The sequence below is a fragment of the Macaca thibetana genome, chromosome 2 (genome assembly GCF_024542745.1).
Source record: "Macaca thibetana thibetana isolate TM-01 chromosome 2, ASM2454274v1, whole genome shotgun sequence".
Lineage (NCBI taxonomy): Eukaryota > Metazoa > Chordata > Mammalia > Primates > Cercopithecidae > Macaca > Macaca thibetana.
Window position 1 is genome coordinate 17,580,470 of NC_065579.1, and position 144,179 is coordinate 17,724,648.

At 38.1% G+C, this 144,179-nt stretch overlaps 2 long non-coding RNA genes across 3 annotated transcripts; both read right to left on the reverse strand.

Annotated features, from left to right (window-relative positions):
• Positions 1 to 27,016: 27,016 nt before the first annotated feature.
• Positions 27,017 to 80,134, reverse strand: LOC126949333 (uncharacterized). The gene is made up of 4 exons (XR_007723664.1): positions 79,956 to 80,134; positions 74,602 to 74,723; positions 40,094 to 40,183; positions 27,017 to 27,134 (listed from the first exon to the last, which is right to left on the reverse strand). It is a non-coding gene; the product is annotated as an uncharacterized LOC126949333 (long non-coding RNA).
• Positions 80,135 to 102,460: 22,326 nt separating this feature from the next.
• Positions 102,461 to 118,976, reverse strand: LOC126949334 (uncharacterized). Of its 2 annotated transcripts, none has more exons than XR_007723665.1 (3): positions 118,901 to 118,976; positions 109,357 to 109,557; positions 102,461 to 102,600 (listed from the first exon to the last, which is right to left on the reverse strand). It is a non-coding gene; the product is annotated as an uncharacterized LOC126949334 (long non-coding RNA). The 2 variants fall into 2 exon arrangements; XR_007723666.1 differs by lacking the exon at positions 102,461 to 102,600 and adding an exon at positions 106,775 to 106,992.
• Between the last annotated feature and the right edge of the window lie 25,203 nt (positions 118,977 to 144,179).

Below are 144,179 nucleotides of genomic sequence, written 5' to 3' on the forward strand. Positions count from 1 at the left end.
CAAAAAAAAAAAAAATTAAAAAAATTTGCCAACACCATTCTTTGTTTACTTAAAATCCACTTTCTCTCCCATCTTGCCATTAGTTCACTAATTTTGTTTAGCATTTGGATGCAGCTCCTCTTAAGGAAAAGGCCCATCCTTGTCCAAGGGTGGGTATGTGACCCAGTTCCGGTCAAAGTGCTGCAAGAAGAAATCTGATGGGGGCTTGTGGGAAATTTTTTTTCTACCTGATAACAAAGAAGTGCCTGAGGAAAAGGACTCACCTGTTTCCTATCTTTGAACATAATTGGAAGAGGATAAAACAGTTGGAGATGCTCCAGTCACCTTTCAACAATGAGAGTAAGGCCAAAAGTATCAGAGTAGAACCACTGAATCATTATCAGCAACTACCTCAATGCAGACATTATTTGAGTATGGTCGATAGTCTGTAAAGATGGCCACTGTCGCCCCTTTTTTCCACTGTACTCACACATTATTCTGCACAATAAGAGGTGGGATGGAGTGTATTTTTCCTTTCCTTGAATCTGCGCTAGCTCTGTAACTTGCTTTCACCAGTAGAATAGAATATAGTGGGAGTGACACTGACCATTAGTGCCAAGTCTGGGACTGGTCTCCAAAAGAGACTTCCTCTCTCTGAGGAACCGGTTTTGCCAGATGCAGTGGAGTGTATCTATAGTCCCAGCCATTAGGGAGACTAGGGAGTCCCAGCCGTTAGGGAGCTATTAAGCAGGAGGATTGCTTGAGCCCAGAAATTTGAGTCCAGCCTCAGCAACATAGTGAGACTCTGTCTCTAAAAAAACTAATAAAAAAAAAAATAAAATAAAGAATAGAATCAGGACTGGGTGCAGTGACTCACGCCTGTAATCCCAGCACTTTGGGAGGCCAAGGCGGACTTATCACGAGGTCAGGAGATCAAGACCTTCCTGGCTAACACAGTGAAACCCCATCTCTACTAAAAAATACAAAAAATTATCTGGGCGTGGTAGCACACGTCTGTAGTCCCAGCTACTCAGGAGGCTGAGGCAGGAGAATCATTTGAACCTAGGAGGCAGAGGTTGCAGTAAGCCAAGATCGCACCACTGCACTCCAGCCTGGGCAACAGAGCAAGACTCTGTCTCAAAAAAAAAAAAAAAGAATCAATTACCACATAAGACAGAGTCTATCACGCCTCGTGGAAGCCCAAGCTAGCCATTTGAGAGGCCACATGGAGAAAGAAAGAAAGAAATGCCCAGCCAGCTACCCTCTATTCTAGCCCTCCTACCTGAGGCACTAGATATGTGAGTGAAGAAGCCATCTTGGATTTTCTAGCCTCAGCAAATACCAGGGGGAGTAGAACCAGCAAGATGATCCCCATTTTGCAGATTGAGAAATAATTAATTGATATTGCATAAACTGTTAGTTCCAGCCCAAATCATTTCTAATACAGAGAAATCCACTGATGAAATTGAAAGAGGAGGACATTTCAGTTACCATAAGCTGTTAACCTGTGTACCAAATACATAGCCACATCAACTATTAATTGACAATTGCATGGTTTCTTTAGTTACCTTTGAATTGCACAGTTGTATACATTTCTATATTGTATATGTTTAAAGTGATTCCGTGTTACAAACCCATAAATGTAAAACATATTGTGATTTCTATTTTAGCATTTATTTTTACACACTAATAAGGAATCTCAACACCCAAGAGTGGCCCAGCATAATTTGAGCTCTGAGAGGCCCTGTGTTTCATTTCAGAATGAGGATAATAAAAAGGCACTGAAGGAGATTTTGATCATGGGAGGGAGAGATAATGGATAATCAGATAAGATTTTTCAGCCAATGATTAGCAAGTCTGGATAGTGCATCCAAGGACGTAAGGCTGTCAGAAAAACAAGTGTGAAATAACTAAAGTCTAAACCAAAGTCATGACCGTGAGAACAGGGGGAAGTCGATAGATTAAAAAGATAATACAGAGCTCAATCTGGTAGGAATTGGTATGTGAGTTGACATGGAGTGACACAAAGAGATATTCTAGCAGGAGACAGCTCTCAAAGCAACCTACACTTAACATGATAATTCTAGACAACATGTATTATCTGGCATATTTATCTCTACGTGCCATACAACATTCAGAGTGTTTGCGTGAATAAATGATGTTACTCCTCACAACAATCCTATGATAGCATCACACATAGTCATTTCATAGGTAGGAAAACTGAACCAGAGAGAGGTTAAGAGATGGCAGAGTTGGAATTCTGGCTCAATACGACTGGCTGCCGAACCCAGGCTCTAAGCCACTCTGTCATCTGCTGCATGACACCAGCCACCTCTCAGTCTTCCCCACTAGACTGTGATTTGCTGAGGCAGGGACTGTGTCTTTAGCATCTTTAGTTTCTTGTGCCTGATCCATAGTTTTTGCTCAATGAATACTAGTGAATAAGAGGATGGTTCAATGGATAAACCCTGTAATTTGTAATATTTAAGAACTGGAACTTTGAAAGTTGTGAATTTAGGAAATAAAATCTGCATTTCCCACCACGCCTGACCACAAAATGAGGTTCATAATGCTCGTCATAGAATTTAAACACTTGCATAAAGCTTCCTCTTAAAATGATGAAAAACGCTTTGTAAAAGTGAAAGTGGTACAAACAAATGAAGACAGATTTCATTTCCAGAGAGAGACTTTATATCCTTTATAGTTACATTCATAAATTTCATCCTGGTAAAACATTCATCTCAAATTCTTTATTTTTTAAGAAGGAAAATTAAACAGTTTTAAATCTTTTTGTCAAACTCAATATGTGCTTTCTTAAAAATACTAGATGACACTTCTCTTTGGCCATTATATTTCAAGTGCCACGATCACTTTGTTTAATAGTTATTAAACAGACTATACTACAAACCTTGGAAGCTAGACACCTCATCAAACATAGTTAATTTCTTTAATTACAACAAATTGTTTCAATTATTCATTTCTCAAAAGTACAAAGCCACTTACCAATACAGGTTAATTGACTTAAAAATATTTACCTTAAGGTGGATTTATTTAGTTGCTATCACAAAAAAGATGATAATAGCAATTTTAAGAGTTATGTTTCATGGGCATATACTTCAAATTCATGGTATTACACATCTTAAAACATATACAATGTATGTGCATTAATTATATTCAATAAATACTTGAGATTTACTAGAATAATTTTGTAACTTAATAAAAAAATAAATATTTCAAACATATTGTAGCATTTGGAAAGGTCTTCTCAAAACACTGCTCCCCTGGAAAGCTTCTGGAATTGCTTCAGCCCGTCCTCTTCTTCTTTCAACTCCAGAAGCTTTGTGAATTCGCATAATGGAGGTGAGAAATACATTTTCATTTTGGCCATTATTTGTGCTCAAAATATATAGACTGGCTTGCGGGATTTTACAGGTATGCCTCCTGTGACATGAATAGGACATAAAATCTTACATCCTTTGGAGTAGAGCCCTAGGCCTACGTATCCAGTCCTGTCTGAAGCCATTTTTCTAATATTCTGCCATTTGATCTCAGACTAACTGTATACTACTGCTCAAACATTTTCACAGTTTTCTAAAAGTGGTAATTTCCTGCAAAAGGCTGTCACAGCATGCTGAAGGATCAAAAGCAAAGTCTTCACTTAGTTTACAGAAGAGTTCCATGCGGGTTGGCTAATACAAATTTGTACATGTAGAAGAATTCAATCTGAGATTTATTTTTATTGTTAAGTGTTACCTGGGTAGCAAGGATGTGGGGAGACCTTGAATTTCTTCTCCATTTCTAACTCCTCCCATCTACCAAACCTAACTAAATATTTGTCAATGACAAATTGACTTTGGTCAATTCACAACAGCGCTGTAAATGCAGAAACTTCAGATTAATGGCTAAGAAAGATTGCAGAGAATACTTGGTAACAAAACACTTATGCTTTAGTGTATCAGAGGTTAGGAATGCACAGTGTGTTATGTGCTCTTGCATAATCGTTTGCGCAAGTCTCCAGAGGATATTAATTATTAACCCACAGAATCATTTGAACACCCTGTGCCACTTTTGCCTTCAGGCATTTCAAAGGGTTGCCTCCTTCCTGAACCTGACAATAGACTCATTGGTTATTGTTTAGAATTGCCATGGTAAATGCTTATCTCCAAGTTATAAAAAACTGGACCATCTGTTTCTCACTTAGTCATTCCTCACCTAAAGGCTATCAGAATGCTACCAGTTCTTTAGAATTCCAGAAAAAAATAGTTCAGGGAGGTTGCCTTTTATATTTATCATTATAATTTTGCCTCCATGTGTAAAACAAACCCCTAAAAGACAGTTAAAACATTGAACTATTTTTGTAACACTTGGTGTTTTATTTGACTAATTTTATAGATACTTTTTATTATGCTCTACTTTTTTTTCTCCTCAGCCATCGGCTCCAATGAAACATATTTTTTCTCTATGGGGAGCACCCATGTTTCCTAGGACATTTTTCTCCAAGTAGAGAAAACTAGATCATGGTTTTACCATACAATTGTTATATGTTTTCATATTAATCCTTTACATAATTATCTTACAAAAGGTAACAATTATGTACATAAAAATTCTACTCCTGGATGAAGTATACAATCTCTAGCTAGACCTAGAAAATAATATTTGTATAGTATTTTCCAATTCACAAAGAGTCTCTGCATGTATGATCTTCTTCACTATACATAAAAACAATATGATGTGAAATTATTAATATATAATTATTGTTTATGTTATTGTCAATATTTTACAGATGAAGACACGGATATTCAAAGGCATTAGTGACTTATCCAAGGCTACCTAGCTAGTAAATGCCAAAATGCAAATTTATTATCTGACTGTTCTTTCCTGTATCCCTTATAGCCTTCTTAAACTTTCTTTTCTGTTGTCCTATATGTCAGACTCTATGCTTGTCTTTTACCTCTGTCCCCAGCTCAGGGTACACTGGTGTACTTAAGTCCATTTGCAAAGTCCAAGCAATATCATTTGCTTTCAATCCAGAAAGGGTCCAGAAGTGCTCTGGAGCCAGAGTGCCCTGAGGGCATTGCTATAGCACATCCAGCATGGTGATCATCAGTTAGCAGACGGTATCTTCACACACAGAGGAGCCCGGAAGAGCTGCCTGCACAGGTGAGTCATCCCTAAGGGGAGTGGGGATGGGGATGGGCATCTTCTAGTAAAACCACTGCTCTTGGCACTCCATGATGCCCCTATGGTTGTCCTCTACTCATTCAAGGCCTCAGAGCCTCTTCATTCTGAGAGCCACGCTTGAACCAGCAAACTCCCTTTCAGAATGTGACTCTCTGCTCTGTTCTTATAAATGTGGCTTCTCTCTTCCCTACATACAAGCCTACAACATGCTTTTTTTCACAACAAGAGATCCTGACCTAGAATTCATGGAATTAACTCAAATGAAGTACAAACTGTTGTATGTATCTACATAAGTATGTTTTTCTTTTCTTTTCTTTCCTTCTTTTTTTGTTTTTCTTTTTTTAGACAGTGTCACACTCTGTTGCCTAGGCTGGGGTGCAGTGGCACAATCTCAGCTCACTGCAACCTCTGCCTCCTGGGTTCAAATGATTCTTCTGCCTCAGCCTCCCCAGTAGCTGGGATTACAGGCACCCACCACCACACCCGGCTAATTTTTGTATTTTTAGTAGAGAAGGGGTTTCAACATGTTGACCAGTCTGGTCTCGAACTCCTGACCTCACATGATTCACCCACCTTGGCCTCCCAAAGTGCTGGGATTATAGGCATGAGCCACCGTGCCCAGCCTATGAAAAACATAAGTGTGTTTTTCAGAAGAGAAGATTTTAGCTTTTATCATATTCTCAAAGGGGCCTGTGGTTACAATAAATAAATAAATAAAATAAAAATTTTCTAATAATATTTAGAGTGAGTGATAGATCTAGAAACCAGACTCAGGCCATTTCACTCTAAAGTGCTTATGACTCAGTTCTTTCTTGATTTTTCACTTTCTAACAGGATGACCCTGAACAATTTATTCAACATTCCTGAGTCCAATTTATTTTTGACAGTCATTCCAGACTTCCATTTCCACGAATATGGCTTAGGCACAGTTTTCCTATTCCTATTGATAAGTACAATAAACGCCCCAGACATTATGTATTAGGCAAATGTAAGAAGACTATAAAAGGAGAAAAGATAAAGACAAGCCAGTTCAGGATGCCTAGACCTAGGGAAATCACATGGCAGTAATTGTCATGGGCTTTCTTTTTGGTTCACATATCTCAGACATGAAGCTGAAGAAACCGGAAACCTATGAACACTAATAGGCAAGAGAAAATAAAATTTAAGCTCCAACAAAAGCTTCTTCTCTCTAGCCGAACATTAGGAAATAGGCAACCTATCAAGACAGAAACATTTTACACAATAAGTTCTCCAACAAAATACCACATGAAATACTGTGGCCCCAGACCTATCTATGCCAGTAAAAGATGAACGTGGAGCCTAGATTTCCACCCTTGTGAGTCTGTAATGAGGAACCCTAACACTTCTACTAGGATAGCTTCAAAGAAGGCCAAGTAAGAAGAAAGAATTTTCATCCCTGCTGGCCAGTAATGATATCCCCACTCTGCTCCCCTCTGCTTTCGTGATGGCAATGCAGACCACATGAGCAGCTTGGACCACATCCAGCAGTAACAAGGTGTCTCTATCCTTCCTCACTGTGGTGGTATCAGAAGAGACCTATTGGAAATTTAGGACTTTATTGCCTAGAGTAATGAGACCACTACTACATCAGTGGAGACCACATGGGGAGCTGGAACTCCAACCTGCACCCAGCAATAATGAGATGCTTCCCTCCCCACTGCCTCTACCACACAAGTGTCATTGGAGGTAAAGGAGGGAACCCAGACCTCTTCTGGCAGTAACAAGGTGGTAACTACTAGCAGTAACAAGGTGGTGCCTACCATCTCAGTGAAGCAGGGTCAAAAATGTTAAAACAAATGCTTTGTAATAAGATTGTAAATCATGTAACATGATGCAAAAATGTCCACGTTTCAATAGAATATGATTCATCATGCCATGAACCAAGAATATCTCAAACTTAATGAAAAAAAGATAGTCAATAAATGCCAACACCAAGAAAACAGAAATGTTAAAATTATCTGCTAAAAATTTTAAAGCACCTATGATTAAAATGTTTGAACAAGCAATTAGGACCAATGCCAGGAACAAAATTACAAAGTCTCAACCAAGAAATAGAAAATCTCAGCAAAGAAATAGAAAGTATAAAAAAGAAACACATGGAGATTTAAAATGAAAAATATAATAACTGAAATAAGAATCTCAGTTGATGGAATAAAAAACAGGTAGAAGAGGATTGAGGAAAGAATAAAGGAACTGGAAGATAGCACAATATAAATTGTCCAATCTGAGCAAAAAAGAGAAATAGGCAGATAAAAAGAGCATAGTCTTAGGGATCTGTGAGACTATAACAATATATCTAGTACTTATGATACCAGAGTCTTGAAAGGAGAGAAAGAGGGAAGAACTGAAAACATACTTGAAGAAATAATGGCTGAAAACTCCCCAATTTTGGAAAAGACATAAACTTATAGATTCAAGAGGCTGAACAAAGCCTGAAAATAATAAGGCTAAATAAATTGATGTCAAGATACATGATAATTAAAATTTTGAAAGCTAATGACAGAGAAAATATTGAAGCAGCCTGAGTAAAACACTTTACTTATAGATGAAAAATAAGGATGATGGCAAATTTGTCTTCCTAACTACGAAGGTAAAAATGAAGTGGCATAATATGTTCAGGCACTGAAAAAAAAAAAAAACCTGCAAAGCCAGAATCCTATATTTAACACAAAATATCCTTTAGAAAAAAAAGAAATTCAAGTCATTCACAGATGAAATATAATTAAGAGAATCTGTTGCCCAAAGACCTATCCTAAAAGATGTTTTTTAAACAGGAAGAGAATGATAAAAGAATCTCGGAAATCAGAAAGCGAAAAAGTACAATACAAAGAGTAAAAATATGAGTGAACACAGTAAATTTTCCTTCTCTTTTTGAATTTTCTAAATCATGTTTTATTATATAGCACCATCTGATGTGGCTCTAAATCTATATAGAGGAAATATTTAAGATAATTATTATAAATGGAGGAGGGTTAAAGATGAAAATACAGGTGATAGTTCAGCATATAATTCAAATTGATAAAATATTGGCACCAGTAGACTGCAATAAGTTATGTATATATCCAGTAAAACCACAAATAAGCTGTACAAAGAAATGTACTCAAAATGCTATAGGCCAAGCAAAATAGAATTTTTGGAAAAAATGTTTGAGTAAGGCAGAAAAATGTAAACAAAGAAACAATAATCAGAAGAAATAAATAGGAAAACAAAAGTAGACTTAAGTACTAGCTTATCAATAATCACATTGAATATAAATAGTCTAAATATACTAATTTAAAAACAGATATTGGAAAGAGTGTGTTAAAAATGACCATACTACATCCTATCTACAATAAACCTACTTCAATATAATGATATGGGCAGGTGAAGCTAAAATTATAGAAATGTAGGTATCATGCAAATATTAATTAAAGAAAAGGAGGAGTGGTTATACCAATAGTTGATAAAGTATATTTCAGAGCAAAGAAAATTACCAAAGACAAAGAGAGACATTAAATAACAATATACCATCAATTCACCAAGAAGACATAGCACTCCTAAATGTATATGTACCAAACAACAGATCTGCAAAGTATGTTAACCAAAATGGATAGAACTGAAAAGAGAAATAGATAAGTCAATAATTATAGTTAGAGACTTTAACACATCTCTTTCACTAACTGATTGAAAAACTAGACAAAATCAGCAAGGATAGAGAAGAATAAAATAATGCCATTGACTGACAGGAATGAATAGACATTTATAGAATACTTCCCCAAACAACAGCAGGATATAGATTCTTTTGAAGTGCCCACAGAACCTCTTCCAAGATAGAATATCCTGGGTCATGAGACAAACCTCAACAAATTTAAAAGATCCAAAATCATACAAAGTATATTTTGAGACTACAATAGAATCAAATAGATATCAATAACAGAATGATAATAGAGAAATCTTCAAACACTTGGAAACCAAATGACATACTTCTGAATTATATTAGATCAAAGAAGAAGTCTAAAAGGAAATGAAATAATACATTAAACTGAAGAAAAGTAAAAATACAACATGTTAAAATTGTGAGACACGGTTAAAGTAGTGCTGAGAGGAAAACTTATAGTACTAAACACATAAATTAGAAAAAAGGAAAATTCTCCAATAAATAATCTAAGCTTCCACCTCAAGAACCTTGAAAAACAGAAACCAAATAAATACAGAGCAAGCAGAATAAATGATGCAATAAAGATAACAGAAATCAATAAAATTGAAAATAGAAAACTATAGAAAAAAATCAGTGAAACAGAGATTTATTTATTGGAAAAGATAGATAAAATTGACAAAACTCTAGCAAGCTTGACAAAGAAAAATGGAGTGAAAACACAAATTACCAATATCAGGATGAAATGGGGATGCCACCACAGACTCTGCAGACATCAAAGGATATTGGAACACTACGGACAATTCTACCCATATAATTTGACAACTTAGATAATAGGGATCAATTCCTTGAAAAGCATCAACTGCCCCAACCCACTAACCATAAAATAGATAATGTGAATAGATCTATAACTATTAAGCAAAGTGAATTTGTAATTTTAAAACTCCAAAAAGGAATTTTCTGTCCCAGATGGTTTCACTGAAGGATTCTACCAAGAGTTTAAACAATTAACACCAATTCTATGCACTCCATTCTGGAAAACAGAAAAGGAGGGAGCACTTTCCAGTTCATTTACTGTAGCTGGTATTGTCCTAATACAAAAACCAGACAAAGACAGTACAAAAAAATTAAAGGTTAATACACTTATGAATATAGATGCAAAAATCCTTAATGCAATATTAGCAAATGTCATTCAACAACATAGTAAATGAGTGAAATACCATGACCAAATGTATGAACACAAAATGGTTCAATATCATAAATCGATTAATGTAATCCATCAAATCAATAGGCTACAAAATAAAAATTATATAATTACATCAATTCACATAGAAAAAGCATTTGACAAAAGTAAATATCCACTTCTGATTTTTAAAAAACTCTCAAAAATAGCAATGTAGGAGAACTTATTTAACTTTATAAAGAGCATCCATAAAAAACTTGTAAAAACAAGGAAGAGTGTCCACTGTCACCATTCTTATTCAACATAGTGCTAGATTTTTAGTCAGTGCAAAAAGGCAAAAATAAATAAATAAATAAATAAATAAATAAATGGCATACAGATCAGAAAGGAAAAGTGAAAACTGTTCTAATTTGTTATTGACAAGCTACAAAATAAAAACAACTCCAGGAAATAATAGGTGGCTCAAAAATGAACTGAAATACTGGGGTGTAAATTGAACAACATATAGAACTTGTGTGCTAAAAACCAGACAACATTGCTGAAAGAAATTAAGAAAGATCATAAATGGAGAGATATGTCATGTCCACAGATTGTAATACTCAAAATAGTAAAGATGTCAATTCTTAAAAGATGCCAGTTCTTAAAGATGTCAATTTAAGAATTGACATCTTTAGTGTGTTTCCTATCAAAATATCAGCAATATTTTTATAGATATAAAATATTAATAGAAAATGAATTCCAAAATTTATATGGAAAGGCAAAGAAATTAGCTAAAACAATTTTGAAAGAAAATAATAGAGGTAAAGAAATCAGTCTTCAAGCTACAGTAATCAAGACCAGAAATAAAGCCCAGAAGTAGACTCACATAAATATGCCCAAATAGTTTTTTACTAACATACAAAAGCAATTTAATTGAGGAAAGATAGCCTTTTCAACAAATGGTGCTGGACCATTTGGACTTTGGATTTCCATATGCAAAAAACCCCACACACATACACACACATGCACACACACAAACCCTCAACCTAACTCATATTTTATACAAAAATTAACTCAAAATGAATTACAGACTTAATGTAGAAAGTACAGCTATTAGAGTTTTAGGAAAATAAACATAAGAGGATAAATCTTTGGAATCTAGCTTTAGGCAAAGAGTTTATAGTCTTGAGAAGAAAGGCACATTCATAATAGAAAAAAATTAATAAATTAAATTTCATAATTTAAAAGTTTGCTCTGTGAAGACCTTGTTAAGAAGAAAAAAAAAAGACAAGCTATAGAATGTGAGAAAACATTTGCAAACCACATATGTGATACAGGACTAGTATCTATAATATAAAAAGAACTCTCAAAACTCAGTAGTACAAAGCAAATAATGAAACTAAAACATAGGCCAAAAACACAAGAGTACATTTCACCAAAGAATACATACAAATAGCAAATAAGCACATAAAAAGATGTTCAACATCTTTAGCCTTTAAAGAATTGCAAATTATAACCATGATGAAGTATCACTAAATACCTACAAGTATGGCTAAAATAAAACGTAACAACATTGTCTTTCTGTACTTAGATTTTTTTCACTTAGTAGAGTGTCTTCCAGTTTCATTCATGTTGTTACATATAACAGGATTTTCTTCTTTTTAAAAGCTAAAGAATATTTCATTGTGCACATAAATGTGTGTGTGTGTGTGTGTGTGTGTGTGTGTGTGTGCATGTGTTTATCCATTCATCCATTCATCTGTCAATGGACATTTAGGCTGATGTCATATTTTTTTCTACTATGAATAATGCTGTAATGAACATAGGAGTGAAAATATCTTTTTGGAATACTGATTTCATCTTTCCTTTGGATATATACCCAAAAGTGGGACTGTTGGATCTTACAGTAAATCTCACTTCTATGTAAAATCTAAAAAACTTGGACTCATAGGAGCAGAGAGTACAATCGTGATTGCCAGGGGTTGAAAGTGGGGGAAATGGAGAAATATTGGTCAAAGGCACAATGTTTCAGTTATGCAGGATAAATAAATTCTAGAGATCTAATGTATAGCATGGTGTTTATAAGAAATAATAATGCATTTTATATTGAAATTTGCTAGGAGACTAGATCTTAAATGTTCTCACCACAACCACACACACACAAATGGAATTATGTGAGGTAATGAATATGTTCATTAGCTTGGTAGTGGTACATATACCAAAACATCATGTTGCATACTTTAAACGTATACAATTTTTATTTGTCAATTATGCCTCAATAAATCTGAAAAAAGTAATGATAACATCAAATTCTAGAGAGAATAAAGAGAAATCGATTCACTCAGACATCGTTGGTGGAAATGTAAAACAATACAGCCATTTTAGAAAACAGTTTGGCAGTTTTAAAAATAAACATGCAATTTCCATGTAACCCAACAATTTCACTCCTGGATACATATTCCAGAAAAATGAAGATGTGTGTGCCCACAAAAAAATGAACACGAATGTTTATACCAGATAAATTCTAATAGCCTCAAGTTGGAAATAACACAGATGTCATTCAACTAGTGAATGATTAAACAAACTGTGATACATCTATGCCATGGGAATGGTACTCAGCAATAAAAGAAAATGAACTACCTGGATACATGCAGCAGCCTGGATACATATCCAGAGAAATACGCCAATGAATAAAGCTGATGGCAAAAACTTACATGCTATATGTTTCTATTTATAATACTCTTGAAATTACAAAATGATGAAAATAGAGAACACATTAGTGGTTGTCAAGGGTTAAGGAGGGGACAAGGCAGTAGGGAGCAGGTGTGACTATGAAGAGGCAACATGTGGAAGCTGGGGGTGACAGACGTGTTCCGTATCTTGACTGTATCGATGCCAATATCTCGGCACTGCGTGCTATGGCACTGCATTTTTGCAGTGTTATCACTGAGGGAAAACTCAATTGGGGTACATGGACTCTCTCTGCATTGTTTCTTATAACTATATGTGAACCTACAACTATCTCAAAATAAAAGTTTAATTTAAAAATCTTGTCTGTCAATGTTTTCTTGAAAATCAAATGTGATCATATCTGTGAAAACTATAACTTATAAAGCACAGGTACATGTTGTTATATATACATGCACATATATATAACATAAAGGTTTTATATATATGTTTTATATATATATAACATTAAACTTTTTCTTTATAGGTATTTGAAACTGATATTTCATTATTCAATTGGACTCAATGCATTTTCAAGCATTTGTTTGCCGAGTTCTGCAATGTCCATGGAAAGAGAAATAGTTAATGAGGGTGCAGGCCTCATTCTAATTATAATGAGAAATAGATAAGAACACTCTTGGGTTAACACACACAATATGGCCTTTGTGTTTGAGGATGTTGCTGCCAACAAGATAATTAACTATCAATGATGCAGCAGTGAATGGATTCCAAAATTGGCCTCAAAAGTGATGGCTGGAGATCACTGACCAACTATAGCAAAGATTACGTAAGAGAAGGCTTATAAATGATTAAACTTAGTCCCAAGTACATAGTAGGTATACAACAAATATCTGTTGACTGAATGAATGCCATACTACTAAGTAAGTGATAGCAGTTTGCACTGCAATTAAATCTGCACTAGAATGTCCTGCAGACACCTCAAATTTATCATGTTTCTCCCAGAACTGGCACCTTTGCCTCTGCAATCAAATCAGACACTTCTCTGGCATTCATTTCTTAACAAATGACGCGAACATCTACCGACATTAGTTCCATCATGCCAGCAAGCTTGAGGTCTTTCTAGACTGCTCTTCCATACCCAGTGTCAAACTGGAAATTGAGCACTTAGCATCTCCTTAATTGTCCACCTTCCCCACCCTCACTAACTCTGGCTTCCTTCCTTTGTCATTTCTCAATGGGAAATTTCACATTGCCTCTATCTTCAACAGTCAGAGTGACTCATCTTGTGGAAAGCTGTCCTGATCAGATCAAATTAAATATTTTTAAGATAACATTAATAACCATTTGTTGAGCTCTTGCATTACTATATACTATACTAAGCTCCTTTCATACACTAACTGTGAGGGTGGTTTACAAGGTATTTTGATTGCCTTCCCAAGTGAATCTAACCCATTCCCACCCCTGTCCTTAACCTCACATAATTTTCCTTTCTGGATTTCCTTCCATATTTTGTTCAAGTGTTTTTTCACTGTAAAACCACATATCCTAGAAAAAGAGCCTCTTCCCTGAACATTTCAGAGGATAAATATTAATTAGTTTGGGCCAATCATGCCATTTTACTAGCTTTCACATCTAGAGGTTAAGACATGGCAATTCAGGCCAAATAAGAGGAAGTTTGCTGATAGTGGGTAGATGAGAGAAGAGTGGATTCTGACAGAATTTTGTTGCTCTTAACAAGAGATGCATGACTTTCTTTTTTTTTTTTTTTCAAAAATATACTTGATTGCTTAGAACAGTTATAGATTTATAGAAAAATGGAAAGACAGTACAAAGAGTTCCCATATACCTCCCACACACTGTCCCCTATAATTAACATCTTTACTTTCCCTTTGAGGTCTGCTGACATGGCTGTATGAAGAGATGGATGGATCCCCTGTAGCCATCTAGCAAACATGAAGGTAACACTGAGGGCAAACACCAACATAGCACAAGGAATGTGTTTATGACCTCACAAGTACGGTATAGCAGAGCTTGAATTCAAGCCCTATGTAATTCCAAGATTATGTTTTGATTATGCAATTCTTATCACACAATATTGCATTTATTCATCACATCACTATCTCCTTTCCTAGACTATAATTGCCATATAGGTAAATTTTATACAGTCTAATGTGTGATTTCTTCCAGTACAAGAACCATATATTTTCATATGGCTGGACATAATATTAGGGCAAGTAAACAGTATGCTTAACCTGGCTAGCCATAAGTAGAAAGCTGAAACTGGATCCCTTCCTTAAACCTTATACAAAAATTAATTCAAGATGAATTAGAGACTTAAATGTTAGACCTAAAACCATAAAAACTCTAGAAGAAAACCTAGGCAATACCATTCAGGACATATGCATGGGCAAGGACTTCATGTCTAAAACACCAAAAGCAATGGCAACAAAAGCCAAAATTGACAAATGGGATCTAATTAAACTAAAGAGCTTCTGCACAGCAAAAGAAACTGCCATCACAGTGAACAGGCAACCTACAGAATGGCAAAAAATTTTTGCAATCTACTCATCTGACAAAGGGCTAATATCCAGAACCTACAAAGAACTTAAACAAATTTACAGGAAAAAAACAAACAACCCCATCAAAAAGTGGGCAAAGGATCTGAACAGACACTTCTCAAAAGGAGACATTTATGCAGCCAACAGACACATGAAAACATGCTCATCATCACTAGCCATCAGAGAAATGTGAATCAAAACCACAATGAGATAACATCTCACACCAGTTAGAATGGTGATCATTAAAAATACAGGAAACAACAGGTGTGGGAAAGGATGTGGAGACATAGGAACACTTTTACACTGTTGGTGGGACTGTAGACTAGTTCAACCATTGTGGAAGACAGTGTGGCGATTCCTCAAGGATCTAGAACTAGAAATACCATTTGACCCAGCCATCCCATTACTGGACATAAACCCAAAGGATTATAAATCATGCTGCTATAAAGACACATGCACAAGTATGTTTATTGCAGCACTATTCACAATAACAAATACTTGGAACCAGTCCAAATGTCCATTAATGACACACTGGATTAAGAAAATGTGGTACATATACACCACGGAATACTATGCAGCCATAAAAAAGGATGAATTCATGTCCTTTGTAGGGACATGGATGCAGCTGGAAACCATCATTCTCAGCAAACTATCACAAGAACAGAAAATCAAACACCACATGTTCTCACTCATAGGTGGGAATTGAACAATGAGAACACTTGGACATAGGAAGGGGAACATCACACACTGGGGCCTGTTGTGGGGTGGGGCGAGTGGGGAAGGATAGCATTAGGAGATATACCTAATGTAAATGACGAGTTAATGGGTGCAGCAAACCAACATGGCACATGTATACATATGTAACAAACCTGCACGTTGTGCACATGTACCCTAGAACTTAAAGTATAATAAAAAAGAAAAAAAAAAAAGGAAATACTGCTTTATCTCCCTTAGCAGGGAACATTCTGCTGGTCCCTTATGGATTTGTTTCACTCTTTACCCCAAATAACAGACATAAGGTTTGTATGAGATTGACTAAACCCCTAGCTCTAGCAGTCACAATTGGCCCAAGTCAATCAAGATAATTCCATCCTTTTTTCTGACATTTTTAGTTTGAAGATCATAATATGACAAAAGATGATATAATCAATGTGAATTTCTAATTAATGGTTGAGATGAAAGTAATCTCCTCCACCTAGAAGTGAAGAAGAAGGTCCGGAGTCGTAGAAATCACTGGTAACTTTCTTCTTATCATTCCTACAGGAGGGAAGCCAGCTTAAGGATGAAGAAAACACACAGAGGAAGTAAAGCTAAGAGAATTGCAGGAAAATGAGACCTGATGACATTGTGGACCTTTGAATCAAACTTAAAACCTGCCCTAATTCTGAACTTTTCAACCTCATGAGTCAATACATTTCCTTATATTAATCAATCTGAATAGGGCTTTCTATAACATGCATATAAGGAGTCCTTACTGACACAATCTTAATTACTTCTTAAAATCTATTTTAGATAAAATATCACACTGGCAAATAATGTAAATATAGACTCCAGTCTGTATTATCTAGCAATAATAATAGCATTTATTACATATATACCTTTTTAGTTATATTCTTGAAGCATTACAATTGTACACCTAATATTACATTGCTTGGTATAAACCATTTAAGAATTTTAGGAAGTGGTCAAATGTGAATATTAACTTAAAAAAAAAGAAAAAAGAAAATTTGGTCTATGTATAATTCATTTGTCTTTAGGTGTCAGTCAAATCATGATTTGAGTATAAATACATATCCTTTGTATTAAAAAGAAACAAGATCAGTGTTTCATTGCCAGTGTTTCATTCATGACACTCCTATTCATTATGTAAACTTAAATCATATAGTCAGTTTCCTTCAATGAAGTATTTTTGTGAAATGATTTATGTGTGTATTATATATATATATATATATTTCTGATTATGAAATTTGTGTTTTCTTTATGAAGACACAAGTCTGAGCTTTTAAGATCTTGACATTACATTTGTTGAATGAACAAATATGGCAAAGATTTTTGGTAAGATTTCATAAGGAGTTCAAAAAGACCTCAAAGTCAAACTGTTACATGGAGAATCTGCTTTTGGAAAAATTTATTTATTGGAGATGAAGAAGTGGAGATGCAACTTAAATATTCTGGTTCAAAAATTGAAATCCGTATGCCATATATTAACAGGCAAGGAATAGAGAGAAAGGTGCAAAAACTCATTCTTTGACTATGATGTTGAAAGTGAGTTCAATAGCCATGAGACTGCTATTGAAGTGAGCGTCACAATGCTTTGAAACAAGTAGACTCTTCTATTTGTCTTTATAAAAACTTGCCTTGATTCTTAAGAGAGTTTTACAACCTTCTACAATAAAAACTTAACCATCAGGCAATAATGACTACTTGGTCTTGTTCATAACCTGTAGTTTAATGACTTTAATGCTGCCTATCTACTTTTATCTCTCTGATTCTTCCGCTGGACTTTGCCCTTTTGATAAAGAATTAATGTTTGAACAAGTCTTCAAAAGAAATGGTGGGGCAAAAGAGAGGAAGGGGAGTGGTAGGAAATGAGAATAGAGTGTAGCCAAGGCTGATAATAAAGAAGTTTATTCTATCAAGAAAGCTCTAGTGTGCCTCTGAAGGAACCTAAGCAAAGGAGAGCTCCTTGGTTTTCAGGTTTAATTATTCCCTTAGTGGAGCTTGGTGCAGTCCTAAAAGAGATTTCCTCCCTAAACTTCTCCTTATTCCCATATGGCCTAGTTTACTCATTCTTTGCTGTACCCAGTCTTTTTTTTTTTTTGAGACGGAGTCTCGCTCTGTCACCCAGGCTGGAGTGCAGTGGCCGGATCTCAGCTCACTGCAAGCTCTGCCTCCCGGGTTCACGCCATTCTCCTGCCTCAGCCTCCCGAGTAGCTGGGACTACAGGCGCCCGCCACCTCGCCAGGCTAGTTTTTTGTATTTTTTAGTAGAGACGGGGTTTCACCGGGTTCGCCAGGATGGTCTCGATCCGCTGACCTTGTGATCCGCCCGTCTCGGCCTCCCAAAGTGCTGGGATATGTATCCAGTCCTTACCACCAATCATGGGTGCTCCATGCTTTCTCACAGGCCAGGGATCTCCAAAGATTTTTGGTTGTATGCCTTTATCAATTAAAAAAAAAAGTGAAAATACAAAAATTTTTCTCTCATATAAAATGAGACTGTTATGGCCAATATGGTGACTCCATGATATCATAAGCTCCTTATATCTTTCTGTCCCCATATCTCTCATGTGGCTTCTACCTTCTAAGTGAGAAGATGGCAACCGGAGTCCTGATCATCACATCTGGGTCCAAGAAGGGAAAACAAGAAGGATCCTATTTCCGTGTTTTCTCATTTTAAGGAGACTTCCCAGAGGTTCCATCCAATAACTTCTAATTATTCAGAATCTAATCACTTTACCATAACACAATTGTAAAGAAGACTGGGGAATATAATCTTTTAGCTGGGCGCACTACCACACCCAACAAATATCACAGAAGAAGAGAATGCTGTTTCTGCCATTTTGCTTCAGAATCTTGTTTTTTCTATTAATCATCAAAGCAGCCACAATTCTTTGCTAAAATATCCTTAAGAATATATTATTTCCTCTATGCACATCTTTCATTTTAACAATCTCCAAAATGTATTTCTTCAGTCATTGCTGCATCACAAAGGAAATGTAACGAATAACATAAGCTGAGATGAGTTAACACATTTCTATGTTTATTCAGCTGATAAATCACCTTTCTACATTGTGTGATTTGCTCTAACATTTGTCTCTTTTATATCTCCAGCAATGTCTTCTATGCATTTTTGAGTAAGTTTACTGACAAATGCTTTTTAATTTGTTGCTACATTGTACCTTGATGTTATTTCAGCCATTTTTACTATGCCATGGGAAAAAACCATTTATAATTATTGCATGTCATTTTGTAAAGTATTCAATTGAGCATATTATGATTTAACCTTCACTAGATTTCCTGGATGTTTGGCTTTTAGTTATCTAGATAATCATGATGTCTTCATACTAATATTACCTATAAATTCAACCGACTTCTTTGTAGGAAATTTTAGTATCTTGCTGCAGACCTGAACTTCATGTTAGTGACATGACACAGACCTGTGCCTTAAACTATTCAAATCAGTTCTGTTTAATAGCCATTTAATGTAAACTATGGTTGTAATTTAAAATTTTCTAGCGCCACATTAAAAAATATAAAAAGAAACATAAGATTATTTTTAATAATATCCAGCCTAATATATCCAAAAATTTCAAAACAAAATCAATAAAACATTTAGAGACATTTTAATTTTCTTGTACTGTCTTTGATTTTCATTTTATATTTTACATTTACAGTACATGTTAATTCAGACAAGTCATATTTGAAGTACTCAATAGCTACCTGTGATGAAATGGCAATGGTATTGGTCAGCACAGGCCCAGATCTTACCATATCTATCTATGCCCTGAAGATGGGGACATGGGTCTCGTGACTCAAGATCAGTTCGTAAAATTCCATATCCCAAATAACCCCTTTAGGGATTAAGTTGTTTCTTCATTGTAATGTGTGATAGTGGCAATGATATTTGGTAATTTGACTCAACTCCTCCCCCTCCATTTCTCTCAGTGGTCTTACAATTTTATTAGTCAATATGACTTGGCTTGACTTCCTAGAATTCCTAAGGTGTATATGCAAATACCACCTCACAGACACACAAACTTTGCACATCTTCAATAATATTTAACCCAGAAACATCTCTTGTCCTTCACTGAGTGCAACATTCCTTTGTTCTGTCTTATACTAAACGTCTACTCCTTTCCTTTATACCTAGCTCATGCCATGTACCTTTTCTGACTCAGATTTCCCAATCAAAGACCAGTAGCTTCTATATCATTCCTTAGGAAACTTCAGGCTACAAGTAACAGAAAAACCTTACACATAGTGTATTCAAACACAATAAATTGTGCTAATGCACACAACTAGAAGAACACAGACAGGTCAGGGGTCATGGCTTAATAATGGTTTCAGGCACTGTCTTAGGTTGGGGTTCCCAAGAAGTAGAACCTGGGACAGGGATTTGGGTCTACGTAGTTTGTGGAGGAAAAACCTTCAGGAGAAAGGAAGTGAGGAAAATAGGATGGGGCAGATGAGGAGCGACGCAGAGATGTGATTTCAGCTGGAACTGGCTTCTGCCTAATCCCACAGGGAACTCTGGGCAGAAATTACGCCACAAAATCAGTCCCGCCTTGAAGCAGGAAGGTGGTCTTCTGTACCCCTGTGGCAGTCAGTCATTTGCTGAGGGTTACTTCAGGGATGAAAGAGGTGCATAACTTCCAGCAGAGGGGAGTCGGGCTTCTCATCTGAAGGGAGAAATTCTTAGGAGGAAAGGACAGCTATTAGCAGTGGCATGCTTTAGTTGATTAGGAGATCAGGGCAAGGCACCCGCAGGATCCAATACAGCTGCATTTTTTCTGTGGTTCTCTTGGACATGTCCTCCTCTGTGTATGGATTTTATCTTCAGCATTTCCCCTCTCCCCTGGAAAACCTGCTTTTCTTATGCAGATCCTGGGGGAGTCAAAGTGTTAAATTTCCTATGAGTCCACAGGGGCTCAGTGGCTCACTCTTCTAATCCCAGCACTTTGGGAGTCAAGGCGGGCAGATCACATGAGGCCAGGAGTTAGAGGCCAGCCTGGCCAACATGGCGAAACCCCATCTGTACTAAAAATACAAAAATTAGCTGAGCGTAGTGGTACCCACCTGTAGTCCTAGCTACTTGGGAGGCTGAGGCAGGAGAATTCCCCTGAACCTGAGAAGCGGAAGTTGCAGTGAGCTGAGATCCATCACCGCACTCCAGCCAGGGTGACTCGTCTCAAAAAAAGAAAACAAAAATTCCTATGAGTCTCTCAAAAGAGTTAGGAAAACCTTCTTAGAAGCCTCCAACAAACTTCCTCTTGCTTCTGGGCCAAAATGTGGTCATATCATCATTCCTGAAGCTTTCTTTAATAAGGAGGATGGGATTAAATGTTGACCCATCAGTTTCACACCTTCGTGTAAGATCAGCTCTTACCAAGGGAGAAGTGGAATATGGTGTCAGCCTCAAGGTACACAACTCACAGCCAGAGAAAGTCTGAGAAACTAATTTGCGTTGAGATATAAACTATCATTAATGGTTTCTGGGAAGGCTGTCTGTCAGGAATTTTTATCTCTCATAATACAAAAAGGAGAGGATTTAGCCAAAGAATATTGTCACACAGAACAAATGTGAGTTGTTACCTCTTTATTTTTCTAACAACTAAGTAAAAAGAAACATAAATAAAAAGGAGTTGAATTATGTGTAAGTATACACACACATAGATATGAACAAGTTTTATAGTTGATGAGCTGAAATTGTCAAAGGTTACCAGATCCTCTTAATATAAGAAAGTGTATACTTAGATATCTGCGTGTATTTTTATTTTCCATCCACTCTATAAAGTGAATTAGATTGCATCATGAATTAGAAATCCTGTTGTTGTTGTTGTTGTTGTTGTTGTTGTGTTTGGTGGTGGTATTTTTAACATAGGATCTCATTCTGTTGCCTAGGCTGGATTGCAGTAGCAGGATCATAGCTCACTGCAACCTCAAACTCCTGGGTTCAAGCAATCCTCCCACCTCTGCCTCCTAAGTAGCTAGGACTACAGGTGTGTGCCACCAGGCCTGGCTAAGTTTTTAAAAATGTTTCCGGACTATGTTGCCCAGACCAGTCTCGAACTCTTGGCCTCAAGCAGTACTCCTGCCTTGGCCTCCCAAACTGTTGCACATACAGGCAAGAGTCACCACACCCTGCCACAGAAATCCTAGGTTTTGTACTCAGCTGTACCACTTACTAGCTGTTGTGATTCTAGTAAACTGATTTAACCTCTCTGAATTTCACTTTTTTTATTTCCAAAATAAGGAAAAAGATTTATCCGGCTTAGAGAAGGATACTGTGACACAATGAGTTGGTGAATGTAAAAGTGCCTTACAAAGTATGTGTTCACATATTTTATGATTTATTTATTACAGTATTATTACCATGGGGAATTGATTTATGGCAATATGATCTATAACATTTCTGGAACTCCAATAATATTCCAGGTCTGTATTGGGCCTGATGCTTTCAAATATAGTATCTATGTGCCCTCTTGAATCTCAGGGCCAGAACATGCACTGACCCAGAGAGCATGGTAAAAATGATGCCATGTGATTTTCAAGGCTAGGTTATTAAAGACTGTTCAGCTTCCACCTTCTTTGCTGAAACACTCATTGTAGGCATTCTGAGCTCTATATAAGAAGTGTGAGCAGCCTGATGTCTCCATGATGGAGAGGCCTGGAGGAGAAATCACCAAGAGAAGCCCTGAGACTAGTTTGAGAGAGATGCCAATGAGCTTTAGCCATGAGTCACTCTGGCCCAGATATCAGACCTGAAAGTGAAGAAGTCTCCGGAGAATTCTAGCCTCCAGCCATTCAAGTCAACCTCAGCCATTCGAGTTTTCCAAGCTGAGGTTCCAGACATTGTGGAGTATAGTCAAGCCATGTTGGCCATGTCATCTGAACTCCTGACACACACAAAATTCATGAGCATAATAACATTCTCATTGTTACACCAAGTTACACCATACTCATAACAAAGCACCAAGTGGTTTGTTATGCAGTAATAAATAACCAAAACAGTTTATTAGTAAAGTGTTTCGATTAGTAAACCATAAAACTCTGCATCATCTCTGTCAACTGAAGAATGATGACGTTCCTAAATTTGGAAAGGAGAGCATTATTTCTCGTAAAGGTTTGCAGTCTGCAGGCTAGCCATCTTACAGGGAAGCCTCACTTCTGGCAAAATATGAGAACAAGCACTTTGAGGGAGGGTTAAAGGGAACAGGAATTTATGCCGAGCATAGTGGCTGAATTTACACAGTCAATAACCTATAGGAGGAGTCATGAATATTTCACGAAAGGAGAAACAAGGGCACGCACAACTGAGCTTCATGCCTCTTCATGGGTTGCATGTTCAAAAAACAGCAGCCTTAGCATGATCCACAGGCCAGGGTGTGGTGGGGTTGGCCCTCTGACAGCAAAAGGTGAAGCAGAGGACAGGAACACCATCAATGTCCATCCTCTGTGAGCCAGCCAAAACCAGTCTGAAGATGGCGGTCAGTTTTTAGGAAGGGATGCATTGTGAAACTGGTGAGCTGTCCTGTTGAAACCACAAAGAGGGAGAGGGAGTCCAGTTGCAGCCTCAGATGACTAACTAAAGGCAATAAAGGAATGAATCCTTTATTGGTAGTTTTCCAGAGTTTGTTTCTGCTTACTTCTTAGGAAAGAATTCTGGTTAAAGTTTAACAAGGAAGGGGCACACTGAGGCCTATCCAACCTCTGGTCCTGTTATGGCCAGGAACACAGTTTTGAAGGTTTCTTGAGTTACCTTGGCCAAGAGAGAGTCTGTTTAGTGGGTTGGGGGGTGGGGGATCTTATTTTTATTTCTCATCTCAATTTTTATAGATGGGAACTGGGAGGGAGAGAGCTTAAGTAACTTTTAGTCTTACTATTGATAATGGTAGATCCAGGATAGTAACTCAGGTCTGCCTTAAGGCAGAATCTATGTTTTTCTAACCACAGTGGGACTGACCTCTGGGGGACATGCATGGTCAGCCTGCTGAGTCCACAGGATGAAGAGCAGAAGGAGAAACATGTTTTTGCTTTCGTGTATGGAGTTGCCTTGGCCAAGAGGGAGTCAGATCAGTGGACTGGGGGGTTGGGGATCTTATTTTTATTTCTCATCTCAATTTTTATAGATGGAAACTGGGAGGGAGAGAGCTTGAGTAACTTTTAGTCTTACTATTGATAATGGTAGATCCAGGATAGTAACTCAGGTCTGCCTTAAGGCAGAATCTATGTTTTTCTAACCACAGTGGGACCGACCTCTGGGGGACATGCATGGTCAGCCTGCTGAGTCCACAGGATGAAGAGGCAGAAGGAGAAACGTGTTTTTGCTTTGGTGTGTGTTTGTCTCCAGGATGTCTGCTGGATGATCATCCAAGAAGACCTCTGAATTTGTTATTATCTGCTTCAGACATCTTAATTAAATGCTTTAGAGGCCTCTACCATACAATCAAAACTCTAAGCACTCTTCTCCCTATGGGAAAAAAAAAAGTAAACTAAAATTCCTGTCCACTGTTAAGATTCCAGCTATTGATTTCTGCTCATTTTTAACTTACTTTCTCTCTGAGAGTGCAAGTCCCCCAACAAGAGAAGAATAAATAAGAGCAAGTCAGTGCCACCTGGGTGATAGAGGAGGAGGGGGTTAGAACACCCTGATAAGGGTCTGAGTTGATGGTTCAATAGGAGAAGGATTAAGAGAACTGAAGTTAAAACTTGTTTGAACTTGTAAAACCCTTTTTTGAAACTCCAGGAGAAGGCCTTTCATTTCACAGTGAACCTTGCTCCACATGTACTATCACAGTAAGAATAAGAAAAATAAAATTTAAGAGAGAGAAAACAAGAAGCAAAAGGATGTCAAATATTGAATATTTCATCAACTTTGTAAACAGAAAAGGAATTTTCTCCCTTAATTTTATTAAATAAAGGGACAGGCCCAGAGTGCTATATTTGAGGTGGCGGATAACTTATGGAGGCAGCGCCTGGAGAAGAAGCCTCCATTCTGTCTGTTGCTTTCACACTATATTGTCCCTATTTATTTTTATCCTATGCAACTGCTGTGAGTAATATCTGTGTAGCATAAGATCTGGTCACTTGTTTCTGTGAGGCTATATTTAGAATAAGAGTGGCCAACAGATTATTAGAGAAAGTGAGAAGTGGAGAAAGAGGGAATGCAGTCTGTTCAAAAGGTGAGACATATGTATCATCTTAGCAGGTGTAACTATCAAGTACCTGAATAATCTATGCAGGACTTCCATTCGGCGATTTACATATTTAACCTTCACAAAAACTCTCTGAGGCCAGTTTTCTTATCTGTATATTTATATGAAGCATTGACTTTTAAAGAGGTTATATTACCTTGGAAGTGGCAAAGATGAATACCTGTCCATCTTACCCCCAAGTCTATGTTTATTCTACTTTGCCGGTATTTCTCACGGTATATACAACATGCTTTTAGTAGACATGATATATTCCAATATTTATGTGCTTATTTTAGTGTGCATTAAAAAATGTAATTGGCACATAAAACCTTAATATTCATGAATATTCTTTCTTAAAACATGGATAAGGTATGTATTTAAGTTTTTTTAAATAGAAATAGCTAGAGCAAAAATATTTACTAAATAATCATATATAAATTAAAAAATGAAGTGGCATGAAGTGATTAATGTTTGGGGAACTAGACTATTCTGGGCTGTCCTCATTTCATTGATTGGTTATTTGAGAATTTTGAAAGAATTTGTTCAGATTTACTGATAAAACACAAGTTAAGTTTTGATTTTACAGTGATATCAATAATATTAGGTTAGAATATGCTCTTAAAGAAAAGGTGGCTGGGCGCGGTGGCTCAAGCCTGTAATCCCAGCACTTTGGGAGGCCGAGACGGGCGGATCACGAGGTCAGGAGATCGAGACCATCCTGGCTAACACAGTGAAACCCCGTCTCTAATAAAAAATACAAAAAATTAGCTGGGCGAGGTGGCGGGCGCCTGTAGTCCCAGCTACTCGGGAGGCTGAGGCAGGAGAATGGCATAAACCAGGGAGGCAGAGCTTGCAGTGAGTTGAGATCTGGCCACTGCACTCCAGCCTGGGCGACAAAGCGAGACTCCGTCTCAAAAAAAAAAAAAAAAAGAAAAGGTACCATTCCTTTCAAATGTATCTGTTTAATTTAGTAGGTATGTAAATTGCATGTATTCATGATCACAGATGAAAGCACTGTTCTTTTATTCATGCATTTATTCATCTATTCAATGAAATTTATTGAGTATCTGAAATGTAGTAGAAATTAATTACACACATCCCATGTTTTGTAGGGACTCACGTCTTCTAAGAAAGTCAATCATCTAAACATTTATTCATGACATAGTTATTTGTGGACAAAGTGCTATGGGATCTACCAAGGAGAGAATTACTCTCTACCTCTCTAGGAATGGGATCTCTGGGGAAACAACACAGTGCAAAGAATTTTATTTTAGATAATAAGCTGGCACTGAATTCAGTCCGGATCCAGCACAGTTGAAAATCTGCTACCTGCATCTGACAAATCATGGGATTATAGTTTGGGGTTAAGATAGTGCTTAACATTATAAAAGATCTAGCATGCCAGATGTGGTGGCTCATGCCTGTAATCCCAGCACTTTGGGAGGCCAAGGCAGGGAAATCAGTTGAGGTCAGGAGTTCAAGACCAGCCTGACCAACATGTAGAAACCCTGTTTCTACTAAAAATACAAAACAACCAGGAGTGGTGGCGCATGCCTGTAATCCCAGCTACTCGGGAGGCTGAGGCTGGGGAATCACTTGAACCCGGGAGGCGGAGGTGGCAGTGAGCTGAAATCATGCCACTGCACTCCAACCTGGGCAACAAGAGCGAAACTCCATCTCAAAAAAAAATATCTAGCGTAATTGATACCCAGAGCTGATTCTATCTTACTTAACAGCACACTTCTTTATAAGATAAAATCATTATCAATATTAACCCTGAAGTAAAAGAAATAACAATAAAACTGGCCAGAAAGGAAATACAGTATAATAGATTAATATTTTTAATTATTTTAATGAATTCTTTGAACAAAGGGGAATATGTATACCATTATACTGGTCACTTATACTAATGAATAATTACATTAGTTTGGTTTTGAGTCTTAACTTCTGTCATTGTTGATGACTTCATCAAAATTAATCTTCTTCATCATACTCCTGCAGAAAAAATAGTCTAGTTAGGGCTTTTAACCTATTTCATTCACAGTTGATCCAATAATACATTTTATTAACTTTCATTTCAGACAACCTCTTTAACATGAAGCAAGATATACAAAATAGTTATGTAAAGTCTTAAACATAAGGATAAGTTTGGCAGAGATGATAAAAATTCCATTTTATAATAAATTTCAGAAAATGCCACTACCCATATCTTTGTTTCTTCTTCGATAGGGTAATTGATTTTAAAGCCTCTAAATATTTCTGCTCTTGAAGAATTGTAAACAGAAATTATAACACCATAGAATGACATAAAAGTCACGTAAATTATGTTTCTTGTCTTTGCAATCACTGTGCTGTCATTGTTTACTTCAAAGCTACTGCTAAACACAGGAATATGTAACGCAGTAGGAGTCAGAAACAGAACTTTAGCCTGAAGCAAGCTCAAAGGATTTCAAAGTGTTACAGACTTCCTTTCAAAGTGAGTTTATATAGCTGAGCCTAGGTATTCTGGGTCAAGCTGTCTCACCAAAGATTCTCTCAATTTTCATGTAGAATATAAAATGTATTAATGTAGAAATTATAAAATATGCTAACTTGCTACTTATATATTATGTTGGCTTGAATGTGTTCCTCCCAAAATTATGTGCTGGAAACTTAATCCCCAATGCAACAGTGTTAGGAGGTCGGGCCTAATGAGAGGTGATTAGGCCATGAGGGTAGAGTGAATGGATTAAAACCCATATTATTACAAGAGTGCATTTATTATCATATAAGTGCATTCATTATTAAAGTGAGAATTTGGCCCCCTTTTACTCTTTGCCCTTCTGCTATGAAATGACATAGCAAGAAGGTCCTTGCAAGATACTGGCCCCTTGATCTTGGATTTTCCAGCCTACAGAACCATGAGCCAGTAACTTTTTGTTCATTATACATTACCCAGTCTGTGGTATTCTGTTATAGCATCACAAAATGGACAAAGAAAGTTGGTACTAGTGAAGTGTGGTGTTACCATATCAAATACCTGAAAATGTGGAAGCCTCTTTGGAATTGGTAATGGGCAGCTGTTGAAAGAATTTGGAGGAAGAGGCAAGAAAAACGCTGTATTGCCATAAACAGGGCATAAAGAGTGATTCTGGTGAGGTTTCAGAAGAGAACTGTAGTAAAAGTATGAAACTTTTTAGACATTAGTTTAGGATTTAAATGATTTTCAGTCTGGTCCTGTGGTAGAAAATGAAAGAACATTTTCAGGAGGGGAAACCAAGGGTATAGCCAAGAGACCATTTGATAAGGAGATTAGTATAGATAGAATGAAGTCAGAGGCTAGTCATGAGACACTGGAAGAATGACCCTGAAGCCACTTTGGAGATTAATGGTACTGCCTCTTATGCCACAGGCACCAAGTTTAATTTCCAATATAATAGTGTTGAAATGTGGGTCCTAATAAGGAATGATTAGGCCATAAGGGGAAATTAAATAGATTAATACCATTATGGCAAAAGTGAGTTCACTATCGTGAGAATGGGTTTGTTATAGAAGGAAGAGTTTGGTACCCTTTTACTCTCTCTCTCTCTCGCCCTCTCTTTGCCCTTTTGCCATGGGACAATATAGCATGAAGGCTTTTGCAAGATGCCAGCCCCTTGATCTTGGACTGCCCAGCCTTCAAAACTGTGAGCCAATATGTTTCTGTTCAATATAAATTACCCAGTCTGTGGTGTCCTTTTCAGCAGCACAAAAAATGACACACACACACACAGATACACACAGACACACACACACACACACACACAGATATATATGGTTAAAATTCAACTATAACCACAGCAATTGTTTAGAGCTTAAACTAACAACATATTTTGATTTTTACAGAGGAACATCTTTATGTCACTGACATTATTCAGATTTGCTAGTGTATAGTATTTTTTAAATTATTATTTTAAAACATTTTTGTGGGTGCATAGTAGGTATACATATTTATGGGGTATATGAGATGTTTTGATACAGGCATGCAATGTGAAATAAGCACATCATGGAGAATGGAGTATCCATCTTCTCAAGCATTTATTCTTTGAGTTACAAACAATCCACTACCTTCTTTAAGTTACTTTCAAATATATAATTACATTATTATTGATTATAGTCACCCTATTGTGCTTTCAAATGGTATGTCTTATTCATTCTTTCTATCTTTTGGTATACATTAACCATCACCACCTCCTCCTCAACCCTCTACTATACTTCCCAGCCTCTGGTAACCATTCTTCTACTCTCTATGTCCATGAGTTCAATTGATTTTATTTTTAGATCACACCAATAAGAGAGAACATGTGATGTTTGTCTTTCTGTGCCTGGCTTATTCCACTTAACATGATGATTTCCAGTTCCATTCGTGTTGTTGTAATGACAAGATCTCATTATTTTTATGGCTGAATAGTGCTCCATCATGTATATGTACATTTTTTTTATCCATTCATCTATTGATGGACATTTAGGTTGCTTCCCAATGTTAGCTATTGTAAACAGGCTGCAACAAACATAAGAGGGCAGATATCTCTTTGATACACTGACTTCCTTTCTTTTGGGTATATACCCAGCAGTAGGATTGCTGGATCATATAGTAGGCTTATTTTTAGTTTTTTGAGAAACTTCCAAACTGTTCTTCATAGTGGTTGCACTAATTCACATTCCCACTAACAGTGTACAAGGGTTTCCTTTCCTCCACATCCTCACTAGTGTTTATTATTGCCTGTCTTTTGAATATAAGCCATTTTTACTTTGTGCATATGCAACTGGAGTGGGATGGTATCTCATTATAGTTTTGATTTGCATTTGTCTGATGACCAAGGATGTTGAGCACCTTTTCATACACCTGTTTGCTATTTGTACATCTTCTTATGAGAAATGTCTATTTAAATATTTTGCCTATTTTTTTATCGATTATTAGATTTTTTTTTTCTACAGAATTATTTGAGCTCCTTATATATTCTAGTTATTGACTGTTGGTCAGAGGGGTGATTTGCAAATATTTTCTCTCATTCTATGGGTTATCTCTTCACTTTGTTGATTTTATCCTTTTCTGTGAAAAAGATTTTTAACTTGATGTGATCTCATTTGTCTAATTTTGCTTTGATTGCTTGTGTTTGTGGGATATTGCTCAAAAAATCTTTGCCCATTGTCAGGACCAGTCTACAGTACCATTGTCCTGGAGACTTTCCCCAAAGTTTGCCTGTAGTAGTTCCATAATTTGAAGTATTACATTTAAGTATTTAACCCATTTGATTTGATTTTTGTATATGGCAAGAGACAGAAATCTAATTTCATTCTATTTTCATATGTCTGTCCAGTTTTCCCAGCACTATTTGTTGAAGAGACTGTCTTTTCCTCAGTCTATGTTCTTGGCATCTTTGTCAAAAATGAGTTTACTGTAAGTGTGTGGATTTGTCTCTGGATTCTTTATTTTAATCCATTGGTCTATGCATCTGTTTTTATGCCAGTACTATGCTGTTTTGGTTAGTATAGCTCTATAGTATAGTTTGAAGTCAGGCAATGTGATTCCTCTAGTTTTGTTCTTTTTGCTTAGGATAGCTTTAACTATACTGAGTATTTTGTAATCTATTTATACATTTTAGAATTGTTTTTTCTATTTCTGTGAAGAATGTCATTGATATTTTGATAGGAATTACATTGAATCTGTCGATTGCTTTGAGTGGTATGGACAAGTTAACGATATTGATTCTTCCAATCCATGAACATGGAATATATTTCCATTTTTTGGTGTCTTCTTCAAGTTCCTTCATCAGTGTTTTATAGTTTTCATTATAGAGAACTTTCACTTATTCAGTTAATTCCTGTGTATTAAATTTTATGTGTGATTATTGTAAATGAAATTATTTTTTAAATTTCTTTTTTACATTGTTCACTGTTGGCATATAGAAATGCTATTCATTTCTGTATGTTGATTTTGTATCTCGCAACTTTACTGAATTCGTTTGTCAATTCTAGTAGTTTTCTTGTGGAGTCTTTAGGTTTTTTCAAATATAGGATCATATAATCTGTAAATGAGGATAATTTGACGTCTTCCTTTTCAATTTGGATGCCCTTTACATCTTTCTACTGTCTGATTGCTCTAATTAGGACTTCTAGTACTATATTGAATAGCAGTAATGACAGTGGGAGTCCTTGTCATGTTCCAGATCTTAGAGAAAAGACTTTCAGTTTTTCCTCATTCAGTATGATACTAGCTGTGGGTCCGTTGTATACGGCTTTTATTATGTTGAGGTATGTTTCTTCTATCCACAGTTTTTTAGGGTTTTTTCTTTTCATGAAGGATGCTAACTTTTGTCAAATGCTTTTTTCAGTATCAATTGAAATGATCATGTGGTTTTTATCTTTCATTCTGTTGATATAATGTATCACACTGATGGATTTGCCTAGGAACTATCTTGCATCCCAGGGTTAAATCACACTTTTTTCTTTTGTCTCCTCTGTGTATTTTCAAATAGCCTGTATTTAAGCTTACTAATTCTTTCTTCTGCTTGCTCCATTCTGTTGTTAAAGAACTCTGATGTATTTTTTAGTATACTAATTGCATTTTAGAGCTCCAGAGTTTCTGCTTGATTCTTTTAAATTATTTCAATCTCTTTGTTAAATTTATCTGATAGGATTCTGAATTCCTTTTCTGTACTATCTCGAATTTCTTTGAGTTTCCTCAACACAGGTATTTTAAATTCCCTTTCTGAAAGTTCACATATGTCTGTTTCTCTAGGATTGGTCCTTGGTACCTTATTTAGTTCATTTGATGAGGTCATGTTTTTCTGGATGATGATGATGCTAGTAGATGTTCTCTGGTGTCGGGGCATTGAAGAGTTACATATTTATAATAGTTTTCACTGTCTGGGCTTATTTGTAGCCATCCCTTCTTGGGAAGGATTTCCAGATATTTGAAAGGACTTGAGTGTTGTGACCTAAGCTGTTTCTGTTTTGGGGGCCATCCCAAGCCAAATAACACTGTGGTTCTTGCAGACTTGTAGAGCTATCGCCTTGATGGTCTTGGACAAAATCTGGTAAAATTCTCTCCATTACCCAGGCAGAGACTCTTGGTCTCATTCTTTAGTTTCCCTCAAACATATGAAGTCTCTCTTTCTCTGTTCTGAGCCACCTAAAGCTGGGAGTGTCCTATCCTGCTGTGGCAGACCTGGTATCAAGATGTAAAACAAATTTATCTTCACTCTTCTCTCTCTTCTCCCGAAGTAGAAGAAAGGGATTTCTTTGGGAGCCATGAAACATGCAGCCTGGGGCTAGGGGAGGGGTGATGCCAGTTCTCTCTTGACTGCCCAACTGGTGGTGTCTCAGTATGTCACATGCCTCCCCAGTGCCCTGTCTTTGGGTCTGTTTCAGCCCTAGTAGTTGCCTATGAGTTGCAATCCTTGTAACTGAGACTACCTTTCAAGTTTACTTGGAGACTGAGAGCACTTTGGCCCTCAGTGCTGAGGTTTTTGGTCACTCAAGTTCAGACTGCTAGGATCCACAATTCCTCTCTGGCCTGGGCTGCTTTAAATGCTCCCTCCATGGGTGGGCGTCAGCTGAGTTTGATCTGGTTTTTCTCTCTGCTCTAACAGGACAGCACTGAGTTCACTGTCTCAACATTGCTGTGTTCTCCTTCCCTCAGTGCCCAGAGATGCTCTTTATATTACGCTGCTGCTGTAGGGGGATAGGGGAGAGGTGGCCTTGGTGATTCAGGACTGTTTTTTGTATCTCTTCAGTGCTTCTTCCACGATATAAATTTTAAACCAGGTACTATGAGTGCTCATCTAATTTTTGGTTCTTATGAAAGTGTTTTTCTGTGAGGGGAAATTGTTAACTTAGTGTTAATGTCTGGGGTTGAGGGGAGCAACCAGGTGAGCTCTCTATTCCATCTTGCTCTGCCTCCCCACTAATGCATAGGGTTAATAAAGTAGACTGACTTTTAGTTAGTTTTATTATTGCTTTATCATTTGCTATATGCACTATGTCTGTCTTATTGGCTACATGTGAGGTTGACAACTTTGGCAGCCCCACCCTTGGAATGCCACTATTCTTGGAAAATCTGAGTTAGAGGGTAGAGCTAAATCATCTCTAATCAGGAACTGGGAAATAGGCTTTGTCTTTTTATTAAGGTTAATATTGTTGTTAATAATAGTAACAGTAAATCTCAAATCCCTAAGTATTGATACTGAATCAGGCCTATTCTACTTGTCATTCGGTGTGCCAATCACTAAGATGACAAGTTATGTAGCAAAGAAAGGGTTTATTCACCGGGAAGCTAAGTAAAGAGATAAGAGAACAGATCACAAATCCACAGCCCAAAGACGAGTTTTAAGGATGTTTATTGCATAGATGAGCAAAGTGGTCCAAGGTATGGAGAAAAGTGATTGGAGGTAAAGAAAAATTAGTCAACTGGTGATCTGCACTAATGTAGTCAAGTTTTACAGCTCTTCACAGGACTCATGTTCACACAATGGTGTGGTTAGCATGATTGGAAGGTGGAGTTATTTGCCCTTTGAAGTCAAAAGGTCACCTATCAAACATTCACATAGGCCCAGTTGAAGGGTCAATGGTCTTAGCTGATACGAACTGGACAAGAACTGACCCCAAGTCCCTGAAAAATAACTTAAGCAATTGTTACCATGGTGACCCAAACATTGGTGATGTTATCTATAAGAAAGTTAGTGGGAGTTTAGATATATATTGTTTAACTGTGTGACTTTTAGGTATATGAGTTTCAAAATCAACTAAAAGCAAGTGACTAAAAACAAATGAAGCAAGTTAAGTTTGGCAGGCCTAATCAGGTTAACCTTCAGTTTCAGTATGAAATTCTTAAGTCTATTGGGAAGAAAGCAGAAGCATATCCAGGTAAGGAATTCTGTCCACACATCCTGCCCTCTGAGATTCTCGCTCACTTGTGTCTGGAATGCTACCACATCATCTTTTCAGCGGAAAGCAGTTTGACTTACTGTGTTACAATTTCCTTTACCCACTGAGGGATCAGCTGATTCCAATGTAGGTTTGCAACTTTAGTCAAGGCTTTTGTTTCTTACAACTGCATCTCCTCATATGAAAAAGTGCAGATGTTAGACTACATCAGAAGACACAAACATCCCTACAGAAGCCAGGAGGTAATAACTGTGACTGAAGATGGCAAAGGCTGAGCAAAAGGGAGGAGTAGAGACTGCAAAAACCAGACAGCCCACATTCTGTCCCAAGCAGGTAGCACCTGCTCCATATTCACCAATCAATGCCACATGCAGGTTTGGTGTTGCCAGATATGTTTACTTCTCCAGAAAGATCAATTACCTTCTTTTTTAAATGTTCAATCTTATGCTTTCGAATGCTGGAAATGAATTTTTGAAAATTAAAATCTTCATGAGACAAATACATATCTACAGGCCAGTTTATGGTCTCTGAATTTTGTGAGATTTCTTATTCTTGGGTTTCCTTAGTGATTCAATCATGCTAGAAAAGAGGAGCTTGACTTTATTCCTTGGGGAGAACATCCAAAAAATGGTTTCTGATCTGATGCCAAGCTCACAGTTTGACCTTTTATAAACCATTGTTGGTTTGGTCTAAATCTGTTTAATCCACACAGCTTGTACCCACTAGGCTGGGAGAAAAGGAGGATTATCTTTTGTCAATGGTTTCCATTCTACATCATGACTTTGAGGTCCATTTGGGATTATGTTGGCTTTTTCTATTAGGATATAAATACAAATGGAAATGGAAATGAAACAAATGAAAATTCCCAAACTGAACACACAAAATTAAAGTACAGAATCTCTACATGTTAATGAGCCTCTTCTATTTTAATGGTGAAAGAATGAATTAAGATAAGAACTATCTTTACATACTCTTTTTTTTTTTTTTTGCTGCTAACATTTGGTGTTAATTGGTTTGGTAAGTTAGGGATACTTTTGTTTTGTTTTGTTTTGTTTTACTTGCAATGCACTGCAACTCACTACCCATTTCAAGTTTTATTTTTCCCTTATTTATTTGATATTTTCCTAAAATTCACAAAGTATAAGGAATTCTAAAGATTGACAAGAGATTAAAAGTAATTGGAATGAAAAGGAGGAAAGAAAGGCAGGGGATCAGAAGAAGGCAAAGACTGGGGAAAGGAAGCCTGAACAGAATTATCATTGTCCGTCATTAATCAAAGCTGCTGCTCTTGATTGTCATGTTGAGTCTAGTGGACTTTCCTCAGTGACAGAAATCCATACTCGCATTCTTTTGTTTAATGCTTCCATTGTAATGGGAGAGGGTACTTATTCAAATATAATACCATTTCCAGAAGACTTATGGAAACATACCGAAAGTCAATGTATGAGAATTCTCTCAGTCCCAATTTTTCATGTAATGAAGGGCATTTTTGAAGCATAACTTATGCATTTGCATCTTTTGTTATGATCAATTAAACTGGAGCACACAATTATAAATTAAACCTTTTCAGAAGAAGATTAAAATGATCTTATAAACAGGCTTTTTAGTATGAGAGGATAAGTTTTACCTCTGAATTGAAAATCAATACCATATAAAAACTAATGCGAGAGAGTTTAATCTTCAGTTTATTCTCGACTACTGTGAGAAACAAAAAGAAACTATAATTTACTTAGGATCTGTCTGTTTAATTTCTAGAACAATTGCATTAATGGAGAGAGTCATTATTAGTGCAAAGGAATGCATTTGAACGCTTTGCAATCACAAGAACAATGTTGAAAGTCTCCATGCTTGAAATTTAATCTGTTTAACAGTGCTGTGATCTAATAAAGGAGTACCTGAATTTCAGCCATTTACAAAACATTTGCATTTGTCTGTGCTTGCCTGTTTTTATTAAATTCCTGGGGGAAAATAACCACATCAGGCATTTAAAACAATTATTCTAAAATATTGCCTCATTGCTGAAAGGAATAAAATATTTCTGGCAAAGGCCAAGAAGTGAATTATACATAACATTTTCAATGAATATTTTACCCTTTATAGAGACACAAGCAACAAGAAACCAGAAATGTAATTTCAGAATCTCTAAGAGAATTTCAATGCCAAATGTCAAACACAAGAATTTAGAGGAAAAGAAGAATAAAAAACATATAATTTAAAACAACCAATCATCTTTATATCTTAATCTTTGTACACATCCCTAATTATTTAAAGAGGTGTCTTTTTAGGGCAGTATGGGTTATGAGAAATCTTGCAATCTTTTTTTTTGAGACGGAGTCTTGCTCTGTTGCCCAGGCTGGAGTGCAGTGGCATGATCTTGGCTCACTGCAAGCTCCGCCTCCTGGGTTCACACCATTCTCCTGCCTCAGCCTCCCCGGTAGCTGAGACTACAGGCTCCCGCCACCACACCCGGCTAATTTTTTTGTATTTTTTTAGTAGAGACGGGGTTTCATCGTGTTAGCCAGGATGGTCTCCATCACCTGACCTCCTGATCCATCCGCCTCGGCATCCTAGAGTGCTGGAATTACAGGCATGAATCACCCTGCCCGGCCGAACCTTGCAATCTTACTTGAAATGTAGAAACTTGGGCCCTAGCAAAAATCTAGGAATCAGAATATCTAGTTTATGGGCCTGGTGCAGGATCTAGGAAACTGAATTTTAGATTTTAGGAGATTCTGATGCAAATGACACTTTGGGAAACGCTACACTAGAGCTGTAACAAATTATTCATGTTTATTAGATATTTCGCTAGCAGCTAAATGCTTTTTTAAACCCAGCATGGGAAGAAAACAGAGCTGTTCTGACAAAGACAGGTTGTCAGTCTCAAGACTGGCATACTTGGCCTGCCCTTCAACCTTAAGAGGTAACCCATTCCTGTGGACTATTGACAACCAGTACTCCTCTGTCCTCAAAACTTGATTAAACAATAGCTTTTCTATCTCCTCTTGGGAAGAACTAAAAAGTTAACATGAACATTCTTGTGAGAATTTTACTAACATTTTGGGGGGATGTGTTTTCTAATCCAGACTAACATATAACAGGTCAGCCCCAAGACAGTCTAACCAGATGTTCAAGATTACCTTGATTCTGATGAGCTATTTCCCTGGCAAACCCATTTTTAACTGTTTTATATCACCTGTGTTTTTGATTGAATTATTGTGTAAGAAAGCAATATTTGGCTGCCTAACAACCATTTCCATCCTCATTTGGGCTTTTTTTGTTTTCCACTAAAGGATGCAAAGAGTATGAAAAAGCCAGTGCTGACCTCCTTGGCTTCCCTTGCAGCCAAGAGCGGCCATGCAACCCAGTTTCGAACAAACATAAGTAAGAGGCAGTCTTCTGGAGCCAGTATAAAAAATGATATTTTGGTTATAAAAGCAGCAGGGTACTAAAGAGAGCTTTCTTGACATTTTGGCTGCCCTCTGCTTTTTGCCCTTGGAAGCAGTCACACGAAGTTCTGTCAGAAATGGTAGCAGCTGCCTCGTCATCCCAAGGAACGGCCGGGAGAATGATAGAGACACGTGTTTCTACCCTACCATGGTGCAGCTGATGAGTGAACGCCAGAAGGGTCTACCTCCAACTTTCTTGTTTTATAAAAATTAATATCCTTGAATTATAGGCCTCCTTAGTTGTATTTTTGTTTCTTTTACCTAAGAGCATTCTAACTAATGTTGTTTATAACATTTTTCTTCTCCACTGGGTCATCTTCTCTTAGTGGAATATTTTCCCAGGAACTTTTTGAAGTAATCTAATATTAAAACTTGAAAGCATTTCTAGCTGGGTGACTAATGGTATAATGTGTACACACACACACACATTTCTAGTTCAGATTCAAAATCAGAATACCCAGAGGTAAATTCTGCAACTTGCACAAGCACTCAAAACTATCTTGTTAGTCATCATTTAAAACATTGATTTTTATATATATATATACCTTGTTTTCCTCCAAAATGTGTTTAGAAAAACTTATAACTATTCACAAATTATAGACTTAGAATATTACATAGAAAGACTTAGAGCAAAATCAAAACGGAAGCAAGAGTTGAGTCATGATACAGAGCCTAGGTAAAGAGAAATAAAAAAAAAACAAAACCATAATCTGAGATGCTATACGGTGAGACCATATATTTATTTTTAAACCAAGTACCAGTAGTTATTTGAAGCAAACCAATTGTTTGAAACAATTGTAACTATTCCTGATCCAAATGTCAGGAAGGAATTTTTTTCCCTGAGAATTCTTATAAATAGAGTATTGTGTGGTGTAGTCAGGCTCTGTGGTATGGTATCCTGGGACCTTTGCCTCCATCATCACACCAGGGTGCCTGGCCCTTTGTGAAGGTGTTTTTTGTTTTTTGTTTTTGTTTCTTTTTTTTTGAAACACGGTCTCTCTCTGTCACCCAGGCTGGAGTGCCGTAGTACAATCATAGCTCACTGCAGCCTGGAACTCCTAAGCTCAAGTGATCCTCCCACCTTAGCCTCCCAAGTAGCTGGTACCATAATGGTGTGCATAATGGTGCACACCATTATGCCTGGCTAATTTTTTTTTTTTTTTTTTTTTTTTTTTTTTTTTTTTTGCAGGAATGGTGTCTCGCTATGTTGCCCTGGCTGGTTTCAAACTTCTGGCCTCAAGCGATCCTTCTGCCTTAGCCTGCCAAAGCACTGGGGTTATAGGCAAGAGCCACCACAGCTGACTCACGAAGCTTATTGCATAGTCCAAAGTGAAGCAAAGAAAACAAAGAGTCAACCGAAACAGACTTCTTAAAAAGGATTCATGGGGCACACTAGGACAACTTTGCTTGGGTTGAGTAAATGGAAACTAACTTCTTAAAAAGAGTGTTGTAATTACAATGTAAGTGTTAAGAACATAGATTCTGAAGCCAAGTTGCCTGGCTTTGAATCTCACCCTTGCTGCCTATTATCTGAGTGACTGTGGACATGCTACATAATCCTCTGTATCTCAGTTTCCTCATATGAATTATACTACTACTTAGTTATGAAGTTTTGTGAGGAGCAAATGTGCTGCTTAACACAGTGCCAGGGACATGATAAGTATTATGTTAGTGAGTGCCATTATCTTATTTAGAGGTAGCTCTACCATGAGCTTTGAACTAAACCATGTTATAAATCATTCTGGGTTCTAGTCATCAATTCCCCATAAAAGTTAGTCTAATATTTAGTGGCTTTGAAAAGCAAGCACTTCTACTCATGATTGTGTAGGTCAAAACTTTGGCAGGCCTCCTATGAACAATTTTTCTGCTGCTCAAAGCACTGACTAGGGTCACTCAGTGGTATTAATCTGGTGGCTGGTCTGGTCTGAAGTCTGGGCTCAGCTGAGACTATAAAAGAAAGTGCCTACACATGACCTATCCAGCCAGGCAGCCTCAGTGCAATTAGACTCCTCATATAGTGGCTCAAGTTTCTTAGGGAGTTGATATTCCCAGAGATCCAGGTAGAAGTAGCAAAGTGTTTTCAGACTGGGTCTTAGAAGTTCCAGAATGTAGCTTCCACTGCATTCTATTGTTCAAGCAAGACATAAAGGTCAATGCAGATTCAAAGGGGGAAGAATTAAACTCCACATCCCAATGGAAAGAGAATAAAGAACTTGCAACCATCTTTAATCTACCATATCAAGAATATACCTTCCTGGTCCAGTCTGAGACATGGGTCACTACATCATCATATGCATCATCGTATGTATTCCTTCTTCAGTGACATAGAGATGCTAGATGAAGCTCTTCAATATGAGGATGCACACAATTTAAATTCTTTTAGAAGAAAATTGTATTTGAAGACTTTTGATCACAAAAAGCACTGTACTACTAATCATTTCATATTTTCTTAGTATCAATAAAACCTATTTTGTATCGTGAAACACAGGATTTCTTTTTAAGATCAGCAATCTCTATTTTCTCTTCTGAGAATTGGGTCACAAGAAAACTCAAGCCCTCAGAACTTGACAATTCTGTGCTTAGGCAGAAATACTTACTTACCGGAAGCCATTTGATGATTCCGGTCATCACAGTTCAGTATCCAAACTGTAAGATTAATTAGCATGTTGACTTTCAGGCTTTGTATGTCAACTGAAATGTGAATAACCTGTATTAGAGACCGATAATAAAATACTAACATTGAAACCTACTGCAAAAATGCTTATGACTGGAAGGAACTATGAGAAAGGCAGAAAATTGGATTTAAGCTATTCAATAAAGAAAAAGTGAGAAGTTTTGGGAGAATGCAATGGGTCTCATATTTGCCTTATACCTGGTAGAAGTCACATAGTGGAGGATCCCAGATTGAATTTGCCCCTCAGAATATCCAGCAAACACATTGTTGTGGTTTGTTGATATTTTCTGTATTATGTTTTTATTGTGAGTTTTAAGTATTTGCATACAGCATTCATGATACTCAGGCACAGTCCTTACCACTCCTTATTGTGATACACTGATCTCCTTTGCTTTTGTATATTGCTTGCTTAGCCACCTCCTGGAACTTGAGAAGGCCTCATTAGCTCTATGGCCTTCTCTGATCTTTAGCATCTTTGAGCTCAGAAGCTAACCTCCAACATAAAAGGAAATGAGTGCGTTAAAAAATGTATCACTCTTAGCTCTCGAGGGTAGGTTCTAGAACTAGGGCCACAGTGAGTTGAAGGAAGAGAGAAATGATGTACGCATCTCTCAATGGTGGGAGAGCTGGAATATAACAATGTGTGTCACCATCTGGTTACTTTTGCTGGCTGTCTTGATGTCTGACCACTAGGGTTTCAATCCAGACTCTTATTTTATTTTATTTTATTTTATTTTTGGGATGGAATCTCATTGTGTCACCCAGGCTGGAGTGCAGTGGCATGATCTCGGCTCACTGTGGCCTCCGCCTCCTGGGTTCAAGCGATTCTCCTGCCTCAGCCTCCCAAGTAGCTGAGATTACAGGCGCCCACCACCATGCCTGGCTAAGTTTTGTATTTTTAGTAGAGACAGGGTCTCACCAGGTTGGCCAGGCTGGTCTTGAAGTCCTGACCTCAGGTGATCCATCTGCCTCAGTCTCCCAAAATGCTGAGATTACACACGTGAGCCTCTGGGCCTGGCCCAGACTCTTATTTTTACACTGCTTACTCTGGTGTCTTATGTCATTCATCTTGAGCATCATTATCCTGAAGACTACCTCAAGTGTGGTGAAAAATGCAGTGTTTTAAAAGATGTGCTCAAAAAGGCAAGCTGCTTTCTCTGTAGCTATTTCATTACTTGAGCTGGGGCCATTTTTCCCACAGTCGAATCAGCCTATTGCTGATTATATTAGCAGGGCTTGCAGTAGACTCACTAATAGCTAACAATTGTAGGGAGAAAAAAATCTTGTATAAAGTATTAGAACATCATGAGATTGCCTTTATTAGTCACCAGTCAAATCAATCAAATCAGATCAAGCTTGCCCTTGTTTTGACAGAACATTTGTTCTGTCCAACATTTAAGCAAAGACCACTTAGTAAATGACTCTATTTTCTTACATATGTTTGTACCTTTTGGAAAATATATTTATACCACTAGGAATGTGAACATTCTCTATGTGTACCTTCATATTCATTTCTCCTCATTATTGCCACTTTAAGAACCTTCTTGTTCAAGAACAACATGGAATGTTCCTCAGGTCCTATTGTAAGCAAACTAAGCAAACTGCTGGATCTTATTCAGGCAATTCTGGAATTGGACTGCAAATAATGGTTGAACCTCTGTTTAAGAGGTCATTCTTACCCCCAACCCCCTGCCCAAACATGATGCAATTTGACACACTCTGGGTTTTCCATTTCCCTCCACTTGTTGATTTTTGGTCCTGTGTCAAGGAATTATTCTCATTAGAACAATAACAACATTTGGGAGGCCGAGACGGGTGGATCACGAGGTCAGGAGATCGAGACCATCCTGGTGAACACAGTGAAACCCCGTCTCTACTAAAACTATAAAAAACTAGCCGGGCAAGGTGGCGGGCGCCTGTAGTCCCAGCTACTCGGGAGGCTGAGGCAGGAGAATGGCGTGAACCCGGGAGGCGGAGCTTGCAGTGAGCTGAGATCAGGCCACTGCACTCCAGCCTGGGCGACAGAGTGAGACTCCGTCTCAAAAAAAAAAAAAAAAAAAAACAATAACAACAAAAACCCTTTGTTCCTTCATTGGTCTCTTGGGTGTTTTTAGTGGTATTGAACTCAGACATATATTTACTGTTTCTTGAAATCTTGAATTCCACATCTCACTGGAGTCATTACAGCCTTACAGCATGAGATAAGTTAAATCGTATGGCATTTGTTTGAGAGGTTTCTAAAGAACAAAAGGAGTGTATGTGTCAGGAGGAAGGATGGGGGTGGATGGGCTCTGTTTATACATCCAAGATCATGGAAAACTCCTTCTCTTAAAAATAGCTGTCCTTTGTGGCAGTTACTGCTTGTTGCCTATCCCAAATCCATTTCTCCTTCTTCCTTCCTAGCAGGATCTCTGATTATGTTCTGGACTGTAATGTTTGTAGTTAAAAAGACCCATTGCCTGGAGTTCCTTTGTGAGAATATAACTGTTTTGTATCTTTACTGTGACCACAGTTATAGAGATCTATACGGGTGATAAAACATCACAGAACTATATACATGAACATATAAGAACCTGAAAACTGAATGTACACAAGAACTGGTGAAATCTTAGGAGGGTCTGTCATCCAGACTAATTAACTGTGATCTATTGATGGAAATTTAATTTTGATGATGTACTCTAGTTATGTAAGATGTTACCTTTGAGGGATGCAACATCGTGGCTACATAGGATCTTTGGTATAATTTTTGCAACTTCTTGTGAGTCTGTAATTATTTCAACATAGAAACTTAAACAAAATAAAGATATTGACCTGAGAATTCCTTGGAAGTAAGGATTCCCTAGCAAACTAATTTTGACCAATGAGATATAAGCAGGTGGTGATCCTGGGTGAGCCACTTTATCTTACTTAAGAAGGGCAGACTATTGCATTACCCTCCATTCTTTTACCTTTTTTCCTGTGTACAACATAGACATGGGGCCAGAGATGTAGTTTATTTCATACAAGTATGAAGTAGAACATTGCCTAAGTAGGTGATGTAGAAAATTAGAAGGAACTTGGGTTCTTGACTGTACTAGTCCAGGACAATCTACACGGGGGTTTTTAATCATGTGAGGAAAATGGAGCCCTTAGATGTTTAAGGCCATGAGATAGGGTTTATGTTCTTTGTTTTGCATGAAACCCTAAACAATATTTTTTTAGTTCCAAATGTAACCTTGGTCACCGAAGTTCTGGGAGCTGGTAGACTTTTATTTCTCCATTCTGACGAGAACTATGGACAGTACACTAGATAACACTTAGGGAGACCTGTGTTCTTACAATAAGAATGGACAAGAAGTTCCATTTTCTCTACGATGAGAAGGTTGGACTTAAGAACCCTGAAGACACGTATTTGTACGATTCAAGGAAAACCTTAAACTAGGGAATGGAGAATGATAGAACGTAGAGGCATGTTAAATCATTACCTAATGATCAAAGAGTATGGAGTAAATAATGTGAGAAATAGATGGATATTAAAGACAGGGTGATAGACTAAATCACTTTTCACACTTTTATTATCTTTATCTTATCAGAGAACAATTACTCCTTCCTATTCCCATATGTCTTGCTTTGCTTCCTGGGAGAAGAGTGAATATTCTACCTTATCAACTTTGAGCCTGACCATGGAATGTGCTTTGGCCAATGGAATATGAATTTCACATAGAAACCTTATGAAGCATCGTAAATTTTCAACAGAGCCCTTGCTCTTCTCCTGTGCCATCAAGCTTCCTCTCTCATCTATTTCATTGAATGAGAAGACATGTGAAACAGACCTACAGCTTGGGTGCAGTCAATCCACAGCTGAAACATAACATGAGGAAGGAATATGCCTTTGTTGCAAGCCAGTAAGAATTTAGAGATTTAGTTACTGCAGCAAATTCATACAAAGAGGATCCAACAACTCATTGACAAGAAGCAGTCCAAGAAGAAAGTTGCAAAAGTGCAAAAATGATAATCTAAGAAAGGAATTGTGACTAGAAGCTGGGAAGTAGGATCAGGCACTAAAGAATGGGAACATGAATTTGGTTGGGTAAATTCTTTAAATTTTGCCAAATGTTGTCTTTTATATTATATAGCAAAGTGGTTATAAGTAGGGGCTCTTGAGACCAGACACATAGGTTCTAATTCTCAATCTTCCATTGGCAAATTTTTGTCCTTGGTCAAGTTACATGAAGTCTTCTCTAAAACAGGGTAATAAATAGGACTGTGTACTCATTAGCTGGTGTACAAGGAGGATAAAGTGTATCAACACCTAGCACTTGAGGGCTTGGTCTATATCATGCACTGAATAAATGCTAGTTACTATTAATGCGAGAATTCTTTTTTTTCACCCCCATTATCCCAAAATACTATGCTTTGGGCTTTCCCTAGACAATGAGAAAATTACCAGAGCTGTAAACATAAATCCTGACCAATGAATGAAGGGCTAGAAAAAATTGAGGCAAGACAAAAGTTAGAAAAAGGATAAAAATGAAAAATGTTTGGTTGGGCGTGGTGGCTCATGCCTGTAATCCCAGTACTTTGGGAGGCCTAGGTGGGTGGACCACTTTAAGGTCAGGGGCCTGGCCAACGAGTGAAACCCTGTCTCTACTAAAAAAAACTTAAAAATTAGCTGAGTTTGGTGGTGTGCACCTGTAATCCCAATTACTAGGGAGGCTGAGGCAGGAGAATGTCTTGAACTCAGGAGTTGGAGGTCATAGTGAGCCAAGATTGCATGACTGCACTCCAGCTTGGGCGACAGAGGGAGACTCCTTCTCCAAAAAAAAAAAAAAAAGAAAGAAAGAAAGAAGAAAAATGTTTTGCCTGTTTATCCAACCTTTTATTTTCCTGTGGATTGGCCTGTTTAATATATGTACATATAAAATAATTATATATAAAGGTAGTAAATATGATATATAATTATATGTAATATAATTATATTACATATAAATATAATTATATTTATATGTAATATAATTATATATTCTTCCTTTGCCTTTAGTGTGTGTGTGTGCATATGTGTGTATATGTATGTGTGGGTGTTTATATATAGTGTATGTGTATATAAACATATATATAAACATATATACACACACACTAAAGGCAAAGGCAAAGGCCTTTTGTGTGTGTGTGTGTGTGTGTGTGTGTACACACTAAAGGCAAAGGAAGAATTCAAAATATTCTACGTTTTAGTGTAATTACTATTATTAATTTTTATTGGAAAATTTTGAACATACACAAACTGGTGGGAATTGTAAAATGAGCCCCAGTGTATTCAGCACCTAAGTATAGCAATAATCAGCTCATGACTATTCTCATTTCATTTATGCTCCTTCTTCCCCTGCTCCACTAGCTTATTATTAAGAAAATTCCAGACATCATAGTATTTGGTTTAATAACTTTGAAAAATAGTTTGCAATGAATATTTTTCTAATAAAGGATAGCATGTTTCGACTCTTAGAGTTTCTTATTATGAATTACATAGCATCAGAAAATTAGAGTGTAATTATTAACTGGTGGGTGGTATATCAGCTTGTTAAAACACAAAGTATGAGCTGTGATCATGGTCTAGAGCCAAGAGTCTGCCACACATGCTTCGCACATGGCTTCAGGGCACTTCTTTTTCAAGTGCAGTGGTGTGAGCAAGATATTTAAGAATGGCACCTTATAAAACCTAAAGAAAAAATCATTGCCAAAAAAGTCAATTCATTTTATTTCAATACATATTTAAAGACCATCAAGAATCCAATATACTTTATTATTTGAGAAAAAATAGGTGAGTGCAAGATAGCCCTGCCCTTATAGTCCCATATGGAGAGAGACACATGCATAGTTAGTTATAACCCAAGACAATTTGAAGACTTTTAGTATAGAATTCCGAACCAAAGGCTCTATCATCAAGAGGAAGTGTGAGTCATTTTGTGTTTGGGGAGATGAGGCAAAGAGAGAGAGTTTTCTAGAGAGAGCAATTTTTTTTTTTTTTTTTTTTGAGACAGAGTCTTGCTCTGTCACCTAGGCTGGAGTACAGTGGCGCGTTCTCGGCTCACTGCAACCTCAGGTTCAAGCAATTCTCCTGCCTCGGCCTTCTGAGTAGCTGGGACTATAGAAGCGCACCACCATGCCTGGGTAATTTTTGTATTTTTAGTAAAGAGGGGGTTTCACAATGTTGGCCAGGCTGGTCTCAAACTCCTGACCTCAGGTGATTCACCCACCTCAGTCTCCCAAAGTGCTGGGATTACCGCAGAAGCTACTGTGAGAATGAGTAGTATTTTTGACTGGTGAACTAGAAAGTAGGTGGGTGAGGAAAGAAAACATTTTTTAAAAGGTGTGAACATATATATGCATAGAGTATCAAAGGAATCAGTGACATTTTGGATCCCAAATCTGGAAGCTTCTTTCTAGTGTTATATAAGTTTAAGTAGTGTTCTAGAAACTTTAAAAAATATATATCGGCTGGGCGCGGTGGCTCAAGCCTGTAATCCCAGCACTTTGGGAGGCCGAGACGGGTGGATCACGAGGTCAGGAGATCGAGACCATCCTGGCGAACACTGTGAAACCCTGTCTCTACTAAAAAATACAAAAAAAAAACTAGCCGGGCGAGGTGGCGGGCGCCTGTAGTCCCAGCTACTCGGGAGGCTGAGGCAGGAGAATGGCGTAAACCTGGGAGGCGGAGCTTGCAGTGAGCTGAGATCCGGCCACTGCACTCCAGCCTGGGCGACAGAGCGAGACTCCGTCTCAAAAAAAAAAAAAAAAAAAAATATATATATATATATATATATCGACATCGCTTGGTGGCATCACTAAACACTCTCTACATACTGAAGACATTTTATGCACAAATTAAATAATAAAACATTTATATTTATTTTACATATTGTCACAAAACGAGGGTCAGTAAACCATGACCCTCAGGCCAAATCTGGCCCTTTGCCTATTGTTGTAAATAAAGTTTTGTTAGAACATAGCCATACCTATTCAGTTAGTATAATCTCTAGCTACTTTAGTGCTACGATGGCAGAACTGAGTAGTTGTAAGAGACTAACTCTATTGCAAAGCCTAAAGTATTTACTTATGGTCAGGATTAGTGACAGCTTCCTTAAATTTTGTGACTGAGATACCTCACTTGCCTCACTTTAGTCCTGATCTTGCGTTTACTATCTGGCTCTTAATAGAAAACTTTTTCCAAGCCCTGTTATACAATAAAAGGCTTTGTAGCAGATAATACTCTTACATTTAGCATTTTCCCTGACATAAAATGACATCTGTTCATTCTCTAATGAACCAGAAGACTAGGAAGTGGTGGGTTGTGAACATTCATTAGTATACAGTAATACATTACCAAGTGGAAAATGTACTCTGCCTTTTCTGTAAAGCATCCTGAAAAGTGATGTGGACCAGGGCTTTTCATTGATTGCAGTATGGATGAATCAAATAGGATTCATTTGTTGGTCTTTCCCTTTTCTTATTTATGCCATGTAATACACTTATCTTTTCCTTTCCAGATATTTTCCCCATTAGGTTGCATTATTATAAACTTCGGGTTATATGGGCAGACTGCTTTGTATTTTATGCTTTTTGAATCAGTGCATGCATTGAGTTCAATAAAATTACTTTCATACAACATAAATAACTAGACAACAAAAGATTAGTCAGAATAAATGAAAACTCAAATGGAATGTCAATGCCTCTAGCCCCTTCATCTTCTCCTGTGTTTTCATCCACTCCCTCAGGTTACTCTAAAGAGTACTCTAAATATGCCCTGGGCTTCTCGTGTTTCTAATGAAGCATTCTTCCACATGAGTTCCATTGTCACTTTAGTCAGGGTGTTCTGTTCAGAGAAGATTGCTTTGGACAATGCTTTATGTAAATTTTTATCTATCTTTTTGCAGCTCTCACCATATAAAAAATCTCATATTTACAGTTTGAGGGCATTACATCACCAATGGGACAAACAATAGGCAGAACCAAGGACACAGATATAATGTGAATATGCCAAGAGATTTGTAAATTTCTTTTTAAGAGAATATACAGTGTAGGGGAAGAAAAATAATTTTCTCTCTCTCTTTCATAGTTCTTAACTGGGACTCCTCCTAACAAAAGACAGATTAAAAAGAGGAAAAAAAATAGAAGTTAGTTAACATGTATTCCTCATGTATACATTGGGGAAAAACCACTGAAATGAGAAGTCTCAAGAATGTAGCTCAAAGAAGGCATTTTAAACTTCAGACGTAAATATCACCATATTCTGAAACAACGAAGGGTGTGGGGAAAGGCCCAGCTAAGGTAAGATGAGCAAGAGGAGTGAAAGGTAAGGTTTGTTATGCAGGTGCCTTCTCCATTGATTCTGGAGTCTCTAGTGATTTAGTCTTCCTTCTCTTCTTGGTGTAGAGAGGAAGATACCCTTACAAATGGACACTTACTTTACAGATATAAATTTCATTTACAAAAAGGTAACTTTAAAGAGCTATGCCTGTATCTGCCTACTTTCTGAATGTAACCAGCTCAAAATAATCCTTAGGTGAAAAAGGCATATTTGGAGTGCGCCATTCAGATTATTCAGATCTACAGTCATAGTTTGGGGTGGTGGTGTGTTCGGAGCCTCATCAGCAGCTACTCATTAGTATATTAAAATTGTTGGTGTATTTTGAAACTTCAAGGATATAAACATTATGTAATACAAAAGCTAATAATTGATTGGGTAAACATTAGATATCTAACAAAATAATGCAAGTAGTAGGGAATACAAGGATGCATTTGAGGTTTCTAAAGCATTCCAAAGAAAAAGTAGTTTTTTTCTTGTTCTTTGTTTACAGCTGTGTGAAAATGTTACAGGTAGTTAAGTATGAGCAGGACAGGAGAGGGCTCTCCCCCACCCACTAGAAATGTCAGGTGATGGTTCAGCAATTATCACATTGCCTCTCTAAAAATGATAGTTCGGCAGTGTCAGGGAAAGGCCATTTCCTGATGGTCCACACCTGTTAACATAAAAATGTTAATTGAATGCAGACCCCAGGGAGAAGCAACTTCCGGGGCATGCGTGTTAAGATATAATCTTCTGGGTCACACTCCACTGGAAAAGGGAAGAAAGCCTCAGATGTGCATGTGTATAATTACCTAAAGAAACTGAGCATGTTCAATTCCCAAAGGTAAGGAGAGCACCAAGCATGAGGAAAACCCACTCTAAGGGAAGAATCAGGGGAAAGAGGTAAGCCTATAAAGTCCTAGGATCAAGGTTAAAGGTCATTTTTGCTGTTTTCTTTTGCTCTCTTTTCTCTCTTGGACCTTCAAGTGCCTGCTTGGACCTCTTTAAAGCAAATTTTCCTACTCTAAAGTCTTTTAAAACAAACTTCCACTTCTGCTGTGAAACTTGCCTTGGTCTCTTTTTCTGTTTTATGCCCCTCAGTCAAATTCTTTCTTCTGAGGAGGCAAGGACTGAAGTTGCTGTGAACCCATATAGATTTGCCGCTGGTAACTCGGGGTAACTCAGATCTCTTCCACCGCTAACAAAAATGGATATCAAATAGAGATAAATAAAATATTGTTCTGATGCCCAGCTAAAGTTAAGGATTATAAATTTTTCATGGATCTGTTACCAACCATGAGTTCTTGGGCTTTCAGTGCAATAGAAATTGACATGAGGCCAAAAGAGTTCTCCCAGACAAGTCTTCATTGGACCTTATGCTCGGGCATAAGGGAGACAGCCTGAGAGAGAATTCCCTGACTCACTCCTTGAAAAAAGCCAGTTGGGATATTAGGAGAAGCACAAGAATTTAAATCGGGGGTAGGGTATGCAGGTCAGCATTATCTGGTTGTGATGGCTGTCTTGAGCAATGGGTCACCTGGTGGTCTGGCCTGTGGCAACAAGGCTGCAAATCCATTATTTAGCACTTACGCCTGAGGTGAGACACTCTGCAACCTGGGTTTCATATTTTGGATTTCCTAAGGCCATTTCCTGGAATTCTCTAAATAAAAGACATGGTTAAACATTATGAAAGCACAGAAAGACAATACAGAATGGCTATTTTCTTTCTATGACTAAAGGCTTGAGTTAATGGTACAGTGTCAGGTAGTGGTATGGGTTTTGCAATCAGTGGGAATGCATGGAAGAATGCTCTAGTGGGGATGAACTGAAACAAAGCCCTGTTCCTACTCTGTCTCGGATCTAGATTAAAATTTGATCCGTATGGATTACTAGAGACTATTAGTATCCTGTAGGAAGGCATGGGAAATTGAATACATGAAATTTACTGAAGGTCAAAATAAAAAATTTTTAAAAGGTGGTAGTATGATCACCTTAGAGAGCAAAGAAGACAAGGTACAGAAACCAAATGGTAGTTGAAAATGATAAAATACATAGTGGTGTGTGTGACTACTATATTCTATATTCTTTGCAGCTCAGAAATCCTGCTAACTGAAGTCTCTAGACATTCAAATTCCGGGGACAAATGACTCGATAATGTTCATACATCCCACGTGTTTTTAGAAAGAAAAACACCCTTCCCACACTCTCCAAAGTCTTCCAACTCCAAATGCAATCAAGTGACACACAATAGGGTGCTTATGTGGTGGTTAGCCCTTCCTCAAAAGAACCTGGCATAAGTCTCAGTAGGAGACAGGATATCAGAATAAATAGGTCATTGTTCCATTCCATTAGGGCAACTCTGGTGTTCCTGTTGCTTGACAAAGACACAAGTGCCAGGAAGTGAGGTTGATTGTTTCCTAGGACTCACATTTTAAAGTGCTCCTCAGTTGCTTCTTTTCAGAGCGCTTCCTTTGGTAGAAGCCCAGCTGGAAAAAAGGTCTGGAGAACAATGCTAGGGAGAGAGAGTCTTTTTCTTTTATTCTACTTCTCCTGTTAACCATATGTTATCAATTACTTAGCAGCTCCATTTGCAAAGCATTTTTAAAATAGAAAAGTGAACAGGCAGCATCCTATCTGGCTTGAGGAAAATCTTGTCTGTAAAAGTGGAGTGAGAAAGTCTTGCCATCAACATGATAGACCTGTAGAAGTCAGACCAGTGTTGGTGATACTCTTTTCATAGTCATGAGGGCACATTTTAACCAGTCTTCCATGTGCCATTTAATCTAAGAAACAACTGGATTTAGAAATTTTGGAAAAGAGCCTGTAATTAGTTTGCCAGCGCTGCCATAACATAGAACCATAGACTGGGGGGCTTAAACAGCTGTACGTTATTTTCTTAACCATTCTGAAGGCTAGAAGTCCAAAATCAAGGTGCCAATAGGATTGTTTTCTTCCAAGGCTTCTCTCTTTCGCTTGCAGAGGTCCACCTTACTGGGTCTTCATGTAGTCTTCCCTTTCTGTGTGTCTCTGACCTTCTCTTCTTATAAGGACACCTGTCATATTCCATTAGGGCCCACCCATATTGGTGCAGAATTTTGCTCCTTAATTTAGCTAAAACCGGGTTCTTGTCACACAACCAGAAAAATTTAGGCACGTGGACATACTGAAGGGTAAGTAGAGCAGAATTTTACTGGGCATAAAGGGGAAAACAAACAAACAAAAAACACAGCAAAGCAAGATGGAGTCCTGCTGACAGGCCTCCCACCTCACAGATTGAAACTCACACCACCACACGGGAGCTCCTCCCGCTGACTGTGGCTCCACCCCTGACCGTGGCTCCACCCACTGACCGTGGCTCCACCCTGTTCCCCCAGTGCACATGTAGGCATGCTCAGATAAAGCCCTGGCAGATTTCCTCATCTGTACAAAAAAATCTGATGTAAATACTTGCGGGGTGGGTTGGTGATTCTCCAGGGACCCCTTTTTAGCTGCCTAGGCATTTGACTGTCTCCTATGACTTCGTTTTACCTTAATTACTCTTTAAAGGCCCTATCTCCAAATATATTCCTCTTCTAAGGTTCTAGGGGTTAGAGCTTCGACACAGGAATTTTAGGGGAACACAGCTCGGATCATAACAATGTGTTTTTTCACTTCTTACTTGCAGAAACTCCCTTTTTAGCTCATGATTGGACAACTATGTCACAAAAATATATCTGGTTTATAAATGTCACTTGTGCTGCTGATGGCCCACTTCCTATAACAGAAAAGGGTTTTGACTGCTCAGGTTAATGTGGAAGTCACAGGTTTTTCTTTTCCTGAGCTCTGGGCTCAGAAATGGAGCTTCTCCTAGTTTCCTCAGAATTGAGGGGCAGACTACACTGGGGAAGTCTCTGTCATGTGCTGGTGAGGATTGACAATTTTAACATTGAATATTGATACAGTGGTCACTATCAATTGAAAAATGATGAGATTCATAGATTTGGAAAGGAGAGCTTTATTTCTCATAAAGGGTTGCTAGTCCACAGGCTGGTCATCCTGCAGAGAAGCACAGCTTCTGGCAGAAGGTAAGAGCCCGCACTCGGAGGGAGGGATAAAGGGAACAGAAATTTACGCTGAGTGGGTTGGCTAAGTATACGTACTTAACACGCTGTGGGAGGAGCCATGAATATTTCATAAAAGAGGAACATGAACACGAGCAGTTGCACTTCATGCCTCTTCATGGGTTCCATGTTCAAAAAATGGCACCGTCAGCATGATACATTGGTGGAGCTTTTGGCCTTCTGATATGAAAAAGTGAAGCAGAGGATATGAAAACCCTCACCGTCCCTTTTCCATAAGCCAGCCAAAGCTAGTCTGGGGATGGTGGTCAGTTTTTAGTAAGAGGTTCATTGTGAAACAGGTGAGCCTTCAAGCTGAAACTGCCAAGAGGGAGGTCTGGTCATGGCCTCAGATGATTGTCTAAAGGCAATAAAAGAATAAGTGATTCATGACCGAGTGTGGTGGCTCACACCTGTAATCCCAGCACTTTGGGAGGCCAACATGGGTGAATCACCTGAGGTCAGGAGTTTGAGGCCAACCTGAAGAATATGGCGAAACCCCGTCTCTACTAAAAATACAAAAACTAGCAGGGCGTGGTGGCGGGCCCTGTAATCCCAGCTACTCGGGAGACTGAGACATGAGAATAGCTTGAACCCAGGAGGCGAAGGTTGCAGTGAGCTGAGATCACACCATTGCACTACAGCCTGGGCAACAGAGTGAGACTCCAGCTCAAAAAAAAAAAAAAAAAAAAAAAAGAAAAGTGATTTGTTTCTTGTCTTCTAGAGCTGGTTTCTGCCTACTTCTTAGGAAAGAATTCTGGTTAAAGGTTAATAAGGAAGGGGAATACTGAGGTGTGTCTAATTTCCCATCCAGTCATGGCAAGGAATCAGAATGTTTCTCTGCAGTGCCTTGGCCAAGAAGGAGGCTTTTTAGTCAGTTGAAGTGCTTAGGATCTTATTTTTATTTCTAGCACATAATTTGTGGACTAAAGTATTATGTGGACTTGACTTTTTTGACAATTGTTTTCCACTTCCCTCGTCCTGTGTAACTTTTCCATTTTCATCTTTCTGTCATTGGTAATTAAAAAAGAAAGTTGAAGTATGCTTTTGTCTTTTATTGTGTCACCTCAAAGAGTTTGTAAAAGTGTGTGAGCTCTAAATAAGGCACTAGCTTTTATCGATATTTATTTCTCTATTGATATTGTTTATCAAAACATATCTTTATGTCAATTGTTATTATTGTTGTTGTCTCCCCAAAACTAAAAGATCTTTTCCTATGTACATGTAAAATGTTAAGTTAATTTTTCATTTAAGAATTTTATTGAAAACATTTAATTATATAAATTTGAAAAGTATTCAGAATATAGTCAACTGAAAATAGAACATGACAGCAACAAGGTAGCTGAGGTAAAATACCTCTGAGATTTGAGGTGGATTTTAGGTGGGTTAGGTGGAACTCACGTAAAATAAAGAGTGAGCCTTTTTCTTTTATAAAAATATGCAGTTTTCTCTATCCCAAGGTTCAACTTAGTCGCTGGAGACGTCACTTTTTATTATCAGAATGAGAATGAGTAATGCAAGCAGCACCTGGAAGCAAAACAGTAATGTAGCTAAGCCCTGAGTAGAGAAATGTGGACGAGTTCTTTCCAATCACTTGTTGAAATGTGGCGATTGCTCTAAAATAAAAATGTGTGAACTGAGTAAAAATTAATGCCATCTCAGGGAAAGCACATTCTACTCTTTAAAACCCTTTAAAGATGCAATCGTTTTCCACTCAAAACTGTTTGGTGAGAATTTGCAGGATGTCCCCACCCAATTCTCAGTCATAGGGAGGTCACTCAGGTGTTTGATTTCCATTCGAGGTGGAAACACTGAAACAGAAAAAGAACGTAATTTCCTCATCTATGAGCCAGCAAGCTCATTGAAAAGATTATGGTAGCTTTGTGGACGATACTTACTTCAGTCATAGATGGGGTTGACACAATTTTTTATTGCATTACAGCAGTAGACAGATTAAATAATAACTAAATCTAGGGTTATGTAAGTCTTCCTTCCATTTTACCTATTTTCCAGAAAGTTCTCCTATGAAAGAGTCAGCTTTGTCCTTCTACTCTTGTGTCTCCTTTTATAAAATCATAACACTTTTGTTTGATCCAATACCCTGGACACCTAAGGATTGTACACGTAAATAAACAAAATTGGAATTATATTATATATATATATTTGATCTTACTAATATTATATTGTAAGGATATTCCACAGTTTCTAAATGAATTTTTCCAATCCTATCCTAACCTGATTGATTAATTAATTGGTTGATTTTACAAAACTTAGTATTTTAGAGCAGGTTTAAGTTCTCAGCAAAATTGGGAGGAAGGTACATAGATTTGCCATATACCCTCTGCTCCTGCCCCACATGCGTAAATTTATTTTTTCTTATAAACTTGTGACGTTTATCTTTAGACTTAAAAATGTCTTTAGAAGAGGGCACTGTTTCTTGACATTTTGTGCTTTTTTTTTTTTTGTGGCTATCTTTTACTGTGTTAATTTATCACGTAAGTGATTAGAAGAAAAGAGTTTCAGAAATGAGACATGGGATAAGTATATTTTGAAGGATGGGAGAGTAGTGAAGGTACAGGGTGTAGCAGGTCAGATCGGGTGGGTCGTCTACCTAGTGAAGAACACCTTTGAACAATAATTAATGTCATTTGTGGAAAAAGAAAATCCCCAACACTTTTCTTTGTTTTGAAGATAATCAGAAACCTATTCAATTTAAAACTTGTAATGTCCCATATGGTAGTTGCTAGCCCCATGTGGCTATTCAAATACACACTTAAATTTAAATCAATGAAAACTGAAACAGATTAAAAATCTAGTTCCTCAGTTGCAGTAGCCACATTTCAAGTGCTCAGTAGCCACATGTGGGTCGCGATTATCACACTGCATAGTGCAGATAGGGAACATTTTCATCGTAAACGCTGGTACTGTGAGGAATGGGAAAAACTTCATGAACATGTAAATAAGTGCTAAGAGGAGCTGGCCAGGCACTGAAAACAACCTATAACTACCTCAAATGTGATCTTGGCCAAGGCCTGAGACTTTATGAGATGTGAACTCTTCTTGCCCTCCAGGATGCTAAGGATTGAGCACAACACAAACAGACTTTCCCAAATTAGTCATTTCCTTTTCCATCAATATCGAGCTCAACGCTGAAGCCTCCTGGCAGTGGGATTGTGCTGTGACGACCTTTTATTTAACAAGACACTCTTTGGTACTTTTTTAATGAGGTGTTAACTCTATCTGCCCATTCTCAAATTACATTCTTTAGCAAATCTCTGCCAAATTTTACCAAATATATTAAATAGGTATATTTCTTATATTCTCCAGGGGAAATTTCTTTCCACCAAACTCTAAACATCATTTGGATTAGCATTTAGTGTATTACCATATCACAGGATTTTAATTTTAATGCTGAAGTCTTTCAACTATGGGCTTAAGGTCAATAGAGAATAGGTTATAGGATCCATGAGTCTTGTTTTGTTTTCTTTTGCTGTTTTAGAATATTTTTAATTTTCATAATGTGACAACCTTTAATATTATATCTTAAATTGAATCTCACTTTTACTTCCATTTTCATGCTCAGTATTAGTGATTAAAAACACCCTTTAAATTCATTTGTCCTGGCACCCAAAAGTAGGACATTTTGACTCTTATTATAGAGATGAAATCATCTGTTGGTTTTTAATGTCTTTAAGTTAAAATAATCTCCATATGGTTGAATTAGCCATGATCTCCAAACACATAAAATCCATATGGCTGAAATTATATATACAAGGCTTTAGATAAAATGGAGAGTTGTGTAAATTTTACCATCAACCACATGTAAATTAGCAAGGATGAATGGTTTCCCCAGAGTGCCTAAAATCAAATGGCCAATAACAAAGACGTTGGTAATCAAGATTTGACTTTAAAAATAAAAACAAAAACAAGCGTAATTTGTTAGCACTTACTCTGCGCTAGATAGTGTATTATGTGCTTCATATAGTCTACCCGAATTAGGAGTTGACAAACTTTTTCTCTCAAAAGCCAGATACAGAATACTGTATTTGAGACTTTGCAGGCCATACGATCTTTGTAAAATTATTCGGCTCTGCTGTTGTGGCACTGAAGCAGCCAGAGATGATATTGAATGAATGGTTGTGACTATATTTCAATGAAACTTTGTTTACAAAAATGAGCAGTGGATCTGATTTGGCCTTTGGGCTGCAGGTCCTTTGATCTAAGTTAACCGTCATAAATAACCGAGGGCTATATATTGAGGACATGCCTCCACCATTGAAGACTGCTGCTAACAGAAAGGAGATAATTTTAAAAATCTCTCTAACACCTGGACAGAGGGTCTGCCCCTGCAAAGGACTTCCACAGTCCTCAGGGCTGCTCCTTGTCCTGGTTCCATTTCAAGCTCTGAATGTAGGCCAAAGGCTCTAGTACAGGACCGTAGATTGTGGAGTCATCAGGCCTCTGCTTCTACTTGGATTTAGAACCCTGTACTACCTAAGTAAAAAACCATGTCTCAATCAAATTATTTATAATTTGACATGACACTCCTATCTCCATTTTAATCCCCATAATAATGTGGGTCTCTTTGGCCAGCTCTTTCTTAGATATCTTCCCAGGTCTTCTTCCCTGCCCTCCAGATCTCCTCCTCAGGATTTTTGTTGTAACCTGTGGGATCTCATTCCATTATAAATACACCCTCTGTCTTCACAGACTCTCCATGGAATTCTTTTTCCACTTGTTCTGTCTGTACTATGCTTCCTCTTTCCATCTCAACCTGTGTGAAGATAAGAGAGTAACCCCTGCCCTCAGCCCCTGGAGTGGCCACACAAGTCCATTATCCTAGAGCCTGTGGGGTGGTGCACTTACCAGCTGCATGCTCTCATCCGTTTAGGCCACAACAAGAAAGGGGAAAGTAGATCCATGCTACCCCATTCGCTTTCTTGTTTTTAACTACCTGCTCTAGAGGTGACTCGCAAGTCTTTATCTCTAGCGGGAATTTATCTCCTGAGTTTCTCAAATTCAAATATAGTTGTTTAGATATAATTTCCACTGGGTTGTCCCACAGTATCTTCTTTTTTTCTTTTGAGACGGAGTCCCGCTCTATCGTCCGGGCTGGAGTGCAGTGGCTCGATAGCTCGGCTCACTGCAAGCTCTGCCTCCCAGGTTCACACCATTCTCCTGCCTCAGCCTCCCGAGTAGCTAGGACTACAGGCACCCGCCACCACGCCAGGCTAATTTGTTGTATTTTTTAGTAGAGACGGGATTTCACCGTGTTAGCCGGGATGGTGTGGATCTCCTCACTTCGTGATCAGCCTGCCTCGGCCTCCCAAAGTGCTGGGATTACAGGCGTGAGCCACGGCACCTGGCCCAGTATTTTAAGCTTAATATGCTTAAAGGTTAATTTATTCGTGATCTTCCTTACCAAGTAGCTTTTTCTTACGTTGTTGAATGAAATGTCCTCTATCCTTTCACCAAAAACAGAAACCTGCGATACTCCTTTACTGGTCCCTTTTCATGAAGCTGGTGACCCAGTCTTATAAGATACAGCTTTCTGACATCTTCACTAGCTATTTGCAGATGGTGAAGACTCCTACTTGTCCCCTAGAATTGCCTTTCCCCCTTTCACTTAATAGTTGAGTATTTTTAATGACATGGCCACTTAAAATAAGCAACACATTTTCCAGATTCACTTGCATCTAAAGTAACCATCTAACTAAGCTCCAACAAGGACAAGTCAGCTCAAGTCTCTTGAGTAAGTTCTAGGAGCTGTTCTTAAGGGAAGGCTGTATAACCTCCTTTTGTTTTTTCCTTTCCTAATCCTGGAACGGAAACATAATGACTAGCTTTTGAGTAGCCACCCTTGAATTTGAAGTGAATCTACAGTTTTGAGGATGAAGAAGCAACCAGAATACAGGATTCATGGATCAATGTGAGAATTTGCCTTACTAGTCATGTAAATGGATCTCATTTACATGGGAAACGGAAAAATCCCCCAAAACCTATGCGTGCATGCACAGACACACACATGCACCACACAACACACACTTCCATCTTGTTTAAGCCGCTGAGTGTGTGTGTGTTTCTCTCATTCATCTCAACAGTGCTTTATCCACAGAATAATCCTTGCAAAAGCCAAATCTGAGCACTTAACACTTCTTACTACATTATAACCTTCCAGTGACTCTTGTTTGTCTTGAGGATAAAGTTCCACTTCCTCAGCAAAGCACACAAGGCTTGCTCATTCTGAACTTGGCTACGATGTAATGGGATCTTCCATTATGGATGGAGCTAGTAGCAATTATGGTAAGAATGGCTATTCTTGGCCTGTACCTCATATCAAATTTCCTAATAAGGAATACAGGTAAATCTGTGTCTCAGGACATCATCCAGAAAGGAGTTTAACATTTAATATTTATTAAAATTTTATTTTCTAGATCTAAGAGCTCTTTATAGATCAACCTATTTAATCCTCAAAACAATTCTGTGAGATAGGTAGTGTTATCATTCTTACTTTATAGAAAGAGAGACTGAGGTACAGAAAGACTAAGTCAAATATCCTAGTACTGACTGCTTGATAAACATTAGGGCTGGAGTTTAACCCCTAACAATCTAATGCTAGAACCTGCTTAACTAATATGCTATATGTTACCAGCTGTCTCTATAGAAAGCTAATTCTAACTGGTGAGTGATGATATCTCATTGTGATTTTGATTTGCATTTCTCTGAGGGCCAGTGATGATGAGCATTTTTTTGTGTGTCTGTTGGCTGCATAAATGTCTTCTTTTGAGAAGTGTTTGTTCATATCCTTCACCCACTTTTTGATAGAGTTGTTTGATTTCTTTCTTGTAAGTTTGTTTAAGTTCTTTGTGGATTCTGGATATTAGCCCTTTGTCAGATGGGTAGATTGCAAAAATTTTCTCCCATTCTGTAGGTTGCCTGTTCACTCTGATGGTAGTTTCTTTTGCTGTGTAGAAGCTCTTTAGTTTAATTATATCTCATTTGTCAATTTTGGCTTTTGTCGCCATTGCTTTTGGTGTTTTAGACATGAAGTCATTGCCCATGCATATGTCCTGAATGGTATTGCCTAGGTTTTCTTCTAGGGTTTTTATGGTATTAGGTCTAACATTTAAGTCTCTAATCCATCTTGAATTAATTTTCATATAAGGCGTAAGGAAGGGATCCAGTTTCAGCTTTCTACATATGGCTAGTCAGTTTTCCCAGCACCATTTATTGAATACGGAATCCTTTCCCCATTTCTTGTTTTTGTCAGGTTTGTCAAAGATCAGATGGTTGTAGATGTGTGGTATTATTTCTGAGGGCTCTGTTCTGTTCCATTGGTCTATACCCAAAGGATTATAAATCATGTTGCTATAACGACACATGCACACGTATGTTTATTGTGGCACTATTCACAATAGCAAAGACTTGGAACCAATGTAAATGTCCATCAATGATAGACTGGATTAAGAAAATGTGGCACATATACACCATGGAATACTATGCAGCCATAAAAAGGATGAGTTCATGTCCTTTGTAGGGACATGGATGAAGCTGGAAACCATCATTCTGAACAAAATATCGCAAGGACAGAAAACCAAACACTGCATGTTCTCACTTATAGGTGGGAATTGAACAATGAGAACACTTGGACACAGGGTGGGGAATCTTACACACTGGGACCTGTCGTGGGGTGTGGGGAGGGGGGAGGGATAGCATTAGGAGAAATACCTAGTGTAAATGACGAGTTAATGGGTGCAGCACACCAACATGGCACATGTGTACCTATGTAACAAACTTGCATGTTGTGCACATGTACCCTACAACTTGAAGTATTATTATAATAATAATAATAATAATAATAAAAGAAGTTTAAAAAAAAAGAAAAAAAAGAAAGCTAATTCTAACAGCCCAAAGATTTTCCAGGGCTCTTCTATGTTTCCTTTCCATATCTGTTATCAGAAGCAGAGGCCTGTGCTGTTTCCATCTTTCCCAGGATTATTTCAGTAAAAGGAATGGAGGGCTTTTTTATGATTCACTTATTCATGCTTAAGTTATTAGAAGTGTGAGCTCATTTCTGGTTGACTCAGATACTTTATATAGTCATAGGCAACATCTAACACTTATTCTAATACACTCTTACAGTTAATACATACTAAGAAATACAAACTCATCTGTAATGTAATAACTTCAAACTTCTAAATATTTTAAATGTAACCTTACTTTTCCCAACGTGAACTAAATCATGATGACATTTATCAGGAATTTTTTCATCCTATAGCAAAGTATAATGCATGACTGGGTGAAAAGAGGGAATTTGCACTGTGTAATTGTCCAAAGGGCTAGAGAGATTTAAATGAAATCTGGGGGTTCTGTAATTTTTATATTACTTTTATGCTTGTGCATGCATAAGCGAGGAAGATTATATGAAAAGAAAAGAGAATTAAAATTGTGGGACATTTTCTGAATTCCTTCCTCAATAGTTCTTTGGAAATGCACAAGCCCTATTATTTTCTCCTATGTTCACTGATATGCCAAGTCACAGAATGTTGTTAGACCGGTTATTGGTGTCAAAAGTTGAAATCCTTTCCAACTAATTGCTTACAACATTGCTAGAATTTCTTCACACAGTGCCGTGCAAAAGCATATATAATACACTGGCAGGGGCTACTTCTTGGCTGTTAAGGTATTTCACTGATGGACTGAACTTGTTGAATGTCTGGTACGTGTTAATAATTGGAATACAGTTGACTATTTATGCCCAGGCTTGTCCCAGAAAGGATTTAAAAAACCATTTAATGAAATACATATGAAATAGCAAATAAATGGTTTTAAAAAAAGGACTCAGGAAAGTTCAGTGAAAGTAAAAGTGAGTCAGGACACAAAAATCACACAATGAAGTCACGCATATTTTCTAGAGGTGTGCCAAAAACTTGACTCTGAGTTTCTGCTAGCCAGTGAGAAGAAGGAAACACTAAAGGTGAGTGAGTCACACTACTTATAGTGTTAAATCTATCTAGTTGCTCAAGAGATGAACAATTCTATCTGATTATGAGATCAGAATTTTCTCCCAAGTCTTTACAGACAAGACATCATGTATTGTCATACACATAATCTCAACAGTAAACGCAGACACAAGTTGTTCAGTGAAGTTTATATAATACACCTCAGTATTGGCTCCGGGCATCTCACGAAAGTGCAATTAAATAAAAAAAGACCTGTTGAGGCTAATGTGAAGAGCTGTGAGCCCATGACTCCTGGATGATTTGACTCAAACTAGGGAGATTTAGAGAACTCGTAATAGTAGTTCTTGAACATTTATATCCATAAAAATATCCCAAAACATAAAGAACGGGTTGCTGTGCTTCTTCCTCAGTGATTCAGGTTTAGTCCATCTGGAGAGAGACCCACAGATATGTATTTTCAATTATTAGCCCTCTTTCCTTGAAGTGACTCCGATGTAGAAGGTAGGCAGACCACAATGGAAAAACCAGAGATTAAAAGCAACAAGTAGCATTATTTGATATCAATTAATGAACTATTAGAGGATACCAGCAAGAAATGATCATTTTAATTTGAGGTTAATTGATCTGTAACAAGTTTTGGGGGTAGTGTTAACACAAACTTGTTGAGCTACCCTGCTAGAGAGGATGCTCTACTGGAAAATAATTTTTCCTTTTCTCCACAAAGTGAAAATACCCACTGCATCAAACAATGGATGGGGATAGGAAATCACTCATAATTGTTGAGTGGAGACTTCCTGAAGGTGCCATTTCTTGGATTTGTGGTTGTGGGAAGAGATCTTATTAGAATTATGTTTTTGGGATGTTGGACACTTTTCAGAAAATTGTGACCCTGTGTAGTGAGTGTTATGATATGGTCTCCACATTCCCGCTTCAGTGCTTAGGCATTTGATCACTCAGCTGCCAGGAGTCTTTTCTTCTGATGGTTCTTCGCAGGAATTGTCCTCCTTACCAAGGCTATATGCTTGAGGCAGCTAGCACCCCATGACCCACTGGTTCTGAGAGACAAGACCTGGATATCTCTGAAGGGCCATTTTGTATTACAGCTTCTCTTGAGATTAGCTGAAGTCTTTGTAGGACCTGCATCACAGTTTGGCTTCTTCTTCCTCCCAATCCTTTGTTCCTTTCCCCTTACAGGTGTACATCCCCAGAGGATTCTCCCTCGACTTCCTGCTCACAACCATCTCAGAGTCCACGTCCTAGAGAATCTGACCTGAGACGTGGATACAAATCTCCTGATCTTCACCTCACTGACGCTACCTATGTTCCTTTGCAATTTGATTTTAATTATTCACCCACCTTTCCTTTCTGTATCTGTCTTTTATTTTTCTTCAGTTCTGTTCTTGATATTTAAGGGCTTCTTAGTGTGGACACCTTTTTACTTCCTCACTGACTTTTTTTTTTTTTTGAGACAGAGTCTCACTGTGTTGCCTAGGTTGGAGTGCAGTGGAGCGATCTTAACTTGCTGCAACCTTCAACTGCCAGGTTCAAGGGATTCTCCTACCTCAACCTCCTGAGTGGCTGGGATTACAGACATGTGCCACCATGCCTGGCTATGTATTTTTGGTAGAAAATTCAAAAAATATATATATTTTAAATTTTTGGTAGAAAAAATTATTTTTATTTTTGGTAGAGACAGGGTTTTGCCATGTTGGTCAGGCTGGTCTCGAAGTCCTGACCTCAGGTGATCCACCCATCTCAGCCTCCCAAAGTGCTGGGATTACAGGTGTGAGCCACCACTGCGCCTGGCCTCTTCCTCACTGATCTTAAAGGATTTATTTGCTCTGTACTTTGTTATCTCTTTTTGTGATTCTGACCCAAAACAGGTCTGCTAAGCCTTAAAGATGAGGCATATGAGGTAGTTGTTAAGCAAACACATGTGCAAATGTGTGCAGGAGTGTGTGCAGGCACATATGCACACATGCATATACACAGAATACGGAGGTTTTTGTAATCCAATGCATTTGAGAAATATGACTTAAATGTGTAAGGTACTGCAGGAGTTCTCAGAGTCTGTAAAATGCTAGTGTGAATTGTGACTCTCCAAATTACACATTATAGAACCCTCCATTTTTCCTTTTTTATTGATGTAAAATTTACACAACATAGTTAACCATTTTAAGGTGTACAACTCAGTGGCATTTATTACATTTACAATGCTGCATAACCACCCCTCCACCTAGTTCCACAACATTTTCATCACCTCAAAAGGGAACTCTGTATCCATTAAGTCTTTACTTCCCATTGCACCTCCCTCAAGCCTGTGCAACCATTAATCTGCTGTCTTTATAGATTTACCTAATCTCAATATTTTATACAAAGGGAATCATTTAACATAACATATGACCTTTTGTGTCTGAATTCTTTCACTTAGCATAATTTTTTTTTATGGTTCAGTCATGTTGTAGCGTGTATCAGTAGTTCATTCCTTTTTACGGCTGAGTGATATTCTATTGTATGAACATACCGCATTTGATATCCATTCATTTGTTGTTAGATGTAGGCAGTTAATGGATACCTTTTGGCTATTTTGCATAATGGTGTTATGAACATTTGTGTATATGTTTTGTTTGAATACCAATTTTCATTTCTTTTTGGTATGTACCTAGGGGTAGAATTATTGGATTAGATGATATTTCCATGTTTAATTTTTTGAGGAACCAAAACACTTTTTACGTATATTGATACTAGCATACTGAGGAATAATATATTTTGAAAAGTGTTGTGTTTGAATTCACTTTACAATACTAATGTTAATTATGGGTTAATAATGTTTAAACCTTTAGAACTGATGGTTTCAGAAAACTTTCACCAACAGCCTTGAATTTGCAATAATAAAACTTTAAAGTTGAGATCTAAAAAGGAGAGATATTTTTGAAAAGAAATATCTTTTAGCATTCCTGCTCATATCATGCCATGCCAAGAACTTTTTTCTATGTTTCCTAATACTTTTCCATTAAGGAATAAAAGCAAGTTTGATGGTCACTTGAGGACAATGTGAATAACATCTGTATCATAAATACTTGTTGATTCTCTACTGAAAATCAAGTGACTGTTCTGATGTGAATGATTCAGCCTGGAAGTAAAGTTACAAAAACAAAATAGAAATTAAAAAAATAAAAAATTTAATTTAAATTTACCAATTTAGAAACTATTTTTTAAAAAAATCGAATTCTTATTCCAGAAAGAATTTATTGAAGAGGAAAAACAATTTTGGCTTTATATTTTTTCTGCAGTGTTTAGACATTGATAGAAGAATGTACCCTTCAGTCTTTGGGGGTCTTTTAGGGGAGTAAAATGTAAACATTGCTATGATGCACAAAAATCAGCTCTAATAGCATTTGTGTTTATTTGAAAAATTTTATCTTATAGATAATATGTAACAGATTACATATGTATAAGTAATATATTGTATATCACATACACTATTTTCAATTTTTACATATATTTGGATATAATACATATATTTTATATTGAATATGTATTTCAAGTCTTAAAAATATTTTTGCTCATTTATAGGCCAATTGTAAGTAATTTTTTAAATTTAAAATGCTACAACAAAACTGTTTAATTACATATTGATAGTAGCATTATATACTTTATAAAACCTGGTTTCTGGAAAGATCACATCAAATATCTCACAATGACAGCAGACTGGGCAAATATGAAAGGCTCCTTATTTTACTTTGAATAGATAGAAATTCTGGCCGGGCATGGTGGATCACGCCTATAATTCTAGCACTTTTGGGAGGCTCAGGCGGGCAGATCACCTGAGGTTGGGAGTTTGAGACCAGCCTGACCAACATGGAGAAACTCCATCTCTACTGAAAATACAAAATTAGCCGGGCGTGGTGGCACACCACTGTAATCCCAGCTACTCGGGAGGTTGAGGCAGGAGAATAGCTTGAACTTGGGAGGTGGAGGTTGGGGTGAGCTGAGATCATACCACTGCACTCCAGCCTGGGCAACAAGACAGCAAGAACAAAACTCCGTCTCAAAACAAGAAACGCTAAATAAGTATTTTCCGTGTATGTGTGTTTGTGTATGTAATATTTCAACTACGTAATCAAAACAAAGAATGGGAAATCTCCAGATACTGAAACTGAAGAGAGAACTCAGAGGTAGAGTGTGAGAGATAGAGTTGAAGAATTGCAGCCCATATGCATATATAGGATGCTTTTCCAATACCTTCATAGGGACAGGAGTGAATGCACTGTAATTAGGAAGTAATTTTGAAAGTACCAATGAACTCAGATTAGAAAAATCTGCCCATAAACCAAGGACATAGCCTGAAAGTGGTTCAACTTCTATTGTCTATGGATGAAAAAACAGGTACTTATGAGTAACTGGGACTCAACAGTGTTACAAGGCACTCATTTGTGATTCCTTCATTCATATAACCTTTGCTTTACAGATATTTGTTATATAGTAAACTAACATTTATAGATATTTTGTATTGGGAGATTTATTCCAAAATATTTTAGTCTGTTACTGCACTTTAGAATCAGTGAAAATAGCAAATATTAATGAATCAACTTTCCTGTTAAAAGACAAAGATTCTCACATTGTAGTAAACACGTGCAATTTGTTATGAATTAACTCTATATATCAACATGGATAGTTTTTCCCATCATATTATTAGAAATCAGTGAATTATTGCTATGTGTATCAACATTAACCAATCTCTAAAATAAAATGTTGAAAAGAAAAAGCAGAAATGATGAAGAATGCATCCTGCGTGATTTCATTTCTATAAAGTGCAAATGCCCCAAGCAGAAGTAATTAATGTATTTGTAGAAATTCAGTCATATGTGATACAAATTTTAAGAAAATTGGGAGAATTTTTAGTATAAAATTCAGGATCATAGTTACATCCAGGGAAAGGAATGAGATAGCACATATATCCTTTATAAAGGATTGTCAAATTGTGGGCACATGGGCCGCCATGTCATTGATTTTCTTTAACTTTACTAATGTATTATTTTATGGGAAATACAAACTATTTTTCTCTATACTCACACTCACTGTTCAGTACTTCACTCTGACACTAGATGTGTGGAATTTTTTTTTTCCCTACACATCAACTCTCCAGCCGACACCAACTGGCTGTCCTACAATTCCATTCAATTCTCACACTAACAGGCATTAGCACAGACCCTCACAGGCTAAGGGCTCAGTCCTACAAGATCGCCCTCCACTTCAGATGCTAGTTGCAAGTAGTAGGTTTTCAGTTTACCCATACTTCTGCTCTCACTTAGCTACAAATTGGAGGTTCTCTTTACCTCCTTGAGTTCTATCGTTTGCTAGAACAGCTCATGAAATTCAGGGAAATACTTACTTCTGCTTGCAGGTTGATCATAAGCACTATTATACAGGATGCAGATGAACAGTCAGATGAAGTACACAGTGCAAAGCATGCGGGAAGGGAGGGGGAGCTTCCATGCCCTCTCCGGGCACAGCTCCTTCCCAGTGTCTCCATGTGTTCAGCAGCCCAGAAGCTCTCCAAACTCTGTCCTTTGGGTTTTTATGGAGGCTCTTTATGTAGACACAGTTAATTACATCATTGACTGTTGGTTCTCACCTTAACTTTCAGTCCCTCTTATCTCCCCAGAGTTTGGGGAGTGGGTAGAGCTATGATTCCAACCTGCATTCACAGGGTTGATCCCCAACCCTCCCAACCAGTCCCCGTGCTGAGGCTGTCCAGGAGCCTCCAGCCACCAGTCACCTCATTAGAAATTTATCGTCTCCGAGAATCAAAGGTTTCTAGGAGCTGTGTGCTAGACAACAGAAATGAAGCCCCAAATATATGTTTCTTATTATATATCACAGTATCAGAAGTATATATAATATACAATCTGAGTTTTAAAAAGTGAATAAAAAAAGAAAATTTTAGATTGATACATATAATATGATGTCATTTATGTAAATTTTAATAGCACAGCAATTTACTTCATATTGTGATTGGGTAAATAGATACGTAAGAAAAATATTTAAAAATACACTGCAAAGGTAAATGCTAAATTCATGATAGTAGTTGCTTCATAAATGGAAGTTTGGAAATGAAATGTGAAAGGGGGTTGGAAAAGGACTTTAATGGTATCAGTAATGTTTTAAATTTCTTTAAGTTGAAAAAAATGGAAAAACAATATTATCAAAAGTTCTTGTATGGTGAAATAATGACAACCACTCAAAACAGTTCATTACCGTGGAGTTATTTCTTTTCATGACAGTATAGAAAGCAGTTGAACCATCAAGCTACATATCAAGGTTAAATTTTCAGTGATATATCAGATTCCATATTGTCGATGTAGCCCACCTCTAAAGAAAGACAATAGGAAAAGAAACTTGTGTGGGGGAAAAGACTGCGTGTCTAGTGGACACCAAATCCATACTGTGAAACCTCATGGTGTGATCGAAACTATTTCATGACTTTCTAATGAAATTTATTTTCACTTTCAATTGGATTTAGTGGCTTAAATGCATCCATACATATGCAAAGTGTGCATATATGTACATTATATGTTTACATAGCCTATATGTAATATGACCAGAGCTGATAAATTATAATCAATATTTATATAGAAGCTGGGCATGGTGGTACGTGTCTGTAATTCCAGTTGCTCAGGAAAAAGGAGGATGGCTAGAACCCAGGAATTTGAGACCAGCCTGGGTAGCATAGCAAGACCCTGTTCCTTTAAAAAATGTTACATATCTATATAAATCTGTAACTGCCTACGTATACATGTGTGTGTGTGTGTGTGTGTGTGTGTGTGTATTTGACATTTTATAGGTAGAAAATCAGAGCAGGCACTTAGCCAGCATCCATTCCAATGAACAGATGAGCAATCCATGGACGGACACTGTGCATTATCTGGGTAATAAGCCAGCTGTGTCTACCCACCCCCTGAGATGGCCCTCTGAGGGAGGGCCTGAGCTAAGCCCATGCTCACATTCCTATGGGACCAGGGACTTTCTCCTCTGCCAGCGTGGAATGCCATGTCCCATTGACCCTAAGGGCTCCAGGTGCAAGGCAGACAACATTCCCAGACAGCAGCTGCCATCCGAAATCCAGAATGGTTGGCTTTAAGCAGCCTATGTGTTCTCTATGGACCAAACTATGTACAGGTCTCCACATGCAAGTGGAAGAGAGCTTTGTACTGAAATTTACTTGTGTAAATTTTCCCCATAAAGGCTATTCCTTAACCTATGCTGTGGGTAAGGTGGCATGCATCCTGAATTCTGGAATATAATATATAGAGATCTGAATGGGACTCAATATGTATAATATAGAGAGACATTGAAAGAGAGAGTACACATATACTATAAATATGACCATGTATTTATAGCTTGTCAGAAACAGGGAAATAAGGAAAGCAAAAAAAAAATTAGTATGAGCCGTAAGTTTCAAAGGGTAATAAAATCTTGTTCTTTGATGATCATGATAGAGCAGCCTTAGTGACCCAGCCATTTTGCCCCTTGGAAGTGTTTCCATTTGCGGTCTGTACTTTACTGCCCCTGCCATTCTCATCACTTCCTGATTTTACTGTGACTGCTTCTGCTTCTCTATGTGGACCTCAAGCTCAGAACTCCTGGAAAAAGGACCAATTAATCCCCACCCAATTAAAATCTGATCGCACAGTATTATTTCACCTCATCAGTGACGTGATCTCTAGCCTAAATAACTACTATTAGAATAAAATAAGGTCAATTATGGCAATTTTCATAAAAGAGTAAAAGACTAATTTTCTAGTCAAACCAATGGGTGTGGCAGGCCCTTTGATTTTTATGAGTTCTGATCTAGTAGAACCAATGTGAGTTAGGATGCCATATTATCTGAACCAGGACTCATTTGAGAGTGAACAAGGTGATATTTTAATAATTAGGACAAGTACTAAGCCAATACTGTCCTAGGCAAATCAGGATGTATGTCATCTTAATTAGAGCAAAATATTGATGAATAAGAAATTAAGATTCAAGCCTTAATACTACCATGAACCAGTGGTGTTCCAGGAGTTAGCCATATTTTCTCTATAAGTTGCATTTTCCTGTCTATAAATGTGGATGTAATGGTTTCCTCTAATATTCCATGGTTCTAGCATTTTTCTGCCTCTTGATAATTATTTGTTCAACATCTGGCCTCCCTGTTGGTGGCATGAGGGCAAGATTCTGCTTGTCTTTTCATCCACATGTCTTTGTATCTATCACAGTGTTTGGCATATAGTGGTCACTCAATTGCCCTTTATTGAGTGAGAAGATACAGGGATTCACCTAAAAGACTTAGGTAATGCCAATACACTATCTGTCTTATCAGAATATTCTGGAGAAAGTTGTTCCACTATTGTCTTGCTAATATTGACAGCAGTAGTGTATTTGATATTTATGCCACCCAGCCAATGTTTGGAAGAGTTATTTTCTCTAGATGTATGATGTTAGTTCTCAGGTTGTTGTAAATGTTGAGATCATTAATTTACATATTTTAGCTTCACACATATTGCTCGTTTGATGCAAGTTAGAAGAGAAAAAAAAAAAAACAATGTTTACCAGGGATATTGAATCTTATAGACACATTTATTTAACTTATTCATCAAGTCATCACATGCTTATATAGTGCCTACTATGTGCCAGGTACTCTTTTAGGCATTGAGGATACATAGGTAATACAAAAAGAGACATAGGCCCTACTAACTTAGATTTATGGAAGCTGGGGTGAAAAATAGTAAACTATGAGGAATTGATACATATAATTTTTGTAGTAATAATTAATGTTTTCAATAAAAATGTAGCAAATAGACAACGAAAAGTCTGGGGGAGTGAGGAAAGGGATCTTTCTTGAAGAAGTAACATTTGAGCCAAAACTTGAGCGATGTTAAAAATTAAGCTGTGTAAAGAACTGCAGGAAGAGCATTCCAGGGAGAGGAATAACATGTGCAAAGGCACTGAAGTGGGAAGTGCTTGGATGTTCAGGGGATCCAAAGAAAATGAATGTATTTGCAGCAGAGCAAGCAAAGCACAGAATATTAGGTGGTAAGAGCAGAGAAGAAGACAGGAACCAGATCGTGTAGAACTTTGGAGGCCCTGATATGGTATTTAAATTTTATTCTAAGAGGAATCACATAATCTGATTTAAACTGTAAAAAGATAGCTTTGTCGGGTGGGAAGAGAAGAGAGATAAGAGAAGCAGGGAAGCAAGTTAGCAGGTGATTGCAACAATCCATGTAAGAAATAATAAAGATTATGAGAAGCAATTGGCTTTGAAATGTATTGGGAAGGTGGAGCAGAGAGTTTGCTAATGGATTGGATGTGGGATATTAGAGAAATAGATGAATCAAGGATGATTGTTAGGATTTTATCTTAAAAAACTGGAAGAATGATGATGCCACTTGCTGAGGTGGGAGGGATGTGGGTGGAGTAGGTTTGGGGATAGCAGCAAGGCAAGAGTCCGGCCTGGACATGGCTATTAGATATTTAAGTAGAGGTGTTGTTAGCTGTTGGTTGTACCAGTATAGATTTTACAGCAAAGATTAGGACTAGTGCTATAATTTTGGGAGTAGTCAGCCTAGAGATGAGAGTTAAAGGATGGATTGTATAAAATTGTTAGGAATATGAGTAAGAGAGGAGGTAAAGACTGAGTTCTGAGATTTGAGACTGATACCACAAAGAGAAGGACCTAATGGAGAATTCTGGGAAGGGGTTAGGAAGAATCACAGCAGAGCATGTCGTCCTGGTCACCAAGGGGAGAAAAATGCATTTTAATAAAGAAGAATGGGGTTGAGGTGTGTCTAATCCTGTTGATAATTTTACTGAACTCCATCACTTTTAACTTAAGTTCAAAACTGAAGAGATGGTACTTCTAAGGGTAAACTTAACTGTGCAAATAAGTCTGAGAGTAATTTTTCTCATGTCTGAGATGAGAGAAGAAGCATGGTACATTTTTCTCCATCAGCTTTAATATTTAAGGAGACATTACTTTCAGTTATAACAAATGAGCAAATGGTAGGAAGATGTAGGTTGTTTGGTAGAGTTTACAAATGCTAAGCTAACACTTAAACAGATTTTTTAATTGCATGCCATCATCTGAGTACATGCAAAGCGTATTACATTACAAATTCTTTAATTTATAATTGATTTTTAAGGGACTTTGTTTTCTCTTCTAGTGTCCTACTTAGAGTAATAGGAAAAACTGGTCTTCTCTGGGAGAGAGGAAGTGTGATGTTCCTAATTTGGCTTCTTTTCTTCAGGCTTACGTGATTCTGTGTTTACTTTGGAGCTCTCTGAATGGAAAATTCAAGGGTCAGTGCCTGTCACTTGACCTGAGGGAAATGGCAGGTTTACTGTGTTTTTCTTTCTGTTTTTCACAGAAAGGAAAAGATGACAGTATATTTTTGCCTCCCTGTCTTCAGTTTCAGGTTTTAGGATGACCAGTGAAATGATCAGTACTTCAGAACCCTCCAAGGTGATGGGTCATTCAAGCTCCAGGAACATCAAGGCCTCAACAGTTTGGACATAACTTTAGGCAACACATATAAGACCCACATGTCTCCACTGATACGACTGGGGATCTCATCAAGAAACTACTCAACAAAGCCAGATACTGAAGGTATCGTATCCAGTGCCAAAGGCAGAAATATTCCAACAGGGAAGGAAAATCAAGCTCTAAAGGGGTTCCGTCTGTCCTCCCATTCTTGTCATGAGCATTGCACCTAGGACTGAGCAAACATATTTCTCTTTGTCCTATTTCTGCTCAGTTGTGGAATTTTGAGCATGCCTCACGATCCCTCCGAGTTCTAAGCACTGAGTGACCATATTTCTCTTTGTCCTATTTCAGCGCAGTTGTGGGATTTTGAGCATGCCTTGCAATCTCTCTGAGACCCAATCACTACATTTTGTAACCCTGGGTTTCTGGTGCTTGCCCTGCCCTTCTTACATAGTGCATAAGGGTCAGAGTCAAGTGAGATAATGTATGGGACTGTTTTTGTAAATTAAAAGTTACCGCAAGAATACACGATGTTAGTTTTTATCATATCTTTGATCCTGGATATCTCAAAGTATTTTATAAAACAATCCCTGTTGTTTTGTTACATTTTGTTCCTTAAGCTTCCCAGGGTTTGGTTATCTTTTCTCCAATGTTGATCCTTCGCTTGTGTCCCTTTTTCATCACCATTCAGTAAGACCCCTCTGTACCCCTCACCCCCAACAAAATACCTTGGAGGCAACTTAAACCATTCCTTCACCCTGCCTGAAATGAAGACAAAGTCCTGACAATTCTAACTTTATAAAATCCCCGAGTTCTTTCCCCTGCATAGGCCATCTTTATTGGTACTCTCCCCAGGTCAACAGCCTCTTCCATGCCCATTGATATATTCTAACTGTCGTTATTGCCATAGCTTCTTATTCTCCCATCCATTCTTCATGCAGCTAGTTTGTACTGATCCTTAAAAACAAAACAGAGCAACAACCCTGGAAATGTTCGTATCATTCCCCAATTAAAAACCCAAAATGGTTCCTCAACAGTCGTACTATAAAATAAACCTCGATGTGATTTTAAGGTTTTTCCATCATCAGGCTTCTCCTGGAATCTTCATGCACAGACTGCCCTTTCCAGTTCTTGTCTGCATATTTCCAGACAGGTTAAACTTCTTGCACTGCCTTGACCAGTCAGTAAGCTTCCACCCACCCCTTCTCACACTGCCTTCATGTCCCATAGCCTTGATTATCAGGCTTCTCACCTTTTAAATTCCTCTGTTATGACTTTACAAATTCAGCCTTGATCTCCACCTTGGCCCTTCACCCAGCCAGAATTAACAGTCCTGCTTTCATGCTTTTGCTTGCTACCCAGCTTAGCTTCTTATCTCAATCCCTGAAACATTCTTCAGTAGGTGTTTACGCAACTGTCTCCTTCTTCCTGACTATGAGCTCCTTCAATGTACAAGTTTTGTCTTATTAATTGCTTTACTAGAGTAAGTGTACATTAAGTTACATGCCTAGAACCTTATAACTACTCAACAGGAAGGAAGGAAGGAGAGAGAGAGAGAGGGAAGGAAGGAAGGAAGGAAGGAAGAAGAGAGAGAGAGGGAATGAAGGAAGGAAGAAAGGAAGGAAGCAAGGAGAGAGAGAGGAAAGGAAGGGAAGGAAGGAGGGAAGAAAGGAGGAAGGGAGGGAAGAATTGTGTATATCAATTTATTTAAAATATTTATGCTGCAAGTTACATGTGCTGTTAATATATAAATAGATGATACGTACCCACCAATCAAACTTTTGTTGAAAACATTTCTTTACCCACATTTTTTCAAAAACAGACAATATTTTTAAGTAGCCCTTGATAAAAGGTGTCAGTTTTTGTAATTTCTGTGCTTTTGCCTAACCTTGAACCTCTACCAGTCTTCTGAAGGTGGCAGCTGTTAATACCGAACTTGATGAGGAAGATGCCAGAATCTCAGCTGGAGTTCACAAAACCCTAGCCAGCCCTAACTCAGAAGGGCCTGCACACCCTTTAATCCAGCAAAATTAACTCAAGAGCATGTGGGACCTGAAATCCAATCTCTGCATATTATTGCGGGTGCTTCAAGCAAAGAAAAGAACCTGATTTCACATTTGAGATGCGTTTTAAACCAAAGTTCTGTTCTGGTACCTCCACAAGGAAGCATCAGTCAGACCAAAGAAAGTTTACATCCAGGGATTTGTCTTCTGGAGTGGATCTCACTGACCTACAAGAATTGATTTTGCCCATGTCTTCGCAACACCTTGTTAGTGGTATCAAATCAGAAGATTGAAGTGAGCCATAGTGACAGTATGGACACCACAGAAATCGACATACATATCAAGGCTTTTTCTTTATTTCTGGAGAGCCAGTTCAAAAGTACAACGCTTTTATATCTTCCCTCTTTTGCTCCCCACTCCCTCCCATTCCTGTTCCCAGTCCATACTTGAATAACTGTGTTGCAAATAAAATCAGTTCAGAAAACTTGTGTCTCCACAGGAAGATTTATTTGTTCATTTACCTTAATACGGGAAGTTCCTCTGCAGCATTTTTTAGCTGGAGGTGCTGAAAGACCACATCCTCTTTGGCTCTTCATTTCAGGTTTATGTGAACATTGTTTGCTAAAAAGTTGTTGAAATCTTCCTAGAACACAGAGTCTATTATAAATAACCATGAAAAAAATCCCCCTTAGTAGACTACAGTTATAAGTAAAAACACACACAACTCCCACACCCCCCAGAAAAACAAATCTTTACTTTCGTCTTTTCCCTTTTTCTTCTCCGAATTACCACAGACCACTCATACATGAGTGCAAGTACTTTCAGCCTTTGGTTTGAGGGATTTTATCACTGTTGATGGCACTCTCTCTCTGAAACATGTCTTAGAGGGATGTTTACCATGATGCTAATGAGGCTTAGGCACCAAGGCTCTTCACTTTGATAAGATCTCTCCAAAATCGCAATGTGTTCTCATAGTCATATACTTGACAAATTTACAAAAGTAAGATTTATTTTTGTATTTTCTTTCTTTCTTTTCTCTTCTTTCTTTCTTTCTTTTCTTTTCTTTCTTTCTTTCTTTCTTTCTTTCTTTCTTTCTTTCTTTCTTTCTTTTCTTTCTTTCTTTTCTTCTCTTCTCTTTTCTTTTTTTTTTTTTTGACAGTGTCTCGCTCTGTTGCCCAGGCTAGAGTGTGGTGGCATAATCTCGGCTCACTTCAATCTCTGCCTACTGAGTTCAAATGATTCTCCTGCCTCAGCCTCTTGAGTAGCTGGGATTGCAGGCATTTGCTGCCACACCCAACTATTTTTTGTATTTTTAGTAGAGACGGAGTTTTACCACATTGGCCAGGTTGGTCTTGAACTCCTGACCTCAAGTGGTCCACCTGCCTCAGCCTCCGAAAGTGCTGGGATTATGGGCATGAGCCACTGTGTCCCGCTACATTATTTTTTTCAAAGAGAGCCCTGCAATACTATATAAATTTCAGGCTCCATGAAACCTCGATATACTCCTGAGGGTTATTTTATATTGGTTTAACCTATTTAAAGTTGCAGTCTTGCTTCTGGCCCTACCCTTCTCATGAACTAAACTCCTGTCCTCTTTCTCTCATTCTAATAAATTCACAAAGAAACTTCTATGCAATGAAGTTGCTGTTTTCAAAGTTCCATATTATTATCAAGGAAAAGAAAATGGAATAGTCATTAAACTTCTGAAGTAATTTAGAGGAACTCAGGTGCTTGACCAGGGAAAATGTAAACTTACTGGCAAGAAAGCTTGGAGCTCAGCTGTCTTCTTGACTAACTGAATCAGAAATGCCTACCCTTCCCAAGCCGCACTTCCCACTGACCACAAACCAGCTTTCTTCCTCAGCGTCACTAACTTCTTGGCCTGCAGGCTCAGCTTAAAGATCGTCTCATCTCAGAAGCCTTTCCTACGTTAGAAATCTCTCCTATTAACTCCCATTGGATCTTGAGTTTAACCCTGCAATGGACTTATCACACCAGTAGATTATGAGCTCTAAAGGGATAGCATGTGTCATATACATTACCTCTTACAGTGGCTGGCACAAAACCAGCCTTCAACACATTTGTTGAGTGAATATATGAATGAAGGAAATAATACTTTTCTGAATTAGGAGTTAGAATACCCAAATACTTACTGTATCCATGCCAGTAATAAGCTTGTTAACACTGAACAAACCTGTACATTCCCTTGACCTCATTTCCACATACATACATATGTATATAGTAAAGAGTCCAGGTGGAACCAAACCTGAGATTATTCTTAGGTTTTTATATAGCCGTAGCCAGTCTTTACAAGAAAGAATAAGGAGTCTCTTGAGAAAGATCACATGGTAAGTGAAGACAAACAGCCACAACGTGGTTCAAGAACAGTGGGCTGGTGTTGAACAGAGCTGGGACTCTGAATAGATCTTGGGCCTGTCACTCTGTTGGTTCTCTGGCCCAGGCCCAATGGACCTGCAATATGAATAAGCAAAAGAAGTTTTTTTTCCATTTTTTTTCCTACTAATTGCTTTACTGGGCTTTGGGACCTCAATATGTCAGCAGCATTAGCATTGGACACTTGGGCAGGGACAGGAGATAGCACTGGAGTCTTAGGAGACGATGTTGGTGATTTCAGGAGCAATAGCAAAGAAGGACTGTATTCTGGGCACCGAAGATATATTAGCAGCCTCTCTTGGTAGTATAAGGAGCCAAAAACACCATCGCAGTGAGGTAGAGTGAAAGGAGGAAAATGACAGACATCCATTGTCATAAGAAGATAATTTGCAGCATGCTTATCACAACAACTTAGACACATGTCCAACTCCATGGAAGGAATGTAAAGAGGGCTCTATGTCTCACAAAAGCAGAGAGAAACATAGTTTAACTGTTACTGCATAAACCTCTTTTTACTCCAATGTATAGTCTGGAATAAGTTTTGGGGATTTAACTGGAATTCAAAATTATAAATGATCATCCTTACCCAAAGAGTGTGATACCTCAAATATTAGCAAATTGAACAGAGTTAAAAATCAATCTCACTATGGCTGTGAAATTGGGGAAGAGAAGTTCAGAACCTTTTTCTTATTCTCCAAGTGCAGTAGAAAGGTTTTAGATTTGGGCTGGTATCCTAACTCTGATATTTAATAGATTAGTTAAATTAGTCAAATTATTTAGCTTATTGAGCCTCAGCTTCTCTAACTGGATGATGAGAATAATACTATCTACAGTACTGTTGGAAGGGATTAAATATGTAAAGCATAAGCACATAGCACATATGTGAGTGCCTGACCTTTAGTGGGTGCTTAATAAACATGAGTTCTCCCTCTCTGCCTTCATCTCCACATATGTAAGAATGCATATTGCATAAGAACACAATAAGGCATAATGTGCTGTGGTCAATAAGGGATGCTTTTTGGACTGTGGTGGATCTGCATGTACTTAAGCTCCAGTTTGACACTCCCTATGTGATCTTGGGCAATTTACTTAACACCTCTAAGCTCTTCAGTTTCGTTATCTTTAAAATGGAGTTTGGAGAACGTATGCATAAACAGAACACTCAAAAAATTTTAGCTATGCTGTTAATATTCCAAATATGATGAAGCAATAGGTTAGATATTACATTAAAACATTACTATCAAATAGATTTTAGGGGTACATTTTCAAAAATCATTGTTCAGATCTTTTGGTAATAGAGACCACAGAAAGAGCCAAAAAGCTTTTACAAATTATCCTAATGAAGGGAAAAGGGAGGCAACTTTTGAAAAATAAAGTTATTGCTTTCTCGGTCCTTTCCAATTCAGTCATTCAGTCACTGGGAGCTAACAATAAAAACAATATTGATTCATCATTTTTACTGAAACCTACCCAATAGAAATCCTTCAGGGCTCGCTGTATTTCTGAGAGAAACCCTGCCTTAGCACTACTGCCTTTTCCAGAAAGACTCTGGCAGGAAACAATGCTCTGTCTTGAATTCAAAACATTTCTTCCTTTGTGAAAACAAACAAACAATAAGTTCATTTCCTCTCAAATCTTCTCAGGATTCTTTCTCCTGGTTTACCGCCTAGAAATCAATTTCTTGTGTCTTTCTTCACTCACTTTCATAGAAGAGATCAGGCAGATACTCTAAAAGGTGAAAATTACACATTTCAGGGACAATCTGATGTCACTTTGATTTTTTATGATTAAGTCTGATAGAATTTGATCAAATTCTCAATAATTCTTTCTGGCAAGTGATTCTACAAGTGATTAAATAATTCTCATTATTTTTACTTCTCTATATTTTCTAATTTCCCTACAATAGATATTTATTACTCGTGGAAGAAAACACGTGAAAGTTAAAAAGTATGGTGATCTTAAAGGTGCAGTCAAATATTTGTGGCTATTCTAATCAAATTGCCTTTATGGGCTCTGCTCTTGACTATACTACTTCATTTAATTATTCCAATCATATCTACTCATCTCGCCTATTTTATCACTGAGAAACCAAAGCCCAGAGATTTTAATAAATGAATCTAATTATCACAGCTAGGAGAGGCAACACCATTACTGAACTGACAGCCTTATTTTTTAAAACACCCTACAAGTAGGTGAAAAGCAGGAATTTAAACTCAGGTCTATCTGATCAAATTTTATATTATTAATCACTGTTATTTCCTCAGATGTCTTCCTGGAGTAAAAAACTCAGAATCTGAACAATGTGATTTCTTTACGTGGCCAGAGTTCTAAAGTAAAACTGAAGAAAAAAATTAGTTTTCTCTCTGACAATTGAATGGCTAGTTTTTTGTTGTTGTTGTTTGTTTGTTTTTGACAGCGTCTTGCTCTATTGCCCAGGCTGGATTGTAGTGGAGTGATCTCAGCTCATTGCAACCTCCGACTTCCGGGTTCAAACAATTCTCCTACCTCAGCCTTTCAAGTAGCTGGGACTACAGGTGTGTGCCACCATACCCAGTTAATTTTTGTATTTTTAGTAGAGATGGGGTTTCACCATGTTGGCCAGACTGGTCTTCAACTCTTGACCTCAAGTGATCTGCCCACCTTGGCCTCCTAAAGTGCTGGGATTACAGGCGTGAGCCACTGCAGGTGGGCTTTTTTTTTCCCCCCAAAACAGATGAATTTTCTGAGAGAAGGTCCTCAGCTACTTCTAGACTCTACCGAAATGGCCCATTCTGAACCCAGAACATCTATAAGAGTATCTTTGCTTGGAAACTTATAAGGAAGTTCCCAAAATACTAAAGACAAGACACTATGAGGGAAATGAAGGAAAGGTATAATACGGTCAGAGGCATTAGTTGAACCCCAAGATGAGGCCAATTAATACAAAAATGAAAGAACTTAAATTCAATACACATTTTCCATTAGCATGTAACTAAAAAAAAGACTTACAATGACTTTTAGTATTGCCTGGTATTCTACATTTTTGTAGGCAGAACTTAAAACTCTTAATTTTCACGAAGTTACAATTTAATGGCCATTAAGTACCTTGTAAGCCAGAAACATCTTGACTTCCTTTAAGGTTTAAAAACTTCTCCCCCAGACCTTTCCCTACTTTGATTATGTTTCCCCTCCTCAGACTTTAGTCTTGCTTTGCTTTTTTTTTTTTTTAAATCTTCTATTTAGTTTTTTTGCAATTCAGGGTAAGAGACAAGGTATTACTTCTCTCTTGTGGGGTTCCAGCACCAAAGTTGAACTTAATTGAATGGCTCAGAGAATAAATCTCAGGGAAGCAACTATGAACCAATCCAACTGCAAAGGAACAGATTATGAAATTAGTCATATGCTTTTAAAGTAGTCCCAGGTTTCAGTTTTGGAAAGCTGGACTTAAAAACATAACTAAAATCAATGACTAGGAATGAATGGGGGAAGAATAATGTCTTACCTGTTCTGTGTTCAGCATATTAAGTTTCAAACATACCATCTCCCACCACAATTTCAAGCAAAATGAGTTTGAGAATGAGACATTCAGGAGACAGGGGAATTGACAAAGAAGGGAGAACCAAACTCATTGGGTCAAACTATACAGAGATGGCCAGAGAGGGCCTGTTGCCAATTTGATAAGTGATCCCATTCCACTCTGAAGCCCATCAGAGTTCTGAGCAGAGAGATGCTGGATTTCATTATTGTTTGTTCTTGACCTGCAGCCAAAATACGCCTCTGAACTGAATATCCAGCTTTGCATCTAAGGCATTTCAGTGTCTCCACTGTGGTAAAGGAAAACACTTTTTTTAAAATTTCATGTTGCTATGTATATTGGCAAATATCCTATCCAAAGAATTGTGCTCCAAGAACTCTGGAAACACCTGCCAGCAGAAAACTTGGGAGCTTTGTTTAAACAAGTATACCTGCCAACTTTCCAGTGCTGTTGATTTTGCAGGACTGAAAAACGTGGACTATTTTAAAACTACTTATGGATAACAGGAACTGGGCCGTGGAGATGAGGCACGGAATGTGCCTAGAATCATGTTTATCTTTTTATTTTTTAGCATTGTGTGGTCTGAGCCTTGTGCAAGAAAACTGCAGTGTTAATCTCCCTTCAGCAGTGGATCCACCATGTGGCTGTGAACAGGGAGAATGCTTGGGCCTGAATTTAAGGTATTTGGCAAAATAGAGTTTCCAAGAAACCCTGTGGAAATATAAAGCTCCAGGCTCTGTGACTTGTACTGGCATTAACAAATGTCCCTTTAGTTTCCCAAGGGCATTTAGATTCCTTTTGTAGTTTCTTCATAGCACTGTAATCAATCACCCAGCTCAAACACTCTTGAGCCTTAGTGAGCAATTCTGAACTGAGGGCTAATTGGACATGATTATAATAAACAGTTCTACTCTAATTTCCTTCTGTCAAATTAACTACCATAGGTAATTGTCCAATAGGCAAGATGTTCTCTTGAGGTATTAAATAAAGGCATTTGGCTATATAAATCTTAATGGTTGGCAAAAAAGATGCCATGCTCAAGGCAATAAGGCTTAGTGGTATTTGTTTTTAACCCAACAGCTAGTATGCGGTTGTTAGAAAGTAACTGAGCTGAGGTCATTGGAGGAGGTGGAAGGACACCAAGCTCCCATCTTACAGACCATAAGGTGGTGCCACTGAACTTCAGCTGTTTCCTTGGCTGAGCAGCACGGTGATGTTTTGTGGATGGGAAAGATGTTGCTACTCCAAAGGTGTATCAATCTGAAGATGCTAGCCTACTTTATGTGGTTGGAAGGAAGGATGTTGAAAACCTCTTTATCAGCTGGGTGTGGTGGCCCATACCTGTAATCCCAGCACTTCTGAAGGCCCAGGCATGTAGATCACCAGAGGTCAGGAGTTCAAGACCAGCCTGTCCAACATGGTGGAACTCTGCCTGTACTAAAAATACAAATAAAATTAAATAAAATAAGCCAGTCATCATGGCACATGCCTGTAATCCAAGCTACTCAGGAGGCTGAGGCAGGAGAATTGCTTGAATCTGGGAGGCAGAGGTTGCAGTAGGCCAAGATCGCACCACTAGACTCCATCCTGGGTGACAGAGTGAGACTCCGTCTCAGAAAAAGAGAAGAAAACCTCTTTATCAATGTGTTATTCTGGCCTGCCATGAAAGTCCTGCCATTTTGAGTTTTTCCTTCGGATTAAGGCTCCATTGGAGTCACTTTGCTTCTTAGTTCATCAGTTGCCTCCTCCATACTATTAGGGAATTAGCTTATGTATCGTTTAGTGATCACCGCAGTAACACTATGTAATAAAACACCTCTGAATCTCAGGAACTTAAAACAATAATCATTTGTCCTCATAGAGCTGGGTGTTGTTTGGGGTGGCTCAGCTTCAGGCCATAGTGGCTGGGATGGCTTTGTTTTACATTGAGGGCCCATTGGTCAATTTTGGCCAATCTGCTATTGGCTAAGGCAAGTCACATGACCAATCCCTAAGTCAAGGAGTGTGGAAATATGCTTCATTCATGAGTATTTAGTACCAAGGAGTGTGAATATATACTTAATTTATGAACTTACTATGGCAAGCGTGTGACATAGGGAGGAGTAAAAAATTGGGGTCACTAAATCAACCTACCACAGACTAGATAAGTGGATTCTAAATATTGCGGTCCTTGTTGCTATAATAGAGATTCCTTAAATACAGTATGTTGCAGAACCCTAAAATTTTAAAAATGTAAAGACAGAACCATTTTGCAGGTCCACTAGGGAACTCCTAAATCATTGTAAGTATCATGTGGGAAACCTGTAAAAATCTGGGTCTTGTGTAGTAGAACTGAAATGGATGGTCTAGGAAACACCATTTTAAATATCATTTCAAGTTATTCTGATGAGAGCTTGGTGGAGCTTGAATTCTCCAGGATCCTAGGATTCTAAGTTGCACCTCTATTTTGATAGCATATGTGGTTATCAAGTACCAGTACCATTTTACAGAGTCAGGTTACATATGTTAGCTGAAATAAATTACTCTTCCTATGCCAGTTGACACATTTTGGCAGGGACCTCATGTCCACAAGCCAATACAAATAAAGTGGGTAAAAGCAGGAAAGGGGAGTAAGGGCATCTTGTCAAGCTTTGAATACTGATATCTCACTTTTATTTACAATAGTGGTTGACAATAAAGTCAAGTTCTGATTCTAAGCATTATTTCCAGAAAGTTAGAGTTAATATGCAGTTACTGTAGAACAGGAAAACCTTAAGTAAAACTTTAGTCATTGGATATATCATTCAATGATTATACCAGAGGAAAAGAAATGGTAGGATATCTATCTACCTATCTGTCTATCTGTCTATCTTATCTATCTGTGCAAGGAATTGGCTTTTATGATTGTGGAGGCTAGTGACAAGTCTGAAATCCGCAGAGTAGACCATTGGGAAGGGCAGGTTTGAAGTTAGGCAGAAGTTGATGCTACAGTCCACAGGAAAAATTTCTTCCTTGTCAAGGAAACCTCACCTGTGCTTTCAAGGACTTTCAGTGGACAGAGTCAGGGTCAACCACATTAGAGATGATAGTCTCCTTTACTTAAAAACAAATAATTATATATGCTATTCATATTTACAAAACACCTTCACAGCAACACCTATATTAGTGTTTGATTGAATCACTGGGGCAACAGCCTTGACAAATAGGCAAATAGAACTGACTATCATCACATCTGAAGATTTCTCTTCTTGTTTTGGGTGTTACATTTGTGTGTTACCTGTATCCTTATTTAACATTTTTTAAAAACTAACTTAGTTTTTGAATTTCAGCCTTCTCATAAGCAATAATAACTGTTAAACTATTCATTTCATGTGTTAGTTATATACATCATAAAAATAATAAAATTAATTATTTCTATTAAAATAGTTCGTCCATATACTACCTTAAATAATTTACCACATGCTCTTGGAAGTAGTAGACTAATTTATTAAATCAATCGCTAGATAGTTGGGTTGAAGAGCTTGCTAGAAAGAAGCAATTTTAATAAGGAAAGAGAAAGTCTTAAGCCAGGAGCTCAACCTGGGCAGGGGAAAATCCAAAAAGATGCTTTCTGTTACAGAAAGCCCAGGGGAACCTGGGATTGGGAGTGGTACACACCTGTGGTGAAAATGACACATGGAGGAGTGTTAAAAGCTGTCTGAAAGTTTCATAGAGTTTTGAGGGATGACTTTAACCACTTATATTACAACTTTCAGGAAGGCTATACTGCAAAGAACTTAAAATAGTTGAGTTCATCAAGCCAAAGACAAAGAAGGTGAGAAAGAAATTGTCTTTGCCCTTAAGACCTTTATAGCCTAATAGAAAAGAGCAATATCAAAATATGATCACAGAGCAGTATGCAATACACTGTTAGAGGCCTGCAGAGGTGCCAAGTAAAAGGTGAAGTAATCGAGAAAGGTTGCTTGGTGGGGGGCTGTTTGAGTTAAGGCTCAAAGAATAACAGGCCTTGTGAAGACGGCCTGGGTGCATGTGTGGGAGGAGGTGGAGCAGTCCACATAATGTGAAAGCATAAACAAAATTGGGGACTTGAACTTGCATTGTATGTATATGTGTGTATGGGGATGTGTAGGGTATAGAGTTGGGGTGGATACAATAGAGCAGAGTACAGAAAAATGGCTGAAACAGAGTCACCGCATTGCACAACTCCACCGGTCACCATTCAAAAAGACTTTGAGGCCCTGTTCATCAGTGGCTCACACCTGTGATCCCAGCACTTTGGAAGACTGAGGTGAAAGGATTGCTTGAGCCCAGGAGTTCCAGACCAGCCATGGCAACATAGAGAGACTCCATCTTGAAAAAAATTAAATAAAATAATTAGCCTGGTGTGGTGGCACACACCTGTAGTCCCAAGTACTTCTTGTGAGGCTGAAGTGGGAAGATTGCTTGAGCCCTGGAGCTCCAGGCTACAGTGAGCTGTGATCATGCTACTGTACTCTAGCCTGGGTGACAAAGCAAAACCCTGTCTCAGAAAAAGAAACAAAAAACGAAAAAAGCAAACAAACAAAAAAGACTTAGATTTAATACCCACTACAAACTCTGCATGAATATAGGGTTTAAAGTGCAAGCATGGAGGGTGGAATGTTGGGAACCTAGTTTGGAAAGGTAGGCATAAAGCAGTTCACCATGAATCCTTAATTCCATGACGAGGAAGTTGGCCTTCATATCACACAGCAGTTCTGAATTTTCCAATAAGAAAAATCAAGTACATGCTTAAGACATCAATGAATCAGAAGGGCAATTATTTTCTTTTGAAATTGTTTGTAAATTTTCAAAGTATCAAAGTAGTTATTTTAGGAAAAATACCCCAAACAATGAGTTGTTTTACCCGTGTTTAATGTCTAGCATTGCTTTTGTTTTTGAGTTACATATGACAGGATGAAGGAAGGTAGGAGACAGCATGGGCTCATCAGTGTTTTGGGTAAATAAAAGCTTTCAGGTCTTGCTGTTGAATATATGTGGCCTTTGAAGACTGTTAACATGAGCAAATACAGAAGAGAAAACCTGGTGGCCAGGGTTAGGTGCCTTATTTTAGTGTTGGACAGAATAAAGTAGTGCATTTTTACATTCACTGACCTCTCTGAAATGCATATGATAGATAGCATTTTAGTATTATAAAATTGATATTGCAAAATATTTAAAATTGCTCAAGGAAAAATATACTAAATCTGTCAAAGTTCCTGGCAGGAAACAGATGGCACATTCAAGTAGAATAATTCAAAACAATTTACTGAAAGAAACTATTTAGTGAAGAGGGAATAGGAACCACTTTGATTTAAGGGAAATCAACAAGGAATATTCAGGGGCTAGTAACATCAGGAAGCTCTAAGCACAACCCATAAGCCTGAAGGGACCAGGGGCGGGAGCAGTAAACAGAACCCTGAGAGCCCAGTGGTAGCTGTAGAGAAGGTCATCAGACCAGAGCTGTGACCTTTTATAGAGGAACATATGCAACCTGTGTTAACATAGCATGAAGGAAGCTAGACTACATCTTGTCCCCAATGTCCTTTGGCCTTCTGGGTTTCAAACAATGCCTCCTCTTGGCTGAACTCAAACAGAAGCCAGGGAATTAGGTTGTCAAATGATGGGTCCGTATAAGCCAACTTTCCCGGCAGAAAGCAGGATGGAGAAGGATGGCAAGTGCATGCGGAGAGTCAAATAGAAAATATCCAGCATAGATATATATTGCAAACAAACATCTTTTAAATAATCATTTAGCAGCTGGGCGCGATGACTAAATTCTGTCTCTGCAAAAATACAAAAATTAGCTGGGCATGGTGGCATGCGCCTGTAGTCCCAGCTATTTGAGAGAATGAGGTGGGAGGATGGCTTTAACCCAAGGCGGAGGTTGCAATGAGTTGAGATTGGGTTACTGCACCCGATCTCAGAGCAAGACCCTTTCTCCCCACTGCCTGCACAAAACAATGTACTTACCTTCTACACCAGCGGCCGGTAAATTATGACCTATAGGCTAAATCCAGCTTGCAACCTGTTTCATGAAATAATGTTTTATTGAAACACTGCCATACCCATTTATTTACATATAATCTATGGTTGTTTTTGGCAGAGTCTTTAAATCTGAAAATATTTACTATCTGGCCCTTTACCAAAAGCCTTTACTGACCACTGCTCTACACAGTATAAAAAGTAGGCTTTCTTCTTCTAAAAAAGTTTCTTAGCAATAACAACATACTCCAGAGGTATCCTCGTTTTTTGACCACCGCCATCACCAAGTATGCATTACTTTCATAATACATATTTCACTTCAGCCTTAGTTTTTCCGCAGATTAACTATATTTGTGTATATATATGTGTGTGTGTGTGTGTATTTGTGTGTGTGTGTGTGTGTCTGTATGAGGAAACCAGCTTTAATCAGAAACACATCTACAAACTTGGAAAGAATAAAAGTGACCAGGAAATAATTTAGGGTGACATATTTAGGTAGCCTTCCCAAATTACCTGTTTTTTCAGATTATTTAAAAAATCTAGAATACTATTTTTAAAATGGCCAGACATTTCAAAAACATGTCCTTTCACACTCCCCACATTCATTAGCACATAATTATCTATGCACTTCCTGCGTGGCAAGTATGACTTTTGACTTCATAGCCCCCCCTTCTTGATTTTCATTTGATGTTATTTTAATCTTCATATACTCACACGTACATTATGAAGTTTTGCCTCAGGTTAAAGAGAAAGATTTAAAACTTGAAAATTAATTATTTCCTGTTCTTCAAGTCAGATTTGAAACAATGCAAGAAGGGAAGGAGACAGAAAGAGAGAGCAGGGGCAAGAGGAGAGAGAAGGGGAGAGAGACACACAGAGGCAGAGAGAAACAGAGAAAGAGAGGGAGAAGAATTGTTTGTAAATGAAGAAAGATTGAAATAAATGTTTGAAGATTTCTACTTTATGAATCACATTACTGCCTCCTGTGACTTTGGTTTCCAATGATTTTACCTATTATTTTGTAGTGCATTTATGCTGAAGCTCTCAGATACTGCGCTTGTAGACCTTGGCCTGGATCTTTCTTGGTGCTGTCTCATTCCACATTCCCAAAATGTTGCAATAGGATGTATTACACCATCTGAGATAGCAAAGAAGAGACTAGACTTGAGGTTAGGAAGCTTGTCATTTAGCAATTCTTCAGTATCTGCTGGTGGGAAGAGTGAAGAAAGAGGTGGGCGGAAGGAAGTAGGAGGGAAGGACGTATTTAACCACAGTAATGTACTGTATGCAATAAATGTGTATAAGAATGGCATTCTCTTAAACTACATGTAAAACATTACAGGTCACAAAACACTATTTTCAAAGCACAAATAAAAACTTAATATACGTGTTGTGTAAATGTGTGTGTTTTGCAGCACATAACCAAGTTTCTATGAATGAATAGAAAAAGGACAACCTGATAGACAAAAATTGAGAGTTTAGAGATGAATGAAATACAAGTGACTCTTAAATAATAATAAAATGTGCATTTTTATTTTAATAAAATAAATTCAAATTAAAATCATCGAGGTAACAATTTTTATCTTTCTTATTAATATAGTTTGACTCTACACATGTCTTTTACATCGCTGTATAGGAGTGTAAATAGTTAGATCTTTTAAGGAGAAAAATCAGAAGCTTGTTTTTTGCATTAAAAATGGCATACAGTTTGACCCCATGATGACTCAATTTCTAGAAATAGTATACTTCTCTATGTAAGAAGTGACATACATACAATAGCGAACAATATGAACATTGTTGTATTATTTGTCATAGCAGAAGGTTAGTATTATATAATGTGATCTAGAAGATTGCTTAACAAATTAGGAATGCAAAGAACAATGTCTTAGCATACGGATCTATGTTCCACTTCTGTAATGCCTCCCCACTGCAAAAACCTCAGGGGGAAGGGGTCTTCAGTATATCATTCTTCTTTTGAAGATTACTAACCCTTAAGTTACAAAAAATGCACAGAGTGTAAAATTAGGGAGCTATTAAAAAGAATGCAGCAGCTCTATATTTTCTGGAATGCAATGAAACATTTTTTCTTACGGCTTTGGTTTTAATGATGAAATTTGAAAACGTTACAAAATCCAACGATAAATAAATAATTAAATGAAAGATAATATATCTGCCTGAACTCAAAAAAACATCAAGAAAAATACCAAATAATCCTATTAAAAAGTGGGCGAAGGACATGCATAGATAATTCTCAAAAGAAGATACACAAAGCCATGTGCAGTGGCTCACGCATGTAATCCCAGCACTTTGGGAGGCTGAGGCAGGAGGATGACAAGGTCAGGAGATCAAGACCATCCTGGCTAACATGGTGAAACCCTGTCTCTGCTAAAAATACAAAAAATTAGCCGGGTATGGTGGTGGGCACCTGTAGTCCCAGGTACTCAGAAGACTGAGGCAGGAGAATCGCTCGAACCCAGGAGGTGGTTGCAGTGAGCCAAGATTGCTCCACTGCACTCCAGCCTGGGCGACAGAGCAAGATCCTCTCTTAGAAAAAAAAAAAGATATATAAATGGCCAAAAAACAAAGGAAAAAATGCTCAACATCACTAATCATCAGGGAAATGCAAATTAAAACCACAGTGAGATACCAGCTTATACCTGTAAGAATAGCCATTATTAAAAAGTCAAAAAACATAGATGTTGGTGTGAATTTGGGGAAAAGGAAATATTTATACACTCCTCGGGAATGTATATTAGCATACCCTATATGGAAAACAATATGGAGATTCCTTAAAGAAATAAAAGTAGATCTACCATTGGATTCAGCAATCCCACTGCTGGCTATCTACCCAAAGGGAAATAAGTCATTTTATGGAAAAGACACTTGTGCATGTATGTTGATGGCAGGACAAGTCACAATTGCAAAGATGTGGAACCAACCTAAGTGCCCATCAACTAATGAGTGGATAAGAAAATGTGATATTATATATATCATATATGTGTATATATCTCATATATGTATATATGTGTATAATATATATGTATATAGATATATATAATGTATATGTATATAGACATATATCATATATGTATATAGACAGATATATCATATATATGATAGATAGATATCATATATATGTATATAGATATATGGACGCCATGAAATACTCCTTGGCCATTAAAAAGAATGAAATAATGTATTTTGCCATAACTTAGATGGCGCTGGAGGCCATTATTCTATGTGAAGTAACACAGGAGTGGAAAACCAAAAACTGTATGTTCTCACTTATAAGCAGAAGCTAAGCTAAGAGTAATCAAAGACACACAGAGTGATATAATAAACTTCAGAGACTCAGAATGGGGAGGATGGGAGAGAGAAGAGGGATAAAAAACACTGTGTTAGGTACAATGTATTCTACTTCAGGGTCAAGTGAAATGAAATATCAGAATTCACCTATATATGTAGGTGAAAAAAAGTTTGTACCCCAAAAGCTATTGAAATAAAAATTAAGGAATTTTAAAAATTTAAAAAAAGATAATACATCTAGTCAGTGGATTTTCCTTTTCTCTTAGCCTCTCTCGTCTCCTCTTCCAGGCCTCTGGTAACCAACAGTCTACTCTCTATTTTCATGAGATCTAGTTTTTTAGCATCCGCGTATGAGTGTGATGCTTGTCTTTCTGTGCTTGGCTTATTTCACTTAATATAACGGCCCCAGTTCTGTCCAGGTTGCTGCAAATGACAAGATTTCATTATTTTTTATGGCTGAAAAATATTCTATTGTGTATATATGCCACATATTTTTTATCCATTCATTTGTCGATGGGTGCTTAGATTGATTCCATATTTTGGCTATTGTGAATAGTGCTGCAATAAACGTGGAGGTGTAGATAGCTCCTTGGGATACATTAATTTCCTTTTTTTTTTTTTTGATTATATACACAGAAATGGGATGCTGGACCATATGATAGTTCTATTTTTAGTTTTTTGAGGAGACTTCATACTGTTCCTTATAGTGGCCGTACTAATTTACATGCCCAGCAACACTGTGTGAGGGTTCCTATTTCTCCACATCCTTGCCAGCATCTGTTACTCTCTGTCTTTTTCACACAAGCCATTTTAACTCGAGTGAAATGATACCTTATTATGGCTTTGATTTGCATTTTGCTGATGATTAGTGATGCTGAGCATTTTTTTATACACCTATTGGCCATTTGTACTTTTCTTTTGAGAAATATCTGTTCAGATCTTTTGCCCATTTTAAATTGGATTATTTGTGTTTTTTTGCTGTTGAGTTGTTTGAGGTCTTATATATTCTTGTTATTAATATTTTGCCAAATAGATGGTTTGCAAATATTTCCCCCCATTCTGTGGATGTTTCTTCACTTTGTTGATTGTTTCCTTCACTGTGCAGAGGCTTTTTATATGGATATAATACCAATTGTCTATTTTTGGTTTGGTTGCCTGTGCTTTTGAATTCTTACACAAAAGAAATCTTTGCCTACATCAATGTCCTGAAGCATTTCCCCAATTTTTTTTCTAGTAGTTTCATAGTTTCAGGTCTTAGATTCTTTAATCCATTTTTATTTTATTTTTGTGTATGGTAAGAGATAGGGACCTAGTTTCATTTTTCTGCATATAATTATACAGTTTTCACAGCAACATTTATGGAACAGACTGTTGTTTCTCCATTGTATGTTGTTGGTGCCTTTGTTGGAGATGAGTTGGTTATAAATACATGTATTTATAACTGGGTTTTCTATTTTGTTCCATTGCTTTGTGTCTGTGTTTATGCCACTACCATGCTGTTTTGGTTACAACAGCTTTGTAGTAAATTTTGAAGTCAGGTAGTATGATGCCTCCAGCTGTTTTTTTTTCCCTCAAGTTAACTTTTGCTATCTGGGGAATTTTTTGGTTCTATATAAATTTTAGGATTATTTTTCTGTATTTGTGAAGATTGTTATTGGTATTTTGATAGAGATTGCATTGAATCTATAAATTGCTTTGGGTAGTATTGCCATTTTAAGAATATTGATTCTTTAAATCTTTTAACATATAATATCTTTTCATTTTTTCATGTGTCCTCTCCTATTCTTTCATTAGTGTTAGTTTTCCTTGTATAAATCTTTCACTTCTTTGGTTATGTTGATTCCTAAGTATTTTATATTAATATTCTTGAAGCTATTTTAAATGGAATTGCTTTCTTGATGTACTTTTCATATTGTTTGCCGTTGGTGTATATAAATGCTACTGATTTTTATATATTGATTTTGTGTCCTGTTCAGTTCTTAGAGTTTTAGGTTTTTTTGGTGGAGTCATGAGGTTTTTCTGAGGATAAAATCATGTTGTCTGAGAGCAAGGCTAATTCGACTTCTTCCCTTCCAACATGGATATTTTCTTTTTATTTCTCTTGCCTAGTGCTCTCACCAGGACTTCTAGTATTATGTTGAATAATAGCAGCAAAAGTGGGCATCTTTGTCTTTTTCCAGAATTGTTCCAGAGGAAAGGCCTTCAATTTTTGCTCATTCAGTATGATGTTAACCATAGGTTTGTAATATATGGCCTTTATTATTTGGAGGCATATTCCTTCTATATGCATTTTGATGAGCATTTTTATAAGAAAGGAATGTTGAATTTTATCAAATGCTTTCTTGGCATCTCTTAAAACAGTCATTGATTTTGTTCTTGATTCTGTTAGTGTGATGTATTGTGTTTATTGATTTGCATGTGTTGAACCATCCTTGGATGGTTCTCACTGACTGCGATGAACGATCTTTTTAATGTATTGCTGAATTTGGTTTGCTAGTATTTTGTTGAGGATTTTTGCATCTATGTTCATCAGTAATATTGGCTTGTGGTTTTCTTTTTTTGTTGCGTTCTTGTCTGGTTTTGGTATCAGGGTAATGCTGGCCTCAAATAATGAGTTAGAAGTATTCTCTTTTCTTCAATATTTTTGAAGCATTTAAGTAGAATTGGTATTAGTTCTTCTTTAAATGTTTGGTAGAATGTGTCAATGAATCCTTCAGATCCTGGGTTTTTCTTTGATGGGAAACTTTATATTGTAGCTTCAATCTCTTCACTTGTTATTGATTTGGTGAGATTTCGGATATCTTCATGATTCATTCATGGTAGGTTGTATGTGTGTAGGAGTTTATCTGTGAAGTGGAATAATCTTGAAGAGATGCTACAAAACCCAGTAAGAAGCCTTTGAACAAGAGCGAGGCTTTGAACAACACAGAGGAAAGAAACAGGACAGAAAAGACTGGAGAATTGATCTGATAAGGCAAGTAGTGCAAACAAAACCCCATCACATTATTATTAAACATTTCTTTCACAGTGTCATTGTCATGAGAATCAAATATGGCAAAATACTTTGAAAAGCACAATGTGTGATATGACTTAAAGGCCTATTTATTAACCTTTGTGACCTGTTCATGACTCAAGATCCTCACTGGATCTAGGTGAGACTTATTACCCTCTATCAGTTAAATGACTGGTGGCACAACTTTAAATGTTTGGGGAGGGGTCAAATGGGATGAGAGGTATGAGTAAGAATCCATCCACTGTAGTCACCTAAGATCTAACAACCATCTTCCCCCATCTTATCATGTTTCCTTTGAAACTGTGAGCTCCAATAACTGACCTCCAATCAGAAGGGGTGAGGGAATGGTTACAGAAAGACCAAAAAAAAAAAAAAAGAAGAACAAAAAAAGAACAAAAATCATGAATAAGCAGTGTGCTATCCCATTGTCCCATTGTTTCTTTGAATTTAGACTATCATGGACAAAAATTATCTACGTTTGCCTTTTTTTTTTTTTTTTTTTTACCTCAGATCAAATCCTGCATAGAAACTTTCTCAAATGCTATATTTACCGTGAAGCATGTTTTGACCTACTCTCTGAATAGTAAGTCACCTCTCATTTTCCTGAATGCCTACTGAACTTTATTCTGTATTTCTTAAGTGCCAAATCTCACCTTATTCCCCATAATAGTGTTATGTAGAAACTTGTAGATCCCTTGCAGAGAGGAAGTAAGCCTGATTCATTCACCTTTGTAAGTTATTTTCCAAAATGTCATTGTAGTGCCAAGTATTTAGTAGGTGTTATGGGCTAAATTGTATATCCCAAATATTAAAATGTTGAAGTCCTAATCCCTAGTACTTCTGAATGTGATTATATTTGGAGATAGGGTCTTTAGAAAGGTAACCAATTAAAATAGGATCATTAGTGTAGGCCTTAATTTAATATGACTTGTATTCTCATAAGTAAAGGAGATTAGCTACCATGCAAATGCACAGCAAGAAGGGGATATCTGTAAGCCAAGAAAAAAGGCCTCAGGAAAAATGCATTTTGCCAGCACCTGTTCTCAGACTTCTAGCCTCCAGAACCACAGGAAAGCAAATTTCGGTTGTTTAAGCCACCCAGTGGATGATATTTTGTTATGGCAGTGCTAACAGACTAATACAGTAGGTGTTCAAAGAAATGTAACTCACAATACTTTATTTACATAGCTCAGCTGCCCTGTCATACCACATGTCTAAAGTTGATTGGAATTTAGTTCATTTAACTTTTAGACAGTGTATGTTTGGGGTCAGGAGTTTGAGACCAGCCTGGCCAACATGGCCACCTCTACTAAAAAAAATACAAAAATTAGCCAGGCATGGTGGCATATGCCTGTTATCCCAGCTACTCGGGAGGCCGAGGTGACAGAATTGCTTGAACCTGGGAGGCAGAGATTGTAGTGAGCCAAGATTGCACCATGCACTCCAGCCTGGGCTACAGAGCAAGACTCCATCTCAAAAAAAAAAAAAAAAAAGTGTATGTCTCAAACAATTAGAGTTGGAGAGTGTTCTTGCCTTTGAAGAGAAAGTTAACAGAATTCACTCACAATTGACACTCTGTAAGGTACAAGTGTTAAGAATGTATGTGCCAGAATCAGTTGGCCCCATGATCAAATACCAGCTCCCCTTTTCACCGTTTGACTTTGGGCAAGTTGTTTAATCCTCTACACCATAGCTTTATCAGCTGTAAAACAGGTATAATAGTAGCTTTCTACCTCATGGTTTTGTTTTGAGAACCGAAGGAGGTAAGTCCATGAAAATTGCTGAGAATAGTTCTGAGACCACAGTAAACAATCTTTTTCTTTCTAAGTTATTATATAATAAAACTATCATAAACTAGGATAAATATGGCAACCATTACAAAAAGAGCAAATGAATCAGCATCTGTATCAGAAGATCCTATAGTTGGCAAACACTGTCTCATATTCTAATTTACACTTTCAGAATCAGAGAGGTATAACATAGTTTATATTCACAGAATCAGGGACTCAACAGCTTAGAAAATGGGATGACATGGGGAGGCCGAGGTGGGCGGATCACGAGGTCAGGAGATCGAGACCATCCTGGCTAACGTGGTGAAATCCTGTCTCTACTAAAAATACAAAAAAAAAAAAATTAGCTGGGAGTGGTGGTGGGCACCTGTAGTCCCAGCTACTCAGTAGGCTGAGGCAGGAGAATGGCATGAACCCGGGAGGCAGAGCTTGTAGTGAGCCAAGATCACACTACTGCACTCCAGCCTGGGTGACAGAGCTAGACTCCGTAAAAAAAAAAAAAAAAGAAAAAAGAAAGAAAGAAAGAAAGAAAGAAAGAAAGAAAGAAAGAAAAGAAAGAAAGAAAGAAAAGAAAGAAAGAAAGAAAGAAAGAAAGAAAGAAAGAAAAGAAAGAAAGAAAGAAAAGAAAGAAAGAAAGAAAGAAAATGCGATGACATGAAAGCAGAGTTCTTGGGGGACATTTTACCTAAGAACAGGTGTTCTTTTTTTATTAACTCCCAAGACTGTCAGCAAATATATACTCAATGCAGGCAAGCAGAGAAATTTTGGTGTGACATATGGCACAAATACCAGTTTTCAAATGGCACACACAAAAAGTCACTAAGGAAGTAGAAACCACCTACTGAAAGAATGAGGAAGATTCTGGGTCGTTTGTAGAAAAACATTGACTGGATGTCTGTCAGTCTTGTGATGAATCATAACTGGAGGGCAGACAGCTAGATGTCTTGGCATTTGGGGGTTTATGTAGAGACCCAAGACCTGAGTCCATTCCCCAGAATCCAGAGGAGGCAGGACTGATTCTGCTTTGTAAGGAGCTGATATTTTCCTCTGTTTTCCATGTTGGAATAGCCTTTTTTGGAAAGAGCTAGGTGGATGGGAAATGGGATCAACAAGAACCTCAGATACTGCCTCAACCTAGAATTTGCATTAGTGGGTTTCTCTGTAGCTTTGCAAGTATGGAGGAAAGAGTGTCATCAATATTGATCAACCGATCTCTACAGAGAAAGAAAACAACAAACTATTTCTTGGTCTCTGGTTGTTTAAAGTATAAATAATCATAATGTTTCATGTAAAAATTGTTGCATTTCATAAAGTAATAGGTGTTTAAACAGAACAACAGTAATTGAGCACTAGTGCACCTATTCTCCCCCAACCCTGTCTCTCTCTCTGCCACTCCAACTTCAGTACCCACTTGAACACCCATCACCCTCTAGTTTTTAGGAAATAATCTCAGAATGATGGCTTTCATTTGTTGAGTTCCTACTATGCGCCAGGTGGTGTTTAATTTCATAACAACTTTGCAATGTAAGTACTCTCTCTGTTTTATAAATGAGTCTCCAAAAGGTGAGTAACTTGCCCAAGCTCTAACAGTTGATGAGCTATGAAACTAGAATGTAAAACAAAATTTGTCTGGTGATAGCCCCACCCATTTACCACACTATCACATTAATAGTATGCATGAAAGGTTATACAAAGTTCATCTCATTTACCTATTGAGTCATGAGGAACTAGTCACCTGGTCTGAGCAGGTGCTCAGAGACCACTGTTCTCCATTCCATAAGGATACACAATCACTCTTCCCAACGTTAAGACCCTCATGAAGGGCATAACCAAGTTTCTCCCTCCCATTAATAAAAACTGACTCTTTTACTGCTGTCAGGCATAGCTCTTTGTGCCATACAAATACCTAGCAATGTCTCTGCTTTGTGGTTCTAGCTGGGAGTGGTAATGGCAACATCTTATTCTGTTTCTCCCACCTTGCTTCTGACAAAGAACATAGTTGTGTCATGAATCATGATTTTAGCATTCACAAAGATCTGTAGTATCAGGGAATATGGAAGGTTGGGGTGGAGTGTGAAGGAGAAGAGGCTGCTGGACTTACCAGAGGTTTCCAGAAATAACACACTGGTCCAGGACTTGCAGCTGAAGAAGGTCATAATGAGTTGCCAGCAGAAAACAAAGGACCTGTAGTCCCAGCCAAATCTCTGCTCACCTTTTACCAGCAGCTGTGGGTGCTTTTGCTAACACCTCACATCCCTCATCCAGGGAAGTGTTCTTTGGCAACAGGAGCTGCCTAGTCCAGTAGTGTCAGGAGTTGATGTCCTGACGCCTTCTGTTCCCACCTGGGGCAGCTCTGATCCAATGACTCACCAGCACAGGACTCATTTCTTCATCTTAAGATAGGGAAGGCTCTGTAGTACAGTTTACCCTCCAGAGGGTAAGGATGAAGAATAAAGAGAGATTTCATCTGAAACTACATCTTTACCTAGACTTTTTTCCCTTCTCTGTCCTATTTCTCTCACTTTCTTATAGGTTTCACTTGGAAGTACTCCCTCAATAGATCACGTGCATAAGAATTTCCATCTCGAATCCTGCTTCTAGGGAGTTTTTGGTCTAAATAATTGTGAGAAGCCAGGTGACAAAACCAGAAGAGCAAAGATGCAAAGACTTAGAGCAGGGACCCAAGGGGAGGAGTGGAAGTGCTCTCTTGGTGAGTTTCTATGGCAAGACTTCTCCAGTATGTTTACTGGTGGGCCATAGCCACATATACAGCTGAGGGTATGAAGCCAGGGAGGAGGTGACAAGGAAGAGGAACAACAGGAAACTCAAGAATCTCTCCCAGAATTCTCACATTTCCTAGAAAAATACTCATTTCCTCAACTCTATAAGTCTTATGACATCTCTATTCCTTCCAGAAAGTATTCCACATATCCTTGACCCCTCTAGTATCTGAATTGGTGGCTTACAGGGCATAGTTCAATGTCGTTTAAGTTTGGGCTTTAAACCCTACTAGATTTTTCAGTCTTTTGGGAGGGGAGAAGGAGGCATTGCTAGAGTAGACTGTTCCAAAAGTGTGGGGTCTCCTGCCTCCGTACAGTTCTTTTCTTCTCTTTTTCGCTTGGGCACAAACGGGAGTACTTGACTATGGCAGCCACACAACACTGGGACGCTCAGACTCTGTAAATAGGAGATGGACCTCAAAATCTTTGGAAACAACTAGAGAAATTTTCTATCTTCATTCAACTTCCATATACTTAATGAGCATCAGGCAGAGGGACTCAAAGACAGACAAGACAGACTTGAGTTCTGCCTTCATGGAGTAGGCGGTCTGGTACAGAGACAAAGAAGTAAACAGACAGACGTAATCCAAAGGGGTGTGTGTACCATCAGTGGCCATGTGTACCATGGGAATCAGAGGAATGGCAGTTCTACCAGATTTGAGGGACAGGGAAGCCTTCCCAAAATATGACACCAAAGCTAAGACCTGAGGATAAGTAGGAGCTACTTGGTGCAAAACACAAAACCAAACCAAAACAAACAACGACAACAAAAAAGAAAACAAAAAGGATGGAAACTTTTGCATCAAAAGGAGGGAATAGCCTGCCTGGAGATTAGGAAGCAAGAGAGCAGCTGGGGATTTCTCATAGCCAAAGGAAGTTGTAAATGATTAGAGTGCAGAGGCAGAGGTCAGGCTGTGGAGGTGTGCAAATCATTTCAAAAGCCAAGTTAAGGAACTGGGGTTTTACCCTATGAGCAAGGGGAGGTCATTAACAAGTTATTAGAATGAGCAATACATTATCACTATAAGAATTTTAGACAGATTACTGTTGCTTTTACATGGAGGATAAGATTAGAGGTACAAAAATAAGTTAGGAGGTTCTTAGGGCAATTTAGAAAAGAGAGAGAGAGATAGTAGTGGCCTGGAACAGACTAGAAAGAAAGAGTTCTTTAGAAGGTCAAATGAACAGGACTCGATTTAGTGTTGGGGCAGAGGAAAAAAGTCAGGGAAACTGAGAATTCAAGTGTGACTCTAAGGTTCTGGGTTTGATGGTGAGGACATTTACCAGAATAGGAAACAACAAAGAAGAGATGATTCAGGCCGGACGTGGTGATTCATTCCTGCAATCCCAGCACTTTGGGAGGCCAAGGCAGGCGGATTACCTGAGGTCAGGAGTTTGAGACCAGCCTCACCAACATGGTGAAACCCCATCTCTACTAAAAATACAAAATTAGCCAGGCGTGGTGGCACATGCCTATAATCCCAGCTACTCCGGAGGCTGAGGCAGGAGAATCGCTTGAACCTGGAAGGCGGAGGTTGTGGTGAGCCGAGATTGCGCCCTTGCACTCTAGCCTGGGCAACAAGAGTGAAATTCCATCTCAAAAAAAAAAAAAAAGAAAAAAGAAAAAAGATGATTCAAGGAGAAAATGAATTCAATTTTAGAACACTGTGATTTTGAGTTGTCTGTAGATCATCCCAGAGATCAGTTGCATATATAGCTCTGAAACCTAAGAGAGAATTCTAGACTGGACGTCCGAATGTGGGACTCCCTGGGATAGAGATGAGAGCTGGTGCATATTTAGGTGAGAAGGTATAGAATAAGAAGATACAAGGGTCTGGTGCAAAAGCCTGAGCTATTACCAAATCTCCATAGAAATATCTGAACTAGGACTCTCCAGGGACTGCATTGGTGGTGGATAAAATGATTGCAGCAATGATAATGATAATGATATTAACAGTTAATAGTTACTGAATACTTCCTATGTGTCACGTGCTATATGCTGTATATTTTTCTCTCATTTAAACCTACAGCATTACTATGAGGTATGGATTATTATGATTCTTACTTTACAGATGACGAATACAGTCTCGGAGAAGTGAAGTGACTTGCTGGAGTTCACGTGGTGAGGAAGGAGTAGAGCTGGGGTTTCCATGAAAACCTGTCTTTTTCCTCATTCATGGCTCTCAACTCTCATGTGTCCAAAAGTAAAATCTGAAATACTTCCTCAAGACCTGCCAAGCTTCATCAAATGTGTTAAATTAAGATCACTATCCTTTAGGGTGGATGTCAGATAAATCTAATTGTTTGAAAATTATTAACAAGCTATTTATGCAACTGATAGTAACTGTTAAATAGGACATTTGCTCATCCATAAGATATCATTTCCTCATTAGTATAAGGGACACAGAGATTTGGCGTCATGGAATTCCAGAAAATAAGAGCAAGAGGGGATCGCAGAATATCTAATTAAAACCTTTTGAGCGACAATGGAGAAAGTTCAGAGCCCTCAAATTACTCAAGAGCACAAAATAAATGGCAGAGTATCTTGGGGCTCTTTTACTTCTATTCCATTTTTTTTTCATTTCTCGGAGCAGGATCATGTCCCTCTTGCCCTCATACAGTTCCCTAGGGAAATACAGAGCCACAGTTCAGCACAGGGCAACCCTGGCCCGACTCCTCCAATTCTGGAGTTTACCTTCCTCCACCCTGCTGCCATACTCCTGAGTACAAAGCGCACAGGGCTGGAAGCAGCACACACTCTGGCTTCCTCTCCCATGTGCCCTGGAGGTCATTTTATTTCATTTCTAGTCCTCTTGTGAGCTGCTTGCACCTCTGTGTAAGACAGATTTATTTGGAACCAATCGCAGCTGCCAGCTAGAGGAATCCTCTAAGACACATCTCTATGAGACAGCCATCTGAGACTGACCTCCAGGACACCACTCTGCTGTCTCCTGCCAACTTTCAATAGACATATCCAGGAGCAAAGTACATTGTGTAGCCTGGAAAGCCTGCCCTTATGTTCTCTCCCTTTGTCCTCTCTGACTGTGGTGAGGGGCAGCCTCCATTGACAGTGTTAGAACATGGGAACACAAGACAGAATGCCCTTTGGGCACCCGTTCTTCCTGAGTTTAAGTTCCAGGTAATTTCACAAAGTTGGGAGGAAAAGGAAGGAAAAGAAGGAAGAAAATGAATATTTCCTACATCTTCTACGGGTTAGCCCTGGGGCGCCTGCTTTGTTTAAATAATGTCTTTGATTGCTCACAAAATGCAAGGTGACACAGCTGCACAGAGGCAGAGCTGGGCTTTGAACCCAGGCAGAATTGTTCCATGTACACCATATTGCCTGTGCCCCATATACCTTACTGGTGTCTCAAGGATGCTAACATTTTCCTAATTATAATTAGCTACATTTGCCTTCTTTAGGAAACTCTGGAACCCCACAGTGCTTCAAGAACTGCAAAGAGGGTTCTTGTAATGATAGTAAGATATCTGTGAAGTGAATGAAGGATGGAATGGAGAGGAGCTGGAGTTCATGTAGGAAACTTGGATGAGCCTAATAAGCTTTGTCACCTACAACTGCTAGCTAGGGCTCATTGGGTCTGCAAACACTGTGAACCTTATTGGACAAAAGAAATGTTTACTTACTTGCATACCCTCATGTGTTTTAAAGCAGAGGAAGGGAGAACTATGCCCCTTCTCAAACATGTCCTCTCTTTTGGTGATCCAATAAATTACTGGGTGAGTGTAATAGAGAAAGGTCAGGCCGGGCGCAGTGGCTCACACCTGTAATCCCAGCACTTTGGGAGGCCGAGGTGGGTGGATCTCCTGAGGTCAGGAGTTCGAGACCAGTCTGGCCAACATGGTGAAATCCCATCTCTACTAAAAATACAAAAATTAGCCAGGCATGGTGGCATGTAAGACTATAATCCCAGCTACTTGGAGGCTGAGGCAGGAGAATCACTTGAACCCAGGAGGCAGAGGTTGCAGTGAGTCGAGATCACGCCACTGCACTCCAGCCTGGGGGACAGAGCAAGACTCCATCTCAAAAACATAAATAAATAAAAAATAAAGATCAGCAAAATACACCCATAGCAGTAGTGATCCTTACTGATAGCCTTGCAAACTCTTCCACCCCTCTTTCTTATTTCCATCCCTAAAAATATTTGCTGTTATTTCCAAACCTAAGGAGACTAAAGAAATGGGCATAGACCAATGGAAGTCTCCTTAGAGTTGCTTTCACTGTGCATACTTTACAGAAAGTAGAAAAGTTTTCCAAGAAGGAAAAAAGGGGCCACAAATCATAAAACATGCTGATAGACAACTCCAAATCCTGCCTACTATGTCTTCTCTCATTATTCCTGATACAATTTTAGTTCTTTCTTTTGTTCTCTCAAATATTAACAAGAGTTCAAATCCCCCAGTATCACATCAAGTTTATTCTGGAAATGCTAAACTCTCCACAGAGACTTGGGACAAAGAAACATAATTAAAGGCTCTTATCAAGTGTTATGTCATCTTGTTCTAGTTTTACACAATGCTCTTGATGAATGAAGAAAATGGCAATAAGTAATTTGTTTTTTTTTTCTGCTGGAGAATAATATGGGAATAGGAACTTGCACAGCAACAAGCTTGGAAAGTAATCTGTCCTGTGGTCTCTGAGTCTTAAAAGCTCAGTCTACCTCTAAGAAAGGAGAGGCAACTCAACTTTTACGGGGACGTCTATGTGTGTGGAGAGGAGTATGAATGAGGCTAGTTATGCTGTAAAATAGCCACATCGTTTCTTGCTACATTTTTGTGTTTCCAGCCCATATACACTTCGTGTGTTTCTTGGCTTCCTTATTCGGATGAGGCACCAGCATTCAAGTGACCTGAGGGTGTAGTTTTAAAAGCTGCTTTTTGTGACAGGGGTGGTGGCCTAGCCCACAGGAAATGAAGAAAACTGATAGGCCCAACCTTTGAGTTCCCGCAGAGGCCTGAAATCAAGACACTTGCTCTTGAGGACAAGAACTACTTTGTAAAGAATAACCAATGTACCCGCAGCTCAGAATGCTCTGTGCCTAAGCAAAGCCAAGCCCCGAAACTCATTTTTCCATAAACAAGCCTCAGCCGCAGAGACATAACTCTCTTTAGACTCTCTGGATGATTTCATTTACTAGGCATGCCAAAGCGCCCAGATGTATGATTCGCTCAGCCTCATTCACTGGGGAAACTGATCTTTTCTTTTGATTTGGTATTAGCAGAAATGTCATTTATCTAAGCTTTTCGAGGAGGTTGCCTATCTGGAATTTGTCTCCTAAGACCCTGAAGTCATTTTCAGGGTGACTGTCCTTCCCCACCTCCACCCTGCCGTAGTCACATGTACTCTCTTCCTAAAGAATTTAGACCTCCAGTTCTTTCTCATGTAGTGTTTTTCTTTTCTGGGTTTTCTTTCTTTTTTTTTTTTTTTTTTTGGTCTGATACATCTCTTTTGGTCTCTTGGATATTTCCATGCATAAATGGCTTGACGTTTTTATGACTTGTTATTTAAAAGAAGAAAAAGACTTGCTGTCTTCACTGTAATCTTTTTAATGTAAGATAATTCCAATGACAAACAGTGGTAAAACAAGCTTATTTCTCCGCCAAACATGATTCAACCTTGATGGGCATTTCTTCTTTCTCTTCGCCCTTTGAGAGAAAGTGGGAGGGCCAGGAGGAAAGCCAGATTTGAGAAGAAAGTGCCTCATTAAATTCCAGGCATGGATCTGAAGCAAAACGACAAGGAAAAACAAAGCACTTCTCTAAATTTTCATATGGCTTTGCTTTTTTTTTTTTTTTTTTTTGAGGTGGTTTCAGACAGATGGCAGAGGTTAGTTCCATCTTCCTGGCAGCTGTCAGCCACTGAGACACTTGTGAACTCCAATCTAGACTGTCTGCCAGATTTTCCATAAATACAGCCACACATCTTCTGAATTTCCCAGGCCATGCTAATTTCAACAACTCTATCCCATTGTTTCTACAAATACCTTGACTTGTTAGGTTTCAACTACTTGTTTCAATTTTGATTCTCTATTAAAGTAGAATATATTCACAGTAAAGTAGACAAATCTAAGTGTCCATCTTTAGATTTTTACCTATTTACACAGGCACATGTGTACACATTAAGACAGAATATTTCCAGTGCCAACGAGGTTCCCTGTGTCTTTTTTCTGACTCAGAAATAGCCAGACTTCTGACTTTCATCATCATATTTTACTTTGTGTATTGTTGATTCACTCAGTGCAGAGTCTTTTAGACCTGGTTTCTTTCATTTAATATAACACCTGTGAGATTCATCTATTTTGTTATGTGTAGCAGTGGCTTGTTCCTCTTTACTTGTATGTAGCATTCCAATTTATAAATACACATACCATCTATCTATTCTCCTGCGCATGGGCATTTGGAAACATCCTTACTTTTGACGACGGATGATTTGGTTACCATACCCACAAGATATCAGACATCATCAAAGAGTGGGGCAAAAAACACAAGGGCTTTCACACTTAATACATGGGATCTCACACATATTAGCTTAGTGCCCTCAGGCAAGTTACTTAATTTATCTGAATTTGCCTTACACATCATTATGAGAAAGACATGGGATACCATCTATACATGTCTATACTAATTATTTACACAAGATAGAAATACAAAAGATTGCTATCATGATTTTTTTTTTTTTATCTTTGGGGCAAATTAGTTGTTAATATGACATAGGAAGACAAAACACCTACATAATTAGTGCCTCATTATACCATTAGAAAATGACAAGACCGTGTCAAGGAAAATTTTTAAACTTTATCTTGGCAGAAAGTATTTAATTTCTGGTATTATAGAGAATAATTCCAGAATGGGATTTTGGGTGTGGGCTCTAAGGATAAGGGTTCCAAAGATTTGTCATTTTCAGAGAAACATACTAATTCTTCAAAGTTCATCCAACAAAAGACTTTGGAGCAATTACAAAATTCCAGTCACTGTTGCAGCAATGAATCAGACAGTTTATCCTCATGACTATTAGTGGAGAAGGATCATAAATAAGTAAACAATTAAATTAGTAAGATACGTTTGGGAGGCCAAGGCGGGTAGATCACTTCAGGTCAGGACTTCGAGACCAGCCTGACCAACATGGCACAACCACGTCTCTACTAAAAATAGAAAATTAGCTGGGCATGTTAGCACATGCCTGTAATCCCAGCTACTCGGGAGGCTGAGGCAGGAGAATCGCTTGAACCCGGAGGTGGAGGTTGCAGTGAGCCGAGATCGTGCCATTGCCCTCCAGCCTGGGCAACAAGAGTGAAACTCTGTCTCAGAAAAAAAAAAAGAAGATAAGTTTTTATCAGTAAGTGTGGAGGTAAAACACAGAACAGGGTAAGGAGAGAGAGTGGTGGGTGTCAGATGCTGCTTTAGATCAGGAGACCAGGAAAGGCCACATTGAGGAGGGCATATGTAAGCAGAGAACCCTGTGCAGGAGTCATTAATCAAAGCTCCTGGGGAAAGAGACGTCCAGGCAGAGGGAAAAGCAAGCACAAAGGCACCGAGTCAGAAATGAATTTGGCAAATTTCAGTAACAGCAAGGAACCCAAAGTTCCTAAAGGGTAGGAATCTGGGGATTTGGTGGGGAGGAGCGATACTGGTTGAGGTTACAGACGCAGGCAGGGGCCAGACCCTCTCTATGTCATCCACTCACTGTTAGTGTTAGAAGCCTCGGAATGTGCCTTGTGGGCTGCTGGAGGGTTAACTTACTTCTCCAAGATTACTCAGAACCAGAGTTGAGCAAGAATCCAAGTTTTCTGTCTCTGTTTTCCATGCTGCCTAACTTTAAATAATATATCTCAAGTCTATTACCAAATCTGGGTATGATTTAATGCTAATGATTATAATTCAGCCAAAGAGAATAAGAAAATAGGCAATAAAGAGGTGTTATTATGACGAACAAATTCTCAAACTTCACAACTAGAACAATTTTGGAAAGAACTGAATCTTTTGAAACAGATGCCAAACACTGTTTGAAGATACTTTTGATGGTTATTTAGCTATAAACCTCCTGATAACAAAAAAAACACGGTGTGGCCGCTTGCCTGCACTCTAATTTTCCCTGGAGCCCAGGCGGCGGCTGACGCCTGTAATCTCAGCACTTTGTGAGACCGAGGTGGGCAGATTGCTTAAGCCCAGGAGTTTGAGAGCAGCCTGGGCAACAGAGTGAGACGCTGCCTCTATTAAAAATAAATAAATAAATCCAAAACATATGGTGAGACAATGTGGTGCGATTGAGCAGTGCTGAGGATGTGGATGTCATTATATAGTGACACAAAGTGCTGTAATAGATGGGGGCCAAGGGGCTGGGGTTAGCAGCATTCAGGTAAAGATGCTTCATCATTACATATCCACTAAGGGTACAATATCACAGGACAGTAAGAGCAGAAAGTCTGCAGTCGCCCCCAAATTTGTCACTTACACTAGAGAAGTGACCTGAGCAAGTTACTTAACCTTTCTGTACATCAGTTTCCTTACCTGTAAAATGAGGATAATACTAGCCATGTCTTTGTTCTCCTCACTGCCACAACTCCCCTCCCGCTTAACCTCTCAATCACAGCCACTTCTAATACCATACATTCCCCACAGGAGAGGAACAGGAACACAAGTGAAGAGGGACATGTGGGTTGTAGATAATGCAAACAAGGCAGGCTGAAATAGACTTTAAGTTTGTACATTCCCAATGAGATGATTGTCACTGTGGTGCAACAATTACATTTCAGTCACGAACTCTGACACATTCCATTAAACACCCTTGTTTTATTTCAATACTCACTAAGCTAATATGTGACCCTCAATTGACCTGACTAGAGGGAGAGATGTACAGACTCAATGGAGCTTTATTTCTGATTTCTGTGAAGGTACATTCTCATGGTCAGTGTTTGCATTGGCTCTCTGACCTTGAGTAGTATTGTCATGTAATTTGAGTAAAGGGAGAGATAGTGGTTTTCATGCTTACGTGAATATTTCTAGTCTGTGTGACAGACAGTTTATTGTTCTTGGATAAATTGGATTTCATGAATGAATGAATGCAATTTACAAATAGGCAGAATGATCCTAACTACAGCATAAAAATGTCACTTCATTCCAATCTTTCTAAATCAAGATTTCCTGGTGTGAACTACTTAGACTGGGGGAATTTCTTCTCAGCTGACAGTCACATTTGCTGTTAGTTAATGCCAAAGACAGCCTGAAATTTTGGTAGGAAGTGAAAGCTCTGAAAATTGAACTGAATCAGTTTAGTGTCTACCACATATGGCCAGCCTTCCTTCTCAGGTTTGAGTGTCACTAACTTGAGTAGAAGAAAAGAAAACATGCACTTAGGGTTCTTCCTATAGTCTTCCATGGAAATGTCTCTTTTTGCTTAAAGGCACCAAAAACAACAAAAAAAAATCATAAGCTATAACTCCTAGTAACACTTATTAAGAGAAGGCTCTATTGTGGGGACAACCTTCATGATATATTTTTGCTCCACTATTTTTAATTATTAGTTCATTCAATTACAAATTATTGAGATTTTGCTGTATCCTGTATACTAGGCACTGGTTATCTTTAGGGATTTAAAGAGGAATAAGAGAATGTTTGTACCAAAAGCTTTTAGAGCTTATAGGGAGGAATACAAAGAAAAACTTATTAAGATTTCATTTATTTCCCATCATTCCAATAAGATCATTGGCAAAGATAAATAAAATGGGACATTGTACAAAGAAGTAATTACCTACAAATTAAAGTGAACCAATTGTTTAGGGGAAGCAGAATGATCTTGATTCTAAAACCTGACAACATTCTATTTAGAGAAAGAATATATTTTGGCTGGGCACAGTGGTTCACGCTTGTAATCCCAGCACTTTGGGAGGCTGAGGTGGGTGGATCACTTGAGGTCAGGAGTTCAAGACCAGCCTAGCTAACCTGGTGACACTCTGTCTCTACTAAAAATACAAAAATTAGCCAGGTATGATGGCTCCCGTGTGTAATCCCAGATACTTGGGAGGCTGAGGCAGGAGAAGTGCTTGAACCTGGGAGGTGGAAGCTGCAGTGGGCTGAGATCACTGTACTCCAGCTTAGGCAATAGACACAGACTCCATCTCAAAAATAAATAAATAAATAAAAAATAAAAAATAGAATATTATTATTAACATCCTCAATAAGATCCTTAGAGTAAACATAACCATATTTTTCGTAGACTTCCTCTCAGTATGTGATGAAGCACAGCTCTCTATAAACCATTTGCATGAGCAGGAGGGAGACAGATCGTGAACTCTGAATTACTGGCTGTTTAATAGTCTGTCATGATAGAAAGAGCGGGATTTTGCTACATGGAGACAGATAGAGTTTGAGATCTCTAAACCTACTCCCAGGTCCCCATCACGGCTTGTGAGTGAGAGGTGGAAAGGGCCAGACAATGATGCTCCAGTTTCTATCAGAGAAATGTAGCTTTTATCTGTTTCATAACATAGACTTCTTTGTCAGATTTTATTGAACAAATGATTCTTGTGCCTTAAAACAACTTTAAAATTATTTATCTAAGGCAATGTTTGTGGTAAAAGCAAATTTCCACTTTAAAATGTATATAATATTCATAATCCAAGGTTTGATAAATATCAGCAGCTATTTCAAGATCATACCCTTCAACAAATATTTGGGATGCAGTGATTCCCAAATCTGTGATGCCAGAAAAATTTAGGTTCTTGACTTAGCAGTTAACAGAGTTGGAACAGTAAATGATATTGGCTCATAAAGGTTAAGGAGGTCAAGGCAAACATATGCCTAAACAGAAGACTGACACAGCCCTGCACAGGAGGGCTTCATGAAAGAATCAATGGGAAAGATCTAAATGTTTCTCTTCTTTAATCTTAATTTTTAATTTTCTTCAAATTTATATTTGTGTGTGGTTTTTAAAGAGATAAGCAATTGACAAGGCTTTTTGTGAAAAACCAGTTGTTCACCATCACACTCTCACTACCTTAACATTTCTTTTCCTTCAGAAACCATCTTTCCCCATTCTTTCAGGTAATTTTTTTGGTATTTATCCCCATGTCTAAATGACCAGGTTGAATCACTATCTGTAATTTTTACTTTTAGGTACTATCTATTGACTTCCCAGTATGGATAAAGGGAATTTAGCTTTCTTATACTCTTACATTCCCTACCAAAAACATGAACAATTCCTGTTATCCCTAATCCCCAATTTTAATTATCTCATAGGTTTTGCTGGATACATCTTTGGTGTTTATTAGTGATTGGAAAAATTCTATTCACAACTAGTCATATGGCTTAATCTGATTACTTTTGTCACTCTAATTTTCTCTGAAGTTACTAGTTTCTTAATGCATTTGCTTATTATTCTTTGTACTAATTCAATCCAAACTTCCCTCAACTCAGTTGTGTGAACTTTTTCTCACGTTAAAACATATCAAGCATTTTAAAAAATGCCATCTTCTTAAAGACTTTTCTCTGGAGTTCTCTGTCCTGCTGCAGCCTAGACTGAAGACTTCTCTCTGGGCCAGCTGCACAGCTGCCCCTTGGCATCTGACCATGACCCTTTGGATTCTATGTAGCTCTCTCTTATATTGGATCACCTATTTCCTGTGTCCTATTCTCCTGTTGTTTACTACATTGCATTGGAGAAATACACAATCTAGTAACTCCCTAGAAATTGTGTATGGGCAGAATGATGTTTGATCCCTTGAATATCTGAAGATGTCTTTATTCTACACTCATTACCTGAAAAATTATCTGAACATAGAATTCGAAGTTGAAATAATTTTTGTCTGTAGCTTTGAAGGCTTTGCTACATAGTCATTTGTAAGTTGTGAGGTTGTGATGCCATTGTGATTGCTGATCTTATGTAACTAAATTTATATTTCCTCCATTTGGAAGCTTATAGAATTTTCATTTTTTCTTAGAGTTTTGAAATTTCCCAATAATTACCCTTTGTGTGGATCTGTTTCAGTCAATCCATTTTTCTAGAAACTCAGTGGACTTTTTAAATCAGAAAATACTTGTCCTTCAGTTTCAGAAAATTTTCCGCAACTATATTATTTTTATAATTTATCCTCGACAAATTTTTGGTTATAGTTTTTAAAAAATTCCCTTTATTTCATATATCAGATCTGTTAGATTTATCCTCTAATGTTCTTATAGTTTTTTGTCCTCCCCAATCCCTCCAATTCCTTTACTGAAGTCTACTTTCTGGTATTTTTATTTTCTAAGAATTTCTTTACATTCCCTGAGTGTACCCTTTAAAAAAAACTGTTCATATTTCATGAACTTAATATCTCATCTTCCTACTCACACTGATGATTATTTTTTGATATTTCTTTATCATTGTAATTTTATTTTCTTTCAAGTGGCTTTATTTATCTTTGGTCTCCACCTCATATGTCAGAGACTGCTCATTTTTCAAGACTGTAGTACTAAGAAGCAGATTGCAAAATGTCTGTACTTACCATTGGCACTTCTACTAGGTGTTTTCTGTAGCATGATCAGGATGAGCCATTTTGGGAGGACCTCTTGCTATCAATCTTGTTAGAAGGTTTCTCTTGACTGCACTGAGTTCTCCAAGTCTTCCAGTCTCTTGCTTTGAGGATAGAATCCTGGCTGCCAGCGTTTTGGCATTCTGATCCTCTGTAGAATAAATTTGTAGTAATCTGATGGATAAAGGGATGGTATGTAGAGAGATCAATTTTTTTAATGGATTTTCAAAAAATCCTACTCTTTTCACTTTTTTCTTTAGCAGAGTATATTAATTGTGTAGACTTTTTGGTCTCTACCACATAAGTTGGGTTGTTATTCATTTTCCCCGAGTAGTCTTAGGATTAAGCTCTCTTGTATTTGTTAATTTAGTTACCACTTATTGATCTCCATTTTTTTGCTTTCAACATTTTTCTGTCTTCAACATTTTTCACTGTTGTGTGTGTGTGTGTGTGTGTGTGTGTGTGTATGAGCTCGCTGCCAGAATCTTTGTCCCTATGGGTTTATAGCTTTAAAATACATAGTTCTTTTGTGTGATTTTGGGAGGGAGCAAATTTCATTGGTCTGCTTAGTCTTCCATCTTTAATCGGAAAACAATGTCTTGATTTTCTCAACAAATCATTCAAGGTCAGTTCTAACCAGGGGTCATTCTTCTAACCAGGGGACATGAATGAGTGAATGTGAATGGTATTTGGCAGCATCCACTTTAATAATTTCAGAAGCTTAAATTAGAATGGTATGTTCTGTAGAGTAGGCATTAGCCAGTTCCAGCTTACTACCTGTCTTTGTAAGATTCAGGAGCTAAGAATGGTTTTAACATGTTTAAATGGATTTTAAAAAATCAAAATAGAAATAATGTTTTGGGACATGCAATATTATATAAAACTCAAGATTGTGTCAAAAATAGAGTTTCATTGGAATACAGCTATGCTTATATATTTGCTGTGGCTACTTTTGGTTCTATGACAGGACAGTTAATTAGTTGTGACAAAGACCGCATGGCCCACAAAACCCAAAATATTTACTATCAGGCCCTTTATAGAAAAAGTTTCGTGATCTCTTCTCTGTAGTGTAAAACCTGGCAGTTCAACAATTGAAATATGTAGCCACTTTAAATAATATAATGTTTTGGTAAAACCTCCAGGATAAGCAAGTTAAAAAATACATTTCTAGATACCTCTGCTAGCTTGCTTTGTAGATTTACTAGATGTAAGCCATTATAGCAAAGCAAATATTTTGATTTTAGAATATTTGATTTGCATGCATTTTTCCACTGGCAAATAGACAACAGGTCTAGAGTCTTGTAATATATTAAGGCTGCCACTTAGCTGGGTGCGATGGCTCATGCCTGTAATCTCTGCATTTTGGGAGACCAAGGCAGGTGGATTGCTAGAGTTCAGGAGTTCGAGATCAGCCTGGGCAACATGGAGAAACAGTGTCTCTACAAAAAATACAAAAATTAGACATACACCTGTATCCCCAGCTACTTGGGAGGCTGAGGTGGGAGGATGGATTGAGCCCAGGAGGTTGAGGCTGCAGTGAGCCATGATTGTGTCACTGCACTCCACCCTGGGTGACAGTAAGATTCTGTCTCAAAAAAAATAAAATAAAATAAAATAAAAAATAAAACAAAAGACTGCTATTTATATATGGCAAAATCTCTTGTTAGCCTATATAATTGTGCTTATCTTTTTCTTTCCTATAGCAATGGTGTTTGCTAACTAAATGGATTCTCAAATATTGAGAAGGAGCAAGCAGAGGTGGGATAATGAGGGAGAAGAGAAGATGTTATGGACTGAATTTTGTGTCCTCCAAAATTCATATATTAAAGCTCTAGCCACCAATATGATGGTATTAGGAGGCGTTGCCTTTGGAGGCTCATTACGCTTAGATGACATCATGAGAATAGAGGCCCCATGATGGGATTAGTCACCCTATAAGAAGAGGAAAAGACCAGAGCTCTCTTTCTCTCTCTTTTCCATGTGAGAATACAATAAGAAGGCAGCCATCTGCAAGCCAGTAACAGACCTCTCACCAACAACTGAGTCTGCTGACACCTTGAACTTGGACTTCCCAGCCTACAGAACTGTGAGAAATAAATGTATTTTGTTTAAGTTATTGACAGTGTTTTGTTACAGCAGCCTGAGCACACTAAGACAGAGAGTAGGAGGAAGAAGCTAGAGAGAGACAGACCACATTCCTATTAACTCATTGGTAATTATTCCTAATCTTACAATTCTGACTCTTGGGTGGTATTAAGATATATGTTTTATGTTAACATTACTGCCCTAAATCCATGCTGACTTTTTATGGTTTATCACTTTACTTATGTCTGTTAAATAAAGGCCAATAAATCCTGAGAATCATCTCAAATATTCCTGACAGATACTGCTAGGTGATAAAAATATGATAAAAGTACCCTCAATAAAGAAAGGAAGAAATAAACCATCACTTGTTCAGAGCCTGTACCTAGTCCACCTTTTTCATATGCTATCTCTGTAATGCCATTCACAACACTATAAGATAGGTACCATTATTATCCTCATTTTATGCCAAATGAAACGGAGTCTTACATACATTAGATAAATGCTGCTCAAAGTCTTACAGCTAGTAAGTGGTAGGACTAAACTTCCAGCCAAGGCTTTCTGTTGACCAAGTCTCTACTCTTTAAAACCAAACATGCCACTTTGTAGCAGTTCCAAGAAAATGTTTTCACTCTAAGTTCCAGGAAAGGGAAGAGACATCCCTAAAATATTCCCGCTCATCTGCTGAAAGAAAGACTTAAAAAGCTTTAGACTGAGGGCAAGAAATTCCTTACAACAACTTTATTTAGGACTATAGAGAGTCCTTCATCTGTCCAAAACATTAATGGGTCAGAATAATCATTCAATGAGATGCCTGCAGTAGTCACTTCAGTTGGAGATGGTACTGAAGGGATAAACTTTTCCCCACACTTTCTCCACTGCCTGGGCCCCACTGTTGGTGGGATACCAATTCTGTATGCTTTTGGTATCTAGAACAACTGAAGGTCAATGTGAAAAGACTGTTTTCAGATATTCTTTTATTAATGTTCTTTGGAGGAAAGAACATAAAGAAGTGGGTTATTTGCAAAACTCTGCCACAATCCTTCTTTGTAAGATACTAGGGTATCTACCTGCTTTTGATGAATCAGCTTGTCTATTAGGAGAGTGAAGTGTTTTAAATTCTCTTTTTTCTTTCCTTCTTTCCCTTGTTTGTAACTCCGGATCCTTCTAATACTTTTCAATCACTTTGGATTTTTTGTTGAGCACCTACTAAATGCATGGCCTTGTATCTGTTGTTGCAAAAAAACATGAATGTCAACTAAAAAACAACCACTCCACCCCTAATCCCAATCACATTTTACAATACAGTAAAATAATCTGAAGACATCTTTTATGAATGTCTTCTCCCCTTCCTTAAACTGATTATACATCTTTAGTCTTACTTCTTGCTTTCCAGGTAGGATAAGTTGCTGCATCAATCAGTGAACTGGAGTTCATCTGTCAAATACAGTGCAGATCACGCAGTTGCTTATAGACATAGCGTCTGCCTGGATCCAGAGCTTGATTTGTCTTTTTTTGTTTCTCTGCCTATGACTGACTTTATCCAGTGGCTAACTTCATAGTGAGACGGTCCATTTGACGATGATTTGCCCATAATGCACTAGATCACTGATCCATTGTATGGCCTAACAAGGAACTGCAGGTTCTTGTTCCATCTCCATATCTGGGATCAAAAAATTCCAAAGTTGTTAATAAAGGAATGGTTTTCCAGCCCCCAAAGATGAGATGGATGGGAATTGATTTTGAAAAGGATTTTGAATAATCACATACTTTTGCATAAATGTGTCTTAGGGGACAATTTACAATTAGGGCATCTGAAAGGCTAGACTGCATTCCTTCCTTTAAGACATTCAAGTGCTCTCATTTTTTTTTGTTTGATTTTTAATCAGTCTGGCTAAAGGTTTATACATTTTATTGATCTTTTTAAGGAACTAGTTTCTAATTTTATTTATTTTTCTCCATTTTTTTCCTCTGTGTGGTTATTTAATTAATTTATTTATTTTTATTTTACTTGTTTGTTTTTTTTCAACTTTTACTTTAGATTCAGGGGGTACATGCACAAATTTGTTACCTGGGTATACTGTGTGATGCTTAGGTTTGAGGTATGAATGATGCCTTCACCCAAGTAATGAGCATAATACTCAAGAGTTCGTTTTTCAGCCTTTGCCCCCCTCCCTCCCTTCCCACTCTAGTAGTCCCCAGTGTCTATTTTTGCCGTCTTTATGTCCATGAGTACCCGATGTTTAGCTCCCATTTATAAGTGAGAACATGTGGTAATTAGTTTTCTGTTTCTGCACTAATTTGCTTAAGACAATGGCCTCCAGCTACATCTATGTTGCCGCAAAAGACATGATTTAATTCGTTTTATGACTGTGGTGTTCCGTGGTGTACATGTACCACATTTTCTTTATTCAATCCACCATTGACGGGTACCTAGGTTGATTCCATGACTTGGTTATTGTGAAAAGTGTTGCAATTAATGTGTGAGAGCATGTATCTTTTCCACAGAACAATTTGGGTTGTTTCATACACACACACACACACACACACACACACACACACACAAAGAGAATTGCTCAGTTCAATGGTAGTTTTGCTTTAAGTTCTTTGAGAAATTTCCAGATTGCTTTCCACAGTGGTTGCACTAATTTACATTGGCACCAACAGTGGATAAGCATTCCCTTTTCTCTGTAGCCTCACCAACATCTGTTGTTTTTTGACTTTTTAATAATAGCCATTCTGACTGGTGAGAGATGGTATCTCATTGTGGTTTTCATTTGCATTCTCTGATCATTAGAGATGTGAAGCATTTTCTCATATACTTCTTGGTCACTTGTACATTGTCTTTTAAGAAATGTCTGTTTATGTCTTTTGCCCATTTTTTAAGTGGGGTTATTTTTTGATTGTTCAATTGTTTATTTTCCTTATAGATTCTGGATATTAGATCTCTGTTGGATGCATAGTTTGCAAATATTATCTCTTATTCTGAAGGTTGTCTGTTTATTCTGTTAGTGGTTTATTTTGCTGTGTAGAAGGTCTTTAGTTAATTAGGTCTGACTTGTCAATTTTTGTTTTTGTTGCAACTGTTTTTGAGTACGTAGTCATAATGCTTTCCCAAGGTCAATGTCCAGAATCATGTTTTCTGATTTTCTTCTAGGATTCTTAGAATTTGAAGTCTTACATTAAAATTTTTAATCCATCTTGATTTAATTTTTATGTAAGGTGAAAAGTAGAGGTCCAGCTTCATTCTTTGGCATGGCTAGCTAGCTATTCCAGCACCATTCAATTTATTGAATAGCAAGTTCTTTACCTTTTGCTTATTTTTGTTGGCTTTGTCAAAAGTTCGATGACTGTAGGTGTGCAGCTTTGTTTCTGGGTTCTTTATTCTGTTCCATTGGTCTATGTGTCTGTTTTTGTACTGGTGCTGTGCTGTTTTGGTTAGTGTAGCCTTATGGTATGGTTTGAAGTTGGCTAATGTGATGCCTCCAGCTTTGCTCTTTTTCCTGCGGATTGCTTTAGGTATTTGGGCTCTTTTTTGGTTTCATATAAATTTTACAATAGTTTTCTTCCAATTCTGTGAACAATGACATCAGTAGTTTGATAGGAATAGTGTTGAATCTGTAGACTGCCCCTTGGAGTGCCCTTGTTTTTACAAAATAATAAAAGTTTATCTGCAGGAAAACAGCTTTGGATAAATTCTGACTTGAGTTCAGATAGTAGCAGCATTTACTACTATGTCCCTTTGAAGAAGATGTTTAAATTTCCTAAATCTAAACTGTCTTTTTGAAATGGATATATGGAAGGTAACTTTTTTATTGAATTGTCCTAACTCAAGATGCAGTCTGACAGCCTGATGCAGAGTAAATAAATACTGGCTAGATGTTGCCTGCAGTTTCCTTTCTTCTCTGTCTTAAATTGAGCTAATGAACTCTTCAAACAAATGTTATTCTTCACTAGATGATATGCTTTGTGTTAATTCCCTTTTGCCTTTCTTCTGTGGAGGGATGCCTAAAAATGATTCAAATGAGATTGGAAAATGTAGGATTAAACACTTAAACAGGATTATTTGTTGAAGAACCATTCAGAGTCATTAATGCATTACAACATTGGTGCATTATAAAGTAACAAAGAGGAATAGATGTAGCATTTGGCTTAATGATTTGACCACAAAAATTAAAAAAAAAAAAATTTGTTGTTTTAAAAGAAAGAACTTGTAAATTGAGTGTTCTAAGGAATAAATTTTGGGAAATGTCAGTTTAACAATGGATGCAGGGAAATTTGGCCCTACTATTAAGGAAAGAAAACAAATTTGTACAACATGTATCACATATGTTGAATAGTTAAATGTAAAAAAAAAGTCTGAAAATATATTAAGACTAGAGTAAAATATGGAAGTACATTTTTAAATTGTTCCATGCCAAGAACTCTGTGTTCCCGGAATAAATTGAAAAAATTACAAAGGTATATTGATGGATTTGATTATACAAATGCCCAAGTACTTCTTAGGCCAAAAAAAAAAAAAAAAAAAAAAACTTAACTTTAAGAGGCAAAAGTCAAACTTGAAGAAATCATTTATTTAAAATGGCAGACTTTGTAAGCAACTTAAACAACTAGTGAATTAAAAAAATATGTATAAATAGGCCAAGTGCGGTGGCTCACACCTGTAATTCCAGCACTTTGGGAGGCCGAGGCACGTGGATCACAAGGTCAAGAGATCGAGACCACCCTGGCCAAAATGGTGAAACCCCGTCTCTACTAAAAATACAAAAAACTAGCTGGGCCTGGTGGTGCGCGACTGTAACCCCAGCTACTTGGGAGGCTGAGGCAGGAGAATCGCTTGAGCCTGGGAGGTAGAGGTTACAATGAGCTGAGATCACACCACTGCACTCCAGCCTGGGCAACAGAGTGGGACTCCGCATAAAAAAAAAGAAATAAAAAAATATATAAATGATCAAAATATATGAATTGCATGTGGATATAAGAGGAAATAAATGGCCTGGCATGGTGGCTCAGCCTGTAATATCAGCACTTTGGTAGGCCTAGGTAGGTGGATCACGAGGTCAGGAGTTTGAGACTAGCCTGCCCAACATGCTGAAAGCCCATCTCTACTAAAAATACAAAAAATTAGCCAGGCATGGTGGCAGGCACCTGTAATCCCAGCTACTCAGGAGACTGAGGCATGAAAATTGCTTGAACCCAGGAGGCAGAGGTTGCAGTGAGCCAAGATTGTGTCACTGCACTCCAGCCTGGGTGACAAGAGTGAAACTCTGTCTCAAAAAAAAAATTATGAATAAATTCATGTAATATAATATTTAAATAAGTTAAGTTAAAATAAAGAACAAATTAAGGACATACATTGTGTTTATAAAGTTTGTAATCATTCAAAAAATTCAATACTCAGTATTCTTAAAAGGGTTTCTCTCTCCCATGGAACACTTATATGAACCTGAGGGAATAGTAATTTGTGTCATATTTATAAAGAATACTTTGGTAACATATAATTAAACAATTGCAGGTGTATTAGTCCATTCTTACACTGCTCTAAAGAACTGCCAGAGACTGTGTAATTAATAAAGGAAAGAGGTTTAATTGACTCCCTAGTTCCACGTGGCTGGAGAGGCCTCAGGAAACTTCCAGTTTTCTGCCAAACCCACAGTCATAGCAGACTAAACCCACACCTCTTCATGGGGTGGCAGGAGATAGAATGAGAGCCGAGTGAAGGGGGAAGCCCCTTGTAAAACCTTCAGATCTTGTGAGAACTTACTATCACAAGAATAGCATGGGGGAACTGCTTCCATGATTCAGTTGCCTTCCATGAGGTCCCTTTCCCAATACATGGGGATTATAATTCAGATTACAATTCAAAATGAGATTTCTGGGTAGAGACATAGTCAAACCATACTATTCCACACCTGGACCCTTCCAAATCCCATGTCCTCACATTGCAAAACACAATCCTGCCCTTCCAGCAGTCGCGTTAAGTCTTAACTCATTCCAGCATTAACCCAAAAGTCCAAGTCCAAAGTTCCTCATCTGAGACAAAGAAAGTCCCTTCTGCCTATGAGCCGGTAAAATCAAAAGAATGTAGTTACTTCCTAGATACAATGCGGGTACTGGTAATGGTTAAATACACCTGTTCCAAATGGGAGAAATTGGCCAAAACAAAGGGGCTATAGGCAAGTCCAAAATCCAATAGGACAGTCCTTAAACCTTAAACTTCCAAAATGATCTCCTTAGACTCAGTGTGTCACATCCAGATCATATTGATGCAAGAGGTGGGCTTCCACAGCCTTGGGAAGCTCCATCCCTGTGGCTTTGCAGGGTACAGCTCCCCTCCTGACTGCTTTTATGGCCGGCATTGAACATCTGCAGCTTTTTCAGTAACACAGTGCAAGCTATCAGTGGATCTACCATTTTCACAGCTCCATTAGGCAGTGCCTCAGTTGGGGACTCTCTGTGGGGGCTTCAACCCCATATTTCCCTTTCACATTGCCTAGCAGACGTTCTCCATGAGGGTTCTTCCCTTGCAGAAGACTTCTGCCTGGACATCCAGGCATTTCCATACAACTTCTGAAATCCAGGCAGAGGTTCTCAAACCTCAATTCTTGTCAGGCCCACCATCGTGGGTAAGTTGCCAAGACTTGGGGATTACAACCTCTGAAGCAATGTCCTGAGCTGTACATCAGCCCCTTTTAGCCACAGTTGGAGCTGAAGCAGCTGGAATGCAGGGCACCATGTCCTGAGACTGCATGGAGCAGGGGGCCCCGCATTGTCTTGGTGATTAACATTTGGTTCCTCATTGCTTATGCAATTTTCTGCAGCCAGCTTCAATCTCCCCAGAAAATGGGGTTTTCTTTTCTATCACATCATCAGGCTACAAATTTTCCAAACTTTAATGCTCTGCTTCCTCTTAAATGCTTTGCTGCTTAGAAATTTCTTCTGCCAGATACCCTAAATCATCTCTCTCAAGTTCAAAGTTCCACAGATCTCTTGGGCAGGGGCAGAATGCCACCAGTCTATTTGCATAGTAAGAATGACCTTTACTCCAGTTCCCAACAATTTCCTCATCTCCATCTGAAACCACTTCAGCCTGGACTTTATTGTCCATATCACTATCAGCATTTTGGTTAAAGCCATTTAAACATATTTTAGGACATTGAAAATTTTCTCATATCTTCTTGTTTTCTGAGCACTCCAAGTCTCTAGGAAGTTTTAAACTTTCACACATTTTCCTGTCTTCTTCTGAACCTTACAAACTGTTCCATCCTCTGCCTGTTACCCAGTTACAAAGTCACTTCCACATTTTCAGGTGTCTTTACCGCAGCACCCCACTCTCTCCTGGTACCAATTTACTATATTAGTCTATTCTCATGCTGCCATAAAGAACTGCCCAAGACTGGGTAATTTATAAAGGAAAGAGGTTTACTTCACTCACAGTTCTGCATTGCTGGGGAGGCCTCATGAGACTTACAATCATGGTGAAAGTCATGTCTTCACAGGCTGGCAGGAGAGAGAAAGAGAGCCAAGCATAGTGCAAAACCCCTTATAAAACCATCAGATTTCATGAGAACTTACTCACTATCACAAGAAAAGAATGACGAAACTGCCCCCATGATTCAATTACATCCCATGAGGTCCCTCTCCCAACACATGGGGATTATAATTCAGATTACAATTCAAGATGAGATTTTTTTTTTTTTTTGTGAGGACATAGCCAAACCATATCAGCAGGTAACCTAAATACTATGGTCTTAATGTTTGTTCCCCAAAATTTGTATGTTGAAATCCTAACCCAAAGATGACAGTGCTAGGAAACAGGGCATTTGGGAAGTGATTAGGTCATGAAGGTGGAGGCCTCATGAATGGGTTTAGTGCCCTTACAAAAGGTATTGCTCATAGATCCTTTATCTCTTCCACTGTATAAGGGCACAATAAGAAGGCATTTTCTATGAATCAGAAAGCAGGCCCTCACCAGACACTGAATCTGTCAGCATCTTGATCTTGGACTTCCCAGTTTCCAGAGCTGTGAGAATTAAGTTGTTTATAAGCTACCCAGTTTATGGTACTTTTTTATAGTTCCCTGAATGGAGAAATAGGCTAATTTTTTAAAAGAATGTAATTAGGGAAATGATAGAGCATACATTAGAAATAGTGTCTTGAAGCCCTTAAAATATCTTGAAGATATTTCAGATATAATATGAGCCCAACTAAAATAAATTTATCTATAAGTATACCTGAGAGGAAATAAAACAAAATATTAACCTTGATCATCTCTGACTGGTGGAATTAGCATTGTTTCTTTCTTAAACTTTCTTTTATTTTCTATAAAAGAAAAAACCCTATAAGCTTAAAAATATATAATGACAACTTGGATTGGCATTTCTAACACTGAATTAAGTCCTTGATGGTAGGACAGGAAGTAGTGTAGACAAGGAGTAGCCTAAACAAAAATGCCTCCTAGTCTGCTTACATGTATATTGGACCATTTGATAAGGCAAATAAAGTGTCATGTCTAAGCTCAACTAATCAGCTGATAAATAAGTTTTTATCTTGGGTTGTGAGAGTCTTTGGAAATGAAAGTGGAAATGAAGGATAGAGGCAAAGAAAAGAAAGAAGTAGTGTTGAGCATCCCAAGAGTTAGGGCCACTATCAAATTTGGAGGATGGTAGCGAGTATATGTGTTGTAAATTCAAAAAGAACCATCTCAACACTGTTACTTTTAATATCATCTGTAATAATTCTTCAGGGGAAATCAGGAACTAACCAAAATCACATGTACTAAGCTATTTGGGGTCATGCTAATAAGTTTTATAAATGATGAGTTTAAGTTTGTAATGATAAGCCCATATTAATCCAATTTATTGATAAAATGCCCAGTATATTCACAGTTTTCTGCTCTAGACTCCAAAGTTAAAGCATGGAAATCTGTAAAAACTTACTAAGCTGCTTTTATGTGTACACAGCACAAAGGGAAACATTAAAAAATAAATACAACCCGCTCTTCTCATGTTTAGAATTTCTGTTTTTTGGGTTTATTATTTGTTAGTTTGTAATGCATTCTGCCAAGACATGAATGATTCATTAGAATAAAACAATTATAAGGTGAATTTAGTCATCATAAAACAAAAAGCATCCCAGGAGATTTATTAGCCTATCTCTTGGATGTAGAACGGAATTGGATGTCTCCACAGTGGCTCTGTATCTACTGAGTCTATTCCCATGTGTGTTCCTCTGCCTCTGAGTCCTGTCAAAGTTACAGTTTCTGGTAGCTACTTATTTTGGCTGTCTCTTCAGTCTGCAAGCCATTTTCCTCGCTGAGAACTACTTCCTTGCATATAGCTATGTGCTCCAGTCAGCTATAATCGCTCTGTATGTCCCCATCCTTTCCCACAACTTATGTGGGGAAGGAGTTGTGGTGTGGGGGCATCTGACACAAAGTGGGCCAATGATAATCTTTTTTCTAGGCAGGTGGAAGTAACACCAAAAGGCAGGGAATCCGTCCCTATGTGTGTCTGGGACTCTCAGAAGCTATGAGGCCACAGGGAGAAGGAAGCAGAGAAAGCCAATTTACAGAGAAAGAAAGTAGAATGAAGTTTTCACTGGAAGAAAGAAAAAGAAAGTTTTTTGGGTTTTTGCAGAATTCCCTCTCCTAATCTCAGTTCCTCTTTAAAATCTGGCTATGTTATGACTTCTGGTTTCTGTGAAGCACCCTTATATATTTTTAAAGATATCTGGCTCTGCTGGCCTGCTCCCCCAACTCCCAATTTTTGATGTTGCTGTTAAGGGAATTTAATAGTCTCCAGTTATTTGCAAATCAGGAGACTTATTTAATATAAACTTTTACAAAAGGCACATATTCCATGTATTTCATCTCCTTCAGGCCTCCCTGACAAATGTGTCCTCCTTTGGGGCTGCTTTGTTTGATTAACTTAAACTTGTACAATATTTACATCATTTATAAAATGCTCTTGTATCAGATTGTTTGGGCTCCTCTAGAGTAGTCATGGTCTATTGTGTAAACACAGCATTGATGTGATTTCTACAACTTGCATTATTTACCCAACAGACTGTGTAACTGCTCCAAATGTACCATTATGACTGTCATGTGGCATAAATCTATCTTCAGGCACTTTTGAAAGCATGACTCACTGTAGTCTTTTGTGTAAGGGAATTTATGAAATGTGTATTATCCATTTAATAAAGTCTAATGTCTGTCTGGTGAGCTGAGTTAATCCACTGGGAAAAAATTAAAACCTATGCATAAAGGAGAAATAATTTCTTATACCAACCATTTCCAGCACTCCTAGTCAAAAAGTCTTATTTATTTGTGTCTTCACTAGACAGAAATTTACAGCCCTGTTTTGTACACTACTTTATCTACAGCGTTGGGCACAGGATCTGGCATAGGGACTAATATACTTTGCTGAATGAATGCCTGAATAAACTCATATAAGTTATCTCACTTAATTCTAGCAGCATCCTCATTTTGCAGATAAGGAATGGTGACTCAGGTATGGTAAATAATTTTTTTTAAGTCACATAAATTTATAAGTGGTGAAACTGGAATCTAATCCATCTTACCCAATGCCTTACCTACTTCAATTATGTCAAAATAACAGAAAAGATACAGAAATAATAAAACATTACTATAATAATCACCATAAAACAAAATATATATATTCCAAAGAATACAAAAACAAGTAAAGTAAATCTTTCCAGACTGGAAGTCAGGAGATCAGTGTTTTACAAGATCTTTTCTTTCAGTCTGCTACATGTGTTAGGCAGATCACTTCATTTTTCTTATCTTTCTTTTCCTTCTTGGTGTTTTAGCTTATTTTCTAAAAACCACTGTTTTAGATACTCCCGTTTCAGTTGTTTTCATTCTCTCTTCTTGGAAGCACCTGAGAGCAATTGCTTAAATTTTAACGTTTTACTCAAATTTTACTCCCTAAGCACCTGGCTTGCCTCACACCAGTCCTGGCCCTGCTCTCCACAGAAGCCCGGGAAACTCCCAACATTGCTTCCAATCATTAAAAACGTTCACAAGAGTCAGTCATTAACAACTTTCACAAGAGGCTTTATGCTCACCTCTCCAAGGAGACTGAAAATCAGAAGGAATACATTTCCAGTAGAATTTTAAAGGTCCTAAATCATCCCCTGGGTAAGTAGGATTGTCCACCTCTTCCCCTTTTCCTTCCTTTTACTCCTTTTCTTTTTCCTATCTTTCTTTTTCAGTGTTGCTGCATGGGGGACTCCTTTCATGCTTCTGCATTGTATCAGGTATATACCCATCAGAATGCCCTTGAATGGACCGTAGTAAGAATAGGAGTAACATTTCTCCTCTCAGATGACATGATCAGGTATGACCTCTATTATCCTCTGTGATTGTTGCTCTCATGAGTATTCCCACCCTTGATCTGGACTTTGCATCTTTTTGGGTGAAGTTCATGTAGTATTTGGTTCATATTGTCTTCTCCTGAGAATAGAAATGTGTCATGGCCATGTATCGGGGGAAGTCTGGGCATTTGGCATGTTGGCGGCATAGCCCTGTTAAGCACTTCTTTTGTTCTCACATCCACCCAGATCTGGAGATAGCATAGCTGCCTGATTGCTCACAGCACCTTGGTAGAAGAGCAGGGGAAACCCACAGTTGCTGAAGGTTGAAGCTCTTTGTGGCTTAAGCTGGGCTGGGTTGAGATCAATGCCCCATTTAGAGATTGAAAGACACATCTTCCAAACTTCTGAATTATATTCCAGAGAGCCTCAACATAGGAAAGTGAGACAACTCTGAGTGAGAAAAACTGGGAACAAACCCAATAGCTCTTCTCTCCCTGCAGACCTCATGGGTTTCATTATTAGTTATGAGTGTTTTGGATATCAGGACTGAAAGTTCATTTTATACGCTGCCTCTTGAAGTAAACTGCCAGTAGTAGACCAAGCAGTTATTGAAGGGCTCTGGGTTATTTTTAGGTGAATACAAACAAACTTGAGCTATTGTTTTTAAAAGATAAACTTCGGGAAGATTAAATTAGAAAAACAAGCAAACAAATAAGCAATCAAACAAGAAATGACAGCAACAAAAACAAACCCTACACAAAGAAAATCAAAAAAGAAACAGAATTAACACCCCGAATGGTATTTGAGCAATGGTGAAAGACAGAATCAACACATTGCCTTGTCCTTAAAAATTCACTGAAATAGCAGAGAATGATGAATAATATACATGCAATGAGGAAAACAAAAATCTCTTGCCTTTCCATGCACTCCAGAGCTTAGCTGAAATAAGTCCCTATTCCTGTTTGAGTTTGGCCTTGTAGGGCTTTGAGATCAGAAAACAATCCCTGCACACAGAATTGGATGCTCACTAGCTAGCATTTAAAAATAGGAAATGAAAATGACTGGCAAAATAGAATACTAGAGAAGAGAGGAAATAAACCACGTTCCCATCCTACTGCTCTTTCATGATCTGTTCTGTCCCACAGGCATAGTGGAAATTGCTTTGCTTGTGCTGGCAATGGGGTTTCACTGTAAGTTATTAAAAAGTCAAATCAAGGTTTTTCAGATCCTTGTAATTACAAAGCCAAAAAGCAATTGGAAACATATATTCAGTACCTTCACAGTATTTGCTGTGACTTCCCAGTGACATATAGGCAGGGGCATGCTATTGGGGGAGGATTTTTCTCTTCAATTCCTTCAGCCCTTTCTGAAAGAAAAAAGAATTCTCAGCACCATCTTTCAATTAAATGAATTCAGTTAAGTAGCTTCACAAACAGAACACATTTCCTATTCGGCAGAGGATTCATTAAGATTGTCTTTTTGTAACTAGCTCTGGCCCTCACCTTACTGACTAGATGGGCTAGGCATCACACATTAGGGTCTGCATTTGAGTCAAAGCTTGTCCTGAGTTAAGAGTTTGGGTAGGAAGACAAGGACCGAACTTGGGGTGTGTATGAGTTGGGGAATGAAAGAGTGTGTATCATGAAAAAGAATGAAAGAATATGAATGATCTCATGCTGTGCAAAAAAAAAAAAATAATGCAATGGTTCATTTGTAGTCTCTCTGGGGTATGTGTTCTGAGAAATTTTTCCTGCCTCATCATATTTGCTTCACTGAGATCCAGTAACCATGATTCATGATTTTATCACAGTGGAGCTGAACAACTGGCTACAAACATACATAGAAAATAGATCATCTGACCACACCCAGTGTGTGCCACATGCAACTAGGGAGGCAAGCCTGGGAAGAATCTCAGCATATAGTCTCCCATTCACCTGGAAGGACTATGTTCTAGAAAAAGAATAGGAATTGAAGCCACCTCCCTGGGGTTTTGGATGCAGTTGACTGTATGGCATAACAGACTCTAGGAATGTTTGAGCCTGTCCCATCTGTTTTCTTGATAATGAGGAAACAGGCTAAGGGAGGTCAAGCACTTGTGCAAGATCACACAGTTGGCCAAGAGCAGAGCCCTCTAATCCCTGCTGCTTGGCCATTGCACGTCAGTCTCAGGATGGCCTTGAGAAAACAGCTTCTCTTCCCTGTTCTGTCTAGTGGTTTCTTGTTCTCTATTTTTGTTGAGAGGTTTTTGGGGCTAGTGGTTATGGATATGGGCTCTGGAGACAGTCAACTTGGGTTCAAATCTTGCTTCTGTCACTTAATAGCTCTGTAATTCTGGACAAGTTACTTCTCTGAGCCTCACTTTCCTCTTCCAAAAAGGAAGTTGTTGTAAAGACAAAAATGGCAGTACGTGTAACATGACCCAGCTTCCTTGCTCCCCTCTACTTTTCCCCCTCTACATTTACTTTCTTTAAATAACAGGTTTCATCCACCTTTGATAAATATGAGAAATGTGATTCAAGAGGCTTATGGTCCATAAGGCACAAGATCAGGCTGATATGTTACAGTCTTGAGACAGATATTTGTTGTTTTACCTACCTAGAGTTTTCCTATTCTTCTCAGAATAGAACGCCCCTTCTTTTACCCACTCCAATGGCGTGGTCATAGATGGCCCTGTCCCACTGATCACAATTAATTTGTCCAGTATTAGGCACCTATACCAAATTGAGCAAATAGGTTATTCACCTAGATTTTTACTAAAGGATCTGAGAGGAAAAAAATAAAGCTTCTCATTTTTAGTGGTGAAACTGAGGCATAGGAGATAGGGACACTGATACCCACCACATAGAGAGCCTAACTTCACTGAGAGAAAATGAAGATCTCCCAGTAAGATGTAGAAATGAGCCAGAGAATGTCTTGGCATTATTCAAGTTCCTATATTTAGCTCTTCCTGGGGCTCAACTCCACTCCTATATTTGATATATTTAGCTTTTTCACCCTTTATTTGACTATATGAGATACCTTGTTATCCATCCATTTGCTGAATGCTCCTTCTACCTAAGTATTTTCAGATAAGAGATGTAGATTGAGGGCAAGTGTCTTAGTTTTCCAAAATCTAAGAAAATGTCACCCTTCTTGCATGGTTGCCTTGAGGAATAAATAGTGTATGTAAAGCCCCTGGTTCTTAGTGAGTAGGCATGTTTTAACTTTACATGAGTTTAAATGCAGCATCTACCACTTATTAGATGACATGCATATGAGATTGCTGGTGGCTCCATGATTGACCTTTAGGATGGTGCTGATAATCACTCCATCACAGTGTAATTATTAGCACTAGTGGAATCATGCATGACATATGAGAGTGCATGTATAATAAGAGGTGCTATTCAAAGATACAGTAAAATGTGGCCTTAGTTATATTAAACCTCCACATTTCTGAGTCTTGCTTGAGGAAATCTTCCTGCCACACTCTTCCTCCACACTCTTCTTCATATGAATGGCTAGTATGTAACACAATTGACTAATCAGAATGCCACCAATTTGTATTTCTTTGGTAAATCTTCAGCAGAAATCTGAAGGCATTAAAACACTAAAGCAAAATAAGATGGTTTTGAAATAATCAATTCCCAAATGTGAACACATGGGATGCATGCTTGACAAACCCTTGGAACAATTATCAAGTCATTAGCAATGATTTTGAAAGAAGGATTTCTAAACATTCTTGGTTGTACATTTCATGCCTTTGTCTTTGTTTTATTTTTGTGGGTGGGAGGACTGAGATTTGGGAATCCACTGGGGCTGAAAACATAGGCATCTCATTTCTGGGACAATGAGGAGAGAAGAGTAAGGCAGCCAATTAACTCAGTCTTCATAACCAGTGATTTAAAAAAGAACAAACAGTCTGTCATTTTTTAAAAATGGGATTTTCTGGCAATTTATTAGACAGAGAACACAATGGTCACCCAAAGGAAATGGATAAGAGAGCTATGATTTCATTCTTGCACTGTTTCCATTAGAAGTTTATGACAATGGGTAATATCTACTGAAAATCAACTATGAACAAGAAGATTTATATGTAGTATAACCTTGATGCACTATTTTCCTCACTCCACACATATATAGATGGATATTCTGAAATGCAGTGTGTCTTATTTGAGACTAGGGCTGTCTGGTTCCAAACCACCACTTTACCACTATTCTGGACAAACAGGTCTGATTAAGGGACAGTTGGAAGGTGAACAGGGGTTGCGAGTTATGGTAAATGATTTGCCTGAACCACACATTCCACGGCAAGCAACTTTCCCAAACCATGCCATGACACTCATTATTTCAGAGTGTTGCCTGCAGTAAGTGTGCTGTTTCTTCAGTCAGTGCATTCCTGAGCACGTAAAGGAACTTCCCTAGACATTTTCCAAATCAGAAAGTGTGGAAAAAGTCCAGCTGTGTGTACACCACTCATGGACTGATGTGCGAGGTTATAAAGGGAATTGTAGAGTTTATCTGCCAAAGAGATAGAGAAGTTGATGACATTTTTTCTAAAGTGATTTTTTTCAACTGAGATGAGATCTATTTAATCTGTAGTGGGTTGGAAAAAGAACTCCTCTAAGTTTCTCTCTTTTAAAATACTTTCACATAAAAATTCAACAGTTGCTATAGTAATTACTCATCATTGTTATTATCATTATTATATTATAACCACTTATTAAAAATAACATTAGGAAGTTCTCATGTAAGAACCCCTTTTAAGGAAGGTTCTGAAAAACTAAATTCTCATTCATTTCCTGATTTGCAAACATGCACAGCAGTTTCTACTGTAAGAACAATCCCAGCACTAAATTATTTTTCTTAAGAGAATTCCATTCCTTCTACCCATTTCTCTCTGACTCAGTAACTTAAGTTGTATTGCATTTTGCCTGGAATTCCAGGATTAGAAGTTCAAAGTAAGTGTTTCCCACTTCTGTGACCTTCCTTGAAAATGAGCATTTCTCCTACTCGGGTTCAACTTGATATGTCTGTAGATGAATTTCTTCATCAACATATATTCTTTGTCCCTCTTTTTAGGTATTAGAAATTTTTGCTTTGTAATCTTTATTATTTTATTCTTAAGTCTTGTCTTTTTCTGATTACCTCATAAGCTAATTTATAGGTGGGAAAACACTGGAGTTTTTCTTCTCTAGCCACTGAGCTATAATCTTGAACTGAAAAAAAAAAAGGTGGAAAAAAAGATTTTATTTTCTTGTTCTGAGGACATTCATTCATCATATATTTACCAATCACTCCTCTGGGCTGGACATACATTGATGTACCTTCTCTCATGCAGTTTTTCTAACATAAGTAAGTGAACAAATGATGAAATAAGAAAATTTCATATACTGTAAAGAAAATAAAACAGGATAATAGAATGCTATAGAAGAGTCAACCATGTGCAGATTTGGGTCAGGACTACCCCATGCTGGGGACAAGCAAGTGCAAGGCCATAAAATGATAACCAAGGTACAATATGTATTCCCAACAGTGAGGGTGTGAAGCCTCAGGGGTAGGAGGTTTAAGGGTGGAAGTTCTTCTTTCTGGGGAATAATGTAACAGAGAGGTTGGGTGGGGATAGAGTTAGAGGAATCAGATCTTAAATAAAATTGTGACAATTCTAATTTATTTTTGTTAAAATAATACAACAAATGGTTTGTATCCTTACCAATTTAAATAAATAAATGTGATTAGCATTTAAATAAATAAATGCCATTGATATTCTCTCCAGGTCAGAAGAGAATACAGGTGACATTTATTTACTTAAATTAATAATAATGCTTAATTCTCTATTAATTTCTGATAGTCTTTCAAAAACTTTTCTTAACTTGGAAGTAAATAACAAAACTGAATGAGAAAAAGACTAGAAAAAAATCTCAAAATGTTTTTTGAGGGATAAAATTTACATATGATGTCTCAGAACCGAAGTATTAAACTCAACATAGCCTCCTTTGTCATGAAATGTAGTGAAGCCACCTGCCTCTGAACCTATGAGAGCAGGATGACTATTGAATTGCATACATGCCCACTATCTATGCCTTAGGCACAAATGAAAATTTGAGGAATAAATTGTTCTACCTAGAACCAGGGATTTGAAAGGGAAGGCCTACTCCATGATGGTATCCCCTTCTGCCCTCAAATAGTCTTATAAACCTTCTAAATATGTCTCAGTCATTATAATTTATAATTTAAGAACCTCTCTTATGTGCTTCCCATCTTTCTTTTCAGTTAATAATGTTCCTCTCCAACCCTGCCAAGTTTAGAGTATTTGAGGAACAGATACATGAATCAGACTAATGATGATAAAACATGAGCTTTATATTTGGTAGATAAAACATTAGCTTTCAATTTGCATCTCTAACCACAATGAGATTTCCAAAAGCCTTGCTTTTGAGACAATCTACTTAAGAGTGAGTTTCAGTTTGCTGAGCAAAATGTTTTCCCAGAATTGATGCCTTCTTTCCAATGTATCCCCATGTAATATCAGCTAATGTTAGAGATCTGAAGATATTGAAATTTGGTCAGCCAAATGCATCCTTTGTTCAAGGAAATCTTGTCTTCCTTCACCTTTATGAGTAAGAAAATAATATAGGAAGATATGTTAGAAAAACAAATGTGTGAGCCTTTAAAGAAAGAGTAAAAGTAGAGTTTCAGTTTCAGAAAACAGTATTCACATATAGTTCACTGAATTTTTGCAAATATATAACAACTGTGTTACCAGCATCTATAACAAAGTAGTAAGGAAATCTCACTCAGAAAAAATCTCCATTCTATCAGCCTTCAAAATACGACTGGACCTGTTCAATCATTGTCCTGTCATTTGTTATTTTAAAATAGTTCTTATCTTTCTTGTACTTTCTCTTTAGGTCTATTATATATTCCTGGTTTGCCCAGGACAGTCCTATTGTCATGGTGAAATTATTTGTAGTGGGTTGAATAGGGACCCCCTAAAAAAGAGATCTGTCCACTGCGAACTACATAATGTGGTCTTATTTGAAATAAGGGTATTTGCAGATGTAATCAAGGTAAAGATCCCAAGATGAGATCAACCTGTATTAGGGTTGTAAATTCAATGATGAGTCTCCTTATAAGAGACACAAAGGGAAGACACAGAGACATAGAAGTCCATGTGAAGAGAAAGACAGAAATTGGAGTGATTCAGCTGTTAATACAAGCCAAGGAACATCAAGGATTTCTGGGAGCTACCAGAAAGTAGGAAAAGGAAAGAATGAATTCTCCAGAGACTACAGAGGGGGAACGGACCTGCTGACATTTGTATTTCAGACTTGTAGCTTCCAGAACAATAAGAAAACAAATTTATGTTAAGTCACCAAATTTGTGGTAATTATTTACTGCAGCCTAGGAAATTAATATATTATTAATAATTCCCCTTTTCAGTCTCAAAAGTGTCCCAGTTTGGGTAATAAATTATGTGGCACCCTTATTCCCTAGGAGTTCTCATTCCATAAACTTCTTAGGCATTTTCTTCAGACATCAGTCAATGCCTACAACCCACTTATAATAAAATAACTGTGGTATAGTAAAACTTATCTATTTATACTTAACATAACTTTTGTTGATCTTTACAGATTAGTCTATATTTTCTATAGTTCCGTGGTTCTCCTGGCCCCATTTTCATAGACACAGTTTTTTGTAAACTTGCATAGGAGATATTCTATCTGTAGCTTTTAAAAAGCACTTCCCAGGACATGCATTGCTTAGCAACGAGGATATCTTCTAAGAAATACGTTGTTAAGTCACTCTGTCCTTGAGTAAAAACGCTTGAACTATATGGTATGGCCTATTGCTCTGAGGCTACAAGCCTATACAGCATGTTACTATACTGAATATTGTAGGCAACTGTAATATGATAGTAAAAAAATATGTGTATCTATATATATCTAATCATAGAAAAGGTAAAGATATGGTATAAAAGGTAAAAAATGGTAGACCTCTACAAGGCAGCTCCATTATAATCTTATGAGATTTCTGTCGTATATGCAGTTTGTAGTTGATGGAAATGTTGTTATGTAGTACGTGGCTATGTTTGTTTGTTTATTTATTTATTTATTTATTTATTTATTTATTTATTTATTAAATGGAGTTTCACTCTTGTTGCCCAGGCTGGAGTGCAATGGCGCGATCTCAGCTCACCGCAACATCTGCCTCCTGGTTTCAAGCGTTTCTCCTGCCTCAGCCTCCTATGCATGACTATGTTTTCTTGGGTCTCGAATCCTTGTGGAGAAGTCACTTTATTTACTCTCTGAAACTTTACCTCTCTTCCTTTGAAGATATCCTTGCAGCTCAAGTCACTGTCTCTGATCAAATAAAAATATTTCTTTTGGTAGCCAGAGTGGCAGAAGAAGATGGTAAAATAGAAAGCTCCTCCAATCATCCCTCCTGCAAGGGCACCAAGTTAACAACTATACACACAGAAAAAACACCTTCACGAGAACCAAAAATCAGGTGAGCACTCATGGTACCTGGTTTTAACTTACTATCACTAAAGGAGGCACTGAAGAGATAGAGAAAAACAACCTGAATTGCGGATGCCACACCTCCCCTATCCACACCCCCACACCCTACCAACCCCCTCCCCCTCCCCCACCCCGCATCAGCAGCATGGTGCAGGGAGCCTCTCTGGGCACCGGGGAAGGGAGAACACAGCAATTGCGAGGCATTGAACTCAGTGCTGTTTCTGTTAGAGCGGAAAGGAAAACCAGAGCAAATTCAGTTGACTCCCACCCACCGAGGGAGGATTTCAACCAGCCCTAGACAGAGGGAAATTGCTGATGCCAGAGGTCTGACTTTGAGTGCCCACAAACCTCACCATCGACAGCCAAAGTGCTCTCAGTCTGCAAGTAAACTTGAAAGGCAGTCTAAGTCATAAGAACTGCAAATCTTAGGCAAGTTGTAGGGCCAAACCATGCCCAGAGAGAGTGGACTTTAGGGGGCACACAGCATACTGAGACACCAGCTGGGGAAGCCCAAGGGAGTGCTGGCATCACCCCTTCCCTAACCCTAGGCTGCACAGCTTGTGGCTCCAAAGGAGACTCCTTCCTTCAGCTTGAGGAGAGCAGAGGGAAGAATGGGGAGGACTTTGTCTTGCGTCCTGCATACCAGCTCAGCCACAGTAGGATAAGGTACTGGTCAGAGTCATGAGGCCTCCATTCCAGGCCCTAGCTCCCAGATGGCATTTCTAGAAACACCCTAGTTCAGAAGGGAATCTGCTGCCTGGAACCCCCTGGATTTTGCTGCTAACTGAAGAGCCCTTGAGTCCTGAGTAACAAACAGCAATACCCAGGTACTACATTGAGGGCCTTGGTGAGCCTCTGAGACTTGCTGGCTTCAGGTGAGACTCAGCACATTACCAGCCATGGTGGCTATGGGGCAAAAGTCTTTATGCTTGAGAGAAACAGAGAGAGAGGAAAAGGGGACCTTGTCTTGGACCCTAGGTACCAAGACTGCCACAGGTAGGTAGAGCACCAAGCGGGCTCTTGGGGTTCCTAATTCCAGGACTTCACTCTTGGATGGCATTTCTTGACCGGCCTTGGGTCAGAGGGGTACCCACTGCCCTAAAGTATGAGTCCCAGACCAGACAGCATTTACCACAAGCTGATGTAAGAGACCTTGGGCTTTAAGGGAACATCAGTGGCAGTCTGGCAGTACTCCTTGTGGCCAGAGGCAGTGTTGGCTATGGGGTGAGGCTCCTTTGCCTTTGGAAAGGGGAGAGAAGAGTGGAAACGGCTACATCTCCTGGTTTGAGTGCCAGTTTAGCTGCAATACAGTATAATACCAGGTATACTTCTAAAGTTTTTGACTCTTGTCCTTGATTCTCAGAGGGTACTTGTAGACCCACTCATGACCACGGGGAGCTTGCCACCCTGAAGGGAAGAACACAGGCCTGGCTGGCCTTGCCACCTGCTGATTGTAGAAACCTAGGGCCTGTAGCAAACATTGGCAATAGCCAGGGAGTGGTTATAGCAGGCCTGGGGCAAAACCCAACTCTGTGCTGGTTTCAGGTCAGTCAGTGATAGTAATGGTGGTCACTTGTGTCACTCTACCCCCAAATGTAGGTTTTCAAGAAAAGAGAGAGAGACTGTATGTTTGGGAGAAAGTAAGGGAAGAAAAGAGTCTCTGCCTGGTAATCCATAGAATTCTGTCAGATCTTGTCCGAGACTATCAGGGTGATTCCTCTACAAGTCTACAAGAACCAGGACATTACTGGGCTTGGGGTGCCCCCTAAAGTAGAAACATCTTAGATTATAATATACAAGTTCTTTCAAATATCTGGAAAGCCTTCCCAAGAAGGATGGTTACAAATAAGCACAGGCAGGGAATGTTGCTATAGTCCCTACAATAAATACCTAACTCTTCAGTGCCCAGACACCAGAGAACATCTACTAGCATCAACACTATCCTGGAAAACATGACCTTACTAAGTGAAATAAATAAGGCACCAGAAATCAGTCCTGGAGGAACAGAAATATGTGACTTTTCAGATAGAGAATTCAAAATGGCTGTGTTGAGGAAACTCAAAGAAATTCAAGATAACACTGAAAGAATTTAGAATTATATCAGATGAATTTAACAAAGAGATTGAAATGTTTAAAAAGAATCCATCAGAAATTCTGGAGGTGAAAAATGCAATTGGCATACTGAAGAATCCATCAGAGTCCTTTAACAGCAGAATATATCAAGCAGAAGAAAGAATGAGTGAGCTTGAAAACAGGCTCTTTGAAAATACACAGAGGAGGCAAAAGAAAGAAAACAATGAAGCATATCTACAGAATCTAGAAAATAGGCTCTAAAGGGTAAATCCAAGAGTTGTTGCCCTTAAAGAGGAGGTAGAGAAACAGGTAGGGTTAGAAAATTTACTAAAAGGGATAATGACAGAGAACTTCCCAAACCTAGAGGAAGATATCAATATCAAAGTACAAGAAGGTTCTAGAACACCGAGGAGATTTAACACAAAGCAGACTACCTCAAGGTATTCAATAATAAAATTCACAAAGATCGAGGGTAAAGAAAGAATCCTAAAAGCAATAATAGAAAAGAAACAAATAATGAAAAATGGAGCTCCAGTATGTCTGGTAGCAGACTTTTCTGTGGAAATGTTATAGGCCAGGAGAGAGTGGCATGATATATTTAAAGTGCTGAAGGAAAAATAACTTACCCTAGCATAGTATATCTTGTGAAAATATTCTTTAAACATGAAGAAGTAATAAAGACATCCCCAGACAAACAAAAGCTGAGGAATTTCATCAATACCAGACCTGTCCTACGAGAAATGCTAAAGGGAGTAGTTCAATCAGAAAGAAAAGGACATTAATGAGCAATAAATAATTACCTGAAGGTACAAAACTTACTGTAATAGTAAGTACGCAGAAAAACACAGAATATTATAACACTATAACTGTGGTGTATAAACTACTCTTATCCTAAATAGAAAGATGAAATGATGAACCAATCTAAAATAATAACTACAACAACTTCTCAAGACATAGTCAGTACAGTAACATATAAATAGAAAAAACAAAATGTTAAAAAGCAGGGGACAAAGGTAAGGTGAGTTTTAATAGTTTTCTTTTTGCTTGTTTATGCAGATAGTGTTAAGTTGTTATCAGTTAAAATGACGGGTTATAAGATAGTATTTGCAAGCCTCATGGTAACCTCAAACCAAAAATGTACAATGGATACACAAAAAATATAAAGCAAGAAACTAAATCTTATCACCAGAGAAAATTATCTTCACTAGAGGAAGACAGGAACAAAGGAGTAAGTCCTTTCCTGTCATTAATAACATTGAATGTAAATGAACTAAACCTCCGATCAAAAGACATAGTCTGATGTTTCTTTGCTGATTTTCTGTCTGAGGGACCTCTCCAATGCTGAAAGTGGGGTGTTGTCCCCAGCTATTATTGTTTTGAGGCCTATATCTCTCTTTAGCTCTAACAATGTTTCCTGTATATATCTGGGTGCTCCATTGTTGGGTGCATATATATGTAAAATTGTTATATTCTCTTGAAGATTTGACCCCTTTATCATTATACAGTGACCTTCTGTGTCGTATCTTACAGTTTTTATATTGGAAACACTCTTGTAACCTGTGAAATTCCTGTTCCTCTTTACCTTTATCTACTCTTTGTTCCCTGATGTATTCTAGGAACTCAGAGCAGTGCCTGGTACTTAGTGAGTCCTCATCAAATATTTGTGCATTTGAATCAATGAATGTTGCTATAGCCCCTGCTAAAGTCAATTTGTGCCCATAAAAAGTCAAAGGAAGTTGCAGAGGCCCCATAGCTAACATTTATTAAAAAAACAGCTGTATAATCACCATGGAAGCTATTATGAATTACCAAGATAAAATAAACAGAGAAGCTTGAGTTTATGAAACACTGAAGCTTAAAGTCTCATCTCCCTGCCCTGACTGAACCAATATCCATCATGTCTCCATGGGTTCCATGGACTATCTCAGTCTCTAAATATCAGTGCTTCTAACTATCTATCAAGGTTCCCAGTTGATTCACTAATTGGGAGTTTTATGAAACAATAAATAACACTTCTCTCTTGCTTCTCTAGGTTCAGAAATAAGGAAGAGATAAGTAGATTACTCAGATGAATGCCAAAATATTAATTTTATTTATGATATATGATAGAGGAGAAAATAGCTGTGTCTATGGCCATAATCAGGTTTCCTGTACCCTACATTCCTTTTTATTTGTTCATTAATAAAATCTCACACAACTCTGAGAGTCAATTTAAGACTTTAAAGTACTGAGTCCTGAGGAAAGAAGCTTTATGTCCTTGCATGTGGAGAGGGAAAGCAATTGAAACTAAATATGAATTTTTTTTTATCGCCAGCTTTCACAATAGGGACAATTGTAAGTCAGGAACGAGTTCCTAAGAGTTAAGAGTTTTCATAGATTCCTAGGCTGATATAGGCCAACATATTTCATCAAATAAAAGCTCCTTGTAAACTCTTTATGATCTTGATTTTTTTTTTCACTTTTATGTGGTCTCCAAAAGGGAGAAGGGGAAAGATAAAACTCCTATCTTTCTACAACTAATTATTTTTTCCTGTTCTGCCTTCTTGTTCCTCTTTCTTTTCTATTGCTCCTCCTTTTCATTCCCTTCTCTTTTTGCAGTTTTCTTTTATAACTTGAAATAAACGAGAATAAAATTTTGGGCTACTTGAATTTTTCTCTTCTCTCCTTCCCACCTTTCCCCTTCTTCTCTTCTTAGATTTTGGGTAGCTTTCATTTATTCCACATCCCATGGTCCCAGATGTTTTAAAGTTATTTGCAAAGGATTACATTTTCTTGTTTCCCATCATCTTATCCTAGGATGATAAATCCTAAAATTCTTGAGGTAATAAATTGCTAATTTCCATAAACAAAGAATATGAAAAACACATCACAGTCATTTTGATAGCAGTGGTCACAAAAGCACCAAATACTCTTTGTCACCCTCTCTGTAGCTGACTGCTGATTCAGATGCCATTGGTCCATGAGATTATTTAAGTTTCAGTTCCAAAGCATAAGCACAGTCAATGTTTCTAGATATGCCCCTGCTATAAAGACATTCAGGGTTTTAAATTTAAACATTTATGAAATATTCCAAATATTTCAGGGTTTCTATGGTATCAGTAGTGATATTTATAATGTTATTGACATTTACAGATTAAGAAAAACCTCATTTTTAGATATAAACTCTACTTTGACATAGTTTTATGACTTATCATCTGAGCAAGAGAAAAGACTACTACATAAATGTCCACCTGATCTTCACCTTGTATTTAAATCTCCATTCCAACCATAGGTTTAAAACTATACATTGGTCCATCTCTTTTTCATTGACCATTTTAAAACTATAGAACAGAGGTGACAGAAGCAATACCTTTAGTCATCAGGGAGGTAATATAGAGTGCCATTTGGATATAAGAAAACAGTAGAGAAAAGGTGATAATGAATAGCAAGTCAGCTACAGTGTCAGAGAACAATAAGGAGTGGCGGAGGTTGTGATAAATTGGGACACATATGCCCTGTTTAAAGGAAGCAGAACCCTTGCTTTTTTGCTGACTCTTGAGAACATATTCATGCATTGCCAGATTTTCCAACTTTTCTGGAGGACCTGGAATTCTGATACTGATGTGAAATCTTCCATTATCCTAAATGCTAGAAACTTACTAAAACCTCTTAACAGAACTGTGTAGAACAAAAAATATCTGAAGAGTGGAATTGGCTCATGGATCAGCTATAGCTTTGTTTTCAAAAAATTGAAGCCCAATATCTCTGATAATTCTGTTGCTGTGCTCCAAGGCTGTCCGTTAGCTAATGAAGGAGGAGTGGAAAATGGAGAGAATAAGATTTAATGGAGACCTACTAAGAACCAGGCAGAGCACAAATTACCTCAGTACCATCTAATGTTGGTTGAGTACCTATTTCATGCCAGGCACTAGGTAAAAATTTGTGGGATATACCAGTGAACAAGGACAAAAGCTCTAATCTCATTGAGCTCATTCTACTTACAGCTCTCTTATTGAATAACTCTATAACCTTGATGGAAAGAAGTACTATTATCATCAATGTTTAAATGGGCTGAAAAATGATGGAAAACATGTTTGAACCTGGATCTTTGAGTCTTCAAATCCTCATTTATTTCCACTATTCCATATTCCTTGCTAGTTCCCAAGAAAAGCAGAAGGAGGAGATGGGTAAATAGCTCTCACAATAAAGTCCTTATTTGTATATTAAGAGAATGGGGTCTCACTGAGTTCCAAATTACATCTCACAATTGTAATATATGTATTTTAATTTTTATGGATACATAATAGGTGTATATATTTTTGGGGTATGAGCTATTTTGATACAGTCATACAATGCTTCATAATCATATAAGGGGAAATAGGATATCCATGACCTCAAGCATTTATCATTTCTTTGTGTTGCAAACATTTGAATTATACTCTTTTCGTTATTTTTAAATGTACAATAAATTTTTGTTGACTCTAAGAACCCTGTTGTGCTATCAAATACTAGATCTCTAGATTTTATTCATACTATCTAACTGTATTTGTGTACCCATTAATCATTTTCACTTGCTGCCCCCACTACCTTTCCCAGCCTCTGGTAACCATCCTTCTACTCTATCTCCATGAGTTCAATTGTTTTAATTTTAGCTTCAACAAATGAGTGAGAAAATGTAAAGTTTATCTTTCTGTGCCTGGCTTACTTCACTTAACATGATGTCCTCCAGTTCCTTTTATGTTGTTGCAAATGATGGGATCTCATTCTTTTTTATAGCTGAATAGTATTCTGCATTAGGCCTTTTTGCATTGCTATAGTATTCTGCATTAGGCCTTTTTTTGCATTGCTATAAAGAAACACCTGAGGCTTGGTAATTTATAAAGAAAAGAGGTTAAACTGGCTTACAGTTTTTTAGTCTTTACAGGAAGCACAGCTTCAGCATCTGCTCAGCTTCTGGGACGGCCTCAGCGAGCTTTTACTCATGGCAGAAAGCAAAGGGGGAGCAGGCATCTCATATGGCAGAACAGGAACAAGAGAGAGTGGGGTAGGTGCCACATGCTTTAAAGAACTAGATCTCATGAGAACTCACTCACTACCATGGGGATAACACCAAACCATGAGGGATTCACCCCCATGATCCGAAAACCTCCCACATAGCCCCACTTACAACACTGGAGATTACATTTCAACATGAGATTTGGGTGGGGACAAATATCCAAACTATATTATTTCATCTCTGGACTCCCCCAAATCCCCTGTCCTTCTCACATTGCAAAATATAATCATGCCTTCCCAACAGTCCCCCCAAAGTCTTAACTCATTCTAGTATTAACTCAAAAATCCAAAGTCCCAACTGTCATCCGGAAGTGAGTTTCTTCCACCTATGAGACTATAAAATCAAAACAAGTTTATCTCCAAGATACAATGGGGTTGTAGGCATTGGCTACACATTCCCATTCCAGGGGGAAATTGGACAAAAGAAAGGGACTATAGGCCCCATGCAAGTTCAAAACCCAGCAGGGCAGTCATTCAATCTCAAAGCTCCAAAATAATCTCCTTTGACTCCATGTCCAACATCCTGGGCACACTGGTGCAAGGATGCCAGTGCATCCTTAGACTCCTAAGGCCTTGGGCAGCTCCACTTTTGTGTCCCTCCAGGGTTCAGCCCCCATGGCTGCTCTCACTGGTTGGCATTGAATGCCTATGGCTTTTCCAGGTGTGGGGTACAAGCTACTGGTGGATCTACCATTCTTGGGTCTGGGGGACAGTGATCCCCTTCTTGAAGCTCCACTAGGCAGTACTGCAGTGAGGACTCTGTGTGAGGCCTCCAATCTCACATTTCCCTTTGGCACTGCCCTAGTAGAGGTTCTTTGTGAGGGTTCTGCCCCTGTAGTAGGCTTTGCCTGGTCACCCAGTCTTTCTTATACATTCTCTGAAATCTAGGCAGAGGCTGCCAACCCTCCCTTACTCTTGTACTCTGTGCACTTGCAGGCTTAATACCACATGGAAGCCACCAAAGCTTTCAACTTGCATGATCTGAAGCAGCAGCGTAAGCTGTAACTGGGGCCCTTTGTGCCGAGGCTGGAGTGAGAGTGACTGAGATGTGGGGGGAGCAGTGTCCTGAGACTGTGCAGAGCAGTGGGGCCCTGGGCTTGGCTCCTGACATCAGTGGGTCATCCTGGGCCTCTGGGCCGGCGATGGGAATGGCTGTCTCAGGGATCTCTGAAATGCCTTCAAGGCCTTTTCCCCATTGTCTTGGCTATCTGCACCTGGCTCCCATTTAGTTATGCCAATTTCTTTAGCCAGTGATTGCTTCACAGCCTGCTTAAATTCTTTTCCAGAAAAAGCTTTTTCTTTCTCTCCCCACTTGGCCAGGTTGCAAATTTTCCAAACTTTTACACACTGCTTCCCCTTTAAATATAAGTTCCAACTTTAAGTCAGTTATTTTCTCCCACATCTGAGCATAGGTTGCTAGAAGCAGACATGTCAGATCTTGAATGCTTTGCCACTTAGAAATTTCTTCTGCCAGATATCCTAGGTCATCATTCTAAAGTTCAAACTTCTGCAGATCCCTAGGGCATGAACACAATGCAGCCAAGTTATTTGCTAAGACATGACAAAGATGACTTTTGCCCCAATTCCCAATAAGTTCTTAATTTCTATCTGAGACTTGTCAGCTTGGACTTCACTGTCCATATCACTATCAGCATTTTGGTCATAAGCATTTAACCAGTCTCTAAAAAGTTCCAAACTTTCCCTCATCTTCTTACCATCTTCTGAGCCCTCCAAACTCTTCCAACTATAACCCATTACTGTTATCCAAAGTCAATTCCACATTTTCATGTGTCTTTATAGTAATGCCCAACTCCTCAATACCAAGTTTCTGTATTAGATCACTCTCGCGTTGCTATAAAGAAATACCTGAGGCTTGGTAATTTTTTTTTTAAAGACAGGTTTTTTTTTTTTTTTTTTTTTTTTTTTTTTTTTTTTTTTTTTGAGACGGAGTCTTGCTCTGTCACCCAGGCTGGAGTGCAGTGGCCGGATCTCAGCTCACTGCAAGCTCCGCCTCCCGGGTTTACGCCATTCTCCTGCCTCAGCCTCCCGAGTAGCTGGGACTACAGGCGCCCGCCACCTCGCCCGGCTATTTTTTTGTATTTTTTTTTTAGTAGAGACGGGGTTTCACCGTGTTAGCCGGGATCGTCTCTCGATCTCCTGACCTCGTGATCCGCCCATCTCGGCCTCCCAAAGTGCTGGGATTACAGGCTTGAGCCACCGCGCCCGGCCTAAAGACAGGTTTTATTGGTTCATAGTTCTGTAGGCTTTACAGGAAGCATAGTACTGGTGTCTGCTCAGTTTCTGGGGAGGCCTCAGGGAGCTTTTACTCATGGAAGAGTGCAAAGGGGGAACAGGCATCTCACATGGCAGAGTGGAAACAAGAGAGAGTGGCGGAGGTGCCACACATTTAAACAACCAGATCTCATGAGAACCCACTCACTACCATGAGGACAGCACCAAGCCACGAGGGATTCACCCTTATGACTCAGACACGTCCCACCAGGCCTCCATTTCCAACACTGGGGATTACATATCAACATGAGGCTTGGTGGGGACAAATATCCAAACTAGAGCATATTTCATTCACGATTGCAATATTAGTAGTAATGTCTGAACCCATTTAATAACATTTGGTCTTATTTGGGCACTGTGCTAAGTGCTTTTCATATTTAATTCTTACAGCAATGAGTTAAGTAACAACTATTATAGTCTTTTTAGAGATTAAGTAACTGAGGCTTAAAGAGAATAGAAGATGTATTCACTGTATCACAGATAACAAATAGTCGACATCCAATTCAAGCCCAGATATGTCCTGATCCAAAGCCTATGCTCCAAAGCCCCTTCCTACTCTGACTACAAAAATTCACCTCTTTGGATATCGGTGGAGAAAAGGAAGTAAAAAGCTAGCCACTAGACAGCAAGTTTAACACTCTGTTCTATCGATATCCATTGGCAGGAAACCAATAGCAAATATAATTTCTGAAGGAGTGTGGTCAGGGATTTTAGCTCATCCCTGCTCAGATGTAAAAATTTAACAGCAGGAAAACAAAACCCTATTCTTCCTATCCCCAGTCTTTAGCATTGCTCACATGCTGCTTTAGTGGATTTGGCTATTATCCATCACTGTGTATTCTCTTACTGTTAGAGGCAGCTGTCTCAAGGAATTTTGTAGGCCACCTAGATATCAAAATAAAAAACCTACTAAGCCAAGTATAAATGGGAGAAGTCATGACATAAACTAGTTGCATTAGGGTAATCAATTCTTGGCATACTATCCTCAGAGCTAACAGTCATTAACAAATAATTACCTCTCTGATTTGTGGGAAGCTAGTAAAATATTTGGAGTATTTATAAATTAATAGCTCTTCCTCTTCAAGTATTTATGAACAGGTATTGAGTTCCACAGATTATATATGGTGAGCTTTTTAATTTCTCTTGCAAACTTTTTTTTTCCTTGGTCCATTCACCTGATCTTTCAAATGAGAACACTGAGTTTTCTTTAGCTCCTCCTTCCATCAGGCCTCATGTTTCACTAATCATCAAAGCCTATCCTATTCCACTTCTGAAAATTTTCAGAAATTGCGTTCTTCTTCAGTCCCACTGCCTTTGCCATAGATTAGATTTTTTTTTTTTTTTTTTGGAATCATTTGCTTAGACAACTATGATAGCCTCTCTACTGGTTTCCCTGTTCCCATTTGTTTCAACATTGCTGGTTTTAAAACATCTTAGATTATAATTCTGTTCTATCAAAACCCTTAGAGAGTGCCTTATTATCTGCAGAATAAAGTTCAAACCTCTTTAAATAATGTTTAAGATCATATATTTATTCAAACATTTATTAAGCTTCTAAAGTTTATTCTGGGGGACAGGGGAGTGATAAAGGGTATTTCCTGCCATCAAAGGAACCCACCTAGAGTCTAGTAAATGACGTATGATTGTAAAACAAATGCAGTAAAGTGTAATGGGTGCTTCTTACAAATTGGAGAAGATATAAAGTTGTAATGAAAAAGTAGTTTATTATTTCCTATAGGGTACATCTGTTGGTGGGCTTCCTAGTATGTTTGGGGGACATTCTCTACTTTCCCATAATCCCAGACTGTGGTACTCTTAGCTTTAGGAATGGAAGATGTAATATAGGTGAAGCCAACATGTTTTCCTAGGCCGTGAACTCAGTTCACAGTTCAAGGGTGGACATGTGAACCAAAGTAGTCAAAAAAAAAAAAAAAAAAAAAAAAAAAAAAGAAAAGAAAAGGGAAAGGGAAAAAAAAAAAGAGTGTCAGGACTTTTGCAGGAAAATTTGCGTCAGAGACGTTCTTAGTTTCTTTCTGGACAAGGAAGCATGATGACCCAAGAGCTGCTGGCAGTATTTGGGAAATAGGAGGGAAGCCAAGCTCAGAATAAAGCCAACGTTGTGAAAATCAGAGCAAAAAAAAAAAAAAAAAAGACAAGAAATTTATCTTTGATGTGAGTGTTGAGCTGAGAGATCAAGTACTGCTTAAATTCTGCCCTGTTTGTGAACTTTTTAGTTAGGTAAGCCAATACATTCTTTTTATTTTTTTTATGCAAGATTACGTATGGTTTTGACCCAGTTTTAAATTTCTCTTCACTAAGAAATTGTTGGGAACCACAATTTTGGGGGCTGAAGAAAGGCCTCTTATCTGATCTAGATTCTTCCCTATGAAGCCTATATTATTCTAGTCAACTGTGTTCCTATATGTTGAAATGATTGCTCTTGGCTTCAGGGCTCCTATTAAGTCTCTCTCTCTTTGTTTAAGCATTTGCTCATTTAGATTATTTATGCTGGTCGTGCCTCCCAAAAATCAATTTCTCATAATTTAATTTTGGTAGACTACCCCAGTCGTATTCTCAGCCTGTATAGTCTAAATGTTTCTAACTGTACCCCACAGTTCCAGGGGTGGACACAAGGCCCATGCTGAGCCAATAAGCTTACTGTGTTTATCTGGTTACAAATATTAGTTTAGTAGTGGACATGTGGTCAAGCCTATTGAATCCAAATGAATAAGTACCGCATCTAAGATGTCATTCAGAGTCAGAGTCCAATCAGGAAATTAAGATGTGATAATTTGAACAAGAAGATTTGTTATAAAAATTATTCTTTGGGAGGCGAAGATGGGCAGATCATGAGGTCAGGAGTTCAAGACCGGCCTGACCAACATAGTGAAACCCCGCCTCTACCAAAAATAGAAAAATTAGTCTGGTGTGCTGGCTTGTGCCTGTAATCCCAGCTACTCAGGAGACTGAGGCAGGAGAATCGCCTGAACCTGGGAGGCGGAGGTTGCAGTGAGCCGAGATCGTGCCACTGTACTCCAGCCTGGGTGACAGAGTGAGACTCTGCCTTAAAAAAAAAAAAAAAATTATTGATGACTTACCAAGAATTAACTAGGAATAGATAAAAGGGAAATCTAAAGAATGCTGTAGAACTGAGGGAGAATATCCAATGAAGGAACAAAATTGGAAGATGGGAAATTATTCCCTAAGATTCCTCACTGCTGGGAAGCCACCTAAGGAAAAGAGTTTCACTAGGTATCTTGCAGACCAGCCCAGCACCATGGGCATAAGAAAAGCCACGCATGCTGCAACCAGGAAGAGAAGCCCCTTCCCTCTCCAGGGTCCCTTCAGCACCTTCTACTGAACAAGCTTAGCGTCATTCCTGTTGGCAAGAGAAACATGTTTCAGTATCACAAGAAGTGCAGTAAAGGGTGAATTTGGGGCTGAGAGGCAATACATTGGTAACTGGCACATCTGGGATTT